The following is a 144,179-nucleotide window of genomic DNA, read 5'->3' as shown; positions in this document are numbered from 1 at the left end:
TAATTTGCTCCTATTTTCAGTTTGCATCTTTTCTTCTCTGGGTTACATACCAAGCCACATATACAGAAGGGAATGTTGATGTGGTTGCAGCTGAATCAAAATCCTTTTTTTGTGCAGCTTTTAAATTAATGTGCATTTCTCACATTTTCCCTGAAATAGGCTGCTCTGTAATTATGGTGGGGTGTTAACCTACAGGCACCCTCAACTGCTGTGAGATAAACATCTAATGATTTTATTAATGCAGCAGCAAACAATAACTGTAACCAGTCTGCTTAACTCTGAGACCTACTGCAAAATGGAACATCACATACAGCTACTAGCTACAGCCTGTTTCTTAAAGGTGCCATCATATCTCACCTTTCTAGTTTTGTATTCTGGTTAACCCAAGAGGTTTTCTTGATTTAGAAGTGATTCACATAATCAGATGTTACTAGCACTTAAGCTACAAACACATGTCACAGTGCTTATAGTTCTTACACAAACTTATAAAACATCCTCTCCAAGTACATAGGTTAACACATATTAGTTGTAAGTGCTGTAATGTAGGGAGTTTCTCCTGTGCAGACAGGTACAGAGATAAATGAAGGAATATAAAAACTGTTAAATAAATAGAGTCATCTTGAACCATGAGATGGGTGACTAATAATTAAATTAAATTAAATTATTAAATTCATGGCATGATTGAATCTTGATTTTGGCACCAAATGTATAATGGAGAAGTTAAATCATGGCAAAAAATATTATCTAAAAACTTATCTATGAATAGTTTCTTTTCTTTCCAATTCATCTCCAATCTTAATGCCTTCATTCCATCTATCACTGGCCTACAGTTTCAAATGTACATACTGCTGTACATACAAAACTATAGACCTTGAATTGTTCACAATTTGTCAACACCCTATGCTTTTTCATTGTGAGTTAGAACTTTCCTACATATAACACCAAAATCCAGTTATGTTCTAAGTTGGTGCACTAACCTACATCTCTTTTTATTTAATTCATACACATATTAAACTTCAGCATTGCTAGAAGCACACTTCACCTGTTTAGTTGTTAGAATGTACTGGGTTAATGACCACGAAGAGACAGCAGGCTCGCAGTTGAGAATGTTTATTTTTGTGAGGAACCGGACAGCTGACAGTGTGTTGGGGTAGCTCTTTTATACCCCAGCTGGCGAGCCTTCGCCCAATTCGCGCAGCGTATTTTTCCCGCTGCGGATGCTTGGCCCAATCAGAAACGGCCGGTTTGACAGCTTGGACCTGTCAACGGGTTGCCGTGTCTGCGTAGTAACCAGCAGCCGCTTTGACAGCTGAGAGCTGTCAAAAGCTGCCGTGCATGCGTATTCTGCTATCAGCAGTCTTTGACAGCTGAGAGCTGTCAAAAGCTGCTGTGTATGCGCTGTCAGTGTTTTTACCTCATAACCTTAACATCATAACGTAGTGTAACATAACATAGTATAACATCTCAACACATAACAGTTGTAGCCTCAAAATATTTCACTTTTCCTATGGTATGTATGGGAAGGTCAAATATCTCTCCTAATATGATGTGTAGCAGAACTCATTGTTATGGTTTTGTCCGTTCAGATATGCACGGCCTGCTTGAAGGCAAAGTATGGGATTTTCCAGATGTATTCTCTTCAAACTTCTGTCCTTGATGTGAAGCACAGATATACCACTCAACTTCAGGACTTCTGTATCCTCAATGTTTGGTTCGAATTGACGAGGACTCAGAGTGGTTAACACTGAACGAGTTTATTGAATACACAAAGTCAACTGTCAAATGTCAAATGTTGCAACCCTTTTATAGAGAAAGCGTTTGAACTGTAACCAATACAAACAGTCTGTTTTCCCGCTCCTTGGTTGTGGCGTCCAATGATTGCACCTTATTTTCCCGCTTTAAACCTTGCAAAGCTGCACAGTGTTTGCAATATCTTTTATGGCTTATTGCTAACTATTTACATACACAACACCCCTTACCCCCCAGTTGGTGTCATTTCTTTACAAAGTCCATTAGGTATTTTGGTGGCCTATGTATTCTAGAAGGGTATCTGTTACTTTGGCTGCTGGGGACCCTACTTCCTGGTTGACTGCTTGGCTGCTGGTTACTATGCTGGTTACTACTAGACCTGGGCTCAGGGTTACTGGCTTCAGATGTACTGCCTTGTGTATTAGGTTGTGTTTGGGATTCAGTTGTCACTGGCCTACTTCGCAGGGGTATTTCCCAATCAATTGGACTGAATTGTTGTTGATGGGCATCAGGAAATATGTCATCTTGCCCCACCACTACACCGCTTTCAGGCCTAATGTTATCAGTACTGTTTGCCCTAACTGAGCTTTGGTCCCCCTCAGCTGGCACACACCCACTAGATCTTTTCCTCAGCTGGTCTATGTGTCTTTTACAGACCCTATTCCCTTCCCCCTCAATGATGTATGATAGGGGACCCAAGATTTCAGTTACCACCCCAGGAATCCATTTATCCCCTTGGGCGTAGTTCCTGGCCCAAATCAAGTCCCCCACTTCAAATGTTCTGTTAGGAATGTCTAATTCAATGTTTGGTTGGAGTCGGTCGGGGTGTAGTCTGTCCAACTTGGTCAAGATTTTTCTTCCCCACCTCATTTCGGCTGGACTTTTCCCTGTAGCCGAACACGGGGTTGTGTGTTGAGCCAACAAGAACTCAGCTAGTCTCTGATGCCAGTCACCTCGAATGATTCTTTTAAGCGCGTCCTTCGTGGTCCTCACGTTCCTTTCAGCCAATCCGTTGGTGGAGGGGTGGAAGGGTGCAGAAGTCTTATGCTTAATCGAGTTGGCCTTGAGGAAATCCTGAAATTCAATAGATGTGAATTGTGGCCCGTTATCAGACACTATTAAATCCGGCAACCCATGAGTGGCAAAGAGGCCCCTTAATGCCTGTATTGTTCTGGCTGCTGTTACTGAACTGACCGGTACTACTTCTAGCCATCTAGAGTAGCTGTCGACCACTACAAGGAACGTTAACCCCTGGAAAGGTCCAGCGAAGTCAATATGAATCCTGGACCAAGGATTCCTAGCTAGCTCCCATTTATGTGTGCGGATGTGTTGTTGTTCAGGCCTGGAACGTTGGCATAGATGGCAATTGGCAACGCATTCCTCAATGTCTTGGTCCAATCCTGGCCACCACAAGTGACTCCTAGCTAGGGCCTTCATCCTTACTATTCCAGGGTGTCCCTCATGCAATTCAAATAGAATAGCTGATTTGTGGATTCCTGGGATTACTACACGAGTTCCCCAAAGTAAGCAACCCATATGAACTGATAGTTCATCCTTCCTTCGGAAAAATGGACTGTATTTTACGTCTGGGTTGGCGTTGGGCCAACCGCTCATGACCCAGGCCATTACTCTCCTTAAGATGGGGTCCTTATTGGTTGCCTCAGCTATGTCTTTAGCAGTTAGGGGCAGATCAGGAATATCTTGTAGGGACATTACTTGTCCCACTGGGGCAGGGTCCTCCTCTGTTGTGCTAAGGGGCAATCTGCTAAGAGCGTCTGCATGACCCATGTCTTTACCTGGTCGGTATTGGAGGGAAAATGAATATGCTGAGAGGAAAATGGACCATCTCAGCATCCTGGGAGACATAATTTGGGGAGTCTGTTTATCTGTGGTAAACAGTCCCAGCAGGGGTTTGTGGCTGGCACAGCCCGACAGCGACTCTGTAGACCGGTGTGCCGCAAATTGTCAAAAGTGCCGCCGTTTTTTTTCGGTCGTCGGTGATTCCGTTCACTAACAGGAATCCTTCGACCTGACCAATATATTCTTCCCAATCTTCGGGGAAGTTAGGGTCAAATTCCTTCAATGACCCGATTTGCGCCATTCGGAGAATTTTTTTCCTATTCTGCCGCGGCCGCTCGGTTGACTGTGACTCGCTCAGAATTTGCCGCCTTCACGACAATTCTTCCTAATCTCTGGTCTTCTGTCGATCCCACCTTCGTCGCCAGTTGTTTGGTTCGAATTGACGAGGACTCAGAGTGGTTAACACTGAACGAGTTTATTGAATACACAAAGTCAACTGTCAAATGTCAAATGTTGCAACCCTTTTATAGAGAAAGCGTTTGAACTGTAACCAATACAAACAGTCTGTTTTCCCGCTCCTTGGTTGTGGCGTCCAATGATTGCACCTTATTTTCCCGCTTTAAACCTTGCAAAGCTGCACAGTGTTTGCAATCTCTTTCATGGCTTATTGCTAACTATTTACATACACAACACTCAAATTCATAATCTCTTAGATACAATTTCTTTCTCATTCTGAACTACTGCTTTTCAAATAATGGGATTTTCTTCGGTTCCTAGGAAATTAGAAATGCTAGCAGGGTCTCCCTCAGAGTACTCCTAGTTGGCTCTGAATATACATTTGCATAAAATTAACAGCTTCTACACCACCGTCTCCTTTGATGCAGCATCACAGGGATCATCCTGTCTTCAGGCTTCTTGTATGCTTCAGGTAAAGCTGTAACTTCAGCACCCACCTGTGCCAATTTACTCTCAGATTCCCAGTTAGCATAAATTCTGAAGGAGGTTTAAAATGCTCTATTCCTTCTCTCTTCCCTGGGGTTACTGTCCCAGGCAACCTGCTCTGTTCTTGTTTTTGGATATTGGCCTAGAGGCTCTTAAACCAGAAACTGCAGCCAAGGAAGTTGGCATTTCAGCCAATAAACAACTGTAAACTAGTTGATTAATTCTTGAGTCCTACTGTAGCCCAAAAACTTCCAGCAAAATAAGCAACTGTATTTATTTATTAAAGGTGTAATAACAAGCATCACATTATTTCTGAGCATTTGAAACTTGTAAAGTTCTCAAACCTGGCAATTTTAAAATGTGTCCTGGTGGGGAAGTCTGGAGTTTAAGTCCACATATTGACAAGTTTGAGAAATACTGCTGTAAAGTGTGTGAGGGGGGAGATGGAAGACAACAAACATGAGTAGAAAATTTAGAAAATCGCTTATAAATGATAAATGTAAATGAAAGAAAAGTAGAAAAACATCTTGGAATGGCACTATACATTTGTAACCTCACACTTTGAAGAGACATGGGAAGATTTTGTAAGCATCTGTAAATATATTTTTCAGCCTTAGAATCATGAGGTTATTGTGGGTTACACAAGCCAGGTTATATAATGACTGCTTTCATTGTTGTCTGTTGCTTCTGTATTAATAGAAAGCAGGCACTGAAATCTTAATATTCTCCAGGGGAGGGGGGCAGAATGTCTATAATTCTCATTATGTTCCAATGGCTCACAAATTTCCAGTAAGCTGAACAGAAGTCATATAGAACATGAAGCAATGCTGAAGGCTTCAATAGTCCTTCTTTAATATCATGCCCCCCATAAAAAAAATTGCTAATTCTGTCTAGCTGAACATAAGGCAAAACATGACCAAGGTAGTTGCTGTAATTGAACTACAGGACCTTAATTGTTCTTAGTATGAAATCCATGTTCCTTGTCAGGCTACATTTGGATTAATTGAAATTTCTCTGTTCTTCTTCTTTTAATTACATGAGATCTGCACAAAGCCTTTAAAAAAACAAAAGAGGGGACAGGATGAAAGAGAAGATAGAACCTTGAAAATAGGAGGACTACTCTGCAGTAATATTCTATTTGCTAGATTTGTATCTCACCTTTCTTCCAGAAGTGCAAGATGGCATACGGAACATTGTCTTCTCAGTTTTCCCCATAACAAAAACCCTGTGAAGTAGCTTAACTGAGTGAGAGTGGCTGGCCCAAAGTCACCCAGGAAAACTGTGTCTTTACACTCTTCGTCCAGATTGGTAGATTATTTAAATGTTCATTGACCCTTAGATTGTAACAGTTGGCTCATTTGTTAAGTTCTCTGCAGTCAATTGTTCTTTTGACTTCATCTTATATCCTATATGTTCTTGTTCTAACCTGTTAGTTTTATTCCATAACATATATTTCATATGCTAGCAATTTCAAAAGCAGTTGGAAATGTAACCAGCAAAAAAAAAAGGTAGAGATCCATAATTAGCAGCCATTTGTTATGTAATATGGGACATTAAGATTACATACATTGAGTTAAGAATTGTCATTTCTGAGAGATGATTATTCAGTTTCAATATGAAGACTTTAATGAAGAATTCACCACTGTACAGTATATGGCAACCTGTTTCCCTGGCTCGCAGCTCATATGGTCAGGAAGTCCCTTTTGCTCTAAAATTTAAATCTTCCTTATAGTTCTAACTAAGTCAATGGTTCTGGTCCTCCCCTATGAGTAATACAGATTAAGCTCACTCCGTATATTGTGACAGTCCTTCAGATAATTGAAGACTGTTATTGTTTAGGTGCTTAGTTGTCTCTTCAGTAGACTAAACAATTTAAATAATTTCTTGTAGACTTAGTTTCCAGTCCCTTGACCATCTTAATAGCCTCCTCTGAATTTGTTCAAGTTGCCACCACCCTTGTTGATCTGTGGTGCTCAGAACTGGATACATTACTTCAAATAGATCTTAGCAGGGAAGAATAGAGTAGAACAATTATTTCCAGTAGTCTGAAATCTATTAATGGACCACAAGATAGCCTTTCTTTTATTTATTTACTAAATTTATAAGCCACCCATCTTACCTATAAGCTTCATCACACATTTGGCCTTTATTTAACTTGCTGTCAACAAGGACACATAGATTCTTTTTGCTTGTATTACTGCTAAAGCTGGTCTTTCCCAACCTATTCTTTTGGTCACATTTTTTTATCTGAACACAGAACTTTCCATTTCTCCCTGCTAAATTAAATTATATTAATTTCAGTCCAAGCCTCAAGCCTGTCTATATCTTTTTTTAATATTCCTGTCCATTCCCTTCCTCTTGGACTTCTGGAAATAAATGGTGAACTGAAGGCAGTTCTGTTAAAAGTGAAGCCAACAACTGCAGTGGAAGGAAAGGACAAGGAAAGAATTTGTGATTGCCCAGAAGTGTTTCAGGCAGTTGTTCTTCATAAGGTGACAAGCAAGACAACAGTTTCTGTTATGTTGTTTGATTTGGATAGTTATAAATGATTAAGGGTCCAGAGAGATTTGAAATAAAGTTTTGAATTTTTTTAATAAAAATCCTTCCCAATGGAAATTGCTTGTGTTTTGAATTCTTAGAAAAATAGGATAAGATGGGACTTTGAAATTTGGACACCAGAGGGAACTAGAAGGAATTAAAGATGACAATGAAAAAAATAACTAATAAAACAAACTATTTTAACACTGAACATATTGAAGGATATTTCTGAATAATGGACCAAGAAGTTAATTTTAAGAGTGTCTATCTCTATAGATAAGTTGTCTAAAAATTTATGGCAGAGGAAATTTTTCCAAACAAGACTGATTTGAAAGTAACTTTTAAAGCCATAGGCTACAAGAATGATATGGGGAAAAATGCTTGTGAAAGATGATGCCCATGGAGAGGAAGCTGGTCTGATGGACTACAGGGATGCAGTAGTTTGTCAAGAAGGTGGGAGCATGTTCAAGAAGTGGGAAAGACAAGAGACAACCCAGCCCAGAGCTGGATAGAAGACAAGAAGAGGGTAAGGATAACCATTTCCTAGAATCTCTCAGGGTATATCCAAAGAGTAGTTATGGTTTGGTCTGGCAAGCTTGATGTCAGCTAAGCCCAAGAACAATGTAGAACAATTCAGCCAGAGTTCAGTTCTTTATTTGCCTACACGTAACAGACAGAATCATTATGGACTAAACTTGAAGTTGAACTACCTTATTCAAATAATGCTTCTCCAGCTTTTCCTGCAACCACATCTGGAAAAAAATACACTCTTTTCTTAGCTATGTCCAGTGCTTCCTCTCCACCAATTCTCAATATTTTCCTCTACTCTCTTGCAACTTCCATAATTAGCTTGGGGAAGGAGAAACTGACATTTGCTTAACTCTTAGAAAGCTTTCAGATTCTATCACCCTCCACATGATGAGTCAGAAATAATCTTAAACATTCCTGGTGGGTTTCTAACCTCTTAGGAAACTATATCCTGGTGAATTGAGCCTATTTCTTGATGAAGGCCAGATTATTTCAATCATCACAACCTTCTCTCAAATTCACACCAAATAATATTTTCCCCCTAAACCAATTAAAGTCAAGGCAATTTATCAAAGATTGCCCTTTCTAGTGAACTGTTGTCAAAACTGAGTAACTGACTCTGAATGTCATATGAAAACCTTCCTATTCATACTTGAAAGTTCAGATTAAATCCTTGTATTTCAGTTAAGCTTTGGCCAACCTAGAAATGTGCTTCAAATCTACTCCTTGGGAGTTGCTTTGAAGGATAGGTTACACAGATGCTTAATTGGAGGCAGTATATTATAGAGGGAGGCATAAATTCACTGACTCATAACAAGAACAGATCTTTACTTATCCATCCCAATGGTCTAGTGATAAATGATGAAACTAATGATTAAGCAAGCCATCATAATATCAATAACAGCATATGCAGGACATAAAAGGACATTACTTTGCTTCATTTACTTAACAAGTAAAGTTTACTTTTAATGACCTGAAGTCATTAACATCTAGTTATGCAGTCAAAGTTCTAATAGACTTTCATATACTACATCAAAGCTACATCAAAAAGCCTGTTTCAGATTAAATCAATATAACAGTTTTTAGATTCCTTACAATCACTTTGGAAATAATTATGACCATTGCTTTCAAGAAAGAGAGAATGCACTTGAGAGAAAAAGATAAGGTACATAAGAATTTGCATTCATATTTATTTTTTACTTTGACTAAAAAGCACCTCAGCTACAGTTTATAGCAGCAAAACATGCATCATAATAAAGTTCAAAGTGGATTTGGGATTTAAAACCTAAGGGGAAGAATTTGAATGACACATTGCATTATCCATTCAATAGGGCCATGTCAGTGGTCACTCAGTGTCAAGAACAGAAATTAAACTTTAACTCAAGGTTCCACATGAAAATGATGTAGCTCTGTGAATGACTAAGGGCAAAAGAGTTAATTCAAGTACAGTCAATTTTGTATCACTAGAGTTTTTCCTCTTGATCAGGGCTCTTTGAAATGTTCTTAGTTAACAGAATTGGTGGCATGTAAAAGTTTGGAAAGCCCTGGTCTGAGCAATGATTGACCCATTCATTAAAAAACTGTTATGTATATTATGCACAAATTAATGTATTGGAAATGTTATATTTTTCCCTTTCTGTAATATTGCAAGTAATATTGCCAAGAAATTAAAAGACGCTTGCTCCTTGGGAGGAAAGCCTTGGCAAATCTAGACAGCACACTAAAAAGCAGAGATATCACCCTGTCAACAAAAGTACGTATAGTCAGGGCTATGGTCTTCCCAGTTGCAATGTATGGCTGTGAAAGTTGGACCATAAAAAAAGGCTGAGCGCCAAAGAATTGAGGCCTTTGAACTATGGTGCTGGAGAAGACTCCTGCGAGTCTCTTGGACTGCAAGGAAATCAAACCGGTCAGTCCTAGAGGAGATCAACCCTGACTGATCTTTAGAAGGCCAGATCCTGAAGCTAAAACTCAAATACTTTGGCCACCTAATGAGAAGGAAGGACTCACTGGAGAAGAGCCTAATGCTGGGAAAGATTGAGGGCAAGAGAAGAAGGGGACGACAGAGAATGAGGTGGCTGGATGGAGTCATTGAAGCAGTAGGCGTGAGCTTAGATGGACTCCAGAAGATGGTAGAGGACAGGAAGGCCTGGAGGAACGTTGTCCATAGGGTCGCGATGGGTCAGACATGACTTCGCAGCTAACAACAACAATATTGCAAGTGGAACCTTCTTGGAACTGTTCAAATGGCTGTGTTGTAAATCATCATCCCACAGCACTGATGATGTTACCTAGTTTGGGTAATGAAACATCTGCAATAAAACAAGCAAGCTCAGAGAGCACAAAGGACCCCTCATTTCAACCCAGAGCTACAAATATGCTCCTTTATTGGGACTGAGAATCTCCATAGACATTTCCCACTATTGCAAACTCCCAAAGAGACTTTGTTTTTCAGTTGTGAAATATGACATAAACCAAGCTGAATCTAGCAGCTTTTGTCCTTGCTGCTATCTACATGCTAAGTATTGGCAATCTCAAATATTTAATATCAGTATTTTAAATATAAGGTGCATCTGTCAGACTTTCTCTTTTCTTAAAAGGCTGATTTTGCATGATATATATCACTTAGCATATTTTACTGACTAAGGATTAACAATTCAGCTGATTGCTTGATCTCAGGTGCTATTATCTAATTGAATCTTCAATATTGACAAAACAAAGTACTTCTCCCTGCATAATTAATGTATGGAATTCATTGTCACAAGATATATAGTGTCCATTAGCAGAAATGGCATTTTGAAAAACTGTGTTTATATAAGATAGGTGTATTTTTTGACTATTATTCATCACATTTAGGAAAAGTTAGGGACTGAATCACAGATCACCATGCACTGGGAGCAAATAGCAAATTATTTTGGCCATGTATTGAGACAAATTAACTCCTTGCTTCTCAGCCCACGTGGTTCATTCTTGGTTTGTATCATGTGAATCCAAAACATTATGTCACATAATCCATCGTATAGCTAATCAGGGTTAAGTATTTTGTGCAAACACAGCCAGAGAGGTCACAAATTAATACACACATTACACATGCATAATTTTACTCCAAAGTTCAATATTTAAGCTTCAAGCAATAAAGCCAAAGCCTCTGATTTGGGCATCTGTTGCTGGATGGATCTATTCTAAAATTCAGAGGAGAATTAAAAAACCTATTGACATAAGCCTTCTCTGGATCAGATTCCCTCCTGATGTTAAAATTTTTGCATTTCAAATAATCAAAAATCCCAGCCTTGCTGAGGATACATCTGAAATATAGCATATCCAAAACACAAAACATTTCAGGGAAGGCTGAAATTCACACATAAAACCAAAATGTCAGGGACAACTTTCCAGTGTTTTCTCTCATGAAGGAAGCCTTTTATTTGTTGGATTGATTTATTCTGCACTAGAGAGATGCAGCAATTGCCAAATTTTAAAGTGGTATTACTTGGCAGTTGATATGTCACATGTTAATTTATTAGGTATAGCTCTTAGCTATTCAGCATACTGTACAGTGAAAGGTAGCTGAATGTGTGAAGGTTTGCATTCCCTGGAATAATGATCATGTTTTTGTTTAGGAGATATCGTTGAGGTTTGCTTTGTAGTGGCTTCCACATACGAGTTGCCATTTAGGATCAGCTAACTCAAGCAGTTTGCTTAAATTGTTCTGAACTTGATACTATTTAATTGCTCATGGAAATGACTTCAACACACAGCAGCTGTTTGTGAGATGGCAGGATGAAGCTTTATGTATTAGTTTTGAAAATATCAAGAAAAAGACATACATAACCTATAACACAGGAATGTTCATAAAACAATGTGTTAAAAATTACATCTGCTGCCAGTGGAGATCAAATCAAGGTTAACTGCCAGAAAATGTAATGAAAACCTAGAAATGTGGAACTTGCGAAACAGTAGATAAATGTTTTATAAACAACACCTCATTACCAGAACCAGAAGAATGCTATTACAGACCAAGGGAACAAGTAACAGTAACTGGAAAATAACTACTTCAAATCAAATATTATTATTTCCAGATCTGTCTTAAATGTCAACAGGAAGCATGGAAAAATCATTCCTTTTTGCTTTATTAATGCATCTGTTCCACTTGCAATATCAATTGATATCCCATATACAGTATAGCCATTAGCCTAGATTTAAACTGGGAATTATAACTAGCAGGTGGTTTCTAAATAAGATATGGTAGTAAATCACAGCTCTTCAGTTATTTAAGCCCTTATTCAGCAGTTGAAGTGGCTTAGCAGAAGACTCAGATATGATTCAGCTAGATTATAATCTTTATTGCCTACAAGTGTTTCATATCTTGAGCTAATGTATACTGGAAAATGTCCCTCTCTGTACTTAGTCACACAGTCACATGACCCCCAACATCCCAAAAGTTCTTTTTCATGATAACTATAGGATAACTATGACCTGGATGCAGTGCTTTTTTTGTAAAAGAAAAAGGTGCCGGAACTCACACGTCGTACAAACCGCCTTGGCTACCCTACAAGGTTCCATCCAAAAAAGGTGCCGGAACTCCGTTCTGAGCATTCTATGAGAAAAAAAGCCCTGCCTGGATGACTGAATGTCCATAGATAAGACCTCCAACACCTACAGGCCTTGAGCACCTGGTTATTCCTATGGGCATTGGGAGCCCACTTGGCAAATGGTTTTAAACATGAATGTACTCTGATTTATCTTTGATTATATTGTGCTTCTGTGGATTTTATGTTTATTATTTATTTTGGGTTTTTTTATTCTATGTAAGCTGCATGAATAAATGGTCCCACCTTTCTGTTCTTCCTTAAGGCTTTGGAAAGCTTGATCCTTTCTCTGGGGTTTAGGCCAGCAAGCAGGATGAAGTCACATAGAATGAAGGGTGTTATGTATGGGGTTTAATAACACTGCAAGCAATGGCTCTACCGATACCACCAGGTCGCGCTGGGCTGAAACTGCTGCGGCCGGGAGAAGCGTTTCAGCGGGAAAGCCAGGTTTAAATCTATTGGCTGGAAGTGTACCTGGACAGGTACAAATAGGGCACAGGTAACCCCTATTCCCCCAGTACAGTCTACCTTTCAATAAAGAATGTGTGCTGTATTCATCGCCTGGCGTCCTTCCTGCGTTCCAGAACCCACTATACAATAAAGGGTTTGAAGTTGTCCTGTGTTATTTTGTTGTTCTGTGGTCTCTTATCATTTTTTATATTCTATTCCTTGTTTTTTATGCCCCTACAAATTGTAAGTTGCCCAGAGTTGCTTTTTGTGAATTGGGTAGCCTTATAAATCCAACAAACAAACAAATAAAATACAAATAAATCTTACTTATCAAAATCTGAACCAGCTTGTCAGCCTTTGAGAAGGCAATAATTTTTCACAGTAGGATCAGTGAGCAAAGAGGCAAAGACTTGTTGAAATGATTAGTGGATGTTTCTCTTACACAGAGCTTAGGATTTTGTAGGCAGTGGAGGCTCCAGAATCATGATCCAATTCACAAAAAGCAAAATCTGTTTACTCTTCTGTTCCAGACAGATAAAAGGGAAAATTTGTCAAATAAATTATTCATTAAAAAAAATCAACTTGCTTTTGTAGTAAATATCCTAGGGGAACTGAAAACACAAGGAAAGCAGACAAGCCACAAAACCTAATTTGAAATCTGCTTTGAAGTCTCGAATCTCCTGCTAAGAAGCATAAAAGAAGGGCTGATATGAATTGATGCAAAACAAAAATTAACTAAAATGTTAATAAGCAACAGATCCAAGTTAATTACCAGTACTGCAACTTTCCATTACTATGTCAACAGAATCTTGTAGATGTAGGTATTAAGTAGATTTCCATCAAATTGTGAGTTTTAGTGTAAATTACCAACATAAAAAGTAGAGATTTCATAAAAAGTAGAGATTTGTGAGAAAAAGAACATGCATTCACAGTTCATGCATGCTTGAAGAAAAAATATACTTTTAAAAAATGTACTGTCAACTTTTTTTTACTTGCTTTCAGCAACTGTCTATCTATTGCATGGTTTTCCATATCTTATTACACATCCAATTTCCATTTGCTAGAGTATGATTCACAGTATAAAATTCAGAAGGTGTAGATTTATGATAGGGGTTCACAGAATATATTTTATTTATTTATATTTTATTTTATTGGATTTATATACCACCCTTTCCCGAAGGACTCAGTTACACTAGGACTGTTTAGCCTAGTGTAAAGTTAACAAATGAATATCACCAGCCCTTTCCCTTTTGTATTTAAGAGCCAGCAGCTGGATTTCTACAACATGATAACCCTGACACAGGTTATCTAGACTAATCTGTTTTGATTACATAAGAATGTCCAAACCAAATAACTATAATATTATGTGAGTTTCTATATAATCAGCAGACTAGAAACATGGCTATGTTTCCATAGCATACTAAACCAACTACTCAAATGCATCTTAGAACAGGAATCAAACTTTGGAATAGTGTTTAATTCTGAAACCCATTTATAATGTCAGTGTGAACCAGCCAATTTATATTTCTTTTCATTATTTTAGGATTTTTTTAAAAAAATACAGCTCAAAAATATCAAGAATATGGAAAATATCTGATTCTGCCAAAATACAAGGGCAATTCAGAAATAAACCTCCGTTTGAGCATATGTGAGAAATAGGCAGGGATAATGATGCCCATCCTATGGTGCCATGCACAGTAGTTCAGTAGACAGTGAGGAGTGGAAGGAGAAGGTTGTGTTGCAGTTGACTCATCCACTAGATCATGGGTGTCAAACTCGTCACGTCACGTGATGTGTCGTGACGTATCGTGACTCTTTTTGGGCTTGGCTTTTGTATGATGAAAGTGGCCCTCAGGCCAGCAGTTTGACACCCCTGCACTAGATCAATTGAAAATGAACCCTGCCATAGAAAATCCCGCCAAATGTGTAGTGTGTGCAGTAATACGATTCCTGTGTGTAAAAAAACTTTTGACAGCTGCGATTCATCACAAACTGTGTAATGTTTATGGACCAAACATGATGAGTGAAGATGTCGTACATCAATGGTGTTTCATGTTTAAAGATGGACAAATGGATGTGCACGATGAGGCAAGAAGTGGCCACTCATGTGTAGTCAGCAATGAACTTGTGCAGGAAATTGACATAAAGGTCCATGAAGTCCGTCAATTCATGATATCTGCACTTTCTTTACACTTTCCTCAAATTTCTCGGACTTGCCCTCGTAGACTACTGCAATGCTCTTGCATGGGGCTGCCCTTGAGGACCACTCAAAGGCTTCAGCTGGTGCAGAATGCAGCTGTGCGAGTTGTGATGGGGGTTTCCCGATACTCCCATGTAACGCCTCTTCTCCACGAGCTGCATTGGCTTCCAGTTGCCCTCTGGGTGAGATTCAAGGTGCTGGTGATGACCTATAAAGCCCTAAATGGCTTGGGTCCAGATTATCTTAGGGAACATCTGCTGCCAGCATCAACTTCCCATCGTCCTGTGCACTCCCACAGGGAGGGCCTCCTCAGGGTCCCGCCAGTCAGGGAGTGCCGGTGGGCGATCCCCAGGGGGAGGGCGTTCTCGGTGGGCATGCCTGCCCTCTGGAATCAACTGCCTGTTGAACTCCGGATCGCCCCCGACTTTCGCTCATTTCGCTGGGACCTAAAACCTGGCTATTTGAGTTAGCCGGCCTGGACTGAGGGGTTTTAAGTTTTTAACTTTTAAATTTTAAACTCTTTTGGGGCTATTAATTTAATTTTATTTTAATTTGTACATTGCACTGTTTTAATTTGCCCTGTAAACCGCTCTGAGTCCCTTGGGAAAAGGGCGGTATATAAATCGAAACAAATAAAATAAATAAACAAATAAATAAATATCTCTAACAGTGAAAATGATTATTTCCCTCATGTTTCCAAGGACTGGACATTTTGTCCAGCAGGATTCATTCATATGTCTTCAGAGACTTTAAATTGATCCTAACATGATGTCTCATTAGAGAAGACGTAAGCATGTTTTATGGCATCTGTACATTTGAGTTAAATTCTTGGCTAAAATGAGCTGATAATTTTTGCTAAAAAAATTTCAACTATACTTTATCATACTGAGCTTTTTGTAACTGCCAATCTGATTCCAAGGGCAAGAAAGGAGTCACAGAATCTGAAATCTCCATAGGAAATATGACTGTGAAAAGTGAAATGCAGCTTATTATGATACATTTAACCACTATATTTTGAACCCTTTCATTGATATTTTTTTTCAATCTTCTGCTTTCACTTGGACTATTTTTAGATTCCAAGAGCATCAAAACCTGTAGCCCTTGGCCCACTTCCCATGGTAAATGTTTGTACATATTGATTTTAAAATTCAGCTTGAATAAGTAAGATTTTATATTTTCATAAAGTGAAAGCATTTACTAGGGCAAAGAACACAATATATGTCTATCTGTCATCTATCTCCTCTTTAGCTTCAGTGAGCAAGTATGTGTACTTCATTGATTAAGCTTTCTCATTGTATTTTTTTTTCTTTACTTATTTTCTTCATCATTGCCAGCATAGAAATGGATGGAAACTAATCAAGGAGAGAAACAACCTAGAACTAAGGAGAAATTTCTTTACAGTTAGAACAATTCATCAGTGGAACAACCTGCCTCCAGAAGTTTTGAATGCTCCAACACTGGAGATTTTAAAAAGGTTTGGACAATCATTTGTCTGAAATGCTGTAGGGTTTCCTGCCTGAGCGGGGGGTTGGACTAGAAGACCTCCAAGGTCCCTTCCAACTCTGTTACTTTGTTATTCTACACCACAGGATTGCTATGGTGTGCTCCCACATACACATACACGCACATTGTTTAATTTCTTTAAAGCCTCTGTATTTTTACCTTTAGTCTGTTTACATTCATATCAGAGGGTTTTATAAAAAATAAATAAATAAAAATCCAGTACTTACTTCCTGAAGGATTATTCATTATTTTAACATTGCAAATACAAACACTGCACAGCCTTTCCTTCTCTCCCCACAGACACAACATATTCTTGAACTGCAATGTTTAATCTTTAAATTTCCTGAATAGCCCACAAGGAACTGAAATATTCCTCTGACAAAGGGTTCTTTTCCCTCAGTGTTGAGAATCAAACCCATAACTAATATATCCATGAGCTACCTCAGAAAGTGCAGCAGAAATTCTGTCTTGAATCCTAGAATCTCTTTTCTGTATTACTTATTGCATACATATCTAACATTACCTACTGACCGTTTTATGGCTTAAGATCGACAGAGTCACTCTTTCTTGATAGAAGATAAAACGTTTTCATCTACCTCCAGTGTAATTGTTATCTGTAGCTTACAGCTAACTAAGAGAGAAAAGACAGTGTGGTCACAAATCACAGGAGTAAAGTTTCAAGAGGACCAATGAGGCAACTTGGCTGTTTGCTTTACAGACTGTTGATAAATCTGCCAGATATTTTCTCTGCAAAAAAGCCATTTGGTTGAGGTAATAAATGCTCTGGGACATGGACAGATTTCAAGGGCAGACAGAGAGATCTGAAATGGCTGTAAAAACTCCTTAATTTGCTCTATTATTGCCATAAGCCAAACACACACAAAAAAATAAGAAAATTCAGAACACTTTTGAAAATAATGTGTTTAAAATCTTGGTATTATAGAATGGTCGCTCTCCCTCAGACATAGAAAAGGCATATGGGCTTTTTCCTGTTAGACTAACTTCCTGAATATAGTGAATATTTTTTTTTAAAAATAAAGTAACATTTCTGTGTTATGGTCTTTGACCAACATTACAAATACAAGGAAGAAAATAGAATCCAGCAGCAAACCTATCATCAAGAAATTATCACAAAACAAGAGAAGACAGTTGAATCAATGTTTTCCTTCATTGTATGACTTGGAAAAGTATTTGGCAATTGGATAATGTTGCTTAAAAATAATGATTATCTGTACAACTCTTGATTATATAAATATTTGCGAACAGCAAAGTGTGTGTTAGGATATCATATAAGGGTCACCATAAGAAGATGTGAACAAGAGTTTCTATCTTGCTAGAACCACAACTAAGTGTCATAAAAGGAATTTCATAAAATCTGCTCACCAATAGTATGGAAGGAAGAACATTCAAGCTGGCCCTAAAAAAATAGATCTCTATTTACTCAGGGTTGTAAAATACCCTGTAAGAGAGGGCTTGCAGGATTCTCTCATTTGGTGATAACATTCAGGAAAAGTAGTGAGATCATTCTGATAATCAGTATCCCCTAATTCATTGCTTTACTAATGAGTTGGCCTCCATTAGAGTTAATTGTCCTATATAATCAGGAGAGAAGCATCAGACTGCATAATTCTTCCATATACTTGACTCGGACCAATATAGAGGATTTGTTTTTCTTTTTGGAACAGAGGAACATTCCAAAATAAGTTTTAATATTATTGACAGCATGAACAAAAGTTTTTATCAACCTTTTGTAGCAGAGGAGTCAGATTTAGGAGTAGAAAAAAATCATATCAGAAATATGAGTATTTACAATCACACATATCTATGTCTTTAAAAAAAACAATTTCGACTTGGTTTGTGGAATTCTTCCCAGTCCTAATCCCAGCAGAAGATATAGGAGAGGTTGGTATTTTCTTCAGTGTAACAAAGTAATATGTTGCATCTAAGTGTGTTTCTGAGGAGTCCTTGGTGCTTCCTGAGTTTGCATATTTTCTTGCAGACATTTCAATACCCAAACTAGGTAACACCATCCGTGTTGGAAAGGAGTGGGAGTTGCTCTCAGGGTATATTCTAGCGTCTTGCCCTGTCACCAAAACCGACAGGACAAGACACTAGACTTCCTGCTTTTAGCCAATATTTTTTTGAAATGAAGTAAAACTGATGATGTTACCTAGTTTGGGTAATGAAACATATGCAAGAAAAGAAGCAAGCTCAGAGAGCACCAAGGACTCCTCATTTCAATCCTGAGCTCCAAATATTCTCCTTTAAATGTGTCTCTGCTTCCCCCCTTTCCCTGATGTGTTTGGGGATATTTTTTTGTGCATTTATGTAGTGGCAAGTACTTGATGAAACAAGTTGCATGTTTCTAGGTTAGTCTGGATCATGTAATTTGTAAAGAGAATGGGGGCTTTGAATGGAGCAAGTGGAAACATTGCAAATGGCTGCCCAGCTCTCTTTCTTTTCTTTTTTTATTAAAGAGTTTTACAAAAACAAAATTTTACAATATATCCCCAAATCCCTCCCACCCCAAACCCAGCCACTTCCCCCCCCCACTTCCCAGAGCTAAATACAGGATTATAGTTACAATAATCATATTCTAAATAAAAATTATGCATAATATACAATTAACCAAATTCATAATGCGCTTTAACTCTCTTTTAACATAACTACCAACAACGTACCAATAACAATATCCCACTAAAATCTACTCATAAGCTAAGTGGTACTTTTTAGTCCCATATTTGTTTTGAATATAATTTATCCATCTCCTCCAAACTGAAATATATCTCTCCTGTGAATGATCTTTCAAAGTAAGCAGAAATCTTAGACATTTCTGCAAGATTCGAAACTTTAAACACCCATTCTTTCTCATAAGGTTTCATTGGGATATAATTTTATGGATTCTTTCTTCCATAGCCCCAAGCCAGATTTGTCCATTTTTGAACTCATTTTTTTTTTCTGCTAGCAACCTCCACAAACCACATTTGGCCTTACTTTGTTGTTTGGGAGAGTTGTATCACTGATGGACAAAGACTGGATTCCTTGTACATAATTTATTTCCAACATTTTGAAAGTTGAACAGAATTTTTAAAAAAGGAAAAAGGGAAAAAGGAACACTGAAGTAAAGCAAGTTGTAATAATATCCTGTATTTTCCTCTACAGCTAATATATTGATTATAAATCTTAATGGGATGCATGAGCTTTCATATTTTATCAATGTCTGGAGTAAATTTTGTTAAAGAAATCTTGAAGTCAGCATAATATTCAGCCTGTTTGAGTATTTAGCCTTTGTACTAATGAGTGCTGAAAATCCATTTGCACAAGGACAAGTCAAAGAAAGGATAGGAAGACCTTCAACATATTTTCAGTTAAAAGCTTATATTCTGTGCTAATTTTTAATTCAAATGTCTTATGATTTTTTTTAAAAAAAATGTTACAGTGTGGCATTATAGAAATACATACATACATTCATGTTAGGAACACTGAAAAACTTCCAGGTTTTGAGGATTAGCCAGTTGTTATATCGTAGGCTCTGGACCGCATGGCCAAGATGGATGACTCAGGACACCGGGGTTCAGCATACCAACACTTTATTGATGTAGCACAGACTGGGTGAACAAAGGGGCAACTGCCCCACTTATATACCTAGCCAGGTATACTTGGAACCAATCCCAATATCTGGATTTCCTGCCAAAGACTACCCTGCCAATCTGAGCAGGGCACCCTGCCAGCTGGTGGTGTCAGTGGCTTATATCTGTGCAACATCTCCTATGTACATAACACCCCTTCCCCCATACCAAAAACAACAACAATGTAAACAATGAACATACTAATGGAACAAAACACCTGCAGTGTGGAGCTTGCTTTAACACATAACCCCCTAGTCCTCAAGACCTTACATAGTCCTTGAGGTACACCAGTGGCCTATGAATTCTTGCTGGCCGTTTCACTGTTTGTCCTGTGTTTTGGTCAACCGGGTCTGCAATTGTGCCATCAATTGGGTCACCAGCAGGGTCCAGATTCTGAGCCCTGTCCAGCCCTATGTCATTGTGCTGCTCTGGAATCACAGTTTGTGGTTTTTCAGGGTCTCTCTTTCTCAACTGGTCAATGTGTCTTCTCACCTCGCGACCCTCCTCTACTTCTACAATGTATGATACAGGCCCCGTTTTGTCGACTACCACCTCCTGAATCCAGGGATGCCCATGACCATAGTTCCGGGCCCAAACCATTTTACCTATGTGAAGTTCTCTGGAGGTGACCATTTGGGGTTGATCCTCTTGTGCTGCCACTCTGTCAGGGTGAAGTCTGTCCAACTTAGTAATCAGGCGCCGACCCCAATGTAACTCAGCAGGACTCTTGCCTGTTGCAGTGCATGGTGTGATATGTTGTGCCAACAGAAACTGAGCCAATCTTTGATGGCAGTCTCCACTGATGATGCGCCTCAATGCGTCCTTTGTTGTTTTCACCATGTGTTCTGCCATACCTTTAGATGACGGGTGGAAAGGCGCCGATGTGACCTGCCTAATCAAGTTGGCCCTGGTGAATGCCTGGAAATCAGCAGATGTGAATTGTGGGCCATTATTGGAGACCAACACATCAGGCAACCCATGAGTGGCAAATAGTCCCCGGAGCACTTGAACTGTCTTTGCAGTGGTCATGCTAGGAACTGGTACTACTTCTAACCACTTAGAGTGACTGTCAACTACTACTAGGAACAATTGTCCCTGGAAAGGGCCTGCGTAGTCAATATGCAACCTAGACCATGGGGTGTGTGTTGCTTCCCATTTGTGAATGGGAGCCTGTAGCTGTTCTGGCCTTGATCTCTGACAAGTGTAGCACCCCGCTACCTGCTCCTCTATGGCTTTGTCAAGACCAGGCCACCATAAGTAGCTCCTAGCCAATGCCTTCATCCTGACAATGCCTGGATGACCCTCGTGCAGTGACTGCAAGACCCTTTCCCTCAATTTCTCTTGGATAATAACCCTACTACCCCACAACAGGCATCTTTTATGAGAAGACAACTCATGCCTCCTCATGAAATATGCCTGGAATACCAGTCCTGGGTTTTTTCCTGCCACCCAGATGCTACAAATGAGATGACCCTGCTCAGTACCTCAGTACCAGCAGCAATATCTTTCACCTGGAGGGGACAGTCAGTAAGATCTTGGATGAGTAGGATCTGCTCCACTGGTGCTGGGTCAGGATCAGTGTTCATTAATGGTAATCTGCTTAATGCATCTGCATGGCCCATGTCCCTCCCCGGTTTATGGACCAGTTTGCAAGCATAGGCGGATAGAAAAATGGAACACCTCAGCATTCTTGGAGATAGAATTTGTGGTGTTTGTTTATCAGTTGTGAACAAACCCAACAATGGTTTGTGATCAGTAAAAATGGTGAACTCCCTGCCATACAGGTAATCATGGAATTTTTTGACTCCTGACACAATTGCCAGGGCTTCCTTGTCAATTTGTGCATAATTCCTTTCTGCCTTTGTCAGTGTCTGGGACTAGTAGGCAATGGGCCTTTGCTCTCCATTGTTTTCTATGTGACTTAATACAGTGTCCACCCCATAAGGGGATGCATCACACACTATGCAAATGGGCTTGTTTTCTATAAAATGGGTGATTGTTGAGTCACTGGATAAAAGTTGTTTGAGATTTATAAAACTCTGTTCATGGACCTCAGTCCATTTCCATGGGGTTTTCTTATCAAGCAGTCTGTGTAAAGGTTCTGCAATTGCTGCTTTGTGAGGTAAAAACGTGTGATAGAAGTTAAGTAATCCCCCAAAAGCTTGCAATTCAGCTTTATTTGTTGGGGTTGGAGCCAACTTAATTGCTTTTACCTTAGAGTCAGTGGGGTGAATTCCCTTGGCATCAATCCTGAACCCTAAGAACTCAGTGGAAGCCACACCAATACTGCACTTACTTTTTTTAGTTTAAGCCCAGCAGAACAAAATCTGCTTAAAACAGCTTGCAGCCTGTCAGCCAAGATCTCCTGATTCCCCAGCAATAAGGACATCATCAAAATAAGGACATACACCAGGAATGCCTTTCAGAGTCCTTTCCATGACTTCTTGAAAAATGCCAGGAGCTACTGAAATGCCAAACTGTAACCGGTTATCTCTGAAAGTTCCTCTGTGTGTCACTATTGTCTGAGCATCAGCAGTTTCTTTAGTAACTATGAGCCACTGATACGCCTGCACCAAATCAAGTTTTGCAAAGAAAGCTCCACCTTGGATAGCGGAGAGTACCTGCCAGAATGTCGGGACTGGGTAAGCGTGCAGATTTAAGGCTCAGTTAACCATAGCCTTGTAATCGGCACATATTCTAATTTCCCCATTGGCCTTTAGCGGTGTCACAATAGGGGTTTCCCAGTCTCCCCCATCCACAGGCTCTAACACCCCCTGTTCTACCAGCTTGTCCAGTTTGCTGTCAATCTTATGCTTGAGAGCAAATGGAACTCTCCGGGGCTTGATACATATGGGAGGAACCATCGGGTTCAGTTTAAATTTGATGGGGGGGCATGTACTTTCCCAGCCTGTCATCAAATATGTCTGCAAATTCATTGCAGATGGATTCAAGATGTTTGGGCTGGATGCTATTCACTCCCCCCAACCAAATGCCCAGGGCATCAAACCAATCCAGCCCCACTCTGCCCATCGGTCACCAAGATGTCCAAAGGACCCTGGAACTCCTTAAACCCCACAAACATAGTGGGCCTTTCCCCTGATTTTAATGGGAGTGTGCTGGAGATCTGACAACTGTAATTTGGTAGGTTTTAAGAGGACCCTCTGCCTGCTCTGATCGCAAATTCTTTTAAATGTCTCGTAGGAAATTATTGAGACTGCAGAACCGGAGTCCAGCTCCATCGTGCAAGGTACCCCTTGCAGATGGACCTGTATTGTTATTTTAGGTTTGAGCAGCTGATGGATCTCTGTGGGAGACACGGTTCACCTGCTCTGTCCAGGGTTGGAGGGTGTGAGCCAGGGTTTGTGCCGAGGGGAAACAATACCTTCGAGTGCCATTGCCAAAGCTTGAACTTCATTCAGGCTATCCTGACTTCGATTCCGGCAGACGGCTGCGATGTGCCCCATCTTGCCACAGGAGCGACACTTTGCAGATCGGAACCTACAAGTCACTCGTGGATGATTTCCCCCACAGCTGGCACATTTCTGGTTGGATGAGATGGCTCCCCTCTGTTCCTTGCAGCTGCAACTGCACACTGTGCTTTTGCTGGCCAGTGTGTGTCTCTGGTGACCTCCATCGTTGTCCCGCCACAATGGATGCTTCCTGGGTCTTTGCTGTACTGCATCTACCTCTGCCTCTCCACCCGTGTCACCACTTCCACTGCTCGAAGCACATTCATGATGAATGGTCGCACCTGAGCTGCCACTTGGGCAGTGAGTGGGTTTGCTTGAGTCATTGGCTGCTTCGTAAGCCATCACCTTGTCTAAGACCTCTGGCAGATTCATCGGCGGCTTGGCGAGGATCTTTTGTCGGCACTGCTGGTCTCTCAGTCCGAACACCACCCGGTCTCTGATTCTGTCTTCGAGATCTGGGAATTTACACAGGCGAGCAGCCTGTTTCAGCACTGTGACGAACTCCGAAGTTGGCTCACCGGGTTGCTGGCTGTGCTAATGAATTGATACCACCAATACATAGGGGTTCTCGCCGGCATGAAATGCTCAACTAACTTCGCTTTGAGATCAGCATAAGAGACGTTTGTGACGGGCGTTGGTGAGCACAGTCCCACGGCCACATCATACATGTCCTGACCACTTAGACACAAAAGCGCTACTGCTTTCATTTTGTCTTCTGTAATCTTGTTGATCATCAGGAACCCTTTGATCTGCCCCAGGTGCGCTTCCCAACGCTCTGGTTCATTGATGTTGAAATGGAATTCGCTGGTCGCTCCGAACTTAGCCATGTTGCATCAGTCCTAGAATGCTGCTTCGCTAGGAAAAAAAATTCAGAATATTTGCCTTTCCTGCTTCTGAGCGTTTTCAGCAATAGGAAGGTTCCTTGGGAAAGATTTGCCTTTCCACCTTCCTTGTGACTTCAGCTCCATTTGAAACAGCATCCCACCCTTGTCGCCAGTGTTATATCATGGGCTCTGGACTGCATGGCCAAGATGGATGACTCAGGACACCGGGGTTCAGCATACCAACACTTTATTGATGTAGCACAGACTGGGCGAACAAAGGGGCAACTGCCCCACTTATATACCTAGCCAGGTATACTTGGAACCAATCCCAATATCTGGATTTCCCACCAAAGACTACCCTGCCAATCCTGGCAGGGCACCCTGCCACCTGGTGGTGTCAGTGGCTTATATTTGTGTAACATCCCCTATGTACATAACACCAGTGACATCACCATTGCCCAGAGGATGCTCAGTTGGGGGCTCCTTTCATGTCCACATTAAGTTGCCCATCAAAGTTGTACCCATCTATCTATTCTCAGTCACCTGCTTTTGAACTGCTGGGTTGGCAGAATTGGAGCAAATAACTGGAGCTCACCCCATCACAACTGGGCAACCGGGTTTTAAAAACAAGCATACCAATAGTCAGCTCAGCATCCTAACCATATGTGACCCACCGGAAGCATCTCTACTTATTTGCTTAACGAAGTTGAATTGATTTCAAACTTGGTACAGTATATGAAATCCCAAATCTTTGTATGGGTACCGCTGAATCCAAAGCAAAGGAGGACTTAAGTATTTTCCTTTTCTCATATTTTAGTACCATCCTGCCATTTCCCCTAAGAAGCAGGTCTGTTCTTTTATTTCCTCTTAGTAGTAACATTTTTGTTGTTTTTATCTTTAATTGCAAGCCTGACTTCCTTTTGCGATTTAGCCTTTCTGGTTGTTTTTCTGCAGACATTAGCTACCTCCTTATATGCTTCCTTGGGGATTACACTCATATTCCATTTCTTAAGTATGTCTCTTTTAACTCTTAGTTCAATCAAAAGCTCCTCTCCCCCCCCCACACACACCCCATGGTCTCTTAAGCCACACTTCAATTTATTTATTTATTTGAAATTTTACTTCCATTATTTTCTTTTCTGAGAAAGTCCAAATTCTCCTTTCTGTAAATCAACAAGTGTAGAATGAACTTCTTTCTCATATTCATAGATTTCTCAATGACTTGCAAAGATCAGATTTGCAATACACACACACACACACACACACACACACACACACACACACTCTTAAATTAAATTTTCAATCTATAGGCCATGGCCATCAACAGATGTTCCCATACATATTGACCTCTCCAGCCATTACAGTTTTGTCTCAAAAAATGCTTCTTAGAAAAATAGACGAAGAGTAGATAAAATATAAACTTTAGTCGTATCCATGCAACAATCCGGTCAGGGACGTGGTGGCTCAGTGGGTTAGGACGCTGAGCTTGTCGATCAGAAGGTCGGCAGTTTCGCAGGTCAAATCCCAAGTGTTGCATAACAGAGTGAGCGCTTGTTACTCGTCCCAGCTCCTGCCAACCTAGCAGTTTGAAAGCACATAAAAATGCATTAGAAAAATAGGGACCACTACGGTGGGAAGGTAACAGCATTCCATGCACCTTTGGCTTCTAGTCATGCCAGCCACATGACCATGGAGACGTCCTCGGACAAGCGCTGAGTCTTCAGTTTGGAAACGGAGATGAGCCTAGAGTCAGACACGACTAGCACGCATGTGCAGGGGAACCTTTACCTTTACCTTTTATGCAACATGCACCATTCCCTGCTAATAAAGATAGCACTATGCCAGCATACCAGAAACACAGTGAAAGTTTTTTTTTCTTCTCTTGACTGATTTCATTTATTTGTTTCTCAATCACTAAAGCAATCCCAGGAAATGTACAATAATGTCAGGAATAGAAATAACTGGATAATAATAGAAGGATATATTTTAACACAATAAAAGAATAACAGAGTTGGAGGTGGAAGGGACCTTGAAGGTCATTTAGTCCAACCCCCTGCTCAGGCAGGAAACCCTCTACCATTTTAGACAAATGGTTGCCCAATCTCTTCTTAAAAACCTCCAGTGTTGGAGCACCCACAAGGCAAGCTATTCCACTGATTAATTGTTCTAATTTCTCCTTAGTTCTAGGATGGTTCTTTCCTTGATTAGAAGTATTATTAATAGAAACAATAGTAATAGAAACAGAAGTAATAGAAACAAAAAAATCCTGCTAAAATACAATCCAACAATGGGCAGAAATATAAACAAGCCACATACTACTCTCTGCAAATTTGGATCTAAAATCTAGAGACCTGCTCTTTGTCTCCATCTTACTAATTAGGAGATATATGCAGTATACTGACACAAGATGATTGCAAATGATTCATATTTAAATATATAAATTTCAAAGAAGTAATTACCTTTTTGTTAGGGTTAAATTGTTGCTTTCATCTCAAAGTACAAAAGTCTTAATCTTACTTGGCTGAGTCTTATAAGCATAACACAGGAAAAAGATCTAAATGCTATCAAGCCTCCTAAAGTTCAGGTTACAGAATAATGGAGTTAAGATACGGAAGGTAGATTTTGATTGAAAGAAGGAATCTTCCAAACTAATATTATTCAAATAGGTCCATTCAGATTAGAACTTCTCTCCTCATTACTGTTTTCTTGCATACAAAAATCCATATCCACATCTATCCAGTTTTTGTACTGAACTGACAATAGTTGCCATCCTTAGATGACATGAACAAAATGTCTGCTGTTTTTACCTCTTCAGATCTGTTATTCAACCATGTCAATATCACTGTGATGCCATGTTGGATTTGGACAATGGTTGAGCAATTTTTACAAAGCCTTCTCGGCTTATACCTATCAATGAATAATTTTAAAAAAACTACAAAGTTGAATAAAGTTTCACAATTACAAATTTTCCCTTAAAGCATTAATCCTATTTCTGTTGTTCCATGAGTTCCACATGGTGTTAGATAGTTATTTTTAATTTACAATAAATAGAATATGGTTCTATTCTCAGTTCAAAAATAATTTCTAACACTAGGAAATAACTTTGGTGTGAACCCTACAACATTTAACACTTTAAACACTTTCCCAAAAAAAATCAAGCTGAACTAGCGCTCATAAAAATAGAAGAGACTATGAACAATTAATAATTTTGTTTCCATAGGTGAAAACTTTGGAACTAGCTGAAAATGAAAAGTTTTTCAAAGAGCATTAAAAGAAAATGTTTGAGGAAAATGAATGACTTTAATCATGATACTGAAATTAATTAAACAGGAATGGCTGTCAGAAGCAATTTCTAATGTGATGGTACTGGCTAACAAAATGAAAATTTCCAAATGTTAAGTCATGTTATATTTTAATCAGGATTAAGAAACTGTTTCAGTGTTGGAGAGCAATATGGTTTATAATCAGTGGTCCCCATTGATTATTAATTAATTAATCATTAAGATAATGATGATGATGTACTCTTCTGAAGAATGTTCAGCAAATGGTGGTGATTTAGGATCAATTCAATCTATATCCCAAAGCCTAAAAATTATTCATATATCTCTATCATATGTATATAGTTTTAAGCAAAATTGTTTTTTATAGGCAGAATCAGTGGTGGGATTCAGCTAGTTCAGACATGTCAAACACAAGGCCCGGGGGCCAGATCCGGCCCGCGAAGTGGTTTCATGCGGCCCGCGAAGCCATCCTGGAAACAGTGAGGGAACGGCCCCCACTGCCTTGGCCCTGGCCCAGAGACCCTCCTCCTGCCAGAGACCCTCAGATCTGTCCCACTCCTGCCCAGGCCCCCATAGGCATCCTTGATGCGAACGATGTAGAGCTGGCCATGCCCACCCAGTAGGCCATATGCACTCTAGCCACGCCCACCCAGTAGGCCACGCCCACCCTGGCCATACCCACCCAGCCCCTTGAGGGCAACCAAAATGCTGATGCGGCCCTTAATGAAATTGAGTTTGACACCCCTGAGCTAGTTCATACCAGTTCAGCAGAATCACTAGCTAATTTTTTTGTTGCCCAAGTCCAGAATGGACTTCTGGAAGTGGCATCCACACAGAGAACCATTTGTTCACATATTTGAATCCCACCACTGAGCAGAATGTTTGAGAACAAATAACCCTCATTTTACTGTTTTAGTTCGTTATACTCCAAAAACTATGGGAAAAACTTTTGTAGGTTCAGGTTCATTCCATAATCTCACTGTTATGGAATACAGGTAGTCCTCTACTTCTGACTGTAATTGAACCTGCAGTTACACTCAGTAGACATGGTAGTTATAAAGCATCACCTGCCCAATACTATAATTATAAGTCATCACACAACTGTCCAATTTTAAGACCATTTTTGTGGTGGCTGTTAAGTGGACATAGTGGTCATTAAGTGAATGACACAGTCATTAAATAAACCCATTATTTGCTGTGTGCATTTTCCTTGCTTCCAATATTTTGTTCTTGTGTGCATTTTCCTTGCTTCCAATATTTTTTCTTTCTCTATGACTGTGAAGAAATGACCTTGCAGCCTGAGCATACAACAGAGAGCAGTTCAACATAACTCCCTATTTACTTTATTTTCTAATTCCTCAAATATTAAGTACTGTGGAAGCATTATGTAGAAAAACCTTGCAATCATTGGTTGAACAGGAAAGGGAAAAGTAGGATTGTTAACTATTTAGAAGTCAACAAAGAATTTGGCAGACATCAACCACTGATAAACAGTGTTCCAACATTTGAGGGGCTCCTATAAAGAAGAGGGGGTCAATTTTTTTTATTAGTTTTCTATACCGCCCTATTCCCGAAGGACTCAGGGCGGTTTACAGGGCAGCATATAAAAGACAATATAAAAAGATAATATAAAATTAAAATTAATTAAATTAATTAAAGCCCAACAATTAAAACAATATTAAAAAGCTAAAACCCCTTCAGTCCAGGCCTGATAGATCGAAAAGCCAGGTTTTCAGGTCCCGGCGAAATGAACGCAGATCGGGGATGGTCCGGAGTTCCACAGGTAAATCATTCCAAAGGGCAGGCACGCCCACAGAAAATGCCCTCCCTCTGGGGATCACGCGCCGGCACTCCCTAACCGGCGGCACCCTAAGGAGGCCCTCTCTATGGGAGTGCACAGGACGATGGGAAGCTGATGCTGGCAGCAGGTGCTCCCTAAGATAATCTGGACCCATGCCATGTAGGGCTTTATAGGTCATCACCAGCACCTTGAATCTCACCTGGAGGGCAACTGGAAGCCAATGCAGCTCACGGAGAAGAGGTGTTACATGGGAGTATCGGGAGACTCCCATCACAACTCGCACGGCTGCATTCTGTACCAGCTGAAACCTCTGAGTGGTCCTCAAGGGCAGCCCCATGTAGAGACAGTTGCAGTAGTCTAACCGGGAGGTCACGAGCACATGAGTGACTGTGCGTAGGGCATTTCGGTCCAGATAGGGCCGCAACTGGTGCACCAGGTGAACCTGGGCAAAAGCTCCTCTGGTCATTTTCCAAAGCACCAAAGGCAAGATGAGAAACAATGGATGGAAACTAACCCAGGAGAGAAGCAACCTAGAACTAAGGAGAAATTGAGAGCAATCAAGGCAATAACTTGCCTTCAGAAGTTGTGGGTGATCTATGACTGGAAGCTTTCAAAAAGAGCCTGGACAAGTATTTATCTGAAATGGTATAGGATCTCCAGCTCAAGCAGGGGGTTGGAATAGAATACCACCAAGGTCCCCTCCAACTCTATTATTCTATGTTCTACATCATATAAAATTGTGCCTGAATCCATAATTTCCCCCAAAAGGTAGAATGTATATGAAAGAAGAAATACATTTGGCTTTGAGCTCAGGGGAAAAAAAAATAACTTCAAACAAATTTTTCAATCAGACCTTTCCAAGCTGATCATATTTTAGTGGAACAAAAGTCAAGATATTCTGAAAGGAGATTCCTGAGCTGCTAGTGGGATGACAAGAAATGTGTGTCCGTGTTTCTGTAGTGTTATTGGAAGCAATTTTCTGCTACTAGTTTTCCCATCCCATAGGTACTGTTGGGGAAGAAGAAATAGGGGGAAGTGGCTCTTAGCTGCCACCATTCATGGTAAATCTGCCCATGTAGCCCCAGTAGAACAGCTACAGCCCAATCCATTGATCTTCTTGGAAAATGACTAGACATAGTCGTTTGCTGGGGATGTGGCCAAAATGGCAGGAGAGAAGAGAACCAGGAAACAAGTCTTTTGTTTACCCTACTAAGTGCTCACTCAACGGGACTGAAGACATGATGTCAAAGAAGCCATTCAACATCACTTCTTCTTTAGATATTGATTTGACTTAAATAGATGCCTGTCTTACATACATGAGTCTGGGTGGTTTACAATAAAAAGATAAAGCAGATACATTACTAATGTAGAAATAAAAACATGTGGATGCCAAGCATCATAAAATAAAATAACCACATATAAAATCTAGAGAGGGGCTCTATCATGCATCATCTGGGGCACCAGGTCTGGGCAATGCCAGCAAGGTTGGGGCTAATCTCCTCTTAGATGAAATGATGTTCCACAGGACTGACACCTTGGTAAAAACAGCCCTCCTTCTGGGTCCCACCAACAGACACTCCTTAGCTGATAAAATGGGTGGCATGGGTAGAAATAATTGGTAAGAGAAGGTCCCATAAGTAGCATGAGACTGTCATGACAGTCTTTAAAGATGATTATCTGCACCTTGAATAAGACCAGGTAAACTAATTCTACTTTATTAGAAAGCTACATTATCATGCAAGTCTGCAAGAAAAAAATCTTCCACTTTTTCTCTCACAGCCTGAGAAAAAGAGTCCCTTCTGAGCCTCTGACTTAGCAGGTTATCTTCATTTTTTCTCACAAGTTTCCCCCCCAAGTACCATCACTTCTGCACCCAGAAGCACAAAGGGAGCCAATGCAACTCATGAAGCAATGGTGTCACGTGCACCAAAAAGCTGACACAATTAACTCCCCACATTACTGCATTCTGCATTTCATTTCAAACGCTCTTCAAGGGCAGCCCATGTAAAGTGCATTGTACTAGCCCAGTCTACAAGCCACAAAGGCATAAGTGACCTCATGGCAGCTAGATCTTGCTGCATCAAAAAAAAGGCCCTACTTCTCCCCATGCAGTACAACAGTCTAATAGTAGCTAAAGAATCTCTCCCCACCACACTTTCTTTTTGACAGGAAAAAAGAAACATTTTGAGCTGCCATGTCCCACAGTGGATCTGCACCCTATTAAATGCAGGGTCAGAGAGCTGATCGCAGAAGAGCTACAGGTCACTTGCACCAAAAAATGTGATTTCTGCCCAAGTCTGCTTCTCTTGCAGGCACAGCCTCTATTTTTTTTTTCCATTGCCTAGCAGAATAGCAATTGCAAATGTAGGTAGCTCCCTCCCAAACCAGCTCCTGGACTGATGGAAAGTATTTCTGTGCTGTAAACTAGATGTGTTCATTGAGAGAAGAAAGAAAAAGGTTGCACGTGGTTCAACATTCTCTTTGGCAGACTTAAGCTTACTAAGCAAACCAAACCACAACACAAACATGCCCTGGAAACTTCTTTTTTTTTTCTGCTGTGCCCCCATGACATTGCCTTCATCTCATCTTCAGTCCTCAAGCATAAGAGCCTTAAGTTATCATTAAAAATCCCAGAATTTAAGTACTATTTTTTCCACTTATTTTGACACTGTCTAAGAATAGCAAAGCAAGTGAGTAACAGAGTTGGAAGGCACCTTGGAGGTCTTCTAGTCCAACCCCCTGCTCAACAGGATACCCTATACCATTCCAGACAAGTCACTGTTCAGTGTCTTCTTAAAAGCCCCCAATGATGGAGCACCCACAACTTCCAGAGGCAAATCATTCCACTGATTGATTGCATTAACTGCCAGGAAACTTCTCCTGAATTCTAGGTTGCTTCTTTCCTTGATTAGTTTCCACCCAATGCTTCTTGTCCTGCCTTCAGGTGCTTTGGAGAAAAGGTTGACCCCACCTTTAAAACAGAGGCAACAGAGTGTGCAGGGTAATAGACTGAGAACAGGGAACAAACATCTTGCAAGAAGAATGGCTGATAGCACCATATGCTTTAGGAAAGGCTCACAGTTTGCTATTAAGGATTTTGGTCACTGGTTTCAATTGGTATACATGCATTCTCTCTCCCTTTCTCTTTTTCCAGAAATATGATGCCAAGCCAAAATTACCTTGGGAATTTGATGTCACATTTCTGGGAAGCGTTGCTTTGTCAACAATATTTAACAACTAACCTACATTTACTCCCGAATGCTTGTGCTGTTTGCTTATACTTGCAATTGAGGAGAATGTTACACTCTGTGCTCTCAGCTGATGCATATTTTTTTTTAAAAAAATAGTGCCTATTCACACCTATTGTTCCTTAATTACTATTGCCTTAAATATTGCTTCAGTAGCTACCTGAAAGAACATTGTTTACACATTTTTTCAATCCCGTTGCAGGTTCAGCCAGCTTTAAAAGAGGCTTTTGTGTACCTCCCCTCCTTCACTCTGCTCCAGGATGCATAGGCTTTTGACTTTGAAACCTCCAAAGAGAATGTTAAAAATGTCATGTGAAGGAGGCTCCTGCAAAGCTTTCATGGGGCGATTTAACTTGAAGATGATTCATTGCATCACCCCGTGGGAAAGCACCGCAAGGTATTTTTATATGGAACATCTGAAGTGTCCTGCTGCTTTTCTTCAGCTACTTCTCTGCGCTTCAGTGGTCCATGGGTTGGCACAGTGTATGCACTGAAACCACTTGCCATGCCTTGATGTTTTCACAAGGTGGAGCCCATTGTCTCTAGCACTCTCTATTAAGCACCGTGGTAGATCATGTCAGTGCTGAAGCTCTGAAGACTTTTACGTGTTGGGTGGGGGGAGAAGGCATTTCTCAAGGGCTGTGAAGATACTCATATTGCTGATTGCTGCATATATATATTCAGAGCAGATATAGGCATCATGTAGACAGAGCTTCAAAGGAGCGCAGCAGTTTTGGCAACACTGTTACTGAATGGCCACTTGAAACCAAAGGAGTGCTGGTCTTTGAAGTGCTGGATTAGAATGTCTGCCCTACTTTGATCCAGGCAGGGAAAGATGTTCCTGTACAAGTGCAAAAGGGCTTTCTACCAAGACTTGACTTTCCATGGCAGAGATCATGTCTGGACCTCCCAACAGGTCCAGGTAGTCTGATAAGAGGATGCTTGAAGGCAAAGGGTAAGTAACTCTGCACAGGTTTAATGGACGCTAGTTTACCTGCCCACCTTTCTGCAAACAAACATAAAGTGAGAGGTTGCTGTTTAACTTTGCAATATGCCTTCTTCCTGTTTGTTTTTATTAAAATAATCATTAAAAAAATCTAGTGGGAGTAAGATAAGGATTTTTTATATTCACTATTTAATTTCAGTTCTAGACCAGATGACGACAAAAAAAATGGATGAGTACTTCCAGGACAGTCAAAAAATAATAAAATAAAATAATAATAAAATAAAATAAAATAGTTATACAAACATGTAATTTAATAAAATCATCTGTTGACAGTACCCTCTGACCTCTAACAACTGTGCCAGTGGCACAAAACCTGGCAGTGTTTCTTATATACACGATGAGTTTCAGTCTGTCAACATTAGCAGAGTGCAAAACGCCCAGTTTTCATAGGAAATGACATATAAGTGTGACTCTCTCATGATTCCTTTGTATAACAAACAGTATAATGGCTCACACTTGCTATGCAGCATCCCATGGTTATGTGATCACCATTTGTGATTTTGCCTGCCAGCTTCTCATAAGCAAAGTCAATGGGGAAATTGGCAGGGAAGGTCACAAGTTACTCCTATAGGCTGCCCATGCTCCTGTGCTTTTTTTTTTTTTTACTGAGGAACCTGGAATCTTATACTACATAGAGCTTGCGTGCCTGCAATACCCGCTGTTTGTAGCAGTAGGAAATTCTCCTTCACTCAGCTGCAGCTATCTGCCTACCCTCTGGCCTGCTTGCAAATTGCTGGAACTTGCAAATTCCTGCTGGTTTCCCCATTGACTTTGTTTATGGGAAGCCAGCAGGAAGCTGCAAGATATCCTAGCTTAATAACTTGCGACCTTTGCTTAATGACAGGAATGGAGACTGCAGGGATTGTAACTGTTTAAGAATGCATTCATGCAATACCAGTATTACAGTTTAAGGTCACACTGCTTAGTGACAGAAATTCTGGTCCCAATTATCATTGTTAAGAGAGGAGTATTTTCATGTCCTGCCTATTTTAGCATGCTGTCAACTCTACAAACGAATTTGGCTGAAGATATTTTCCCTTCGTTTTCGGTTGCCAGAGAATTGGGAGGGGGACGGGTGTTTTTTAGCTTAGTCAAAACAATAAATTGTTCTCTGGGAACCAAGGTCATTACTGGTTGCATTTTGGTGGGCTAAAGATTCCGTTAGAAAGCCCGCGCAAGTAGTTAATTGGGGATTGTGATTTATGAAACATTACTGGGGTGGGAAGTTCAACTTTGTAACATTGTAACCTTCAGGGAAAAATTCAGTCTTGGGTTCACCTTTGATCATGCCGATACTATCTTGCCAAATAAATATGTTCTTTAAGTAAACTGTTCTTTTTACCGGACTCATCTATCGAAACCATGACACATGCCTTCAGAAGTCAGATAGAGTTTCTAAGGGGAAGAGGTTAATAACACAATAAGAGTTGGAAGGAACTTTGGGGGTCTTCTAGTCCAGGCCCCTGCTCAAGCAGGAGACCCTATACCATTTCAGATAAATGACTGTTCAGTCACTTCTTAAAAGCCTCCAGTGTTGGAGCACCCACAACTTCTGAAGGCAAGCCATTCTGCTGGTTAATTGTTCTCATGAAATTTCTTATTTCTAAGTTGCTTCTCTTCTTAGTTTCCATCCATTATTTCTTGTCTTGCCTTCTAGTTCTTTGGAAAATAGGTTGATCTTGCGGCAGCACCTCAAATATTGGAACACTGCTATCATGTCACCTGTAGTCCTTCTTTTTACTAAATTAGTCACATCCTATTCCTTTTTATTCTGCAAATCCTAATGGCAAGGCAGCAGAAAAAAGCAATTAATTGTAAAAAAAATAGCTGGGCAAGGCAAATTTCGAAGTCAAGCAGTCCAAAGTCAAACTAAAGATTTATAATGACAAATCAAGGGCAAGACGTGGTCATGGTTTGTCATAATCCATGACTGTAAATAACTAGATACCAAGTACCACAAGTCAGATGCTGGAGTTTAGCACAACAGCACAGGAGGAATTGCTGGGGGTCCAAGTCAATGTCTTGAGCAACCTGCACTGCAATTGTGTCAGACTCCAAGGGCATGACAACAAGTTGTAAATCTATGCAACTCTTTATCCAAAATAAAGCAAAGTGCTTTACTGTCATGATTTTGTATTTCAGAAGATTTGACCTATTCAGTGAATAGGTCTCAATGTTGGTAGCCATGACATGATTTATTTTTTGATCATAATAAAGTTATCAGGCCTGTGGACCATTACAAATCAAATTAGCATGATAACTACTCTTCAAAATGGACACAGAAGGTTACTTTGAGGGATATTAATCACTGAGAATAACCAATTGCCTTAAGAAAAACTTGACCTTCTATTAAAATTTGTTTAACATTTTATGGATAAATGTTACAGGTGTATTGGAAATATAATACTAATAATTTAATTGTGTGCTGAATGTATTCAGCCTGAAAATAATTCACTTTTCTCAAAATGAAGTTTATGTGTTACCAGTGGCAATTTCATTGCTGTATTAGAGATTCTAGTTGTAGATATTCTAGACTTTTTCCAAAGATAGATAGTTAGGTGCTATTGAAGTAACAATAAGTGTTCTTGAATTAAGACTTCAGTGACTGAGTTAATCTTCAAGATAATGAACTGAAGTGAGTATTCCTGTAGAGACAGAAATGGAGTTCGTTTTAGAAATATCAAAACATGAATGCTTGGCCAAAGCATCCAACTCCTTCATGGTCATGAAACTGGCAGCTATGGAAAACACAGATTTAATGTGAGAGATAGCTGATGTACGAGTTTGTAGTTTCCTTACATTGAGTCAGACAATTGATTTCTTGAGTATTTTTAGTTTCTACTCCTACAGACAATAGATTTCTGGAAACTCAAGGAGATCTTTGCAAACCCTGTTACAGTATTATAGCCTGCTGAGATTTTTTTCTTGGGATAGAACATGGAATCTTTTTTCATGCAAAGCCTGTCTTACTAAGAGCTACTATTACAACCTTCCCTGCAAACATAGATAGAATTCCCCAGGGTTTCACACTGAAGTCTACTACATAAGGCTGTAATTCATGTTTGCTATAGGATATATTTCCATCAGTTGAAATTATATTGCTTTATTAGTTTGCATAATAAAATTGCATTTGGAAAATGATAATATGGCAGCAGATGCAAAACATCATTGATGTAAAGCAAGGACCCCAAAATTATTGCTTTGCATTTGGAGTACCAGAATTTTTCTTCTATCTTCTGCCTGTGTGTCAAGTGAAAAAGGCAGTCCAGTATGTTTCACTTAAGCTTTGTATTTTATTGGAGAGTCTAACCACTGGTTATACCCCATCACCTTCCAGCTGTCATTTCACACTCACTCAGCCAGCAGTAACAAGCTCTTGAAAAAGGTTTGCAAATTCAATTAAAGAGGATAAAGTGGAGGAAAGGAAGGTCAGTTTTACAGTGGGTTGTAAATGGCTTGCAAATCAAACTGGTTGTGGTCCAGCCTTGAATGAGCTTCTAAGCTTTTTCTCATGGATGTTACTGGCAAATCTTTCATGGACAATTCAGCTAAAGGCTATGAAACAAACTGGGAGATTACTGGAATGCAGATGACCGATGTTTCCTCTCAAATTTGATTGAAGTCTACTGAGAGTTTATTAATAAGCTTAGTTTGTGAAGGTGATGGAGGCAAAAATATTTTTTTTCTCTTCTACTATTGCCACTGCTGGAGCTTTGCTGAGTGGCCTTCTGAGATCTCTCTTGGCTAGAAATCATATAGAACATTTAATAGCTCATTGAAGCATGTGGCTAAACATTCTGAAGGCAACATTGATCAAATTCATAACAACTTACTTTACAGCTTTTTTTTTGTTCAATCTGAAAGAATCTGCAGGACCTTGTCTAGTCTGATTTTCAGATGACTTCTAACTTTAAGGCTTCATGATGCTTGGTTGAATTTTCCCAACCATTTAGTTGCTAGCCCTTTATCCATTATGGCTTGTTTTATATAGGAAGCAGGAGTTCAGCTGGATTTAAAATAATTCCTTTCTTTAAGGAGTGATTCCACTTTCATTTAAGGAATCAACTTATTATTGAAGCTCATACGCCACTATAATTATTTTTCTATTTATGATATATATTCTTCTTAGATGATCACGGAGCCATTTTGCATTGGTTAGAAAAATATGATCAGTCTAAAATTTAATGTTCATTCTGGTCACATCAGACTGTACTACTTTTGTCTCAAAGGATGACCTAATGGGTCACAGGGTTGTCTGGGAATTTTTAAGTGCAAGTATGTTTAAACTACTGTACCTCTAAATTACATTGAGATTTCTTTTACTGGGGACCAGAATGATTGAATGCACAAAAGACAGAAATGTCAAAGGAAAGGAAAACATGAGTAGTATGAGTTGGCATATTTAGTAGTTACTAAAGATAGTAGACTCTATGTTTTTCATTCCCTTTTCTCTTGTTTTTTTCTGTCATAAAAGTGAAAAACTGGGTTTAGATGATAGTATGCCTGAGCTATGAGGAATGTCTTTGTTTAAAAGCTGCATTGCTATAAATCCTTTCAAAAATTTCAACCCCCTAGGACTCCCAGACATGTCAAACTCGCAACATTACGTGATGTTGCACAATGTTTTGGAGCCTTTCCCCCATTGCCGGCAATGGATTGGGCACGGTTTTGGGATGAAGAGTCCAGCCTGCGGGGTGGCAGTTTGACACCCCTGTCATAGACCAATCTGGTTTCAGCCTGTAGATATTTCAAATTTTAGCCTCTTTGGGAAGATTCCATTCCATAAACAGTATGTTCATACACATACATTGAACCAAATTCTGATCTCCTCTTTCTTAGATTTTAAATTCTGGCTGGAGTATTTTGGGTGTTGCAATCTACATATCTTAAAGTTGCAGTTTGGAAAAAAAACACTGTTACATAACCTTATTTCTACCATGTGCATATACTACTTCATACAAAGGCTTTTGTTCTTCAAGCTTTATACCTATCCCCTTTTCAGGTCTTCGGTTCTATCCAACCATGACTTTCCAGTTTTCCTTCCTCACAATCCATTCACTCTTCATTTATTGTTGTGTGTTTGTATGACCAGCTTAACAAACTTCATCTTGAGCACTCACTTTTGTATTGAAAGCATATTCATTCTTGGCTCTCTCTTTGTTTGATTACAGATCCTTTTAAAACATCCCATTCTTATTGCATTCAGCTTTTTAAAAATGTTTTTCCTCACATACCCAACCAACTCACTCCCACACAACATACTGTAGTGAGGAGAAGCATACTTTTCTACTCAGACCTTTTTGCTTCCTTCCATAAATGTTCATTCCTCTGAAGAAACGTTTCTACCAGCGTTTGTACAAATTTATCTACTTGCTAAAAAGGGGAGCTGAAGGATCAGGAATCTTTATAGATTGAATTGGAAATAATCTGATTCTTAACTTTGAGGATAATATTTCATCTTAATCTGCACGAATCTAATTCAAGTGTTGGGCCATTGTCTGGGGTGGTGGTGCAGTGGTTAGAGTGCAGTATTGCAGGCTAACTCTGCCCACAACCAGGAGTTCGATCCTGACTGGCTCAAAGTTGACTAAGCCCTCCATCCTTCCAAGGTTGGTAAAATGAGGATCCAGATTGTTGGAGGCAATATGCTGACTCTGTAAAGCACTTAGTGAGTGCTGTAAAGCACTAAACAGCAGTATATAAGTCTAAGTGTTATTGCTATTGATGAACGTCATATTTACAGATATTGCTTTTCCTTTGCAGCACTTCATGGAACAACCATGTGGGAAATGATTCTACATTTTAATAGGAAAAGAAAAAAGATGTAAGAGCACAAGTCACCATATTTCCAAAATGGTTTGGATTTCTAACTCCTGAGGAAAATGGTTTGGTATGGTATGACTATGCTGGCTTTGAAAAAGAACAAATCTGCTGCCAGGAGAATATATATATATATTAATCTTTAGCCCATACAAACATTCTTACCTAATTCTACTTCTAATATCATTTTACCAGGTTTTCATGTTATTAACAGACATGTTCCAGAAACATGCTTCAAATTTTAAGCCACCTCCTAGTGCATATTTATAATTTAGTTATAATTATGCAGCTTGATTGTTTTTAACCTCTTTGATGTAAGCACATTTTTAAACCACTCAGATATCTTTTGGGATTGCAGTAAATAAATTGCAGTAAATAAATAAATATTAAACAAATACTCACTAAGAGATCTTTAAAAAATAGCCATTTTACGATGGGTACTCCAATTGCACATATACAATAATCTCACACAATTAAAAGGCTGTTTTAATAATTAACACATATCAAACTTGCATAATTAAAGTATTTATGTAATTTTTGGGGGGAATATCAAAAGCAGGAAATGTTTGTTTGTTTTAAAAACATCCAATTTACTACCTATTGTATCTATTGCCCAACAACATTTCTCCCCCCTGCTATTTCTCATGACTCATCTCTTCATGCCTACACTACTGCCTGCACCAAGTAGGGTCACCCTGACCCAGTAGAACAGACATGTCAAACTCGTGACATCACGTGACGTCGTGCAATGAATCGGGACAGTTTTGCCATTGGCAGCGATGGGGTGGGTGTGGCTTCTGTGTGACACATCCGGCTCACGGGCCGGCAGTTTGACACCCCTGCATTAGAACATCTAGGGACAAATTAATTAATGACCCACATTTTTCAGTCTCTTCAGTGAGAGACTGGAGGTGATATTCTTTTCTGTGGCAATATCAGTGGTTTGGAACAGTCTCCTGACAGAGATCAAGCTGGCCTGCTTCTTACTAGCTCTCCAGAAAATATTGAAAACTGAGTTACTCTATTTTGTAGGCCCTTTTCTTAAGTTTCTGCTAAATACTCTCTTGTTTTCTTTTTGCCCTCTGTATTTCTCTTCTGTTATCTTTGTATCCCGTTTTCTTAATATTTTTGACGTGAGGTTGTATGTGGTTGTTATTATTATGGGGATTGAGATTGTTTTCTCTTGACTGTGGAAGTTTTCATTCTTGTTTCAAATACTGTATACTGTAAACTACCAAGAGTCATTTTGATTGCAGCAACATAGAGGTTTTCTAATTAAATAAACAACCATATAAATAAATCTCATTCCCCAGCTCACAAATGAGGCGCATTCGGGTCTTCTTTAGCTATACAGATGTTAAAAATTCAGTTTTTCACTTTATTCCAACAGTATCTAAGAGCAGCCTCAAGGTGTGTAAAATCTATTAGGTTTTGCCCTGGAAGGGCAGTCAGTAATTACAGGCAATAGAGGTAGGAAGGGAATTGTCAATGGGAACAGTAGAATTTATGTTGGTATAATTTTCCAACGATTCAAAGACGGATAGACAGCATTTTAACTCTACAGTCAGAAAAAGCCTTCTTTTTCTTTCACAGAAAGGAAAAATTGGGAACAAGGAATGATCTGTGGCTCTGAGAGGTTCCTTTGTTTTGTCTAAGGATATAGGGATGTGGCAGATAGTCCTGATTCCCAGGAGGGGAATCCAGGGGAACGTGAGTCAGCATAATTCAGACAGTTTGGTTGGGAGGAAGAGGATCAAGCCAGCTCTTCCCTAGAAGTTCTCAGAATATGTTTTTAATAAGGCAAGTACTTTCCTTAGGAGCCATGGTGGTTTGAGTGCAGTATTGCAGGCTAACTCTGCCCACAGCCAATAGTTTGATTCTGACCAGCTCAAGGTTGACTCAGCCTTCTAGCCTTCCAATGTTAACAAAATGAGGATCCAGATTGTTGGGGGGCAATATGCTGACCTTGTAAATCACTCAGAAAGTGCTGTAAAGCTCTATGGTACAGTATATAACTCTAAGTGCTACTGCTATTGCTGTCACCTTAGTTTGGCTAAGAGAGGTTCCTTTGCTTTGTCTAAGAATATAGGGATGTGGAAGGTAGTCCTGATTCCCAGGAGAGAGAGGGAGTGCATTGCAGGGGAATATGACTCAGCATAGTGCTTTGTCTAAGAATATAGGGATGTGGAAGGTAGTCCTGATTCCCAGGAGAGAGAGGGAGTGCATTGCAGGGGGATATGACTCAGCATAGTGCTTTGTCTAAGAATATAGGGATGTGGAAGGTAGTCCTGATTCCCAGGAGAGAGAGGGAGTGCATTGCAGGGGAATATGACTCAGCATAGTTCAGATGGTTTGGTTGGGAGGAAGAGGATCAAGTCAGCACTTCTCTAGAAGTTCTCAGAATATGTGTTTAATAAGGCAAGTATTGCAGGCTAACTCTGCCCACAGCCAGGAGTTCAATACTGACCAGCTTCCAAGGCTGATAAAATGAGGACCCATTGTTGGGGGCAATATGGTGACTCTGTAAACCACTTAACAGAGGGCTGTAAAGCACTATGAAGTGGTATATAAGTGCTAGTGCTAGTGCTATTGGCAAGATTCCGTCTACAACTGAGAAACAATAGAGGAAACTGCTTGGAAGTAACTCTCTGTCTTTCTTCATTTTTGGAGCCTGAAAACAGTAGCTGAAACAGAATATATAGGTGAACGCTAAGTTGTTGGTCTTGGCAGGTTGGAGTGGTAGAATTAGCAGCATAGAAGACAAAGACAGGAACATATCTTGACTGGCTTTAAGCCACAAAACAATGAGGCATCCTAGAAGGATGATATTATGAGTGTACAAGGAAAAGAAAGATAACTGACTTTAGATGGGAAGCCAGATTAGAACACAGTATGTCTTGAAGGGATAAAGCTTGTCTCCTTTTACAAACTACACATATTTAACTTGGATTTAAGCTCATTTTAACATTTCTTTAGGACTAATGGCTTCATAAAATCACCCTTTGATTTCTAGATCTCAGAATAATTCTTTCATTTTTGACAACCATTCTCCAGAATAGGGAGGATTGCTCTGAAAATCCAAGTCTTACATATGAATCTAGCATTGGTACACACGTATCAAAAGAATTCTGCAACACTGGCTAGACTAGAAGAGTGCAGGCTAGCATCAGACTTTTTTCCCCATCACTTTCTTTATCCTTAATATGGAACTAACTAACTTACTCTTAAAGTAAGTCTTTTCAGAGATCTTTTATAACTCTGACTAATACAAAGTGAGCATTTTATGCAAAGTTGTTCTGCTGGAGAGACACAATTGCATTAACATTGGCATAATATCAAGCACACTGAGTTACATGAATTGTGCCTATCTTGCACACACACGTATTAAATGAATTTCCAAGCTTGTGTTTAGTTTGAAAAAAAAAGATCCACACAACAAAGAAGCTGGATATTTAATTATTTGTATTCCCATCACCCTGTCAACAAAAGTGTGTATAGTCAAGGCGATGGTCTTCCCAGTTGCAATGTATGGCAGTGAAAGCTGGACCATAAGAAAGGCTGAGTGCCAAAGAATTGAAGCCTTTGAACTATGGTGCTGGAGAAGACTCCTGTGAGTCCCTTGGACTGCAAGGCGATCAAACCGGTCAGTCCTAGAGGAGATCAACCCTGACTGCTCTTTAGAAGGCCAGATCCTGAAGCTAAAACTCAAATACTTTGGCCACCTAATGAGAAGGAAGGATTCACTGGAGAAGAGCCTAATGCTGGGAAAGATTGAGGACAATAGAAGAAGGGGACGACAGAGAATGAGGTGGCTGGATGGAGTCACTGAAGCAGTAGGTGTGAGCTTAAATGGACTCCAGAAGATGGTAGAGGACAGGAAGGCCTGGAGGAACATTGTCCATAGGGTTGCGATGGGTCGGACACGACTTCGCAACTAACAACAACAACAACATTCCCACTCATTCTATCATTTTAACAATATGTGAATACAATCATGAGGACATCTTCTCCCTCTGTATGTCAAAATAAGCCATGCACAGCGATCAAAAAATGCCTCAATCCCTGCTTTTACTATCATGACAATGGTATAATATCCCCAAAAGAGGATTTAACTGGAATAGGGCCTTTATTCCATGCTACAAGGAAAGAATGTCATGGACAAAATGTGTTTCTGTTTTAAGGAGAAGGGACATACATTCCCATCTTTAACAGGAGACAAGGATAACATAATATTTCATCTTGGAAAACCAAATTAACAAAAAGAATGGCTATGGGTATAGAGAATAGCTAAAAGAGCAAATAGGTTTGATGCAGGAAAATAAAGGAATGGCCTCCATTGCTACATTCAAAGGCATCTTATCAAATAATTTCTCTTATTGAACATTTCCCAAAGATAGGGAGGCTGAGGGCACAATTAAGAAACTGCCACTTCAGTTCCATGGCTTGTACATGATTCACTTTGTACCCTTCTCTTTTAGCTGCAGTTGCATATGTTCTTCAAAACTGCAGCTTGCTTCACAAAAACTTGAATTATATTTTTTAATGCACTAGAAAAACTTGGTGCATGCAGCATTTACTAGCTACAATGTCTGTGACATTGTATAACCACAATGTGGGAAGCATGTATGGGAAGGCGTGGAATGTGAATAATCACTGTATTTATTAATATGCTGGTGTAAATTAGGCTGGTGAGAATCTCATCTCATGAGTATTTATTTGGCACCATCTCAGAAGCTACAATTTACCTCCTGGTATATCTACTAGAAATGGAAATTCACGCTAATATGTTCCCCTCCCTGTCAATTCAAATTGCTCTTCTCAAAATACAGTCTTTATTCAATTTTCAGTATTCATTTAATTTAATTAACGCCTAAGTAAGCATTAATTCATAGCATAAAAATGAACTCCATAATAATAATAATAATAATAATAATAATAATAATAATAATAATAATAATAATAATAATAATAAAAATCTTGGTTGATACCTAGGATGCTGGCAGCAAGCCGTGTCAACAATTAGTGCCAGTCAATTTGAGTATTCAGTTGACTGAGTTTCATGTTTTATGAATAAAAGTTTTATATAATAATAATAATAATAATAATAATAATAATAATAATAAATAATAATAATAATAATAATAATAATAATAATAATAATAATAATAATAATAATAATAATAATAATATAACAACAACAACAACAACAACTGAAGTTTAGGAGGTGGAAATGTAGCACATCTCACTGGAAAAATCAAATATGAATCTCCGCTTCTTCACTGTTTTATTTTTGTACTCTTTTTTTAGTCCATGGTCATCTACATTACTGCTTCCTTTCATTAAAGGTTCCCCGCACATGCGTGCTAGTCATTTCCGACTCTAGGGGCTGGTGCTCATCTCCGTTTCAAAGCCGAAGAGCCAGCGCTTGTCCGAGGATGTCTCCATGGTCATGTGGCCGGCATGACTAGACCCCAAAGGCACATGGAACGCTGTTACCTTCCCACCGTAGTGGTCCCTATTTTTCTACTTGCATTTTTATGTGCTTTTGAACTGCTAAGTTGGCAGAAGCTGGGACGAGTAACAGGCGCTCACTCTGTTACGCAGCACTCGGGATTCGACCCACCAAACTGCCGACCATCTGATCAACAAGCTCAGCGTCCTAACCCACTGAGCCACCGCATCCCACTTCCTTTCACTAGAGGTCATCATATAATAAGGTTCTATTATTATATGTGATCACCAAAAGTCTAAGGCCAGGAGGAAGGCAGCTTGCATTCATGATGTCACCTCTTAGGTGCATTTAAATACCAGTGAATTCAATTCAGCTACAGCAAGGACATATCAATGTTTAGGCTATAGGCAACTTAGACTTTGTGAAGAATCTTGAGGTATGTGTGTGTTATACCTGAAAGTGGGTACAGCCAGAACAAAAAAAAGGCAGAAATAAAATAAAAATAAAGTCTTTCATGTCTAAAGTGGGATTAAAACTTACAATTTCCTGGGTTCTAGCCTGGTGCTTTAAGCACCAGATCAAACTGGCTCTCTAGTTTTCGTGTGACCCCATCTTCTTTATTCTGTTGAATTAATGACATAAAGGTACTATATTTTAGCAATATGGGTAGTCCTCGACTTACAACAGTTCTTTTAGTGACTATTCAAAGTTACAACAGCACTGAAAAAAGTGATTTATGACCATTTTTTCAAAGTTACAAACCTTTCCAGTATCCCCATGATCATGTGGTCAAAATTCAGATGCTTGGCAACTGGTTCATATTTGTGTCTGTTGCTGTGTCCCAAGATCAAGTGATTACCTTTTGTGATCTTCTGTCTTCAGATATGCAAAGTCAATGGGGAAGCTAAACACTTAACAACTGGGTTGCTAACTTAACAACTGCAGTAACAGTAACAACTGAATAACTGAGGCCAAAATGGTTATAAAATGGGGCAAAATTCACTTAACAAATGACTCAATTGACAACAGAAAATTTGGGCTTAATTGTGGTCATAAGGTCCACCTGTAGTAGTATATTTGTTAAAATCCTTCAGCAAAATCTAATTGTTATTGACAGGTGTGTCAAACTGCCAGCCCACGGGCTGGATGTGCCATGCCAAAATTGCACCCACCTCATTGCCAGCAATGGAAAAAAAGTCACGATACGTCACGACACATTGTGTGACATTGTGAGTTTGACACCCCTGCATCAAGATAAAGATAGAAGGCATGACAAAAGAGCAAATGGGCCAGGCTATTCAGGTCTGGACTTGTGGAGAACAATTCCTTGTCAATCTGGTGCCAGAGCTTACAATATAGATGCTTGTTTGATTATGGAGATTCTTGGTCATAAATACTATGTAAATAAGTGGGACTTGTCCGTTGATGCCTCAGAAGTGTACTTGAAAGCTGTTCTTCTTCAAAATCCAAATAAAACACTATCTGTGTATCTGGCCATGCTATGAACATGAAAGAGTCATATGAGAATACAAAACCAGTTTGGGAAAAGATCCAGGATGAAAAATATAAATATCTGGGGAGATCTGAAGGTCATTTCACTTCTGTGAAGCCTGCAGCTCGGTTACATAAAGAGCTGTTAGTTTTGTGTGTGTGACTGAGACAGTATTTATTTATTTATTTAATTTAATTTGTATACCGCCCTTCTCCCGAAGGACTTAGGGCGGTGAACAGGGCAATAAATACCAAAATACCAAAATACAAAAATTAAAAACAGATTAAACCATAGTGTCCAAATACAATAAATAAATCATTTAGAAACAATAATTAAAACCCAAACCCATCAGACCAGGCCAGCTTGTTCAAACAAATAGGTTTTTAGATCACGTCGGAAGGAGCAAAGGTCGGGAGCCATCCGGAGCTCAACTGGTAAACGGTTCCACAGGTCAGGCGCACCCACAGAGAACGCCCTCCCCCTGGGGACCACCAGTCGGCATTCTCTGACCGGTAGGAGGACGAAAAGAGAACATTCAGAAAGAATAGCAAAAACTTAAGTCACTTGTTCAAGAAAAAAGACTGCGATAAACAGTCTACTTGTTGACTTCGGAAGTTTTTCTTTCTCCTTTGTGAGAAAGGAGAGAGAGAGAGAGAGAGAGAGAGAGAGAGAGAGAGAGAGAGAGAGAGAGAGAGAGAGAGAGAGAGAGAGAGGTAGAACATATTATATATACTATTTAATTGTTATTTAATTTTAATTTATACAGTTAATTATTGAATTAGGTATATATTGAATTGCTTTACTTTACATTTAAATCAAATTTATTTGGAATTATAGATTTGCACAAGCTTATTTAGACCATTGTCTCCTGCTCCCAAATAGCTATCTACCCTCTGCGGTGAACATGTGCCCTTCACCTCCTTCGAGTTATGGTGGCATTGTCAAATGCTCTTACTGTTCAGAAATATTTTCTAATATCTATTCAATATCTACATTCTTGTAAATTAAAGCCTTTGTTTCTGTCTAGCACTCTGGAATGAGAGAAAACAGCAACTGAACTGAATTGAATTAAAATGATTATTGCAGAAAGAATTTAATGTACAATAATTAAAAAAAATCCTCTTACATATTTAATGACTAATATATTTCATATTTTTCCTATACTCACCTCATAATAATTTTGGGGGGAAAAACAAACTTTTGTCTGGATGTTTGTGTATTTCAAGCTATCTTTTCCTGAGAAGCTTTTCTCTATGGCACAGCTTTTCCCTAATAAGTGCTAACTGCAAGTTAACATGTTCCACTGTGTGGAACTTGGCTAGTATCTTTGAGCTAACTTACGCTGCTCCCTGAAATTGACAAGATCTTAATCAGTTAAAAGTGGAAAGCTTTTTCCCTAAAGGCTTCAGAGGTTGTCCTCCTATTAAAACTGTAATTGAGTCCTGCAATTGTGGTTGTAGGTATATATAGGTAGTCAAGTGGATCAATTCAATTTTATGACCTTTTTTGCAGTGGACATTAAATGAATGTGGCAGTTGTAAAGCAAACAGTGTGGTTGTTAAGTGAACACCACAGTTGTTCAGAGAACCTGTTATTCGCTTTGAAGCTGTTTTTGTAAAAGTAAAGTAAAATTGGTAAAACGGTCATAAATCACAGTGAGGTGACCGCAAGGCACTGCAAATGACGGTAAAAGTGGGCTACTGTCCAAGTGTTTCAAATGCTGCCATGTAACCCTGTGTATGTGTGTTCTTGATGTCAGTATTTCAAAATTGTGTTGTAAGTAACATTTGGAGGGCTCATCATAACTTTCAGTAGTTGCTAAATAACCAGTCATCAGTTGAGGACCACTTTTAGTACATTCCTGAAACTGAAAAACCAATTTTTCTAATGCGCGCATGCACACACAGAGACACACACAGACACACACATTTTAGGTCAGAGACATTGTTTTAGGTCAGTACTTGCGAGGGCTCTATTCCTTCTGCTAAAGCCTAAAATTAAACATATATTGTAAAAATAACAAAATTATTGTAATCTTGTGAGATAATCAAATACCTTTCAATTGCATTTATTTGTTTGTCTGTTTGTGTGTTTCTTTATCAAATGTATATGTTGCCCATCTCACTGTCCTAAGTCACTCTGGGCAGTTTGCATATCCTTGCATTTCCTGAGTTTTCATATAGGTTTGCCAAAACACAGAAACCACAGATGAGAATGCATAAGATTTTGCAATCATATAAGATCTTGCCATATAAGTAAGAGTGGCAAAATTTCATGTGATATGGAGATATTCTGCCATTGTGGTCCATTCATTCATTCATTCAGTGGAAGATGGGAGCCTGGAACCTGAAATGGTTGCTGATCTTCTTTTAAAGGTACAAAGGAACAAGCAGGCTATGTAAAAAATATCCTTTAATAGTACATTTCAATGAATCTGACAACTGCAGGGAGATAACTTATTGAACCAGGTTAATTTAATTAAGAATTAATGTTTAAATCAAACAGAATGGTAAGTAAATCTGGTGCACCGTCTTGAAGCTTCAGGAAGGAGAAAATATTTTTCAATAGTAGGTGTAGCAAAGCAGACAAAAAGAACGCCAATCAAATGAATTGGAATTTCTCCAATAAAAGAGAAGAGCATAATCCGAAGGCATTATTTTATTTTATATTATCTTTTACCAGAAGATAGTAGTGTTTATGCTTTTTTCCCACTCTTTTGCTTTTCAAACCTTTCTTCCTTTTATCTTTTTTTAAAAAAATGCTTTTAAGATCATTTATGCTTTCACTTTGTTTGCACTTGTATTTCTTTTCACTTATCATAGTTGGTTTTGTATGGCAAATGTTTCTTTTAATCTCTGTCTGCTTTTTTAATCAGGGATGTGTGCTGTTTTGCATAGCTGACAATTGACACAGGAAAACAAGACAGAGGAGACTTTTATGCTTTTTTACTATATACAGTGACATTGTTTACAGCAGATATTTATAACAAGTATGTACAACACACTACTGGTATTCACCCAGTGTCAAGTTTCTTCCTAAGTCCCCTTCCTAGGGATTATCCTTCCGCTTTCTCTCTCTTTCCTGTTTCTGGGCTGAAGAAAAAGAGAAAGAAAACAAAAAGGGGCATAATTTACTGTAGTGTGCTCATCATGGCTTGACCTCCTTCTGGAACCAATCAACTGCTGGCAGAGTTTTTGTTGCGGGAAGAGCTCCCCACGAACCAGGGCTTCTCTGTTGACAACTGATCTCCTTCCCTCTTGGAACTTGAATGAAGCCACCATCTGCACCTAGCGAGGTCCCTCCTTCTTGAGTCTTGGGTGGAGCTGTAATTCCTCTAGTCTAGATCTTTACTTCTCTTCTTCAAGGGAAGCCTCTCTTGGACCTTTCTTCTCCCTTTCTGACCAGGAACAAACAACTGTTGTTCACATTTCACTTCTAATAGAAGAAAGTCTATGTAGCTCAGGGTTGAACTGTGAACATCTTGGTGCTCTCTGAGCTTGGTTGTTTGCTTACAGACATTTCATTGCCCGACATCACATCAGCAATGAGTGAGTATGGTGAGTGAGTATACAGAAGCTTGCCCTGACAGTTTTGATGGGAATGTGGTTTTCTCCTTGGTAGTCCCTTAATTAGATTGCTTTCTGCTTGCTTGCTTGCTTGTTTGGTGTTAATCCTTGGTTATCTGGGTGCTGGTGCTGGAGAGGATGTCTTCTGATCTTTTTGTTTTCCTTCTTAGCTTTTTATTGTCTCTTTTGTGTGGTATGTAATTGTGGTTTATTTCCATGTGTCTACTGATGGCTGATTGGACTGAGTACCAAGGTTCCATCCTTAACTTTTCTGTCCAGGTTTGTCTCCAGCTATTTTGTTTCCTGCATGCACAGACTTTTTTTTTCTCCTCTCCTTTTTTCTCTCTCCCATTTTTAGGTTAGATCAGCAGCATGTCCCCAGCAACTGAGGACATTGGTGTTTCCCCAAGGCTGTAGTCCACGACACATGTAAACCAATGTGGACCAATGGGACTGTTTTTTTTTAACATCTCCCCACCAGTTTATGACGCCTCATGACAGCACAACTGTCCCTCAAAGCCAAAAGCAAACTTCCTTTTGCCTTTTCCTTACTCCAATGTCTGGCTAATTCCAACAGAACAGCAGCCAGAACAGGCCACTAAAAACCATATCCCAGAATACAGCGTTAAGTTCTGCTAATTTTTATTTCAATGATGGAAAAGCCAACGTAGTACTTTGAACCTGAAAACTGCAGAGAAAAATAGTTGTTCATAAACTGGAGAAGAATGTGACAATGCCTCCAGCTTCTTAGATTGTCCCATAAAGTCTACACAAGTAAGGTAAAGGTAAAGGTAAAGGTTCCCCCGCACATGTGTGCTAGTTGTTTCCGACTCTAGGGGCCGGTGCTCATCTCTGTTTCAAAGCTGAAGAGCCAGCACTTGTCCGAGGATATCTCCGTGGTCATGTGGCCGGCATGACTAGACCCCAAAGGCGCACGGAATGCTGTTACCTTCCCACCATAGTGGTCTCTATTTTTCTACTTGCTTTTTTTTACGTGCTTTCGAACTGCTAGGTTGGCAGAAGCTGGAACGAGTAACAGGCGCTCACTCTGCTACGCGGGCACTCGGGATTCGACCCGCCAAACTGCCGACCATCTGATCGACAAGCTCAGCGTCCTAACCCACTGAGCCACTGCGTCCCTACACAAGTAGTCCTAGAATTAAGAACTGTTTGAAGTTATGATGGGTCTTACCAAAAGTTCTTTACACCCTGTTTTTAAAATTATCATACACACACACACACACACACACACACACATACACACCACACTCAGGCCATGGTCACATGATCACATTTTAAGTGCTTGGCAGCTGGTTCATCTTTATGGCTGTTTGCAGTACCCTGTAGACATTTGATTGCAATCTTCAATGTTTTTTGCCTGTTACTGGCATTTATTTTTTATTTAGAGCAAAAACACCCACTGAGAAAACTTGATTTGCTTGATGGCCACCACATTTACTTAATGACTGCCCCCAAAACTGTTGAAAGATCAGGTCCAGTCACATGAAGCCTCAGTTTAGGATCTCAATAGCTTACTATGTAATTCTGGGCTCAATTAGTTATAAAGCAAGGATTACCTGTATTGTGAAAAGTGCTGAATTGGAATGATTTTCAACCTTTCTCCTTCTAAATGCTACTTCAGTAACATAACCCATAATTTCACCCTTTTAAATAGGTTTTGTTATTGCCGAAGATAGCATAACTGCCATATGGCAAGCTGCTAAAATGTCCATAATCTGGTCTAAAAATGTAAATACTACATTGCAGAAGCTATAGACTAGTTCTCGTTTACACTGGTACTTAAAGGATTTCAAGCACTAACTGGAAGTAATGGCTAAATTTATGGACCAGAAAACAAGGTTGGTGTTCCAATTACTAGTAAACAATATAATCCATTTCTAAATAAAACAGATGCACATAAAGTGGATGAGGCACCAAAACCTGATTAGTTCAGTCTGAAAAGGAACACACTGCTTTGTATGGATTGGAGAATTCACATAATAACAGAGCATAAAACAGAGTTTTGTCTGACCTTTGCCAACATGAGTAAAGTGGCCTTTATAGATAATCTTAAGAAGCTTTGTTGTGCTCATTGTACTCACATACGCATGTTACTGAATAAGATGTTCTAATTCTAACATTATCATTAACACACACACACACACACTCACACATTTTGATCCACTGAAAGTATCAACCAAATATTCTTGCATTCTATTTTCCTCACAACAATATCTCTGTAAGGTGAGTTGGACTGAGACAGAATGGCTGGCTCAAAATCACCCATCTGCATAAGGGAGGACTAAAACTCACAGCCTCCTACGTTCCACTCCAACACATTAATCTCTACATCAAATTGTCTCTATATTACATTAAATGTATATTCTGTATACTACTAAAATTCTCATTCCCACGACCTTTAACTGTGTCACAGGGCAACAAGTGCATCACAGGGCAACAAGTTTTGAACCAAGGCATCCCAAATGGACTAATATAAAGAATATGCCCCAAATCCAGGACCCATGACTCCCAAAGCAATCAAATTTGAAAAAAATGTGACTACTTTAATGCTACTGGCTGCTGCTGCAATCATATGATCATCATTATCAACATTTTGTGACAGCTTCTCAACCAGTCTTGCAATTCCTTGCTCCCGCCCACTTACCTGCCTGCTGTGAATGGAAGGGGAAGAGGAAGGGAAGGGAGATTTCTGATATTCCTTGCCAGGGTCCTATAAAAAAAACTCAATGGGCAAGCCAGCAGGAAGTCAGAAGTAGCTTCCGCTCTCACTTCCTTTTTGCCTGCCTGTTTCTTTGTCCAGGTAAGGAAATATGTCTGAAACAATGACCCATGGGACACTGGTTGTCTAGTATTAAAATATTCATTCTGATGCAACAACTCCTTTGATTCAGTCAGCATAATGGTACTTGCACAGAAGCCCACAAAGGAACATTAGAGCTGTATGTGAGACACAAAGTCAAATATCCCATAGTTTGTTTGTTTTTTCCATGTGAAAACTGAATGGATGAATTATCATAGTAACCTTGACGTTATAATAGATTAGTATACAAGATAAAAAAATGTGGTTAATTCTTTGCTCAAAATGTTCATAAAGATGCATATAAAATGTGGTGGCCTTTTAAAGCAAATTGTACCTTTAGAAGTGCCTACATTGAATAAAAAATGTCACTTAAGCAGCTATGGAGACAAAGGCGACAGAGATCCATGATTTGAGGGAGGAACTGCTCATAAGAAATCTTGTCAAGTGCTCCGGCTGTTCTGCATATCTTTGCCAGTCATCACGATGGTTGACTTGGTGGAAACTGAAATTCAGAAATCTGGAGGACTTCAGGTTATCTTTCCCAACAAAGGTTTATTGAGAAGGTCCCTGTTTTTAAATGAAAAATCATTACAAGTAGTCCTTGATTTACAGCCTTATTTTTACTGACTATTTGAAGTTACAACAGAACTGAAAAAAATGACTTTTGTTCGTTTTTCACAGTTATGACTATTGCAGCATCCCCATGGTCACATGATCAAAATTTGGATGCTTGGTAACTGGTTCATATTTATGACGGTTCTACTGTCCTAGGGTCCTTGGAACCTTCTGACAAGCAAAGTCAATGGGGAAATCAGATTCATTTATCAACCCGGTAACTAACTTAACAACTGATGTGATTCACTTAATAATGGTATCAAGAAAGGTTGTAAAATGAGGCAGGACTCTCTTAACAATAGCAATAGAAATTTTGGATTCTATTGTAGTTGTAAGTTGAGCACTACTGTATTTTCCTCTTCTAATAGTTTTCTCTGCCTTTACTAAATACCTGAATTTGGATTCCAGGTATTGAAGAAGAAAAGTACATTCTTTCCTGTTTCTTATGATCTTGCTTGGTTCAGCTTTGATCAAAAAATAGAGTATGTGAAAGAAAGAAAGAAAGAAAGAAAGAAAGAAAGAAAGAAAGAAAGAAAGAAAGAAAGAAAGAAAGAAAGAAAGAAAGATGCTACCGTTGTGCCATCTATAAGGTTGAAATATAGAACATGATATTGTGTACAGCAAATATGATTGCAACTGTTATTAGAATTCAAGTTGCAGTTCCGAAACCTTGCAAAAATTCCACATAACAAATGATACTAGCAGAAAGATCATGGAGCACAACATTTCTCATGTCTCTAATCCTGGACAAAGGTTAATTACCTGGCTATGGAGTACATGGGGCCAGGGAAGAAATCATATTCAGGCCACACACCTCAACGATGATTAAGAATGAGGAGAATTATAATGGTGGATGAGAAATATAGAGGCAGTTTAGCATGCTGCAAGGAGGGATGTTTTATACATTTAAAAATGGAATTGTGGAACAAAACATTCAGAATTTCTGAGATATTTTTGGATAACATATGAAATGAAGTTAACATTTAACTAACTGCAGTATAGCCCAAGGTGCGCCTAAGCTCCATTTTACCACCTCTCCCATAAGTGAAAATAAAGATTTTCCTGTCTGTGATGTTCGATTCTAGGGCACGGGGCTCATCTCCATTTCTTGGCCGAGGGAATCAGAATTGTCTGAAGACAATTTCTGTGATCATGTGGCCAGCATGGCTACATGGCAAAGGGACACAGAACATGGTTACCTTCCCACCAAAGTGGTATTTATTAACCTAGTATGGGCATGCTTTTGAACAGCTAGGTGGGCAGGAGCTGGAGCAAGGAACGAGAGCTCACCCATTGCGCAGAGCTCGGGTCTCAAACCTGAGCTGTCCACACTCAAGTTGACAAGCCCAGTGTCTTTATCCACTGAGCCATTGTGAGCCCTCTCCTCTCCCATAATCCTGATTATTTTGGTTATTTGCAGAACCATCTCTTCCTAAGAATATCTGCCTGGCCCATTAGATTGACCATCAAATGTCCAAAACTGTTGGCAGTTTTATCAGATTCATATGGTGAACCGTTCATCTTAGAGTTCACAGGTACAAAGTCTTGATTTGTGGAAGAAAGAAGTTACCCCAATCAGTTGTTTAAAAAATGACTGTTCCAAAACTGTGTCATTCATGGCCTGCCTCATGTACAGTACACGAAATTCTGACAAGAAAGCAAGCTTAATCCTTAAGCTTTCTGCATTATGCCTTCTGGTTTAGTCTCTAAGCCATTACTACTACCATAATGCTCACTTTCTCAGTATGTAACTACCTGTAGAACAGACATGACAAACATTTTGGTTTTGCTAAAGTATTGCAGCATGCAGATTTCATGGTAGCACATTATGCACAAAGTGTTTTACTCTTATGCCTCAACAGTGCTGTGGGAATACCACTTTCTCCCTCCCTGTTTTTCCCATAATATAAATGTTATCAGCTTGAGTCCTAGCAAATTTCCCATTGCAACATGGAGCCAAAGCAAGATGTTTCCCTAGAATTTTGCTAGGAATTCACTGATGCTCAACAATACACTTAAGCAACTCAGAATGGGCTTTGGAGAGAAATATTAGATTATGTATATCTTAAATGAAGATATCTAATTTGCCTTCTCCATGACATGAATCACAGATCTAAAAGTATCCCTGTAGAAATCATTTTTGGAAGCAATGCAGAAAGAAGTATATGCCATTTAACCTCTTCATAGTCAATATATTTCATCCCTACCTTCTAGATCCCATTTTTCTCTTCCTATCTACTCCCAAAATTTGAGGGACTATCTCATCCCAATTATATCCACCTATCCCATCAGGTCTGGCAGGAGGAGAAAGTTATGGGTTCCATCTGATGGGACTCAGGAGGTGAACCTTTTTTGTGGCACCCACCCTGTGGAACTTTAACTTTCCAAGTGGAGATTGACCCCAACCATCCTGATTTTCCAGAAATCCCTTAAAATTTGGTTGTATCAGCAGGTTTGGGAATGACGTGGAAATGGGGTGCCCATGAAACGGTTATAGCATATACAAGATCTTGAAGACATTCTCCTGCATTTTATTTGTATTTATGTTTTAGTTGTTTAATTGTTTTTAAAGTTTTATTTTAATTGTTGTTTTTTATTGTACATCACCTAAAATCACACTCATGAGATGAGTGACTATATATGGTTGATAAATAAAAACAACATTTTAACTCTCAGAAGGAGCTAAAGGCGGCTGCTGCTAATAAACATTTTATTCAAGTCTTCTAACTTTAGATATATCATTTCTATCCTATTATAATTTATCTGAAATAAAAAGGCACTCTTATACTGACATTTGTAAAGGTCCTGTTTCTGCTGATTTTTAGAGCAAAGCTTGATGAATTTTAATTTACTATTTATTCATTGGTTTTATATCTCACCTTTTGTACCGGTGAGATATAAACATCATCTATCTTTTTTATGAATTTTTATTAAAGGTTTCACAAAGAGCATAAAAACCAACACAAACTAATGAAAAGTAAAAGAAGCAAAGGAAGAAGAAAAAAGGAAAAGTAATGAAAGGAAAAAAAAGAAATAAAAATAAGAAGCTTTCAGTTTCCTTTGCAGCAAATATAATTACAGTTTAAAAATTATCTCTTACTATATGATTTTTAAAAGCTCAGTTTTTTCTTTATCCATTTTTCCTGATAATCAAAACCACATGTCATAACTGCATTTTTTTTGCATTTCTGGTAAAAAATATGCAAGGGGTTTCCAGTTATCCGCAAATGGAAGAATCAAAGAATCAAATATCCATATTGTTCAATTTATTTTTTTTATTTATTTTTATTCCATCTATATCCCACCCTTCTCCGAAGACTCAGGGCGGCTTACAAGCTTAGCAGTAGCCTTCATTCTATGTATATGCCTGCTTATTAGGGCTTTCACACACACCCCAAGCGGCATTATTACAAAGTCAGTTTAATTGCCCCCAACAATCTGGGTCCTCATTTTACCTACCTAGGAAGGATGGAAGGCTGAGTCAACCTTGAGCCTGGTGGGATGCGAACCTGCACTAATTGCAGGCAGCTGGTGTTACTTAAGGAGGCATTAGCCCACTGCTCCACCAAGGCTCTGTAAAAATTTAAAAATTTGTTTTCCTTTTTATTCTTTGCTCACTGGATTCACTTTTTAAAAAAAAAAAAAATTATTAAATTTATGGGCTGCCCATCTTACCACAGGGTAATTTTTTTTAAAAAATGTGGTCAAATTACACATATTGGTATTATTTTGTGACCACATTGTGACATACAGGTAGCCCTCAACTTATGACCACAAATGAGCCTAAAACTTTTGTTGCTAAGTGAGACAGATGTTAAGTCAGTTTTGCTCCATTTTTTTTACCTTTCTTGCCACAGTCATTCAGTGAATCGCAAAGTTGTTAAGTGAATCTGGCTTCCCCATTGACTTTGCTCGTCAGAAAGTTGCAAAAGATGATCACATGACCCTGGGACAGTTGCAACCTTCATAAATATGAGTCAGTTGCCAAGCGTCCGAATTTTGATGACGTGGCCATGGGGATGTGGCAATGGTTGTAAGTGTGAAAAAAGGTCACAAGTTACTTTTTTCATTGCTGTTGTAACTTTAAATGGTCACTAAATGAACTGTTGTAATTCGGAGACTACCCCTATGTGACATTGCTGTGGCACCTATTAGATACCTGTGCTGAAATTCTTAGCATACTGAGACTAATTTAAGGGGATACAATATCTAATAAGAAATTCTTACACTTCTTTCTTGCTGTCAGGCTCAAAAAATCCAAGAAAGACATGCTATAATTCTTCCAAAGCAGATTTCTTTATTGTTCCTCACTCATAGACAGAATCTCGACAAACTAAAGCAAATATAAAGCATATACTCTGGGAACTATTAGGGAGGAACTGTCTTTACCCTCTTTCTTCCACACAAGCTAACTGAACTGAGATCTCACTTCTCTGGACTGCACTCCTCCCTCCTGAGAATCCAGACTACATTCCCTCACACTTGAACTGGGCTAAAGTTATCCTTGATCCTACCAGAAACATAATGCAACTAGATCGAAAGTGAGGAAAAAATATTTCATGTACTTAACTAGCTCTTTTCCATTCTGCTTTCCTTTTAAGGACCATTAAATTCAAAGTCCTCTAAGTTTATTTTTCCAGTCTGTGTAATTTTTCAAAATGGCATGATAATTCAGTTACATCTGAATTAGTGTGATAATGAATCTCCTAAAATAATTATTTGAATTGTCACTATTCAAAGGATATTTCTATGGGAAATATGGTATTTCCTTTCTATGAAATATATGATATTTAAGTTTGAGAGAGATTCCAAAAATTACACAAAAGAATTATTTGGGCATGTTAGAGAAGGTTGATCAAAAGGGATGAGAAACGGTAGGTTGAGGATGGGTGATGGTGAGAAGCATAATATTATTCTGTATTGTTCTTTTGTCTGATAGGAATTTTATTCCAGCTGGTCAATGCTGTTTTACTGAAGAAATAAAGGAAATGCAATTTAGGACAAATAGAGTGTAAGAAGATTTAGCTGATTAAAATCAATTTGACTTCAGGACTAGATGTGTAGATTACATCCTAGCAGTGCTTTTTTTTCTAAAAAAAAAAGTGCCGGAACTCTCATCTTGGTGGGCGCAGGAGGCAGGGGGGTGGAGAGGGGCGGCGCTGCTGTGGTCATGTGTGTGAGGAGTGTTGCTGGTGAGCTGCCCCCCAGGGCTGGTGCTGTGGGAGCAGCGGGGCCCACTCTATATGGTGGGGCTGCGAGGAGCGGGCGGTGGAGCAGGCCAGGTGATGCAGGGTGGCTACTTAGGAGCGCAGGGCAAGGTGACGGTGGTGCAGGTCCAGCACCAGGTAGGCCACCAGCCTGGCTGACATGGGTGAGCACAAGGAAGGAGTGCACATGGACTCCACAGAACCCAACTCCCACTCCTTGTGCTCTCTTACTTACGTAGTTGAGATGGTGTATTTGGGCAGCAGGGAGGGATGCAAAGTTTCTGCCAACTTGCCTTTTGGCACAGTCAGCAGCAATTCCTATTGGCTTTCAAAAGCTTTTTTTTTTCTTGTGCAAAAAAGGGTGCCGGAACGCCATTCTGAGTGTTCTATGAGAAAAAAAACCCCTGCTTTTATGTTTTAATCTTATGATTTTCAAAATATTGCAAGTTGCCCCAAACCTCGCCATGTGGATTGCATATAAATATTATATAATCGGTAAATAAAGGTAGAACATACGTTAAATATACATCAAATAATAATATGGTTCCCTACAAAGTCAATTCTTGCCCAATGACAGACCAAGGAGTTAACTTGGAAAGGCAAGAGGAAAATCTAGAAGAGATCTGTGTAATACGGTAATACTATATTAGACAGAGTCTCAGCTGGCTGAATGACTACATCCAATGGCCTCAAATGGTTTTGCTTTAGCTTAGAGCAAAGTACTGAGTAGAGTGCCACAGGTCTCTGTTCTGGCCTTTCTGCAATTCAATGTTTTTAATCAATGATTTAGATAAAGGAATTATGGGAGCACTTAGAAAGTTTGCAGATGACACAAAGCTGAGAGAGCAGGCGAGTAATTTAGAAGAAAGATTTAAAAAAAAAGATGTAGACATTCTTGAGAAATGGTACCCTCTCAGCTGATTGGATTTTGCCCAACCGACACCCAGTTCCAAATAAACATCATTAATTTCATTTCCAAGTTACTATGCAAAGTCATAGGGGCCTATTAGAAATTATTGTGTTCCATAATTTCCCATGATAATTTCTTTCTGCTTAAGAGCTTCAAGTGTCTCCTAGTATCCTTTCTTTTAATTATGTTTTGTTTGTTCTCATCCTGTTCTCAATTTCAACAAAGAACATCTTTGCCTCCTTTTCCACATGACAGCCTGGTAGCCTTTTCGTTTGCCCAGTTCCTTTAACCTTTCCTCCTAAAGCTCAATTTCCAGATCACTTTTCAACCTGGTAGCTCTCTGGTGAACATTTTTAGCTCTTCCATCTCCATTTTACTGAATGATACTCAGAAATGGGTACCACAGTTCCAGGTGCAGGATGATGAGGATAAAGATCGTGGTGGTGGTGATGATGATGTCATCCACTCATTCATATCTGACTCTTGGTGATTCTCTCCACTTCATCCAATATTGGCCAGGTCTCTCTACATCATCCAATATTGCACTACTTCTTGGAGTTTTTCTACGCTCTGGCTGGTGTCAGCTTTGGTGGTGTCCAGCCACTGTGTTCTTTCCCTGGTTTCCTTTTATCACTAAATTTTACAAGCATGATTGATTTCTCCAGTGAATTCTCCCTTAGGGCATGGCCAAAATAAGTGTCATGCAGTTTAGTGAGTCTAACCCGGGGGTCTGCAACCTTGACAACTTTAAGACTTGTGAACCTCAGCTCCCAGAATTCCTTGGTCAGCATAGCTGGCTGAAGAATTCTGGGAGCAGAAGTCCACAAGTCTTAAAGTTTTCAGGGTTGCCAGACCCCTGGTCTAACCAGTGCAGTCTAACAAGTACAAATGGTGCACGAAAATCAGAAAACTACTCTCTAGTTCCTGGAGGGAAGGGGTCCCAGGGAAGATGAGCATAGAGATGCTTTCACTGATGGCTACTCTAGACTAGTATGGCTAGTCTACAGAAAAGAAAGACTAGGGGTGACATGATGGCAGTATTCCAGTATTTGAGAGGCTGACACAAAGAGGAGGGGGGCCAACTTATTTTCCAAAGCACCAAACGGCAGGACAAAAAACAATGGATGGAAACTAATCAAGGAGAGAAGCAACTTGGAATTAAGGAGAAACTTTCCAACAGTGAAGACAATTAACCAGTGGAACTGTTTGCCTTCAGAAGTTGTGGGTGGTCCATCATTGGAGCCTTTAAGAAGAGACTGGACAGACACTTGTCTAGAATGGTATAGGGTCTTCTGCATGAGCAAGGAGTTGGACCAGAAGACCTCTAAGCTTCCTTCCAGCCCTATTCTGATTGGTTGAATGGGACTTTAAAATCAATATCTTATGCCCTTTCCAGAAATTGAGGAGTATTTTTCTTTTTCTTTCTATGGCATTTTCTCAAAGCCAAAAATGTTTCTCTGCAAAATATTGTTACTGGTAGACCTCAACTTAACAACTATCATTAAGCCTGCAATTTCAGTCGTAAGTCATGACAGCCATAATGTGGATCACCACATCACCACATCCAATTTTACAACCTTTTTTGCAGCAGTCCCTAAGCTACAGTGATGGTCGTTAAGCAAACCCTTTGTTCGCTATGAGGAGTTATTTTGCCAGAAGATAGAAGTAAATGCAAAAATATCATAAATCATGGTCCTGTAACTGGGAATTCTGCAAATGGCCATAAGTATCAATCAGTTGCCGAATACCCAAAATGAGTTTACCCAGTTAAAGATGTATGAGCCAGTATGACCTCTGCATTGGAAGCTGATAAACTCTGTTAATTTAAGTATATTCTTTTCTGCTATAGTTGCAGTATTTTAAAAAAGGTATTTTAGCACTAGGAAAGTAAACATGGTTCAATAGATTTCCACTGTATTTATTTCTTAATTTCGCTTAAAGGCTGCCCAGCTCTGTTTCTGTTTTGCTAAATACTAATTTAGTTCAGAAAATCCAGCTTGATATAACCCTGATAATTTCTTAAAAAGTTCAATGTAACTTATTTCAAGAATGTTTAATAAGTTTTATAGAATCAAGTCTCTGTGTCATGTTATGTTCTAAAACATCATAAAACATGTGCCTGCTGTGAGTATTTTTTACATCAGCAATTTCTAATATCACATCTGGATATTTTTAATCACAGTTATTTGCCAGTGCTATTTGTTAACAGAGACCATTGCAGAGGAGTAATTTACAGTCTGCTTGCCCTTTCTGGGAACTCTATAGATCATCATAATCTTGATTGCCCATAAATAAATAACAACATCAAGCATGATATATATTTTTGTCTGTGCTTTCCAAATTTAAAAAAAAAGTATCGGTTTGAAATTTTCTTACAGATAGATAGAAAGGTAGACGGATAAATTTTAATCAACAGGAGCCTCTCATCATCCATGTTTAGAATGCTGCATTAGGGATTGAATAATTGAAAAGTGACTTATAAAAGGGAAATAAATGGAAAGCAATGATGTAAACAATGCTTTCAAGCAGAACCAATAATACAAAGAATGTTTCTTTTTAGATACACTTTTTTTTACCTTGTTGAAAACTAGATGGATGAGGAAAGGGTTTTCCCCCCCCCCAAGAAGTCCGAAAGAAGTGCGAAAGAAGTCCCATGGGGATACTGTAATTATATGTGTTTAATCAAGCTGCCACTAGAGGTCTCTACTTCTTTATGCAGAAAAAAAAAATCTGACAAGGTTAAAAATGCTGTCCCAACTGAGGTTGCCCATGATTTTGGAGGAAGGAAGGAAGGGAGGGAGAGAAAAAGGAAGGAAGGAAGGAAGGAAGGAAGGAAGGAAGGAAGGAAGGAAGGAAGGAAGGAAGGAAGGAAGGAAGGAAGGAAGGAAGGAAGGGCTACAAGCTTTCTATAATGCTTGAAATTGCAAAGTGCCTTAATTGCTGTTCTCACTATCTATGGAATTAGTTAGGAATGGTAGCTGATTGGAAGATGGAAGTCTGAACAAATATTATTGTAACTGCAAGGCATGCTGGCACAATTTACAATGGACCAAAATCTCCATAGACAGTAGAGACTGTTCTTCTAGTTGCACATTACAGCATCCAATTCTTCCAGGCAAGAAGGCAATTAAGCATCCTAGTATGCTTTGTAGGAACATAGTACTATTCACATCACATTTGGTTTGGGTTTATTTATTTATTTATTTATTTATTTATTTATTTATTTATAGAAGAACCTTCAAAACATAATCTCGTATTTTTTTCTCCTGGAGGTGGGAATAAGTTGAAGATACGTACTGGATTTCAAGAGGAGAGTCCAGGGTAAGTTCTCAATATATGAAATAAGCAAGTCCTGGGTGGAGAACTGAATATAACAGAATTGGATTTTTATCATAAAAGGAAACTGATTCAATCCGGAAAAGAGAAAATTTTAATTCCAAGTGTAAACTTGAGTAGAAAACATTGATACGCTTTGCTTGGGCATTGATTACCAAAGAACCAAAGAACATTTACTGTTCCTTATCACTTTCCACAAGTCTTGTTAAATCGCAGTTAAAAACACATAGTTCACTGGCTTATACATGGAAAATAAAGCTTGACCTCTAATCTTTATTGAGAGTTTGTAAATTATCTGAGATCTGCATCAAATGTGCAATTCAGTTTGACTTTATAATTCAATTTCATTTAACTTTTATATTCAGTTTATTAACAGTGGAACAAAAGTCCATTAAATTTTCAAACCAGTTCAAAAGCATTGATTCAAAACATTGAGTGTGATGATTTGATCTAAGGATTGGATTTTTGAAGGCTGATTTGCTCAAATTGCTTTATATTTGCATTGATATTGCAATCTGATTTTCTAGTTACAATTTTCTAGTTACAAGTTGCCAGGTGCTGTATCATCTGTATTATTCTTTTTCTTAGAATTTTATTTGGAGGAGTATTTATTTGGAAGTATTTGGCACCCTCACAAACCAAAACAAACTTACTGTTGATTGACAATAAAATTGTAAAGAAGAATAGTGTCTTTCTCTTCATACAAATGGAAACTATTGATCTTCATTGTTTTGTGGTAGGTTAAATTAGATTTCCTATAGCCCCAATGACTTTATATGTGCCACTGTTGCATTATTTTGTATTAAATTAAAGGAATGCAATTAAAATCTTTGCAGGTTTTATTCCAACTTACCAATGGTAAGTTACAAACTGACAAAAGTTACACTGATCCATTTCACAACTGCCCATCAACCATTGGACAAAGATACTCACAGAACCTGGAAGTTCTTAGTCAAGTTCTCTGGATTTCTGGAAAAATTAGGGATGTATTAAGATCCAAGGGAGAGCAGGAACTAATTATTTCAGTATCATAGGTGCAAATACAGGTTATAGCTCTGATTCCAGGGTATATGGGAGAATTTATACTAGAACCAGACAGCTGGATCAATGCCTAAAATGCATTGTCAGTATGTCCAGGTATAATTTATGTATATTTGTGCAATGCTGCCCTGACAAATTATAAATGCAGTTGAGACCAGTTTCAGGCACATGGGGAATTACAAATTAAAGAATATCAAATAATCCTCCAGTTTTTTTTAAATAAACAAAAGAAATGCGGAGTGAAAGAGATATACAATGTACAGAGCTGAAAAAAGTGATGTTTTGGATGTTCTTGAGTTACCTTGTAAGTTTGTCAGGAAGAAACATCACAGGCCCATTCTAAAGAATATTGGAGAAATGACAAGAAACAAACAGAGGTGATCACCTAAATATGAGTTGTAGAGTTCACAGCCAAGTAAATAGCTTGCAAAATAGAGAGGGGCAAACCAGGCAAGCTATCTTAATATTTTTCACCTTCACTTTTTTTTACTTGTGCTTCTGTATGCAAGAAAGCTAGATTACGATTTAGTGCAGAGCTCTTCACTCATACTGAATTTAGTAAAGGACTGTGAAATCTGCCTAGATTGTACCTTACAGTTGCAGGGGACATAAACAATATTCATCGGACATTGTTGGCTGTAAAAGAACAGCGTACAGTGAGACAAACTTTAAATGTGGTTGAGTTCTGCTGAAATTTCTGATCAGGTTTGTCATTTCTTTCAAGCTATTAACCACAGTTGTCATGTTGACTTGCCACTAAATAAGGCTTCATCTGCCAATCCCCAGTTAATTCATTGCAAAGGGTCCTCTTTTTAAAAAAGAATTGCACAGATTTTTGTGATGAAAATGATTGATGCTTGGTACTTTCAGTCCCCTCTCGTCCCACTCTCTGCTGATTCAATTTGACTTATTTGTTTTACAAGTATAGTAAAGTACTGAATGGCATGCTAACAAAGACAGAGTGCTGGACTGGCTGCTGAAAGGGAATAATTTACAAAACTATGAAGAATTGTTCCAAATTGCCAAAAACCTAATTTTGCTTAACAGTGGGAATGATACAACCTGTACAGAATGGAAATTCACAGTTAAAAAAAAGAGTTTCTTCCCTGTTCTAATTATGCTGATGTACAGCAGTAAAAGCTGATTTTCCAGCAGAACACTTGAGAATCAAGGGAGAAGTATCACAGTGTGCTGGCATTTTTGAACACATTCAGCTTAAATGATTAGAGATGATGTATAATGTATTGGGAATCCATATATTTTACTCCTGGTGTGGGAATGACTGAAGCGGACGTTTTCCTGGATAAAGCTGTAAGTCAGCTGGATGGGAAGACTCCCTGCAAAAAAAAAGCTATTTTTATTATTTATTTATTTATTTATTTATTTATTTATTTATTAAATTTCTATACCACCCTTCTCCCAAAGGACTCAGGGCGGTGTACAGGGCAATAAAATACTACATACAAAAGTTAAAAGTGAAATTAAATTAATTTAGCCCTAACAATAAATAGTTAAAAATAAACCCAAACCCTTAGTCCAGGCCGGCCTGTTCAAACAACGAAGTCTTCAGGTCATGGCGGAAAGAGCGAAGGTCGGGACCCATCCGGAGCTCAACAGGCAGTTGATTCCAAAGGGCTGGCACGCCCACAGAGAATGCTCTCCCCCTGGGGGCTTCCAGCTGGCAATCCCTGACCGATGGCACACTGAGGAGGCCCTCTCTGTGGCAGCGCACAGGACGAAGGGAAGTTGATGCTGGCAGCAGGTGCTCCCGTAGGTAATCCGGACCCATGCCATTTAGGGCTTTATAGGTCATCACCAGCACCTTGAATCTCACCCGGAGAGCAACTGGAAGCCAATGCAGCTCGCGGAGGAGAGGTGTTACATGGGAGTATTGGGAAACATTAGCATTTTATATAAACAAATATTATTCTTAAAAATAAGAAGAGCTAAGCTGGATCAGGTGAAGACACCTCAGCTGCCAAAGGGGTTTGCAGCGTGGCAATGGAAACATGAAAGCCATTTTGGTGTAGGAGTGAAGGCATCAAGCTAGAAACCAGGAGACTGTGTGTTCTAGTACTACCTTAGAAGTTCTAGAAATCAGATGGATGACCCTCGGCCACTTTCTCTCGGTCCTAGGAAGGAAACAGTGGCAAACTGCTTCTGAAAAAACTTGCCAAGAAGGAAACCTATTGAGGTACAGGTAGTCCCCGACTTACAACAGTTCATTTAGTGACCATTCAAAGTTACACCACTGAAAAAAGTGACTTATGACCATTTTTCACACTTATGACCATTGCAGTATACCCATGGTCCCCATGATCAAAATTCAAATGCTTGGCAACTGACTCATATTTATGATGGTTACAGTGTCCCAATGACTTTCTGATAAGAAAAGTCAATGGGGAAACCAGATTCACTTAACAACCGTGTTACTAACTTTCTTCCTCCTCCTCCTCCTCCTCCCCCCTGTAATTTATTGGGATTTTACTTGAACGGTTTCACATGTCTGTTTGAATGCTGCTTAAGGATGCTCAATTGGTGTGTCTGTGTAACGGTCACTGATTAGCCAGACTTCCTGTCTCCAAGAAGATCATTGGTTGATTTGGGGTGGGAATGGATTCCTTTAAACCTAGTGGCCACCGCCTAGTGGCCAACCATATAAGTAGCTGCGCAGAAGCGTCTGTTTCAGTTCTGTTCCTGTTTGCCTCAATAAAGCAATGTTCCTGTTTGCAACCTCTTGTCTCGCTTATTGTCAGCAAAGAAGTCACTACACAACACCCCCCCCCCCATGATTAGCAACGAAGATCAAGTTGGCAACATGGAATAAATGGAAGAACATAGTTAAAACAAAGAGTGTAAATTAAATAAGAAAAAAGGGAAAAAATGTTATTTTTTGTATTAGAAACTAGGAGAAAAGTGAAATTTCTAATACATCTATATATGAATTAATGAAATATGTGAAAAAAATGAGTTAGTTTGATCTACGTTGCCATAGATAATAGAAAAGTAGGAATTTATAGGTTGATGATAGTTGAATGGTACACTCCAGAGAATAGTGATAATGGAAAGACCAGGGACATATGTTTGAAGAAATTAGGGGTTATTCTGAATGAATGTTATTGAAAAGAGGGAGATGTTGCATTTGTTGAAAAGAATGAATGTGCAGCAATAAGATGATAGTGTATAGGCTTCTTTTGGAAGCCTAAGAATGAACAAGAATGTAATTTTTATGTTCTTTTCCTTTTGGCTATGGGAACAAAAATGGTAGTCTAGGCCTGGATACAATCTTCACACAAATTAAGCATGGTTTTTCATAAAAAGCCATGGTGGTGCAGTGGTTAGAATGCAGTATTGCAGGCAAAATCTGCCCACTGCCAGCAGTTTGATCCTGAGCAGTTCAAGATTAACTCAATCTTCCATCCTTCTACGGTCGGTAAAATGAGGACCCCGATTGTTGAGGAAAATATGCTGACTCTGTAAACTGCTTAGAGAGGGCTGTAAAGCACTGTAAAATGGTATATAAGACTAAGTGCTACTGCTATTGCTAAGCAAAGCAGTTCATACTTTAAGCATGGTATGATTTCACTTTTTATATCTTTCATCTTACCATTTTACATTTTTTCATTATTTTATACTTTGCATCAACATTTTTTTTTCTTGGACACTAAATTCCTAGAATTTGCTTCAATTGTACTATTTGAAATGTAATGAACATTCCCATACAAATGTCTGAAAAATACCTTACCTGCATATACACACAAGCAAGAAAAAGTAAATAAAATAATAATAATAAACTCCCACTTCAGTTTCATCCCACATTATTTTGTTTCCTTTCTTAATTCATTCTCTGCTTGAGAATCTTTTGATTTCGTCAATCACTTCCAAAATATTTTTAAAAACATTTTCCATTAAAATTGTACTGCATTTATTCTTCTCCTACACTTTCCCCCTTCACTTTATTCTTTACAACTATCTTTAATTCTTTATATAAGTTACACAATACCTTCCATTTGTTATCATTTTCTGCAATAATCATTCTGCTATATCACATACTAATCACTCTGTTGGAAGGTTAATATTTCTGATAATGCTTTTTGACAAAAAACCGATTATTTTCATTTTGCTATTCTGTATTTTTACTCTATATTTTTTACATTTATTTCTTTTTCCTCCATGTCCATCTTTTCTCAGGACACTACCAATTCTATGGGGAGGCTGAGCTCCACCACGTGTTTATTGGACCTCTGCCCCTCCTGGCTGATATATTCGGCTCGGGAGGGGACAAAAGGCTGGCTCCAGGCAGTGATAACTGCTTCTTTGAGCGAGGGTAGTTTTCCCGCCGCCTTGAAGGAGGTGGTGGTGAGACCCCTCCTCAAGAAGCCTGCCCTGGACCCCGCTGTGTTAAACAACTATCGCCCGGTCTCCAACCTTCGCTTTCTTGCGAAGGTTGTTGAGAGTGTGGTGGCGCAGCAGCTTCCTTTGTTCCTGGAGGAAGCTGATTATCTAGACCCGTACCAATCGGGCTTCAGGCCCGGGTACAGCACGGAGACGGCATTGGTTGCGCTGGTGAATGATCTCTGGCAGGCTCGGGACAGGGGTTGTTCCTCTGTCCTAGTCCTATTAGACCTCTCAGTGGCTTTTGATACCATCGACCATGGTATCTTACTGCGGCGTCTTCGGGGGTTGGGAGTGGGAGGCACCATCTTACAGTGGTTCTCCTCCTACCTCTTGGGACGTTAGCAGTCGGTGTTGGCATGAGGGCAGAGGTCGGCCTCAAGGCCTCTCATTTGTGGAGTTCGGGAAATTCAGATTATTCCATCGTTAACTATGGGGGGTGAGATATTACCCCCCGTAGATAGGGCTCACAACTTGGGTGTCCTCCTAGATTCACAGCTCTCTTTGGAAGATCATATAGGAGCTGTGACTAGGGGGGGCCTTCGCCCAGGTTTGCCTGGTGCACCAGTTGCGGCCCTATCTGGACTGGGATGCCTTGTGCACAGTCACTCATGCACTCATGACCTCCCGTTTGGACTACTGCAACTCTCTCTACATGGGGCTGCCCTTGAGGACCACTCGGAGGCTCCAGCTGGTGCAGAATGCGGCCGCGCGAGTGGTGGTGGGGGTTTCCCGATACTCCCATGTAACACCTCTACTCCGCGAGCTGCATTGGCTTCCGGTTGTCCTCTGAGTAAGATTCAAGGTGCTGGTTATGACCTATAAAGCCCTAAATGGCATGGGTCCAGGTTACTTACGGGAGCACCTGCGGCCGGCATCAACTTCCCTTCGTCCAGTGCGCTCCCACAGAGAGGGCCTCCTTAGGGTGCCGTCGGTCAAAAAGTGTCGACTGGTGGTCCCCAGGGGGAGGGTGTTCTCTGTGGGCGCACCAGACCTTTGGAACCGTTTACCGGTTGAGCTCCAGATGGCTCCCGACCTTCGCTCCTTCCGACATGACCTAAAAACATACTTATTTGAACAAGCCAGCCTGATCTGATGGGTTTAGGGGTATTTTAATATTATTGTATTAACTTATTGAATTGGGCTGTAGTATTTAATATTTTTTTTAACTTTTGTATATTGTATTTTATTGTATTGCCCTGTACACTGCCCTGAGTCCTTCAGGAGAAGGAAGGTATAGAAATTAAATTATTATTATTATTATTATTATTATTATTATTATTATTATTATTATTATTATTATTATTATTATTATTATTATCTGCCATTTGGAAACTTTTATCACTCTTGTATCCTTTGCTAATTTTCTTTCATCATATACAACATATCATATATATATATATATATATATATATATATATATATATATATATATATATATATGATATTTTTCAAAGCAGATACTTCTGTGTTTGATTGAAAAGTAGAATGATTTGCAGCAAGTGTTTGATAGTGTAATACAACAAAATATGGCTCTATAAATTAATGTTCCAAAGAGTTTGTATTAGACAAAGTACATGGGATAAATAGTTATAGTTTCATTAAATAATGGAAGTATCACAGCAAATAGATCAATTTGTACAATGTTCAGTAAAGATGGAAAATTGTATGCTCAATTTTTAAGATGTGTATTTGCAAATCTGAAAATGTTCATGTGCAATGTAGTCTCTATGAAGAATGTTTGTTGAAAGGAACAAAAATAATTATTTATAAATGCATGCTTCTGTCCATATGTTATATAGAAATAAAAGTTGCTTATGGAAGGAAAAACACAAAAATAAGTTGAATGTGGATCATTTAAGAACAGTGTGAGTAACACAAAAGAGAACATGCCAGATATGAATGGCTGTGAAAGAACATGGACTGAATACAAAAGTAAATCATGATTATGAAAGAAGTCCCTCAGGATGGTTTGTTCATATAATGAAAATGAATGACCAGGTCACAAGACAAATATAGGAAAGAATTATTAATTTGTTGGAAGCAAGGCAAAAACTTAGAAAGTAGTGATAAGGTGGAGTTGAAATCCTTGGAAAGACAAAGATGAATAATTTAAAATACAAAAGGGAATGCAGGAAGCAGTTGTGGTTGTGCTGGGAATAAAGATGGATTGCATGTACAGAAAGATATGAGGAATTAATAGGATTATGATTGTATAAACCAGATTTACAAAAAAAATCTTATTCTTTCTTCCTGTTCTGCCTCCAATTTCTTTGCTTGTTAATCTTTTGTCTGTAATTTACATAGCAAATCCTTTCTGTAGCACTGCAACCAGGACTACATATGATATAGATATCCTATCAAATAGAGCCCATAGTTGTTGAGAGTTTGAATGGTAAACAAATTTAATAAAATTAATTGGATGGAGACAGATGAGAGAGAGAGAGAGAGAGAGAGAGAGGACAAACAAATAGTTAGGAATTGTGTAAGGATTTTGTAATTATAGAAGTTTTATTTTCATTTCTTTTTCTATGCGAATACAAAATGTCACATCATGTTCGCTAGACTAGCTGATAAACCCTCAAATTTTTTTTTCCTGTGTAGTTGCAAACAAAGCAGATCCCCAACAGTGTGTATGTGAAATTGCCCAATTTTGCCCTAATCTAAGTCATTTTACAATTCAATTGAACCACACTTGATATTTGATTAACCCTTTATCCAATTTAAAGATATCTTTTTTGAGCTCTTTGCACACATTTTTGGCTTTCTCCACCATGAATACTATGATATATTTAGTGAATTTGTAAGTTAAGATCATTTAGAAATGAAATAAAAAGTATCACTACCAACATGGATGCTTGAGGGACTTCACTTTTTTGCTTCCTTGAATCAACAAAATGGTTCATTTATCTTTACTCTTTGCTTTCTTTTTATTTGTAACCTATAAGCAATACATAAAAGATAATCTTATCACATGAATGGTAGATTTACTCAAAAGGTTTCATTGAAAAGTATGTTGTTGACTGGAACACCTGTATCCACTCAAGTAACTCTAAAAGGTTAGTGAAGCAGGATTTAGTATTCAAAATTTACTCCTACCTTTTCCTTCATCAAACCCAATTCCTCTATATGCTTAGCAATTTCCCCCCTTTAATTATAATTTCTACCAGTTTACCCAGAACAGTTGCTTGACTGACCAGCCTGTAATTTTCTGCATCTCCTTTGGACTCTTTTTTAAAAATTAATTTCACATTGGCTGCCATCCAATCCTCTGGCCCAGAAACTTATTTAACTGACAATTTTCATATTTTTGTTGTGAGTTTGGCCTTTCCCATCTGAATTCTTTAAGAACTATGAAGTCAATCTCACCAGAACCCTAATTTCATACTTAGATGTCTCTCAAATGTCTTAGCATATCTTTGGTTCTGGCCTGGACAAAGACTATAATTGAAATTGCATGTGGGAATGTCCTTGGGAGACAGGAGGAATAGCTGCAGATAAGGTGCAGACAAACGGCAGCTGAATCCACAAAGACATGTTCAGAATGAACCCTCTCAAGTCTCCTGGACTGCAAAGGTGAAGGAGGGCAATCTTTCCGACTTGTAAGATTCTGTTAATGTAACCTTACAGTAGAGCTAGTATGTCTGGGTGTGCTTCTTGTCTAGACTACCTTGCAAGACTATCACTAATGAAGAATAACACTGCTTTAGTTGTTGGGATTCTTCCCTTTGGAAAGTCAATAGAGGGTTGGGTTTCTGTCAGATATCTTTGGCAATGAATATGGATGCAAGAATTTGTTCATCTCTCTACAATCTCCATGTCCTCTTTTAAGCATCCTCTCACTCCTTTAATGCCTAATGGCCCATCTGCTTCCCTGGCTGGTTTTATACTCTAAATACTGTACATTTTTATAAGGTCTACTTTTTTGCTTAACATTTCTTCCTCGTGTTTCTCAAGATCCCCCTCTGTCCTCTGGTATTCCTTATTATCCCCTTTCCCCCCTGCCGGGCTCTGTTTCCTTTTGTTCTTCTCAATAAAACCTCTTCATTTCCCAGAGGAAGTCTTCTTAGCTTTTCCAGCTTCCTGGTTACTTCCAAGACAGTCATGCTGGCCTTATCTTGAACTCTTTCTTATATTGTCTGGTATATTTCTGTTGAGCCTCAGTTACTGTAGTTTTAAATTACTACAACCAATATGCAGATATTTAGCTTTTTTAAAAAAAAATCATCTTTTTCATCAATTTTCTTGCTTTTGAGACTCAAAATATGATACTATCATTGGGCTGGCAATATACAGAGGACTGTAGGAAATTCAGGGTACAGCCAGTTGACAGTCATCCACTGTAATTTGTGGTACTCCTATCCATTAGCTGTATGTCTCGGGAGGCACTGAAATCAAGCATACAATCGCATTCAGCCCACAGCTAGACTTCAACTTACAAGCACAATTAGGGCCAGAATTTCCATTGTACGATATAATGATTGTTGAGTTGGACCCGGTTTTACAACAATTTTTACAGTAGTCATTAGGCAAATTATCATAGTCATTAAGCAAATCACACAGTCAGGTGAATTCAGCTTCCCTAATGAGCATTTCTTTTTTTGAGAGAGAGTGGCAAAATTGGCTGAACCAGTAGTAAATGTGAGCCAGTTGCCATACCCAAATTTCAATCATGGGACCATGGGAATCTATCTGACCTTGACAAATATAAATCACAGGGGCCTGATAGATTACATCCCAGAGTTCTGAAACAGCTGGCATATGCTATCTCAGAACCATTGCACCATATCTTTCATAAATCCTGGAGCACTGGGGAAGTACCTGAGGATTGGAAAATGTGGTTGAAGATGTGGTTCCCATCTTCAAGAAAGCGGGGGGGAAACAGACCCAGGAAACTACAGATCAATCAGTTTAACATCAATACCTGGGAAGATCCTGGAAAAGATAATAAACAGATCTGCAAACAACTAGAAGCAAACAAAGTCATAACCAGTAGCCAGCATGAATCTTATTTCATTCTTTGATAAAGTGACTAAACTAGTAGACTAGTGAAATGCTATGGATGTAGTATACTTAGATTTCAGTAAGGCATTTGATACAGTAGACCACAACCTACTCCTTGGTAAGCTAGGAAAAGGTTGAATATACAACATCACCACCAGATGGATCTGTAGCTGGTTGACAAACGATACTCAATGAGTATATATACTCAACGGCTCTACATCCACATAGAGAGAAGTAAACAGTGGGGTACCACAAGGTTCTGTCTTAGGCCCAATACTCGTCAATATCTTCATCAATGACTTAGATGAGGGAATTGAAGGGGAACTCATCAAATTTGCAGATGATACCAAACTGACAGGAGTAACCAACAAACTTGAACAATGGATCCTATCCAACAAAATGAGTTTCAATGTGGAGAAAAGCAAAGTTTTACATTTAGGCAGGAAAAAATCAAAGGTACAGGTACAGATTGGATGAGACCTGGCTTAAAAACAGTAATTGTGAGAGAACCTTGGAATTCTAGTGGACTATCACTTGACTATGAGCCAGCAGTGTGCAGCAGCAACCAAAAAACTAATACAATTCTGGGTTGTATAAACAGAGGCATAGAATCAAGTTCATGTGAAGTATTAGTAAAAGGTAAAGGTAAAGGTTCCCCCGCACAAGTGTGCTAGTCGTTTCTGACTCTAGGGGCCGGTGCTCATCTCTGTTTCAAAGCCGAAGAGCCAGTGCTTGTCTGAGGACGTCTCCGTGGTCACGTGGCCGGCATGACTAGATGCCAAAGGCACACGGAACGCTGTTACCTTCCCACTGTAGTGGTCCCTATTTTTCTACTTGCATTTTTACGTGCTTTCAAATTGCTAGGTTGGCAGAAGCTGGGACGAGTAACAGGCACTCACTCTGCTACGCGGCACTCGGGATTCGACCCGCCAAACTGCTGACCTTCTGATCGACAAGCTCAGTGTCCTAACCCACTGAGCCACCGTGTCCCTGAAGTATTAGTACTGGTTTATAAAACCCTAGTAAGATCACACCTATAATACTGCAGCCAATTTTGGTCACCATATCACAAAAATGATGTTAAGAGTTTGGAAAAAATTCAAAGAGCAACTAAGATGATCGAAGGCCTGGAGACTAAAACATATGAAGAATGGCTGAGGGACTTGGGTTTGGCTAGTCTAAAGAAAAGAAGAAATAAGGGAGACATGATAGTAGTATTCCAGTATTTGAGGGGCTGCCACAAGGAAGAGCAGGTCACCAGATGGAAGGACGAGAAAGAATGGTTGGAAACTGATCAAAGAGAGAAGCAACCTGGAATTAAGGAAAAACTCCCTGACAGTGAGGACAATTAACCAGTGGAACAGCTTGCCTCCAGAAGTCGTGGGCTCTCCATCACTACAGATTTTTTAAGAAGAGACTAGACAATCACCTTTCTGAGATGGTATAGGTTCTCTTGCTTGAACAGGGGGCTCGACTAGAAGACCTCCAAGGTCCCTTCCAGCTCTATTCTATTCTATTCTATTCTATTCTATTCTATTCTATTCTATTCTATTCTATTCTATTCTATTCTATTCTATTCTATTCTATTCTATTCTATTCTATTCTATTCTATTCTATTCTATTATGATAAGTAATCATAGATAATCAAAGCAAAATCTAGCCCTAGAGAAACTATGCAAGGTTAATTATTGAAAATAGCATACATTCCCTAAAAGGAAGGAATTTTTGCTTAAACAAAACTTTCAGCTTAAAGGATGATTTGTAGGACTTTGAGGAAAGATGAACGTTTTAATGTTTAAATCTTTAAATAATGGCTGTGTTTTTTAAATGGAGAATAACAAAACTAGAGGAAAACACTGGAGAGAAACTAGATGACAACAGGTCCGCAGCTTCCCCCTATGTACTGTACATATGAGAATTTCTGTGGCAGCTGGGGAAACCAAAAGGATTTGTGAATCCTTTGCAGCATTGAATTAAAGTCTAGTTTTATCAAAGACCTAGCAGTCCAAACAGAACCTGACAAAGACAGATTATTTATAAAAGAGGATTCTCTTTCCTCGATTCAAAGCATATCATTTTAATTAAACATACGTAACTTGAGGTGTTATGATAAGTTAGTATTGTGCAATATTGTGCATTTGAAATCAATATCAGAGAATATTTGTTTGCTTGATTTTAAAAATGTCTAATTGTGAATACTAGGTGGTAGCCTAGGTTTTGGATTTTTTTTTTGAAAAAAATACAAACAGAAGAGAGAGTATTTTCATCTGCATCCAATACTGTTTCCACAAAATAAATGAAACTCTCAGAATTGAAATGAACTGCAGTAAACTAAAGATGTACTGGTTGGTCTGAGTCCTTATCATGTACACACAGATACCCAAGCAAGCCTCTGAAGAAATGAAAACTGAGGAATATTGTGGATTTTACTCCAATGACCTCCAAACTTGAAGATTTTGTTCCACATCGTCTTTGCTCTGAAACAGAAAGAGAGTGGAAGAAACTCCAATAAACCTTAGAAGCAAACATTATAAGTGGATAAATATTTGAAGAAAGGAATATCTGACAGGAAATGCCAGCCCTTCTGACTCTGAATCATACACATGCTAAATTCTGTTCCAACCTCCATAAATTGCCTATCACTCTTATATCAGTTCACCCCATCTCCATCATCCCTTTCTCTTGTTATGTATGAGGTGTTACCCCCCCCTTGATAGGGCTCGTAACTTGGGAGTCCTCCTGGATTCACGGCTCAGTTTGGAAGATCATATAGGAGCCGTGACCAGGGGGGCTTTTGCCCAGGTTCGCCTGGTGCGCCAGTTGCAGCCCTATCTGGACCAGGATGCCCTACGTACAGTCACTCATGCGCTCGTGACCTCCCGGTTAGACTACTGCAATGCTCTCTACATGGGGCTGCCCTTTAGGACCACTCAGAGGCTTCAGCTGGTGCAGAATGCAGCTGCACGAGTAGTAATGGGAGTGTCCTGATACTCTCATGTAACACCTCTTCTCCGCGAGCTGCATTGGCTTCCAGTTGCCGTCTCGGTGAGATTCAAGGTCCTGGTGATGACCTATAAAGCCCTAAATGGCATGGGTCTGGATTACCTTAGGGAGCACCTGCTACCAGCATCAGCTTCCCATCGTCCTGTGCGCACCCACAGGGAGGGCCTCCTTAGGGTTCCGCTGGTTAGAGATTGCTGGCGGGTGATTCCCAGGGGGAGGGCATTCTCTGTGAGTGCACCCGCCCTTTGGAACGAACTGCCGATGGAGCTTCGGACTGCCCCCGACCTTTGCTCGTTTCGCCAGGACTTAAAAACCTGGTTGTTTGAACTGTCTGGCCTGGACTGAGGGATTTTAAATTTTAAAGTATTTTAATTAAATCATATTAAATCATATTAAATTAATTTTAAAATTTTAATTATTATTGTTATTATTAATTGTGGGCTTGTACTAATTTAATTCCATTTTATTCTCTTTTTTGTACTGTTTTAACTGCCCTGTGAACCGCCCTGAGTCCTTTGGGAATAGGGCGGTATATAAATTCAACTAATAAATAAATGATGTACTCTGGAGGCAATGTGGACTTATGCAGGTTTTTATCTGCTTCTTTGTGTGTGTGTTTATTTATGAGGACTGCATTTCCTCCCTCTCTCTCTCTCTCCCTCCCTCCAATACTTTTCAGGCTATTTCACACTGTAATGAAATATCTTAATATTTCCTAAATGTTATGCTATCTTGAGAAAGCAGCTACTGTTTTTCACTTTCAAAGTCCATTCAAATTTCTTTTGATGTTGTTACCCATTAAAAATGAACACTGTGGGTACCATCACTTTGTAGCTGTAAATCTCTTCATCATGATGTAGATTCCCTGACTGCCCATCGAACTTTCAAAGCTAAACAAATCCATGGAAAGTGTTTTCTTCTGTTATTCCCTTTTGGAATTTAACCATGGTGTAGACAGTTAGGGAAGTTGTAGGAAAGAGCACTATAACAGACATAAGCACACACAAACTCTGGCCCATGAGATTTCACATTACACTCCTTGGATAATCTCACTAAAGTGTCCTTGATCAAATGTTTTGTTTTCCATTAAATTGAAAATATTTAACATGCAGCAAATACGCACATATTCATACTCACACCCAGGGCTTTTTTTTTTCTCATAGAATGCTCAGAACGGCATTCTGGCACCTTTTTTTGATGGATTTTTTTCAACTTTTACACAAGCTGTGTTACTCCCTCTATTGGCTTTCGAAAGCCAATAGCGTCTTTCTTTGTTCTCCTTCTGGAGAGGGAACTGGGGAGGTCTCCACGCTGGCAGATACGGGTTGCGCATCAATCCCGAAGAGCAGGGGAAGAAATTCAGAGGAGGCAGCTGCTGCTGCCGTGTCGGCTGTGAGCAAAGTTCAGAGGAGGCACGCGAGTCCTCCTGAGCCGCAGCTTAGTAGCAGGTGTGAAGGAAGAGGGCCTGGGGGGAGGGAGAGGACCATTAAAGGTCCTGTGAATTACGACACTGGTCGTACCTGTGCATTTCGCAAGGGAGAGAATTTCTTAATTTTAGAACCATGCAGGATTAGCAAGGTAAACTTTTCTTCAGTTAAAGTCCTCTCTTGTTCATTTCATGGAGACATCTGGGTAGCCTTTATTTTTGCAACGGTATATAAGTGGTTTGCATTGTCTCCTTTATGGTGTCCTTCTGTCCCCACCCCTCACCCCCACCCCCAACTCCCCAATCTAACCTACATCTCTGAGATTTCCTGACAGTCAGCCATCCAAGCACTAACTAGATTTGACCCTACTTAGCTCCAAGCTCAGGAGGTGGTCCTCAATGGCCCCTGAGAGTAAAAGTTATCTTATCTAAAAGATAAGTCTCCTTTACTCCCTTAGCCAGGAACTGTGTCTCATGGCTACTATTTTAGTGGTTATCTGGATTCTTGCAGATTTTGTACATCTATCTGAAGTGGTAATCTTAAGCATTTTTTCATAAATTACTTAAGGATATGCAACTATATTTTCTCATATTTATCTAATGTTACTTTTGCATCTACTTTTTTCAATCCATTTTCTTTCTGTCATTAATTCCCCAAGAATAAGAAATATAAATTGTAAGCTCCTCATAGCACAGTTCTATATCATTGTTAAAATAAACTGGGCAATTATGGACATATTCATTCATATTCATAAATAGACTGAATTGTAATACTTTCCCCCCTCACCTAAGCCTGTTCTCCTGTGTGTATAATTTGAACATAGCCAGGCCATTTTTTATCAGCAGTTGTAAAGACACAGAAACAAAATGTTTAACTTATGTACTAAAAACAATTTCTTTGCAATTCATTATCTTGTCAGTAACATGACTCCATCAATTAAGCACATATATGTTGAAGGCAGCATATGCACTTGTATTAGACATCTATTATCTCCCACTGCTAGTCCTTCCAAAAGAAACTTAATATATGCAAAAGTTGTCTCCTCCTCTATTAAAGTGCAACACATCATTTTCCAAGTAGACAATATATATATATATATATGTTTATATACTGCAGGTGGGTATAGTAAAGATGGAATATATATATATATATATATATATATATATATATATATATATATATATATATATATATATATACAGTATATATATATATATATATATATATATATATATATATATATATATGTATGTAGATCTAGAGTCTCGGGTTTCTTCCCGCATTCCTTTCATCTTCAGAAAGTTGTGGCGACGTTTCGACGAAATCCCATCCGTCATCATCAGGCCGGAGTGTTTCTCCTGCTGCTTCCAGGAGCAATGCGTGGTCTGGCTGTTCCTTTCCTTCCAACTGCCGGTGTGGCTGTGTTCTGACTGGGAGGAGGCGTGGCTGCTTTCTGATTGGGTGGGGGTGTCCTCTGACTGGGTGGAGGCATGGTTGTCTTCTGATTGAGTGGAGGCGTGGCTGTCTTCTGATTGGGTGGATGCGTGGTTGTCTTCTGATTGGTTGGAGGCGTGGCTGTCTTCTGTTTGGGTGGGGTGTGTTCTGAATGGGTGGAGTTTTTTGTTGTGTTGTAATATCCTGAGTGTTGTGATTTGGTGTCCTGAGGAGTGGGCTGTGTAGTGGCCTCCAGAGCTTTGGTTTGGCTCCGAGTTCGAGGACCTGCTACGTATCTCTGGTATGGGTCAGTCAGGTTCGTGTGTGCGTTCTTCTGCTTGGGTGATGGCACTTTTGCTTGACTTGTTCTGTCTTCTGTGTGGGAGAGTTTTTGTTCTGGGTGTGGATAAGTCTTGCTGGGGCTGGTGGCATTTGGGGTTGTTTGTTGGTTTTTTAAATCCTTGTTTGCTGAAATTCGTTTCTCTATCAATGCTGGTTTCCAAATGGCATGTAGGCGGGAGGTGTCGTCTCGCTTGTTCATACTGAAAACAAATATATATATATATATATATATATATATATATATATATATATATATATATATATATATATATATATATATATATATTCCATCTTTACTATACCCACCTGCAGTATATAAACATGGGGGAGCTATCCCACAATTTTTCACCCGTATGGCAGCCTACCATGCTGTCTTCATGATTAATTTAATAAAACAGAACTTAGTGTTCTAAGTTCAACATGAACTAAGTCTGATGAAAATAACTATTTTGGCAGGGATGAATTAATAGCATGCATTTTGGGTTATAGGAGCATCTCATTCACTTGAACCAATGTGATCATATCTTTAAAATGGTATGTACAAGCCATCAATAATGTGGTTGCTAATATAGGTAGGTCTGGCTTATGAGCTCTTTGTATTTAGGAAGATGCTCACAACAAATTCTAGTTTATTTGGTGAATGCCTGAAAGATGCATGAAGAATTGAATATATAATTTTTAATTTTATAAATAAATATATAAATATAATTCTATAAATAAAAGATTAACAAGGTGAGAGTTCCGGCACCTTTTTTTTTTTTAGAAAAAAAGCACTGCTCACATCCACAAACATACAAACCATGTAGGCTCTCTTTCCTTAGTATATGAGAGGGATAACTTTCAGGGTTCATATGTATAAGAAAGATTGTCATGGTCAGTCCTGTCGACCCTTCCTTCTTCACTAGAATTTGGAAACACCAATCATGGTCTATCAAGAGATGTTGGATTCAACATAGCTGTTTGCTCACTTAGTGGCACTGTAGACTTCCCCAGGCAACTTTCCAATCTATAATTCAATATAATATTTCTTCATTTCATTCACATCAAGGGGAAAGTTTTCATTGTCAAGTTTTCATCTTTCACTTTTAACTGTGACACATGTTTGTGGTTTCAGAATCCTAGTTAACATCTGGAACCTTTGGAGATTAAATCTGCCCAAGGCTGTTTGTTTGAAGACTTGCCATGATTGAGCCTACCCTTAAGCAAATGAAAATCACATGGAATATATAATAGAATCCCCAAAATATAACAGTATATTTAAAAACACACAAACATTACAGGTTCAGTTCATAACAATAAAAATACAGGTAATCCTTTACTTTTGATGATAATTGAGCCCATAGTGACTCCTGGTTTTTCTTTTTAGACTATTGAGTCTTTTGGTTTACTTAAGATGTTTTGGAAGGCTTTAGCTAGTTTAATGCTATAGTAATGCTGTATGATTGTAATAGTATTAGTAGTATTAGTAGCATGACTAGTATCTATGGGGATTGTCAGTCATCTAGGTCATGGTTGTTTCAAAGGTGCTTTTTCAAAAGGCAACTGGACCATGTTTTTCCCTTGAGGAAGAAGAAGTTTTGCGCGTAGAACTAAAGGTGTAGGGGCGACGTTTCGACGGAATCCCATCCGTCATCATCAGTCTGGTGGCTTCTGCTTCCTTCTTCTTCTCTTTTACCTCTTGAGCTACAGAGGTAAAAATACTGCCTAATATGCAATCAGTCCAGGTTCAAATCTCAGAATATGACTGACTGATGAAGACTAAAGAGTCAGAAATGCATCTTAGTCTCCTTTAATTCTTTGTTAGTAATTTACACACAGACAGACAGACAGACAGACAGACAGACAGACAGACAGATAGATAGATAGATAGATAGATAGATAGATAGATAGTTCAGCTGCCTTTTGAAAAAGCACTTTTGAGATAGCATGGCTAGTATTAGTATTATTAGTATTGTACAGTAAAGAACTACTAAGGGGGAAAAAATGCACCACCAACACTGGCAGTGAAGTTACTGAATTCAATAAGACAAAAAGCCTCACTCACATGCACTGATGATATTAACTAGTCAGGTAATGAAATATATGCAAGCAAACAACCAAGCTCAGAGAGCACCAAGGACTCCAAAATTCAACCCTGAGCAGCATATATTTTCTTCTCTTGTAATGAGGATTCTGCTACTGATTCTGGACATCAAAAAAAGTTGGAGTCTATGAATGAACCATGTATACATTGAGATAGGCTGAGCCTCCCTTCGTTCCCCCCCTCACAACTCACAGTGACAACAAACCCTCCATCTTATTACACCATGTGAGCTAATTGCACAACACACTGGCCTTGCAAGTCAATCATACATAAAAATTATAAAATTATTTCCCATTCAAGAGCCTAACAGCCCATGGATAAAAGCTGTTCTTCAGCCTGTTGGTATGGCTGGCTATACTCCTATATCTCCTACCCAATGGTAGGAGAGTAAAAAGATACCGACCAGGGTGTGAGTCATCCCTGAGAATTTTCCTCACTCTTCCAAGGCAGCGAGCCCTGGCGATGTCATCCAGTGGTGTCATGGGACAGCCCACAATGTCTTGTGCTGTGCTCACCACCCTCTGTAATACTTTCCTATCCGCGGCTGACAGACCAGCATACCAAACCACAATGTAGTATGACAGGACGCTCTCTATAGTAGACCGGTAAAAGAGGGTCATTAGCCGTTGTTCTACCCTGTTCTTCCAGAAGTCCCTGAGGAACTGGTGTCTCTGTTGGGCCTTTCTGGCCACCTGAGTTGTATTAACTTTCCAGGTAAGATCTTCACAGAGGTAGACTCCCAGAAATTTAAAGGAGGAAACTCTCTCCACACAGCCCCTCCCCCAATGTAAAGTGGGGCAGGTTCCTCTTTTTTCCTCCGTAAGTCTAGCACCATCTCTTTCGTCTTGCTGATGTTAAGGTACAAGTTGTTCTTGAAACACCATATGGATAGTTTTTGTACCTCTGCCCTGTATGCTGTCTCATCTCCACCTGTAATAAGACCCACTATGGTGGTATCATCTGTGAACTTAATTATCGCAGTAGATGGGTCCAACAATACACAATCATATGTGTACAATGAGTACAGGTAGGGGCTAAGCACGCAGCCCTTTGGCGAGCCGGTACAAACCTTCAGGGGGATGAATAAAACAGACCTGACCCTCACTGTTTGTAACTGGTCCCTGAGAAAGTCTTGAATCCAATCGCAGATGGAGGGGGAAAATTTCAAGTCAGTCAGCTTGAGAGTGCTCGGCAAAATGGTATTAAAAGCCTTCCAAGGTGGGGATGACTCAATAAGGCAATGTAGTGAAAAAAACAAGCAATAACAACAACCCCTAACTACTTCCATTTGTCTGCTCCAAATTCACCAGGAACCTGATTATGTCCAAGAACAAAACCCATGTCCAACTATAATATGTCCTGCTGCAATATGGCCAGATGGAAAGAGAATTAGGATATATGTCTGGCAGAGCATCAGATACAAGAGTTCTGATATTAAAGAAAAAAGAAGGACTGAGTAGCACTGAGTAGCATATCTTCAAATTACAGTAGCAGTGCGGGGAGGGTAATATCTCTACTTCCACTTGTGACTATTCCAGGGACATCTGGTTGGCAATTGTGAGAAACACAAATGTTAGTCTAAGATGTGTTTTGGCCTCACTCAGCTGGGCTTCTGTTCTTTGGTAAGCATGGAAGTGATATTATTTCTACGTTGTGCTGGAGCTCAGCCACTTGTGTAGCAGTATTTTTCTTGTTGTGCTTCAGGGGGATAAAAACAGCACATGACTGTCCAAATTGTTCAAAAAAGAATCATTACAGAAGTTATGCCATGATGCCCTATTCCATTTTTTAAAAAATAAAAACTGTTTAAAAACAGGCTGTTATTAATTATCTATCTAAGGGAACACCTGCTGCCAGCATCATCTTCCCATCATCCTGTGCACCCCCACAGGGAGGGCCTTCTCAGGGTACCGCCGGTTAATGAATGCCGGCGGGTTATTCCCAGGGGAAGGGCGTTCTCTGTGGGTGCGCCTGCCCTATGGAACCAACTACCCACAGAACCTAGGACTGCCCCTGATACATACCAAACCCCCGGGAGCCTTCAAACACCTTGGGGAAACTCCGACCCGGCAGCCGTTGACAGTTGACAGCTGTCAAAAGGCTGCCAGAAGAAATAACGCATGCACGCAAACCCGCAGGCAGCCATTGACAGTGACAGCTGTCAAAAGAACTGCCGGGAGCAAACAGGCACGCGCCAAGACCGATCCAGCTGACAGCCGCCGGAGCTGTCAGCACGGCGGTCCCCAATCAGGTCCTCCAGCTGAGCCGGCCGCTCAGCTGAGAGGATTCCCCTAGCAGCCAAATACACAGCCCCAGAGCTGTCAGACTGCTGCAAGGCTATTGGTTGCCGCCCTAGCGGTGGGAAAGCATGGTTCACTGATTGGTTGAAATGTTTTGACAGTTTTCTATAAAAGCCAGTTTATGTTGCCTGTCAGCTATCCGGAGCTGAACTAAATAAACGTCTGAACTTTGCCTACGGTCTCCCTCTCGTCCTTCATGAGACAATTCACCTGGCGTTATTTCTTCCGGCAGCCTTTTGACAGCTGTCAACTGTCAACGGCTGCCGGGTCGGGGTTTCCCCGAGGTGTTTGAAGGCTCCTGGGGGTTTGGTATGTATCAGCCCCTGACCTTCGCTCATTTTGCCGGGACCTGAAAACTTGGCTCTTTGATCTGTTTGGTCCAGACTGTGGGGTTGTTAATTTAACTGGGTTTTAGATTTACTCTTGGGGCTTGAATTTAATTTAATTGTTTTATTTGTTTTTAATTTTTTGTATTCATTGTTTTAACTGCCCTGTAAACCACCCTGAGTCCTATGGGAATAGGGCGGTATACAAATCCAATAAAATAAATAAAATAAATAAATAAATTAGCAGAGTCTATCCATCTTTGATTTTGGTTTTTGGAGTGCTAGGATTTCTGCATTATTTTTTGGCATGGTTAGCTACCTCTGAGGTGACATGTTATGTGCTGCTCAGGCAATTTAAAGAAGATAAAACTGATAATTGTGTGCGATACCAATATTAAACAAACCGTAAGGGTATAAAGAAATAGTCCGTGATTTACACAATAGTCTAACAGCAAGCACCCTGTTTCTGACTCACACAGTGAACAGGACTCGGCTAGTAAAGATGGAAAGGAAAGTAGCAAAAAGAAAACAGAATTTAAAAGTATTTTAAGAAGGAGCAGAGTATGTTTGCTTGATCACAAATGGAATGAAACAAACTTGAAATGTGTGTGTGTGTGAGAGAGAGAAAATTAATATTTTAAGCAGAAATGAAGACATTTCCATCTTAATTCAGCTATATCTATCTTGAAATTTATTTATAAATTACATAGTAGATTATATAATGTGTATAAGTACTTTTTTGATGCAATCAACCAGAAACAACGACAAGGTTAACATGGGAACAAAATTCTAAGCCAGAGATATCTAACTTGTCCCCTATTTACACCAACAGCACCATTACAGACCCTAATAAATACTTGCACAAACTTTAGGAATAGCCTGAAGTTCACTCTGGAATCCAAGAAAGTTCATCAAGCATCTGAAGCAGGATGATGGAATGCATCCAGCCTCCGTGAAAAAGGAGAAACACTACATATCTCCTGGGCAACCAGAAAATAATCTTACTATGACAGGGGAGTAATGGAAATTTTCCCCAACTCCATATCACTTTGTCGCTGCCCCGACCAATCATCTGGCATATGACCATCGTTATGTAACAAGCCTTTGGTAGATCACATCAGATGCATGGTTGTCATGGTGGCCATGAATTTCTGAGCCCCTGGACAGTCCATCCTCAGGTTGAAGTTCCTCAGGTCTACATAAAGTTCAGAATCTAAGAGAGGAATGCTATGCAGCAGGAAGGCTAGTACCAAAGCAAGAATCCTAACTGATTACTGGAGCCCATCTAAACAAACAGGGTGTCATATCCAATCATCTATGGAATAATCTCTCTGCATCCCACAAGAGAATGCCAGATGACTGCAGGTACTTCCTCATCACAGCCTGGATTCTCAGCTGATACCACACTCAAAACCCAGGCAGGCACATTTCCAAATGGGCACTCCTCCAACTGTGTAATGGAATGTGTGGGTGATCTTGAGGAATGAGGGGAAGAGATGCTATCTAGAAACAATAAGACAAGAGAGGCAGGAGTCCCCAGTGGATCAATGGTCAGAGAAAGAAGCTTAAGAAGGACCTGCCTTAATGGGCCAAAAAGCTAAATGTGGTGATGGGAAGATTGGGTTTTCAGATTTTTTTAAATTTTTTATTTCATTTATTATACAAAGGTATATGGCCACTCAACTCACACACAAATGACTCCTGTGGCTTACAATGTTAAAATGTTAAAAGACTAGCAAGATTCCATTAATGTAGTCTTATGACAAAGTAGAATGAGTTCATTAGTTCATGTTTCTTGTCTAGTTTATTTGGGAGGACTCACAATCTGTGTCTCGGTAATGCACATCAGTTCAGCTTTCTCACCTGGGAATAGGATCTGGTATTCTGCATCAGCAACCACTGAGATCCCAGGTCTCTGAAGACCAGGAAATGAAAATGAGTACAAGGACCTGGGCCAGGGGTAGGCAACCTTTGCTCTTTTATGACTCGTGGACTTCAACTCCCAGAATTCCTGAGCCAGCCATGCTGAGGGAAAAGGGAGAGGTTTCCAACTTGAGCCATGCTGACTCAGGAATTCTGGGAGTTGAAGTCCACGAGTCATAAAAGAGCCAAGGTTGCCTGCCCCTGGCCTGGGCTATACCATACTGGGGGTCATGTTTCCTGAAGTGGTGTGCCCTATGCCTTCCACCATACCTCCTCTTCCCTGAGACTATGGTAATATTTCATTCTGCCTTTGACTGCCCCAGAAATATTTCCTTCCTCAACTTCATGCTGGCCTCAACTTCATGCTGGCCACATCCCTTCCACTGATCACTGCAATGAATTACGAGAGTTGTACCCCAAAAAAATTGGAAGGCCCCAGGTTATTTATACCTGATTTCTATTATTCTGTCAAATAGCTAGGAAGATTTCACTAGGCTGTTGAAAGCTACTTAATTCTGATACATAAACATCTTGTAACTTACAATATCTCTTTCTAAGCTCTTTTTTCTTACGGTAACCCCAAAGTTCCATGATTAAGAGTTCTGCCTTATCAGAAACTGCGACTCCTGGACAACAATAATTGCATTTGGCAGAACATATTCTTTTTTTTCTTCAATTTCTGGTACCCTTCTTGTTTAAAATATTGGAATTCAGGAATATGCTTTGAAGTCTAAGATGTATTGGAGGTAGGAGCAAAGGCATCTTTATCATGGGCTGTACTTAAGGAAACCCTGCACGTAGAATTCACTCCCTGGGAATACTGCAAATCTTAATTCAAACTGAAATAGTTCATAAGGCTTTTAATGGACAGTGCGAGTGCAAGCATATTTTATGCCAATAAATAATATTAAAAACGTGGTAGGAAGGTAGAACGGCCTACATAATACATGTATGCTACCACTAGAAGGAAATTTGCTAGGTTCAAATAATGATGAAAAACCATTTTTCCCCCATGAAGGACCAGATGGATAGGAAGAGAACAAAAGCCACAAAGCAATTTGTCTGAGTTGGATACAAGTGGTGAATAAAGTGTCAGTCTCAGCCTCATTGAACTGCATAAGAATGAAATACAAGAGTACGAGTGAAGTGCCATAACTAACAAGAAACTTATCAGCTTCAGAAAATCAAGTGGAGTTCACCTCAGACAAGATCATCCTGATAAATAATAGTAGTTTGCCACCACAAAAGCCCATGGGTTGCTACACTAGAATTTAATGTAGTGTAAAAAATTCAGTTAAGTTATAGCGCTTTGAATTAAAGTCTGCCCAGTGAAATAAGGAAAAGGCAAAAGGTATGTCAGGGAGAACGAGTACTATTACACCTTAATTGTGATCTTTAGCCAAGTCTTTTGAGACAGACGAAAGCTTTGAAAAAGTGTTGGAAAAAAAGAAGGGAATAAGTAAACCATGCATTTTTCCAACAGAAGCTCATCCTCAATACGGGTTATTAGAATTAGGAGATATAGATTCAGTTTCTAGCTTGTCCATTTCAGTTTGGCATGGATTCAGTCATAAATTCATAAATCTCCGTATCATTCTGAAAATTAGAAAAAAAGTGAAAGTGTATATTTTTTTATGAATCTTTCTCTACTATGCTCCCCCCCAACCCAATGTAGAGATAGGCAACACAATGCTCTCCAAATGCTTTGGACCAATTTTCATGAGGCTAAGCTAGCATGACCAAGCTAAGGGAACAGCCATCCAAAGCTACTAGAAGGAACAGCTTGTCTCTCCTTTCCTTAATGCACACATTGAATATGCATTTTTTTCAATAATACATGTACTTTTGGACAGCTATTGAGCCAAGAATTGAATTGCAAACTCCAAAGAATAAATGAGATCTACATCATAGTCCACGACAGTGGTTCTCAATCTGTGGTCCATGGACCCCGGAGTTCTGTACCAGCTTGCTACCAGCCCTGCAGAAAAGGCAGGGACAACCCCTTTTACAAGAAGGCAAGAGGCTGGAATTACGCCTGCCAAATTTATAGCTACAAAAACAAACAAGACACGAACCAAGAAACAGGAGTTTTAAGAAACAGGAACTATCCAAGCGGTTGCCTTCAGCAAACCAGCCCTCCCACACATTCCCCTTAAATACAGTTCAGGGCATGGCCTCTCTCTGCCTCCTTCCGAGGTGCCCCATTGCCTTCCTCTGTTTCCTCCTGATTGACTGCCTCCTGCGTCGGGCGTCCTTGAACAGGGTCAGCTGTGGGTCATCTTCATCCACGCTGTCAGGCTCACACAGCTGGGTCTGCATCATGACCAGATGAGAGGGGCCTTGCTGGGGGCTCTCATCAAGCTGTCCAATCCCCTCAGCAAGCTCTTCAACACCCCCCCTTCTCCTCCTCTGAGTCATCCGACCCAACTGCCGAACCCACAGGCTGACCCTGAATCACAACACCCGGGGGGGTGTCAATGTTATTACGAGTGGTCCACGAAGGCTTGAAAAAAACATTATGATTTAATTTTTGAGTTAAGTCTTGGGGATCCGTGGCCATGGTCCATGGACACAAAAGGTATTTAAAAAGGGTCTGTGGGGAAGAAAAGGTTGAGAACCCCACTGGGCTAGGAAATGTGAACTACATGACTATACTGGGGCTGTTGGAAAACTTCAGGAGTTCAGCCATGAACTTTTGAAAGTGCTTCATGGTGCAATGTGGTCCCTTCATTTCTAAGGACAAGCTTCACTCTGCTGTGGAGCCTTTCTCACTGAATATGCTAATTAATAAGAAATTGCAAGATTTATGCAGGCTTAGTTTTAGGTTCAGTCTGAGTTTGAAGACTGAGCGAAATGTGCCTTTCAAATTTTGATGTATCTTCTGTGATAAAACCATGTTTTCTGGTCCTAACCACATGGTACTGCCATTCTTCTTTCTTTTCCGAATTTATCTTTTTCTTTTCCATCTACCTTCTTCTCAAAGTGACCCTCTATTTGTGGCTTCGTACGAATTCTTTTCCTTTGACTGTGATCCTCCCAGGCCTTCTCTGTATTGATCAGATTAATGTCTGTTCTTAAATGCAACATTAATTGCAAGATTTAATATACATATTTTTTTTGAAAATGTTATGTAAATGGCATTTAATGGACCTGTTCAAAAATAACCAGCAGGTAGTTTCACCTACCGCTTGTATTTTATAGCTCATTTGAAAGTTTGGCGAAAGTCCTAAAACTACCCATTTTCAAGTGTCTCAGATAAAACTCCATGCGTCTGATGGGATTGCACAAAGAAGCAGACAAAGGAAAGGTAATAATTTAACAAAAGTCAGGGGACAAAATAGTTTGTTTGACTTTAATTATGCAATTCAGCCACCAATCTTGAAAGCTACAGACAGCACATGCTGTGCAATAATGAAATCTAATAACAGGCTAGGCCATGTATTAAATCACACATTATAAAAATTGGGATGAATAAGGTTGTCTTCCTGACAGCCCATCAAGTCCAAAAAGTAATGTAGAACTAAACACTCAGCAAGAAATGCTTCATCTTCTAGGATAATGACAATAAATGAACTGAATGGCATGGATGACTTTGATTAAATACAGATTGCTGATGCTGATTTCTGGATAGTCAAAGTTTAGTCCATTCTGGATAGTCAAGATAGTCCATTGGTTTTCTTCTTCTTCTTCCTCCTCCTCCTCCTCCTCCTCCTCCTCTTCTCTCTTCTTCTTCTTCTTCTTCTTCTTCTTCTTCTTCTTCTTCTTCTTCTTCTTCTTCTTCTTCTTCTTCTTCTTCTTCTTCTTCTTCTTCTTCTTCTTCTTCTTTTAGAATGAAAGTCACTGCCACATCTGCGAAATTCCCTTGGAGAGGAAAGAATGGAGAATCTGATTTCACTGAAGCTTGAAGCAACCCATCCCTTCTGCAGCCACATACCAGCTGCCTCTCAGTTGTGCCTGACTGTGTTCTTGTAAAGAGGAGAGGTGCTACTGTGGAGGAGGTGGACTATTTTTGAAGTGTTTCTAAGAGCAGCTTCTTGGACAAATGTGAGGCAAAATAATAATAAACAGGATGAATAGGTTTTTAGTCTGCTTGAGCGTATCTTCAGATGGCTTTGATTCTGTGTTATTCCATGGACAAGAAAAAAAGAGCTTTTATGCCTTAAAGGGGAAATTAAAAAGAAAATAAATAAATAAATACTATAGAGATGGCAATATTTTAGTGCCAGCTGACTCCTATTCATCCCATTCTATTGTAGTTGGGGTTTTGTGTATGTATATCAACCATATGGTCATACAAAATGCTAGGGGAAAAAACCCCTCATCAGATTAAAGAAGGCTATTAAAAGAGGGGAAACAAATGTTAAGAACCAACATGGATCTTAGAATAGGGTTTTGCTGTGATCCACAAGAAACAAGGGGGCACTACTTTATCTTGTTATATGATTTCCACACAATAATTCCCAGATCACTTTACTGTCAAAGACTCAAGACGTTACAACAAGAAAATCTGTTAAAGTTAAAGTTATGTACTGTTTATGTGTTAAGATTTCTAACCCACCTATTGTTCATGAGTCAAGATGGTTTACATGGGGATTTACTGATATTACTACTGAAACGCTTGTTTTCACATCTTATAAGCAAATATCTTAAAATTCAAAATGAATGACAAGGTCTAGCATATTTGTATTTTGTTACTTAAAACACTGATTTTAGTACAGGTAGTCCTTGATTTACGACCGCAATTGAACTCAAAATTTCTGTTGCTAAGTGAGACATTTGTTAAGTGAATTTTCCCCGATTTTACAACCTTTCTTGCCACAGTAGTTAAGTGAATCACTGCAGTTGTTAAGTTAGTAACATGGTTAAGTGAATCAGGCTTCCCCATTGAGTTTCCCTGTCAGAATGTTTCAAAAGGGGACCACATGATCCTGGGACATTGCGACCATCATAAATATGAGTCCGTTGCCAAGCATCTGAATTTTGATCATGTGACCGTGAGGATGCTGTTAGGGTTGTAAGTGTGAAAAATGGTCATCAGTCACTTTTTTCAGTGCTGTTGTAACTTTGAATGGTCACTAAATGAACTGTTGTAAATTGAGGACTACCTGTATTTCTGGGTTTTTTTTTATTGAACAGATTATTTTCTCCTCTGCAAAGTGCAGCATTTACATCAAGTGGATGTAAAAGTGTATACAGTCTATGACATTTAATATGTATGTATATATATGTAAATCTACTTGTATGTCTGGATATATATATATGTACATGTGTGTGTATAGACACACAAATATACAAAGGCTAAAAGTGGTGTGTGACTTATTTGTCACAATGATAAAAGTAAAGTCAGTAAAAGGCGAAAGCTTTATATGATCTGAAGAGAAACCAGAAATGTAAAATTTACCCAGGCACAAAACTTAAGAGAAAAGTTTTATAAAATGTTTTATAGATGGCATCTGGATCCTAAAAAATGTATGTATCCTAATTTACAGCCTAAATGCTGGAGATGTGGCAGTTTGGCTGCTACTTATTTTCATAACTGGTGGACTTGTAGAAATAAAAGCTTTTTGGATTAAAATTTGCTGGAACATTCAAAAGATTTTTAAGAGAAAGATAAAGTTTACTCCACAATTATTTTTATTGGGTGTTATTACAGATTGTGATACTAAAGAAACTAACTTAATGTTGAATTTGATAACAGCTGCAAGGTTATTGGTAGGGCAATATTGGAAGAAGGATTGCTTGCCTACTATAGAAGAATGGACGCTTAAAGTGTCAAATTTAGCAAAAATGGCTAAGATTTCTGCTTATTTGAAGGATCGTTCACAAGAAAGATACATTTCGGTCTGGAGAAGATGGATAGATTAAATTCAGAATAAATATGGAACTAAAAAGTTCCATTTAGCCTATGAGTAAGTTTTAGATTGTTATTATTAATAATAGTTTAGTATAGTGGAATTTTTATTAGTTTCAAGTATATGGTATTATTATTATTTTTAGTATTAGTATTGTTTAATAACTTGGATATTGTATTGTTTAATAATTTGGATTTTAATTTGTTTATGTTTTTATTATTATTATATATACTGTTATTTTGCTTGTATTTATGTTAAAGGGGAATTAAAGCTCATTATGAACTTGGTTATTTATATAGTTGGTTAATGTTAGTTAGATTATTACTATTATATTTGTAACCCTGTACTCAGCTCTGGGAAGTGGGGGAGGGAGGGGGGTTTATGGTGGGTTGGTTTTGGGGATTTTTTTGTAACTTTTATAAAACTTTTCAATAAAAAAAGTAAAGTCAGTTATCAAAAGAATGCACAGATACAAACTACTCCATCATCGCAAAAGAAGAGATGACTAATCCTTTGCAAAGAAAAAAAATAGGAAGAAAAATTTATGGATGACTCATTTGAAACTAAAACACTCACTGGAATTCTTGGAATATAACTTTCCCTTTTCTTGTAATAAATACTATTAATCAGAGTTTTTGGATTAATTGTTCCTAGTCCATTCTGCAAGGAGAACGTTCTGACTGATACAGAAAAAGAATAACAACAGTACCATGATCTGTTAAAAGAAAGCATAACACAACACAACAAAACAAAACAAAAAACAGATGGGGAGGCATCTGAAAATAGTTCTGCTATGGACACATGTGATCTCCAGTGCACAGATGTGGGGAATCACACTCAGATCATGGTGGCTTGAGGAAGCAGAAAGTTTTACCTATTTGGGTAGTATAATTACCTGAAATTGAGACACAGAGACAGACGTCAAGTACTGCACTGAAAGAGCAGCAGCTGTTTTTTTAGAGCAGGGGTCCCCAACCCCTAGGCCAGGGTCACCAACCTTAAACGCTCAGAGAGCCACTTGGACCCATTTCCCAGAGGGAAAAAAAAAACACTAGGAGCCACAAAACTCGTGCACGTGCGCACACGCACACAAGGGGGTGAACTTGATTGAAGAGTTTAATTAAAAAGAAATAGAGGCTGCTTTGCATGAGTTCTCTCTCTCTTTCTCTCTCTCTCTCTCCCCCACCTTCTCTCCCTCTCTCTGATCTTCTGCTCACCTGGCAAGCTGGCTTCACACTGTTCTTGGACAAGCTGACACACATTCTTATTGGACTGGCTCTCCTGCCCTGCTTTCTGCTGCTTCCTGCTTCCTGTGGAGACGCAGCAAAGGCAGGAGCCCCACCCAATAAGCTTGTCAGCTTCTCAGAGAACAGTGTGAGGCCACTCTCTTTTTTACACACACACACAGAGAGAGAGAGAGAGAGAGAGAGAGAGAGAGAGAAGGGAAGTGCAAGTGCCTCTCTCTGTCTCTGTCTCTTTCTCTCTGCAAATGGCAGAGGATGACTGGGACCCACAGGAGAAGGCTGAAAGAGCTGCATGTGGCTCCAGAGCCGCAGGTTGCCAACCCGTGCCCTAGGATGTGGCCCACTACCAGACCTTGACCCAATCAAAACCAGGCTGTGGAAGTGGTAGGTAAACATGCACATGTGTGCCGTTCCACTTGAGCAAGCAGGGGGCAAGTGCACACACACACGTGCAGCTCCATTTGTGAGAGCGGCAGGAGGAGCAGTAGCTCCATTTGTGCCTGCTGCTCACACAAATGGAGTTGTGTACATGCATGCATGTTCGCCTGCTGATCTTGTATAACCAGTTCCCTCTCCTTCCCCTCCCCCCCACTCAGTCTGCTAAACAGGAAAAGTTGGGGAATGCTGTTTTGCTGTTTTAGAGGATGAATAAAATCTGGTCCTTGTCATCTACATCACTGAAACTTACATTTCATTAGGTGACCTCCATAGTGATTCTGACAGTCATCTATGCTGGTAAGGCTTGGAAGGTGCCAGCAAGTATTAACAGAAACTTGACGTCTTCTAACAAAGATGCCTCCGTTGACTATTAAAGATTTGCTATTTTGACTATATTACTAATGAAGAAGTGCTCCAAAAGAAATGATTGCAAGGAATATAAATCCTTCCATTCTCCACCATTCAGTCAGAACAGAAGATGTTTCTTGGATGAGAAGCAAAATGTCTTCATGGAAAAACAAAGAAAGTCCAGTTGCTTTTTGAAAAAGCACCTTGGGGAAACGGTGACCAGGATGACTGAAAATCTCCATAGACATTTTGCTCCAAAAGAGTCTCTCATAACATTGTCTCATGCAGAAGATTCCAACTTGCAGGTCATATTCCCTAGATGGAGAACAATCGAATCCCCAAGATAATAATGAGATGGACCCCTTTTGATGCCAAATGGCCAAGAGGATGGCTGAAGTACTGAGCCAAGATTGAAAACACTGGAGGTCTCTTTCTCTTGCAAGAATCCCTCAAGCCTACACAACTTGGCACATTCAGTACTTCTGTTTCCTCCATTTTGAGATTTCTTGGTATGAAGATCAAAAACCTAATATCAGGTGAGCTATTGGTAGCCAGAATATACTAGCTCAAGTAGAGTTAGACAAAATAAAAAGGATGTAACTTTATTCCAGATATTTTATATCTTGGTTCTTCATCAAAACATTTTTTTTTCTTTCCAATTATCTTTTTTTTTGGCTTGGAGTGTTTTTTATCTGGTTGTCCATGATTGTATTGGCCTCCCGGTGTAGAAAATGAGAGTTCTAATGAAATGGTGGCATAAATAGGGGAAATGAAACTACTTCATCTTTTTGTTGTGTGATTAAAATTTGATACAGTACACAATAAACTCCTTGCTGTTTCATTGTTCAGAAAGCATTTATATTTTTTTTTTAAAAAAAGAGTGATTTAAGAATCATCAATTCCATCATCAGGATGGCATTTCATCACCACAAACTGTATCAAAAGTTATTTCCAGCATGTGCTTGGCGTATTTTTTTGATGAATTAGAATATGCCAAACATTAAGCATTACAATATAACTGAACAGAAAGGCAATTAAACATTTTTTTCTCTCACAGCCCACTGGTGTGTTGGAGAGTGGGAGAAGAACCTTTCAGAGTACTCAGTAAAGTGTTTCATAAAGTATATTTTGTCCACAGAGAAATAAATAAACATTTTTCTATTGCTGAGAACGTGGAGCTGAACCACGGTTGAGAGATCAGACTATAGTTCTTCACTAATTATATGTGAGTTCATTTATTGACTTTTAAATCAAATCCTTGGAGGGCAGTTTTGAAAATGGAAAACAGAACATCTTTTCAAATCTCTACTTTCGAGTTCAAATCTATTTATTTATTTTTGAATACATTTTTAAGGAATGTGCAAAACTCAGCTGTAAGAAGCTAAAATGGCAAGACATCTATTGTGGAATAATCTGAAATTCTGCTAAAAAAAAAACCCTGTATTTTGCAATTTCCCATAATTGTTCCAGAACAGTTGAAAAACAGAAACTAATGAGAGAAATACAGTATGTGAATTCTTCATGAATGAACAAACGAATAGAATTGCTTATGGATATGTTTTTAATGTAGCTATTAAGCTCAATAAAAGTTGTGTTCCTCAACCTTGCTTCACTCCCAGGTCTATTCTTAGGCACAACTAATAGGTTTTGGCTGTGGTTTGTTTTCCAAGCTTGTTTCAATATAATTTCTGAATGTTTCAGTACCAAACTAGGTAACATCATCAGCAGGATTTTCTGGTCCTAATCTCCTTAGCTCATAAATGTCTTGTGTGCCAGGGTGGTCAGTTGGTTATGCAGTTGTTTGTTTGTAGCTATACTTGAATTCTGAGCAGCTGATTGGTTCTCTTGTTGATTGGCACTTTGAATGGTCTGGTTTCTTACATATTCATATACTGGATCTAGATCAGGGGTGTCAAACTGTCGGCCTGAGGGCCGGATGCATCATCTGGAAGCCGTACCCACCCCATTGCCGGCAATGGCAAAACTCTTCTGATATGTTGCACAACATCACATGATATCGCAAGTTTGACATGTCTGATCTAGTTCAATATGCTTGTTAATTGCTCCTTTGGTTGAATACCAGGCCTCAATAAATTCACAAGCAATAGGAGTCATTCGATTCAACTAGTACAAGACATTATCCTTTCATGTCTGCCTGTCTGTCTATCCATCTTTACAGGATTGTGGAAGACTGGAGGCCACTTGTGAACTGCCAGAAAATATTACCAGTGCTTCTAACAGAATGGAGTCTTAATATTTGGGGCTGTGGAAATAATAGGCCCATGGCCATTGAAATATCTTTCTTAGATGTGTTCCTGAAAGCTGTGAAGCATCTGTGGCTACAGCTACTCAAAGATTTAGTAATGACTGTTTTGAGGCCCCCGTTTGGTTTTCTGTATTTGCATCTGTGTGCTCTGATACAAGTCCAACACCACAATTGCTAAAATAAAACAGTTTTCTGATTTCAAGGAGTAGATCCAGATCAGGGGTAGGCAACCTTGGCTCTTTTACGACTCATGGACTTCAACTCCCAGAATTCCTGAGCCAGTCATGCTGGCTCAGGAGTTCTGGGAATTGAACTCCACGAGTCATAAAAGAGCCAAGGTTGCCTACCCCTGATCTAGAGTGACAATTTGCTTATAAGTAAACCCCCTCACCAAAATAATTTGTCCATATGTGATTTAGTTATATATTTAGATTTCCCTTTCCTCTGTTTATTCTTTGCAATTTGTTAGACAATCTTCCATCTAATAAATATTCCTTGGGGCAAGAAATCTGTAAAAATTTAGGAGAGATTCAGGTAAGAACAATAAAGGAAAATGTTCTTAAAGGTTTTTAGTTATTTTTTCTTCTGTTGGAATAACAAATATAGAAAATGTGATAGGATAGATAGACTATATTATAAATGTGTAATATATAGCACTAAAGGGATGCAGATATGGACATCAAGAATTTTCCTAAGATCCAGTGCTATAAGCAGCCTGCTGATGTTATCCATTCAGTTGAGTCCAACTCTTGGCAATTCTATGGGTCAGATCTCTCCACATCTTCTGATCTTGTACTACTTCTTTGAGTTGTCCTATGTTTTGGCTGGTGGTCAGCTTTGATGGTGTCCAGCTACTGTGTTCTCTGATGACCTGGTTTCCTTTTACCGCTAACTCTTCCAAACATAATTGTTTTCTCCAGTGAATTCCTCTAAATGGCATGGCCAACGTGAGACACAGTTTTGTGATTTTGCCTTCTAGTGACATGTGCACCAGTACTTGTTTGTTGGTCACCTTTTCTGTTCAAGGAATATGCAGGACTCTTCTCCAGCACCAGAGCATAAAAAGAATAACTTTTCTTCCTCTTTTGCTTTTTTAAGGTCCAACTTTCATAACCATAACCACTTTTAAAGTTAGTAGTCTTGAGAAATAGTACTGGTAAAGAACTCTGTAACAGTCTTCTGGTGAATATCAGTCAATAAAAAGCTTAGGAAAAAGACAAATATTTGTATCTGTATCTAGTATCTCTGCATGCCTTCCAATTTCTATATTACCAATGCAGCTGATAAATTTCAGATAAGCATTTTGACTGCTTTGGAAGAATTCTGCTTGAGCTTGGACATCTCTCAAATCACTTTCAATTGAATGCAGGATTGAGCTAAATCTGAGGTATGGTCTTTAACAATAATTTTAACAAGTGTTGCCCTTAATAAAATAAATGTTGTGCCCAAGTGAGTATTTGAACATGATTCTTCCACCTCCAGTTTCACCCCTGCTACATTTTTAAAATTTTTTAATGCTTATAAATAATTGGTGATTCTGGATATGTCTGGCATGTAACTCTGGTTGCATTATAAATTAAGTTACATTGTCTGCAAATATTTTATGCAGCTTAGAATGTTTCAGATCAGGATTCCAATCAAGAATGCTCATCATTCAGAAAACCAGAGCACTAATTGCATATCAGTTATATCAAGTATTTCTTGATGACAAAATCCCAGTTATTGTTAGGCTTTGTCACATTAAGATTAATAAAATTTATGCAGCATTTTTATAGTATTCTCTAGGTCTTTCGTTAGTTTATAACCAAGTGTAAATAGCTTATTTTGTCTTTTATTTCTAGTTCCTTGACTGCAATAATGCATTATTGGTAATAACAATAGCACTTAAATTTATATACCACTCCATTGTACTTTACAGCACTCTCTAAGCAGTTTACAGTGTCAGCATATTGCCCCCAACAATCTGGGTCCTCATTTTACCATCCTCAAAAGGATGGAAGGCTGAGTCAACCATGAACTGGTCAGGATCGAACTCCAGTCTGTGGGTAGAGTTTGCCTGAAATACTGCATTCTCATCCTCTTCACAACCTGTTTTCCTTGTTACCTACTGGGAGGAGGCTTCGTGGTATCCGTAGCAGAACATCCAGATTCAGCCATAGTTTCATTCCATACAGCATTAACCTTGTGAACTCTCAGGCTTCCTCCTTCCGTTATATATTCAAGATGGACAGTATTTAATATTTTATTGTTATGTATATGTAGGGGTATGGGTCTATACATATGTCATATATAGTATGTTTAGGTGTGTGTCATGTATGTGTTTCACTTTGAGAGCGGGCAACTAAATTTCATTTTTGATGTGTGCCATTGTGCCCATAGTAAAAAAAAATGTCAATAAAGGTTATCTTATCTTATCATATCATTCTAACTGTGCCACCAGGGCAGTGATATTATTTACCATTAATTCTTTATTCTCAATGGAACTTTTAGTGATAATTGTCAACCAAGACACTACTGTATCTTTATTAAGCTATAAGCTGCATGATATTGCCAGAATATTAAATGAATAAGATTATTTATTTTAAGTCTTTAAATTCTACTATTAATACATCAGTGGTTAATTGATTGATTATGTGCCATCGACTCAGTGTTAATTCTTCGCAACTATATAGATAGCTTCTCCAGGATGATCCATCCCCAGGTTGGCCCTTCAAGTCTGTTAATATCAGCCACTGAGTAAATGCTGTTTATAGCAGTTCTTGGCAGTACCTGCCAAGAAATCGCAAAGCCAAGCCAATCTTTTTCTCTGTACTGGCCAATGACAAACTCTCCCTTGTCTTTCATTGCTAACTCTCAGTCTCTCAACAATGCTGGTAATGAAGGATGCCATAACTTTCACCTGATCCCTTATTCCATGTTTTTCCCCCATAAGTCTTTCTTGCATGCTCCTTTCTCCTTCTCTTTCTCCATCTCCACAATTCACACCTGCAATTGTCCACTGAGCTTTTTGGCTCAGCATTCTCCCCATCTCCATTTACAACCAGTCTTTCTATTGTGTACCCGACTTCTATGCTGAACATCTCCAGTCCTGAATATCAGTTATGGAGTCCACATAAACATAGCAAAGAAAGTTGGCAAAATGTTGGGGCGGATTGGGGAGAGCAGGAGGAGAAGAATGCTGCTGTAATAAGTTTAGAAAAACTCCCAGCTGACAATGTCAACATTACTGATAATAACCTAGAAAAATTCTTTCTTGGCATTGTCCTCAGGGCACTATGACATACAGTGTTCCAAGTAGATTAAGAGTTTTCCAAACCTAATCTCACATAAATTCATTATCAATTTTAGAATAGAATGCAACAGAGCTGGAAGGGACCTTGGAGGTCTTCTAGTCCAGCCCCCTGCTCTGTCAGGAGAACCCATACCATCTCAGACAGGTGAATGTCTAGTCTCTTCTTAAAAATCTCCAGTGATGGAGCACCCATGATTTCTGGACGCAAAACTGTTCCACTGGCTGATTGTCCTCACTGTTAGGAAGTTTCTCCTTAATTCCAGGTTGCTTCTCTCTTTGATCAGTTTCCAACCATTGTTTGGTCTACATCTGAAGTAACTGGTAAGACTTGAACATAGGTACACAGTGGCATGGCAAGAGTCAACAACAATCTGCCAAGAAGATTTCATCAGTTTTGTCTAAAGTAAAGGTAAAGGTTTGTCGTTTCCAACTCTAGGGGCCGGTGCTCATCTCTGTTTCAAAGCCGAAGAGCCAGTGCTTGTCCGAGGACGTCTCCGTGGTCATGTGGCCAGCATGACTAGATGGCAAAGGTGCACAGAACGCTGTTACCTTCCCACCGGAGTGGTCCCTATTTTTCTACTTGCATTTTTACGTGTTTTCGAACTGCTAGGTTGGCAGAAGCTGGGACGAGTAACAGGAGCTCACTCTGTTACGTGGCACTTGGGATTAGACCCAACAAACTGCCGACCATCTGAGCAACAAGTTCAGCGTCCTAACCCACTGAGCCACTGTGTCCCTACTTAACACCTATTCTACGCTAATTCTGTTTTTGTGAAGAGAATGTTTTTTGTTTGTTTGTTTAAAAAAACATTCTAGGAGAGAGGCTATCTTTAACAGAACTTCTCATTCCTTTATTCTTAAAACTAAACAGCTGATGTGATAATTTCCAAGTAGCCTAAATATGGATATTTCTAGCTCCATGGAAATAATAACTGATGCGTATTATGTAGCTTTATTGAGATTTTGAACAGGTGAACTGTGTTAGATAATTACAATTAGATGCTAACAATGAATTTAAATATAGTTGAAATGAGAACATTTGTACTAATGGGATTACTGAACTGGAGTAAATGAATCCAAGAATATATCCCACCGTATCCTGTACAATAATTGAGATTTACAAAGCAGAATATATTTTTTTTAAAAAATCCCAAAGGACAATACCCTAGAGCTATGAAGCTATTTATTTATGGGCATGCCTTTTTATTATATGAAAGGTTCAGTTGAACAACAATTGATAAATACATTTAAGAACAAAAATAATTGCAAATTTAATAACAGAATATGGCAGTTTCATTTGTTGATGTTCTTTATTGCTGTTATGTCATATTAGTAAGTATTTGGCTATTTATTTATTTCCAAAATATTAACAGCATTGTGCAAAGGTTTACAAGAATTTCCATTTATGAATTGCAAATATACTGATCACAGTTCCACTAGAAATGAAATGAACCTTTATTGTCAAACTACAACTATGTGTACATTGAGATTAGCTGAGCCTCCCTTTGTGCTCCCACCCCCCCAACACACAGTGACAACAAACCCTCCATCTTACTACACCATGTGAACCAACTACACCACACACCGGCCTCCCAAGTCAATTCTGCATAAAATTCACAAAAGTTATTTCTCATTCAAAAGCCTAACAGCCCACGGATAAAAGCTGTTTTACAGCCTGTTGGTGCGGCTGGCTATACTCCTATATCTCCTACCCAATGGTAGGAGAGTAAAGAGATACCATCCAGGCTGTGAGTCATCCCTGACAATTTTCCTCACTCTTCCAAGGCAGCGAGCCCTGGCGATGTCATCCAGTGGTGTCAGGGGACAGCCCACAATGTCTTGTGCTGTGCTCACCACCCTCTGTAATACTTTCCTATCCGCGGCTGTCAGACCAGCATACCAAACCACAATGTAGTATGACAGGACGCTCTCTATAGTAGACCGGTAAAAGAAGGTCATTAGCTGTTGTTCTACCCTGTTCTTCCGCAAGACCCTAAGAAAGTGAAGCCTCTGTTGGGCCTTTCTAGCCAGCTGAGTTGTGTTAACTTTCCAGGTCAGATCTTCACAGAGGTAGACTCCCAGAAATTTAAAGGAGGAAACTCTCTCTACACAGTTCTCTCCGATGTAAAGTGGGGCAGGTTCCTCATTTTTTCTCCAGAAGTCTAGCACCATCTCTTTCGTCTTGCCGATGTTCAGGTGCAAGTTGTTGTTACCTTGTATATTTTCCTGTTACTTTGCTCAAGGAAACAGTTAATCTCTTAAAATTCCCTGTATCGTGCTGAGTTTAAATAGAAATATAAGTTTTGGTGGATCTATTAAAGTTCCAATTACTGTAGATGTCTGTGGAGATTCTCAGTCATCCAGTACATAGTTGTCTCAAAGGTGCTTTTCCAAAAGCAACTGGATTGTTTTTGTTTTGTTTTTTTCTTGAGGAAGATGTTTTGCTTCTCATCCAAGAAGCTTCATCGGTTCTGGCAGGATGGAAGGGGGTGATGGAAGGATCAGTTTTGAAAGGATGGGGAGGGGGTTGACTGCAAAGAAATATGATCCTTCCAACCTCCCCCTCACCCATCCTGTCAGAACTAATCTTCCCATTGCCCCCACCCTCCTGCCAGAACAGATGAAGCTTCTTGGGTAAAAAGCAAAACGTTTTCCTCAATGGAAAAAACCCCCAAAACAAATCAGTGCTAGTTGCCTTTGGAAAAACACCTTTGAGACAGTTCCAATTAGAATTTCAACAATAAACAAGGTTTATGGGAAGTTAAACTAGAACAACAGTCTGTTTGTGCTATGATGTTGTTAATAGCATCATGCTAATAATGCACATGCAGATGATACCACTCTAATGGCAGAAAGTGAAGAAGAACTAAAGAGCCTCTTGTTGCGGGTGAAGAAGGAGAGTGCAAAACTTGGGTTGAAACTAAACATTAAGAAAACCAAGATCATGGCATCTGGCCCTCTCAATTCCTGGCAAATAGATGGGGAAGAAATGGAGGTAGTGACAGATTTTATTTTCCTGGGCTCCAAGATCACTGCAGATGGGGACTGTAGCCAAGAAATTAAAAGATGCTTTCTCCTGGGGAGGAAAGCCATGGCAAATGTAGACAGCACACTAAAAAGCAGAGACATCACCCTGTCAACAAAAGTGCGTATAGTCAAGGCTATGGTCTTCCCAGTTGCAATCTATGGCAGTGAAAGCTGGACCATAAGAAAGGCTGAGCACCAAAGAATTGAAGCCTTTGAACTATGGTGCTGGAGAAGACTCCTGCGAGTTCCTTGGACTGCAAGACGATCAAACCGGTCAGTCCTAGAGGAGATCAACCCTGACTGCTCTTTAGAAGGCCAGATCCTGAAGTTGAAACTCAAATACTTTGGCCACCTAATGAGAAGGAAGGACTCACTGGAGAAGAGCCTAATGCTGGGAAAGATTGAGGGCAAGAGAAGAAAGGAATGACAGAGAATGAGGTGGCTGGATGGAGTCACTGAAGCAGTGGGCGTGAGCTTAAATGGACTCCAGAAGATGGTAGAGGACAGGAAGGGTTGCGATGGGTTGGACACGACTTCACAGCTAACAACAACAGATATCTTAATGGGTATTTTATTTTATTTTATTTGTTGCAAATATCTTACAGCTCTTTGTATGGTCTTCCCAATGCTATCCTTAACAGAACCACCATGACATATTTACAATTTTAACTTTTCCAAGGGCATCTTTTGATAAGTTAATCTTTTTACGAAACAAATATTGGCCTTCATTAGGAATTCATTGTTTTTAGGACTCCTGGATATAATCCAACTTTAATTTACAAGGAATTGAAAATAATACATATAATTTTCACTATGTGATCTCACCAAAAAGATTGAAAACCTCTGCTTAAATAACATCCTTTAATAGAAGGCATATGCTAATGAAGGGAAATGTGCAATGCAAGAAGATTCAGTCACAAATTCATTACTTGCTGCAGGTGTATAAAACTATTTAGAAGAAATTTAGAAGATATTTATATTCTACCTGCTAGAGCCCTCCAAATGAACCTTTCATATCCCCAGTGCCAGTTATTCCATAAAGAGCGATTTACCTTGCCATTTATCAGGTGGATTTTTGACAAGGAACATATTGTGTATGAAGCCATAAAACTGAGCTCAAGCAATTCAATATCCAATCAACACATTTTGATTTCCTCATTTGCCTTCAGTCACATAACACTGAGAAGACTGAGCTAACATTTAATTCAATAGAAGACAGGTGAGGAATTACTTTATTTAGAGGACTGTTATACTAAAGTGCAGGTAGAAACCATGGTATAACAGATCTTGAGATATACGCAGAGCAACATACAACCCACTGTGACACAGTTCATGGATAATGACGTTTTTATTTTAAATGAAAAAGACCACGATCCTTAAAGTTGAGTTTCACTATGCGGTTTCAACAATGCAACCATCACAAGTATTGTTGGAAATAATACAGAAATAGCTAGCCCTTCCTTTGTTTCCAAAGATACATTTTTCAAGATACATTCCCCACCATTCAGTCGGAAATGAAGAAGCTTCTTGGATGAGAAGCAAAACATCTTCAAGGAAAAACAAAGAAAGTCCACTTGCTTTTTGAAAAAGTATCTTACAGAAAAGCTATTATCTGGATGACTGAGAATCTCCATAGATATTTGTTAAGATACATTTTTTTTCAGGCTTTTGTTAGCTGATTTAATATTACTTTATTTTTAATATATACTTTTATCTTTTGATATTTTGTCTTTGTTTTTAGCATATATATTATCTTCTTTTAGTCTTTTTAGAACAGAAAGATAAGCGTTGAAAAAGTATTTTTCAAACTTGGCAACTTTGAGATATGTGGACTTTAGCTCCCATAATTCCCCAGTCAGATGAGACCATGACAATAAAAATGAGATAAACATCATGAACTCCTGATATTTATTATTGTAGGGTACAATAACAGAATCATGGAAGCCTCCTACTTTCCCTCTTCCTCTCCCATATCAAATACAATTAGTCCGCAACTTACAGCAGTTCATTCAGTGGACTGTTCAAAGTTACAACAATTCCCTCCTTTTTCAGTAAGAAAAAGTGACTTATGACCGTTTTCACATGACCATTGCAGCATCTCCATGATCACATGATCAGAATTCAGATGCTTGTCAACTGGTTCATATTTATGATGGTTGCAATGTCCTGAGGTCATGTGATCACCTTTTACAACCTTCTGACAAGCAAAGTGTCAACGCTGCTAACATCGGATGTTTTTGCATTGACAACAGATGGAAATGTAGCCATTTTCTTCCTTTCTCTTTTAGACATAGATGATGTGAATGAGAGTCTAGCTAGACATAACAACCTGAACCTAGTGTGAGAATCAAGATTGTTGAAATTAGAACTGATAAAGATTTGGAGAGCTGGAGAGGAAGCCCTCACTTCCAGCTAATTGGGGAATGTGATTTATGACTGCAAATTGAAGGAGGGAATTGTTCTTTGATACTATGTGCCCAGGGGAGGGGAATTCAGTTTTTGGCTTCAATTATTTAAGTGCTGATATTATGCTACCTGAATAAAAGTTTCTTTAAGGTAAACAATGCCTTGAAGTTCTTTTGAAAAGTTTCATCTGTCGGAACCATGACACAAAGTCAATGGGGAAGCCAGATGCATTTAACAGCCGTGTTACTAACTTAACAAATGCAATGATTCACTTAATGACTGTGGCAAGAAAGGTTGTAAAGTGGGGCAAACTCACTTAACACTCAGTAACTTGAGAACTATCTATGGAATTGAGGTGAAGTTAGTCTGTGTTTTTTTTCTTATGCCTACATTTTTTCCAGGACTAAGCTGATTTTCATTTTTCTTTATTAGATTCTCATGAAAGTTATCTCCACATCTTCTAAAATAACACCAACATTAGACATCTTATTTAAAATTGTAAGTGGAAAACTAACATTAAATTTACTTAAAAGGATAAATCACCAACTGTTAGATTAAGGCTGCTGAGGGTAAACAAAGTTAAAACAAAAATATTGCATAGCACATCCCACTGGGATACTTCACAAACCCTTAGACAATCATTTAAGTTAGTGACTTCCTCCCCAATATTTTGGGGATGGTGAACTGCATTTGAAATTTTAGAAAGATGATATTTTGCAAAATAACTGCTGGAAATTTCACCATGGCTTTTGTAATGTATTTGGTTTTGTCTTACTAAAGAGTATCATGTGGGGTTAATTGTTGGAACGTTGTTTAAGCAGGGAAGCTGGCTAATGGCTCCCAGTTCCTCAGACAATCCGTCTCCAGCATCGCCATTGGCTGCTTCTAGGGCAGCAATAGGTTGCTTTAAACCTATTGGCCGCCACCTAGAGGCCAGGGTATAAATAGCTGCATTCACAGCTCTGTTTCCCAGTTCAGTTCCTGTAAGCAATAAAAGAATGATTCTTGCTGAACTCACTTGCCTCGTCTCTTCAATCAAGCACAGAACCCAGTATATAACAGCTTTCATGGCTGTTTTAGCCAAATTCTATACCTTCTTCTCATTTAGTAACCACAAACCATTCCTTAAATTAGGCAAACATGTGATTTAGAGAGAGAGATTTTGCAAAGATCACTGGTTTCCATCATCTCCTTTAGATAATTATTTTATGAATATAATAACCAGACCTTAATCAGTTTCACATAGAAGGCTTTTGTTATCAAGTGCACAAAATTTAGTCCTGAGTGACCATGTTGATTGGAAAATGATTTTTTTAAAAAAATATTATTGCTATATCTGCAAAAATGCACTAAATGAAGTAGACTCTAAATTAGAAGTGCTTATACTTACTATTCCTGTTTTTTTCTGGGCAGGCTTGCACATTTCCAAAAAAAAAAAAACTATAGGCAGTTAAACACAAATACACAATAGCAGTCCTGGTGCAAATTCATCCTAGACCAAATGAAGATTTTGTATTCTTTGAGTCAGCTAGTCTAGAAGTTATCCTGCAGGGCAGTTTGTAGTAAAGAAGGAGAGATTAATGTGGTCAGACCAAATTGAAAAGCAGCAAAGAAAGAATTTATATTTTATACTTTATCTCTCTGAAGATATAAAATAGGATGCAGTCACTAAGCTGTGATTCTAGTTCAAAGGATTCTTGAGACAATATATAATTACTACAAAATAAGTCTCCTTACATCAGGTATGAATACTGTGCATTTTGTCTGTCTAAGTAGTTCAAAATAAGCTTCCCCTGCTATGCTGCAATGAAACCTGCTATGCTCAAAAATCCTTAAAATAATTAAAATTGCTGAACACTTGGAACAGTTGTTTTTTCAAATGGAACACAGCTAGTCCTTGTTCAGTGATGGCCTTGTTTAGCAGTTATGATGATGATGAAAAAGTAACTTTATGTCCAATCCTCAAGGTTACAACCTTCATAGGCCTGAAAAGCAAAGGAAACCTGAAGTAAGATCATAAACATAGTCATGGTTTCACTTAGTAAATGCTTCACTTAACAATCGAGTTACCACTTCCACTTGTGGTTGCTAAACAAGGACTACCTATAATAATTGCTCCCTGGAAAGATTAAGAATTTTCATTTCTTTTCCTATTAAATAGAGAGTTCCTGATGTGTATTTATTTTATCCACTCGTGAAGGCAGACAGAATTATGTAAGCATTTAGAATGCCAGCTTGACATTTGCCCAATAATTAAAATCATGTGCTCATTCATTTATAAAGCCTCAAAACTGCAGGAGATTATGTGATACTTATACTGAAACATAACAAGTGCTTAGTTTGGTGTATATGCAGTTTGAATCCTGGGTAATAGCCAGTTTAAAGGGCAATAATGTTCCTTTAAATGGTATGTCGATTACACATTTATTCGAATATTCTGTTTAAAACTACTCAGATTTTAAATTAACTATATAGGTATATATAGGTATACATGCCTCTGATATTTTCTCTGCTTTTCTTTTGTGATAAAATATTTAAATGAGTAGAATATTTGCAATCCTCAGGTTGACAGTTTTATGGATTATAAGTATTTTGGGGATACAACTTTAAAGCCTTTTTTCATACGTGTCTTGAACTATGTGATTAATGGATAAAGTTGTGTTGATTACAGGTCCATACCAAAAGCAGAAACTAAGAATAGCAAGATCATCAACTATTTGGGAGGAGATAGATGTTGAATCTGCATTTTGCTCACAAAAATATCAAACTCATATGTGAATAAAATAGGAATAGCAATAGCACATAAGACTTATATACTGCTCCATAGTACTTTACAGCCCACTCTAAGTGATTTATAGTCAGCATATTGCCCCCAGCATTTTGGGTCCTCACTTTACTGATCTCGGAAGGATGGAAGGGTGAGTCAAAATTGAACTTGTAGAGTGAGTACTGCATTCTAACCACTGCACCACCATGTAAATAAAACATTTTTAAGAAAGGAGGGCAAAATTTTTGTCTATCCTTAAAGCTCCAAGAGAACAATAAAGAAAAATCAATAGAATTATGGGATGATTGTGACCTTAATGTACAAGATGAAGCAGTTATACTATCTGTTCAGCCAATATTCCAAGTGTGGTATAGAGCTACCTGCCTGACCAGAGGGTTGGACTAGAAGACCTCCAAGATCCCTTCCACCTGTGTTATTCTGTTAATGTTGATTTACACAATGATACTAATGCCACAAAGATTGTTACAGGTAGTCCTTGAGTTACAACCACAACTGAGCCCAAAATTTCTGTTGCTAAGCGAGACATTTGTTAAGTGAATTTTGCCTGTAATAATCTTTGTGACATTAGTTTACGACCTTTCTTTCCACAGTTGTTAAGTGGACCTGGCTTCTCCATTGACTTTGCTTGTCAGAAGGTTGCGGATGTGATCACAGGACATTGTAACAGTCATAAATACATGCCAGTTGCCAAGTGTTTGAATTTTGATCACGTGACTATGGAGATGCTGCAATGGTTGTGAATATGAAAAAAGGTCATAAGTGTTATGACCCAGGTAGTCAAGACAATGCAGGCTTCTAGAGAGTTCTTTATTTCTCTTAAAAAATGTTCCAGCCAATGGCCCTCCAACAACTGGTAAGGCTCTACCTTCATTCTACCCCGAAGGCAACCACCCTCAGTCCCCCGAACAACAGCCCCTACAATACCAAGAAAGCCCCAAGAGTAGGATCAAGGTCCAGGGTTCCAAGTCCAATCCACCAGGCAGGGTCCAGGCACAAGACCAGGGCAGTCCTCAGGACAAGAAACAGGTCTCAGCAAAGAAGCAGTTCCAAAGCCCTAGTGAAGCATAGGCCAAACGTAGCCCGCACAGAAGGATGAGTAAAAGCCGGGAACTGTAAGCCAAGGCAAACAATTGTTCCTAGCAATTTCCCATGGCTTCTCCTCAAGTTACTCCCCTCCAGGTCTTCCTCATGAGGAGGGGTGGGGTGACATCCTCTCGACTAGTCTTGCGCCCTTCTCTGGCCTTGCCTATGCTCCACTCTTCTTGCCCTTGGATCAAGTGGAGCAGGCAGCTGTTCCTCGTCAGAGAGATTGGCTGTCTATCAGCACCACTGCTGATCAGTGGCCGATCCTCCCCTGGGTCTGTGCAGGCAAGCAGCTGTCCGTCTGATCAACCACTTTCCCCAATGCCTGAAGGGCCCGAAACAACATTGTCCTCAGCCCCTAGCATGCCTTCCCTGTCAGATGGTCCCAGCTCCAACTCCTCCAACTCCTCCTCCTCCTCCTCCTCCTCCTCCTACTACTCACCAGCCTATGAGGGAGCATGACAATAACTCACTTTTTTCAGTGTTGTTGCAACTTCGAACAGTCACTAAACAAAGTGTTGTAAATTGAGGACTAACTGTATTCAGGTTTATATTGCTGAATTCTAGGCCCCAGATTCAAAGTTCCAACAGCCAGGCCCCTCCTAAAGTCATATAACTGCATTTTTTGTGCTTGGCAACTGGCCCACATTCGCAGCCATTTGCAGCATTGCATAGTCATGTGACTGCGATTTGTTACAATTTTTGCCAGAAACCAATATTGACTTCTAGTTTCTGGACAATAGATTTGCTTAGCAATTTTGGATTCACTTAACAGCTGTGGTGACTCATTTAATGACCTCTGCAAAAAAAAAAGCTCACTGCTATGTGTGCCACATTACTGATACCCTGGAGAGTCAAGGAATTTTAAACAATAGCTGGATATTTCAAAGTCTAATAAGAAAAGAAGTCAATGAAAGAATGTAGGTTTGAGTAAAGTAGATCAACCTGAATATTATAGATTTAGTTTAGAAATTGCTTAAAAGAATGTGCTTACAATAAGCAAGCTATGAATTGTATGTAAACTATATGAAATATAAGCTCAAAGGAATACTGTTGGAGTAATGCCTCTTGTGTATAAGGTTGTACGTGTTCCAGCTGTACTGATCTCTTCTGTGATTATTGGTACACACATTAACAACCGTCATGTATTTTCTCTATCATGGACTTTTTCCTTTGTCAATTTGGTCTCACTTTTGAGACATTAACTTCCTTTTGTGTTAAATAAACTAGAGATATACAGTACAAAACACTATTCCATAGTGGCCTGAGGATAGATTGTTTAGGCATCTAAATTTTCAATAGTAAATTTTATTTTGATGTTTAAAAGACGTGGAATACACTGAACATAAACTGTGTGGAAACTTGAAGAAATGAATTTTACAAAGAAGTTTGAACAATTGGCAGATCTGTAAATACAAAATGAGATTTTTTTCATGTTTTTAGGAAAGCTTATTCAAAAAGAACCCATCAGATATGATATTTTCTTTTACAAGTATTTTCTTATCATAATGTCTCATCCTCCCACACAATATAGGATGCTCACAAAAGAAATGTAGGATAATTTGAAGAACCTCTGTCAAAGTGATTTTTTTATATATATAAAGATTTCCTTCCTGAAGGGGAAAAAGTTCCTTTCAGAGACTTGTTTTCAACAGTTAATGCACAGAAACCAAAATTGAGATCTATTTAAGAGTTCAGACATCAAATCTGCAGTTAGCAATAAAAGGCCCCTAAAACCATAAAGCTGTACTTTAATTCTGCAGTTTAGAATCACATCGTCAGCACTGAGTTATTGTCATTGCAAAGATCAGACTTCTAGTATGCATGGTGAAAGAGAGAAAGAGAGATGGGGGGAGAGAGGGAGGGAGAGAGGGAGAGAGAGAGAGAGCGTACAACAGAGAAAGCTTTATGGCATAAGAAAAGCTGTAGGCTATTAGATTCAAGTAAATAAATATCAAACTTGTGCTGAATCCCATTTCTTTTTTAAAAAAAAACTATCCCAATTTAATGGAAAAGTAGCAATCTCCCCTGAATAAATTATTATCTATCATCTATCGAGATGTCAAACTCGTGACATCACATGACGTCGCACAATGTATTGGGACGGTTTTGCCATTGCCGGCAATGGGGTGGGTGCGGCTTCCACGTGACATGTCCGGCCCATGGGCCAGCAGTTTGACTCCCCTGAATACAGTATCTGTCTGTTTGTCTGTCTGTCTGTCTTTGTCTCTGCCTCTGTCTCTACCACTATCTATATGTCTCTATCTCTTTTTCTATCAATCATCTCTCTCTATCTCTCTCTCTCCCTCCCCCCCCCCCCTCTCTCTCTCTCTCTCTCTCATCTATCATCTTTTAAAGAAGAAGAAAGCATTGGTAAAATTCTCCTGGTTAGAATTTGTTTTTCCTATTTGAGCTATATGAGAACGTGTGTTTGTGTATGTGAACTCAGTAAAAGAGAACTTGTTCCTCTTTTAATCTTTTCTTTTTAAACATCTTTGGAAATAACTAGATAGCCAGGTCTCAGATGCTTAATGCCTGCTTCACATATGGTGAGGATACTCTGAGGAAACTAAAGACAGTGAACTTCTAACCCAATTGAAAATGCTATATAATGATTTTAAATTGTTTTGCTGAAATTTTACTCTTTTTCCCCAATTTGGTTAACTAAAAAGCAAAAGAAAAATGAGGTAAAAGAGACTAGGAGAAAAGGCAAATTTTGAAAGAAATCCATTTTTTTTGTTTTTTCTTTAGTCTGTTAAGTTTATAAGGAGGCACTGTCAATTCCTTACAACCTGAAAGGACAGATTTGAGACAGATCATCCCCAAGAAGGTCTAGCTTGTTTTTTCAAGTGTCAGGGCAATTATAAGGGGCCCAGGCAATTTGTTCCTTTGGATCTAGACACAATGATCATTACAGTGAATAAAGAAATTTTAAGCTTTAAACTTAAGCAAACAGATTTAAAAGCATAATATAAAAAGCATCCGCACCAAGCAAGATGATACTCAAATCTCTTACAAGCTGTCAGGAACTAGGTTATGTGCAAATGCTTTCTACAAATAACAACAACCCCATCGTTTTTATCACGTCCCTATTATAGTCATGAGAATGCAAGACCTGGATGACCTGACCTTGACTGAATGGCACATGGTTCTAGGATGGGAACAGAAAGTGTCAGATTTTCACAGATTTGCAGTATGATTCTATTTCTTATTCAGCAAGCAAAAGTAAAAGACAAGTAGGTTCACTCAGAATGAGTTCTAAACTACTGGGATGATCTTAATAAGAAGGAAAAATCAAAATATGTCACCAAATTCCTTGGAATAACAATAGTCTTCTGCATTGCTATCACATAGCAGTGTGGTCAGTAAGAGTGACATTGAGTGTTAATACATGTACAGAAGGAGCACTTCAGAGGCTTCTCATTATGCTATGCTTCATATAATGGCCAAGTGACAACATAGCACAGTTACATTGGTATTTTAAGAAATATTGTCAAATACGAAGTCTCTTTAAGCAGCCTTCTCTCTTTGCAAGCACAGAACTTTCTGAGGTGAGAATACCAGTTTTAAGGGCATTGCATTTTTGACACACATTCTTTCTTCATTGAAGTATATGGTCCCATGGATATTGTATCTTAAGACATTGTCCCATTCTCTGTGTGGATTTCACATTTGCTTTCTATTCTCACTCTACCTGGTCAGGCTACCTAAGTTTCTGAAGATATCTGAATTCTGAGAAAAACATTCATCAAGCACAATTAGAGGTCTCTGAAAATAACAGAACAGGTTATTGTTCTGTTCTGTATCAGAGTGCCTGACTTTTTCTAGGCTGAACACTATGCTTGGACTTTGAGGGGCACACCAGGAGCTGTGTTCCAAAAAGTAGTAAATGGGGTTCTGATAAAAACTAATGTTTTCATTTACTTTTGAAATTAATTATAGTCGGTATGATTATTCTCCTATAATGCGGTTAATCTCTTGTGTCTCCCTAAACATTCTAGTTTGAAAACAACTTTTTGAGATCTCGTGAGCTATTCACTTAACCCTTAGATGCCAGGTCATGTAGTATGATCTAGAGCAGGGGTGGGGAACAATGGCCCCTTTATGACTTGTGGACTTCAACTCCCAGAAATCCTGAGCCAGCATGGTCCACAAGTCATAAAAGGGCCATCATTCCCCACTCATGATCTAGAGCAGACATGTCAAACACAAGGCCCGGGGGCCAGATCCGGCCCGTGAAATGGTTTCATGCGGCCCGCGAAGCCATCCTGGAAACAGTGAGGGAACGGCCCCCACTGCCTTGGCCCTGGCCCAGAGACCCTCCTTCTGCCAGAGACCCTCAGATCTGCCCCACTCCTGCCCAGGACCCCATAGGCACCCTTGATGCGAACGGTGTAGAGCTGGCCACGCCCACCCAGTAGGCCATACACACTCTAGCCACGCCCACCCAGTAGGCCACGCCCACCCAGGCCACACCCACCTGGCCCCCTGAGAGCAACCGCAATGCTGATGCGGCCCTCAATGAAATTGAGTTTGACACCCCTGATCTAGAGAATAAACAAGTTATCTAAATACAATATTATGGGGAAAGGACACCATAACATATCACAGTACCTGAATAGGTTTTAGCCACATTTTTTTCTATGCATACATACACCTGACTTCTGAGACCTACTAGAAACCAAGTAAGTTGCTCTATATGTAAGTACTGGTGTTTTGTAGATAGATCTGTTTATACCTAGCATGGGAGAACACAAGGAGAGAAGAAATGACATACCTACATATTATCCAGAAACAAAGTAATTCTACAAACCACAGTTTTAGAAAGGGATGGAATTGCTTTCTTTGGCCTGAAAGCCAGCCTGACTACAAGTAAGTACAAAAAGCAATGTGACATCAGGGAATAGGGTCCTTCACTGATATAGTTCTTTGACAAGTATTTTGGAACCCAGTAATATACTGTAGCAATAGCACTTATATACCATTCCATAGTGCTTTACAGCACTCTCTGAGCAGTTTACAGAGCCAGCATATTTTTATCAACCTCAGAAAGATGGAAGGCTGAGTCAACCTTGAGGTGGTCAGGATCAAATTCCTGGCAGAGTTAGCCTGCAATACAACATTCTAACCACTGCACCACCATGTGTATAAGTATGTATATGTGTATGTGCATTTGTCTGTCTAAGTCTATGTCTATCTAATCTATATCTATATGACACATATACATACACACAGAGAGATATTCTCCTACTTATTTCACATCCTTCTGGTTTCACACATTACATATGTTTCTACGTAGATATAAAAGTGGATGCAGTAATTTCTCTGCCTGTTTCTCTTATTCTTTTTCTTCAATATTCCTTGTTCTTGGTTCTCTACTGAAAGCTTTTATTCAATACATTTCAAGAGTTGGGCCTCAAATGACAAATGGATGCAGAAGATCTAGTTGAATATTACTTCAGTACAATGTTCTAGCTGCCAATCTGCTATTTTATGCTTTGAGAAGACAGAGGATAAGAAATATTTAATCATGTTACTTCAAGAAGTAGTTTGCAAACAAGGCAACATTAAATAATGGATTTGAAAATGATGCATTGTAATCCTGAAGGACTGACTTATGTTTGTCCACAAAGCACAAAGGCAGAACAAACCTGGTAATATCAGAATATGGGCACATTCTAAAAACATGTTCATATGCGGTATTATGATGCTTATTTGTGATTAAGCCTCTCTGAATGTCATGGGGCTTGTTTCTAAATGGCTTTATTTTGTTAAATCTTTCCCGTAGTAGCTCCTTTGTGCTGCATTTTTCATGTATATTTTCTATGAAAGAAAAATAATGCTTTTTTCATAGAATATTCTCAAATGACACATAGTTTCTTATAAAATGACTGTATATGATGATAGAAATGTTCAGTTATAAAACTTTGTATTATAAATTATTATAATGATCAGTTTTGGCTCTTGGGTCATATTAGAACATTATCTAGAAGCACCCTTACTTTACAAATATTCAATAGCTTTTAGTCCACATAGCTCACAGATGAGGCAGTTAAAGAAAAATAGAAGAATGGATTAAATTATATAGGAATAGGCTGCTAGATATAGCAATAGCAAATGCACGTAGACCTATATACTACTCCATCATGCTTTATAGCACTCTCTGAGTGGTTTACAGAGTCAGCGTATTGCCCCCAACAATCTGGATCCTCATTTTATTGACCTCAAAAGAATGGAAGGCTGAGTCAACCTTGAGCAGTCAAGATCAAACTCCTGGCAGTGGACAGAGTATGCAGAACAATACTGCATTCTAACCACTGCACCACCAGGGCTGTTAGATATAGTGGTCAAAGGTTCATCAGTCAAGCCAATCAGATAAGTTTCACAGGTCCATAAACATCAACAGACAGATGAAAAATATTGTTTCCTAATTTCATGAATAATCTAATAGTCAACAATAGCCTAATCCTGCATTAATTTATCTTTTAAAACCATCTGAATTATGAACTAACCCAACTTCCGACAGCAGCGAGCGTCATAGTTAGCTATCCATTGTGTAAAGAAGTACTTAACTTAATTGAAGTCTCCTGTAAAATCCTTGTGACTTCAACTATATCACTTTCTCAACAATACAGAATTGGTTTTCTACATTCCAGGATATAAGAGATGGAGTCTACTCTAGCCTACAGCCCTGGAGCTTCCTGGAAGTTTCCCACCAGAATGTTAACCAAGTCTTTGCCTGATTAACTTTTATGAGACAGATGTTGTCAAAAAAGAAATTGGCTTGAATACAAAAAGCTTTGTATTCAATATTTTATCACATTTATTAAGGCATTGACAAGTTCTTCTTTTAAAAAGTCCAACTAAATCTCCTCATCTCCTCTGGTTTTCTTCAATATTTTAATATGAAATCAGTTATTTTCCACTTTCATAAGGATGAGGAGTGATCAGAAAGAAAAGGGCAATCCTAATATAGCTACTCATACAAGGGTTCATTTACATGTAACTGCATGTACCATATATATAGGTGAGTCATCTTTTTAAGGTAAGTGCTGGAAAGGGGAATCAGGGACCATAATTTGACCTACTCACTTTTCAAAAGGTTGTGAGAAGTTATCTGACCATAGTGACATGATGACATCACTAAAAAGAATTGATTAGTCATTGTGACCAGGAATTTGATCTAATTCAATTGTGGGTTGGACTAGAAGAACTCCAAGGTCACATCCAACTCTGTTATTCTGTTAATCAGTAGAACAGCTTGGCCTCAGAAGTTGTGGGTGCTTCAACACTGGAGGTTTTTAAGAAGTAATTGGATAGCCATTTGTCTGGAATTCTATAGGGAGAGGGTTGAGCTAGAAGACTTCCAAAGTCCTTTCCAACTTTGTTATTCTGTATTCCATGCTCTGACTGTTCTCCTTTCCCTATAGCAAAGGGAAGATATGATTTCCCCCCCCCAACTTTCTTTCTCCTGATAAACAGTACCAAGATGGATTTTCCTCTAAAGAAAAGGTCAAATGGTTGCAGTATACTGATCAGGTTCTCCTCACAAATGTAGGAGTGGGGTGGTACAAGAGGATTATGCAAGAGACTCAATTCACCACATACCCAAGGAAGCATTACAAATCACTGAGCTTGAAAAGGTTGCTTGCATAACATGCAATAATCTGTCCAAAGTGAATCTTTCCAGCTGTGCATATCCATTGAACAAGTATAGATGCAGGCATATCTGAGATATAGACACACCATTCCTCTCTTACATATCACAATGATGTGTCATGATAATGGATATGATTAACCTTGAAGAAAAGTGATTTCTCTTTCTGCAGAAGAGAACTTATTGACCCAAAAAACACACTGGAAGATTTTGCATTCTACCTAAGTAGGTAACCTAGGTGACTGTTAGCATATTATAAAACAAGAAAGCACAGAAAGCCAGGAATATTCTAACAATGAAAGTTATATAAAGAATTAACAGAGAATGGAAAGAAGTTTGAAATAAAATCTCCACTTTGTAGACAGAGCTAGATGCTCAAGCCTAATTGACAACTAAAGACAGGAGGGAGGCTGGAAGTGCTCATATGTCAGAAGAGGCCACCAGGCAAATCAGAATCAGCCATTACCACAAGAATATATGGATGTTCATGGTTAGGGCTGTGGTTTTTTAACCAATAGGTGAAAGCAAATATTATTATTATTATCTATTAAATTTATATGCCGCCCTTCTCCCTAAGGACTGAGGGCAGCTCACAAAAATAAAAAAAATAAAAAACCTAGAATACAAAGATTAAAAAAGAATTAAACAATAAGAAAACAAAACAAAAGAAATAAAGGACAATTAAAGCCGATAAAAAAACAAATTCAAAAACCATGATCAGTCCAGGCCCGCTTGTTGGAACAACCACATCTTCAGGTCACGGCGGAAGGATCGAAGGTCAGGGGCCATCTGCAGCTCCAGAGGCAATTCATTCAAGAGGGTCAGCACGCCCACAGAGAAGTCTCTCCCCCTGGGGGTCACCAGCTGGCATTGCCTGGCCGACGGCACCCTGTGGGAGCGAACCGGGCGATGGGAGGTTGACATTGGCAGCAGGTGGTCTCGCAAGTACCCCGGGCCTAAGCCATGTAGGGCTTTAAAGGTAATTACCAGCACCTCGAATCGCACCCGGAGGGCAACCAGAAGCCAATGCAGCTTGCACAGGAGTGGTGTAACATGGGAGTATCGAGATACTCCCATAAGCACCCGCGCGACCGCATTTTGCACCAGTTGAAGCCTCCTGGTGCACCTCAAAGGCAGCCCCATGTAGAGAGCATTGCAGTAATCCAGGTGAGAAGTGACAAGGGCATGGGTGACCATGCATCTCGGTCCAAAAAGGGGCACAACTGGTGCACCAGGCAAACCTGTGCAAAGGCCCCCCTGGTCACAGCAAATTAAGCCGTGAATCCAGGAGGACACCCAAGTTGCGGGCCCTTTCTGAGGAGGGCAATAGTTCCCCCCCCATCAAAAGAGATGGAACATGTTGGACAATAGGAGATGCCGGTATCCACAGCCACTAGGTCTTGGAGGGGTTCAGCCTGAGCCTCTTCCTTCCCATTCAGACCTGCACCGCCTCCAGGCACCAGGACATCACATCAAGGGCATCACTGTGTTGGCTCAGGGTGGAGATAAACAACTGGGTATCATCGGCATATTGGTAATACCTCACCCCAAAGCCATGGATGATCTCACCCAGTGGCTTCATATAGATGTTAAAAAGGAGGGGGGAGAGAACCGACCCCTGAGTTACCCCACAAGAAAGGGGCCTCGGGGTAGATCTCTGCCCCCCTGCCACTACGAACTGCAAACGGCCCAAGAGGTAGGAGGAGAACCACCATAAAACAGTGCCTCCCACTCCCAACGCCTTGAGCCGTCGCAGCAGGATACCATGGTCGATGGTATCAAAAGCCGCTGAGAGGTCAAGTAGGACCAAGACAGAGGAGCAACCCCTGTCCTGGGCCCGCCAGAGATCATCTACCAGTGCGACCAATGCCGTTTCCATGCTGTAACCAGGTCTGAAACCGGACTGGTACTTTTATAGATTCCTGAATCTAAATCATAAGAGTCCTGAAGAGACACAAGTTGAATCATAAAGAACAAAAGATTCTACTTTTTTACAGAGGCAAAATGAAAGGGAAACATTGAACAAAATAGGAACTACTGACATAGCAAAGAGTCATTAAGGTAAGTTAAGGAACTAAATCCCAAACAAGGCCAGAGATCTGTATTAAATTGACCAGCAACAGGGTCATCATACTCCCCCATAAGAAAAGCTAAAAGTCAAGGCAGACTAATGAATACAGCCATGTCCACCCAAAGTGCAGGTAGTCCTCAACTTGTGATCACAATTGAGTCCAAAATTTCTGTTGCTAAGCAAGACAGTTTATTTCTCTCTGAAATGAATACTAGAATGCTAAAAGTTGTTTTTAAAATATTTATCAATGCCTTTTTGGGGAAAAATGTTACAAAACATTTCCATTCATCACCGCTCATCTGTCTTGAGATGAGGTTCTCTTACATGAACTGTAGCCAAGAGAGTTTATTGAAAATGTGAGGAAGGAAAAAAAATAATAATAAATGGATTTGCTTTCCCTGTGCAAACAGAATGAATGTCCTGACTGTTTTAATGGAAGAACTCATTTTAACATTTGGAACTTTATGACAGGCTTAATATAAGAGCTATCTGAAGCTTATGCTAATGTTGCCCTTCTTATTCAAGCTGGACTAATTACTGCTAAAGATTACTTTTCCAGAATCTTGAAACCCAGTTTTGTTTTCTACCACTGTTGCCAAACGTTCTTGTATAGATTAATGCCAAATATGCAAATTTATTTCACTACTGTTAAAGCATTCTCTCCTTCCTCTCTCCAGCCCTTTTGAGCTTGATGTACATATAAGACTATGCCAACAACTCCTAATCTGAACAGCCGCATCTTCATGTTGCTGAATTTTGGACTAGTTACCAGAGCTAGACAGAGAAATCCCTTGTCATTTTTTTTAAACCAGGTATTCAGTTGATGGAAGATAAGGACAAAAGAGTTTCTGAGACCTTTATGGGTAGAATATGGCATTCTTACATTTTCTTAGTTACCAAGTAGCCAAGAACTATATGTGAGTATCATCAAATAAACAGCTACCTCTCTTCTAGGCTCCTTCCCATGCCTCACTTCAATCCTAAAGAAATTCTTTAGATTTCCTCCCAAGTACTTATTATTATTATTTTTAAGTGGTGTTTGCTATTTGTGTCCAGCTTCTGTAGTGATTATTTTGGGTTTTTTTTCCCCCAGGATCCCTTAGCCAAGGAACTGAGCCCCAACTCAGGTTAGACATGCTGGAAACAACCTTTGATTAACACATAATAACTGTTCATCTCATCTTTGCCTAATGGCTCTGGCTGCCTAAGTTATTTGTAATCCCAGGAGATATAAAAGATTGAAAATGAGATATAAAGAATGTGCTCTACTACTAGGCCCTAGCCTTTCCCAGAGTCCACTGATGATGTTGATGATGAGTCCTTGGTGCATTACCCAACAAGATAACATCTCATAAGTGAATCAGGAGCTACTCTTCACCCTGAGCTGCACAGAGGAGGAGGAGGAGGAGGAGGAGGAGGAGGAGGAGGAGGAGGAGGAGGAGGAGGAGGAGGAAGAGGAGACAGCAGATATAGCAGATGATGAAATAGGAAGAAATAAATATGCTTAGCAAAAAACAAATAACTGTAGAAGAAGGGAAAAACTGTATGAGCAGAGTCAGAAAATAAATGGAAAGTCTTTAAAAAAACTGTAAGTTATTATTGGTATCAGGCAAAGGTGGAACCATTTACTGATTAAATCATCAGGAATCAGGCTCAACTCAATGGCCTCTAAGATTCTTTTTATAAAAACAACATGTTGTTGTTGTTTTTTATAAAAATGTTCAGATCTGGATAATTTCCAAATAGTAAAACAAGATGAAATTGTCACCCTGCTCTGCTTTTCAGCTGAATGGTACATTTCACAATAATGTCTGTCCATCTGTCTGTCTGTCTGCCTGTACCTCTATCTATCATCTACCTGTGTGTCTGTCTGTCTAATTTGTATTTACAACAATAACAATGCATTGTGCCTTCCCAGCCTGATTCCTGGAAACTTCCTACAGTTTTTTAGCAAGATTTTCAGAAGTTTTCCCCTTGATTTCTTCAAAGGCTGATAGAGAATGACTGATCAAAGATCACCCAATTGGCTTTGTGCTTAAAGTATGATATGTACCCATGCTTTGTCCTCAAAGTAGGATAGGTACCCATGGTCTCCATGGTTTCTAACATAGTGCTTTAACCACTCCACCAAACTAACTCTAACAAAACTAACTAACAAAATATCTACAGAAGGGCATACTGGAGAAAGCTAATATTTATAATTTATAGCAGATATTTTAGAGGTCTGTTCAGTAACCATGTATAAAAACAGTTGTCCACAAAGAAACTTCTCTTCACTATGAGTTTTATCTGACTTACCACCTCTTCCCTGTCTATTTTCTTCTTATCATGAGGGATATGTGAATGAAAACAGTAGCTTTGTTTCTTTTCAGCTCACCTACCCTGAGGCTTGTTCTCACTTGAAGTCATAATTCAGTCATTGCAGTGCCATCCATTCAACCACAGCTAATTACAGTGTCACAAAGAAGAAAGTTATGGACTGTACTGAAGAAAAATACTAAAGCTAGGTATATTTTCAGGTAATCTGAGTCCAAACTCTACCATTCCTGGCTCAAACTCTCCCTTTTCCTTAAGAAGCATCTAGATCAGGGTGCTCAACCTTGGCAACTTTAAAACTTGTGGACTTCAACTCCCAGAATTCTCCAGCCAGCCAATAGACAAGTCTTTCAAGTTGCCAAGGTTGGACACCCTGCTTTAGATCAAGCAGCATTTACAAACTATGTTTGTAAACCCTAAGGGTCAATCCTAAGGGTTTGTCTACTTACAAAGGTTAAGGAAAATCAGGGCATCTAGCTAAGCCTAGGATAGCCATTTTTTCTGAGACAGGCAGTATTCATGTACTATTAATAACTTCATGATGGAAAGATAATTACCATATTTTTCCATGTATAGGACACTATTTCTTCCTGCAAACACTCTGTTCAAAAATTGGGTGCGTCTTATACAAGTGCAGCGTCTTATACATGAGAAAAATAATGGTAACCTCCGTAGCCCAGGGCATGCCTGTGTGGGTTTTTTACATGCCACTGCCATGCCGCCTGGTGCAGGTGTCAAGCCAAAGTAAACATTTAATTACAGGAAACATCAACCTTGGTAATTTCAGACTTGGTACTAAAATAATCATATAATCATGACATGAAGACGTGGTTGTTCCAACAAGTGGGCCTGGACTGAGTACGGTTTTAATTAGCTTTTTACTGGTTTTTAAATTGTCATATAATTATTGTATTTATTGTTTAATTCTTTTTTAAATTTTCTATTTTATGTTTTTAATTTTTATTGTTGTGTGCCGCCTTAAGTCCTAAGGGAGAAGTGTGGCATATAAATTTAATAAAATAAATATATAAATAAAATAAATAGTATCTGTCAAAGCCAAATTAGGAAGAATCCTTTCTTTCTTTCTTTCTTTTTTGATTGTTCCAATCTATGTAACCACTCATCTCTTATCCATGACTATTAGAAAGAGTTAAATCATATAAAACAACAACCATGCAATGGTTTAAAACATTAAAAACAAAACACATATATTAAAAACTTAATAAAAGTTCATAAAATTCACAAGCAAGATAACCAAATCTATGAATAACATCTGTACAGCCATTGCACTGGATCTGCCACACTCTCAAGTCCTCATGCCGGCATAATCACACCGCAAAGATTTTCAACAGAAAAGCAGGGTAGAGGCCAATCTTATCTCTGGGAGAAAAATCTCCCTTTCTGGGGCCCTTCCAGACATTCCTGGCTGATGGGGCCAGAGCATGTCGCAGAGTTGGTGAGACAGGTCATTGTAACTGGGGAGAGGCAGTCCCTCAATAACTTCATTCCATGCTGTATAGGGCTTTATATATCATTACCAGCAAGTTGAAGCTGACCTGCAGTCAATGCAGCTTACAATGTAGAGGTTTAAATTGCATTACTCATGCAGCTTACAAAACGTAAGGTGCTGGTACTTACTTTTAAAGCCCTACATGGCTTAGGCCCGGGATACTTGCAGGACCGTCTGCTACCGGGGACGACTTCCCATCGCCCAGTGCGCTCACACAGAGAGGGCCTCCTCAGGGTGCCGTCGGCCAGACAATGTCGGCTGGCGACCCCCAGGGGGAAGACCTTCTCTGTGGGAGCACCAGCCCTTTGGAACTAGCTTCCCCTTGAGCTTCGGATGGCCCCGGACCTCCAGTCCTTTCGCCGCGACCTCAAAACTTTTCTCTTTCATCAGGCTGACCTGAATTGATGATGGGTTTTTAAATATGCTTTAATTTTTAACTGTAGTTAATTTATTTTGGGGCTGTTATTTAATTCATTTTTAATTTTTGTATTGTTGTTTTTTTATTGTTGTAAGCCGCCCTGAGTCCTCTGGGAGATAGGGCGGCATATAAGTCCCAAAAATAAATAAATAAATAAATAAATAAATAAATAAATAAATAAATAAATAAAACTGCCCATAGGCCAAATTTTGCACCAGCTGAACTTTCCAAATACTCTTTAAAGGCAGCCCCATGTAGAGCATTGCCTTAATCCATGGTGCTGCTTTTGTTTGTATTCACTAATCCAGACCAGGAATTTCAGCCATATATTTTCTTCACTTGCCCACATGAGAAAAATAATCAATGTGGCAGAAACAGCATTCCTACAAATCTCAAAATGTTTTACATGGTCATGAGGCTACTCCCGTTTAGCATTCACTGATTCCTTTATTGGGTCAAAGAGGACTTATGCCATGTCGTTATCCAAAAGGTGCTTTTTCAAAAGGCAACTGGACTTTATTGGGGGTTTTTTTTCTTAGCTTTTCATCCAAGGAGCTTCTTCAGTTTTGGCTGAATGGTGGGGAATGGAAGGATTTATATTCATTCCACTTTCAAGGAAAAAAAAATAAGAAAGTCCAATTTCCTTTAAAAAGCGCCTTTGGGACAACCATGACTTGGATGATTGAGCATCTCCATAGACATTTACCCATGTTATTATGTTATTGAGTTATTTCAGGGACAGCGCAAACATTTCACTCTGAAAAACTGTATCTTCCTGGGAACCAAAATCCTTTTAAGATTATGGTAAGTGGGAAGAGTAGATATTCTGATAAGAAGCAAACATTCAAAACGTTTTTTATAACCTTTTGGGAGAGGGGCGCTATATAAATCCAATTAAATAAATAATAAACCCATCCTATGTTATAAAATTCCCTATTTGTGGAAACCAGTCAGAAGAACACAAAAGGTAACAAGGCCATAACATGAGCTAAGGATTGAAAATATCACAGGACAGATTATTATCTGCCTATCAGTCAAGGTCCTCCAGAGATATATGCTGTTGAACTTGGGTTCCTTGTTGATTTACAAAATTTCCTGGGCAAACAGTTATTCCCACCATCACCTATCACAATATTTTGAAGATGTGGTGATGTAAAGGATTATGTACAACGCTCTTATGTGAGATGTCACCATAGAGAGGTAATTTGAAACTGCCAATGACCAGGCAGTTTCCCAAGGAGGGAGCACATTTCAGAAGGGGTGGGGGTGGGGACAGAGAGAAAAGAGGCAATACAGTCCAGAACTGGATAAGAGACAGAGGAAGAGAATAAGAAGAGCCACTCACTAGAATCTCCCAAGTATATCAGTTAAGGTAAGGGTAATAAAGGTTTAGTCTGGCAAGATTCTGTGTGATGTATGTAAGCAAATAACAAATTGAACTCTGTTGAATTGCTCTTTGTCATCCTTGGGCTTAGCCTGACAGTTCTAATAACATTGCCTACCTGATTAGATCCAGTGAGTGGCTCTTTCCACATCATCTTACCTTAAGGCAGGGGTGTCAAACTGCCAACCTGTAAGCCGGACACGTCATGACAAAACCACGCCCATCCCACTGCTGGCAATGGGGAAAAAGCTCCAATATGTTGTGCAATGTCATGTGACGTCGCGAGTTTGACATGTCTGCCTTAAGGAATGCCAGTTTCAGAAGATGGAAAAGATGTTTTCCCTATCTTTAGCCATTTCCTGTGGCACTGCATTCTCCCTTCTTTTTGGGTTAGGAATCTTAAGGTCTGGTCCTCTAAACAGCCTTGGGATCTCAATAATTGCATTTTATCCCTCAAGCTACTAAAGCTGATCATTGTGTTTTGTCAATTGTGTCTTATTCCTCACTCTTATATTGGTGATTTTATTATGCTACATGACATATATATATATATATATATATATATATATATATATATATATATATATATATATATATATATATATATATGGATCTTCAGTCATTCGGGTTTCTTCCCGCGTAGAACTAAAGGTGTAGGTGCAACGTTTCGACGGAATCCCATCTGTCATCATCAGGCTGGAGGCTTCAGCTTCCTTCTTCTGGGAGAAGCATGTGGTAGTGGCTGTTTGTTCCTCTTTTTTAAACTGCCAGAGGGGGTGTGTTCTGTGGGTGGAGGTGTGCTCTGATTGGGTGGGTATATATATATATATACCAGCTTCTGCCAACCTAGCAGTTCGAAAGCATGTAAAAATGCAAGTAGAAAAATAGGGACCACTACGGTGGGAAGGTAACAGCGTTCCGTGCACCTTTGGTGTCTAGTCATACCGGCCACATGACCACAGAGACATCCTCAGACAAGCGCTGGCTCTTCGGCTTTGAAACAGAGATGAGCACCGGCCCCTAGAGTCGGAAACAGTCAGCCATACCCTTCTGAGATTCAAACCTGGGCTAATAAGTTTGAAATGCATTTCAATCTCCCTTAATTCTTTGTTAGTAATTTACACAAATATATGAGCTGTCCAGTGTGACTACTGCCTTTTCGATGGCCTATATATATATATATATATATATATATATATATATATATATATATATATATATATATATATATATATATATATATATATATATATTATGTTGCTATGTTGCTATCATGTCTTTCACTTGGGGAATTGAACTTCATTCAGGGTTAGTTCAGACTGGAGTGGCCTATAAATCCTGAAAAAAGGAGGTAAATAAACAAGCAAACTTGCTGCTGGGAGTAAATCAGAGATCAGAAAGAGAGAATGCTCAAAATGATAAGTCATTACTGAGTGGGTGACCCATTCCTAATTCAATTACATTAATACATTACCCTAATGAGCCCTGGAGCATTTATTTTAATTTTATTCTACTTACATCCTAAAGCTTTCATTAACTATAGAGAATGAAACAAAACTGGTCAAAAGTCAAATGGTCATTTGATAGATGCCAAGCAAGTTATAGGTGGATGTTATCATTCCTTGTAAAAGGGGGCAACTACTCTATGATTACCGATGATCTTTCATTCTCTTTCATTCCTCTTTAAATGTAACTCCAAAATCAAACCTATTTCATCTGATATGAGCTATTTTACAGAGGAAAAAGCATGCATAGATAGAAATCAATGACTGGTATGCTTTGAGCGTTATTATTATTATTATTATTATTATTATTATTATTATTATTATTATTATTATTATTATTATTATTATCTTAAGTGAATTTCATGACAAATTGTATACAGTATTCTTTAATCACAAAAATTCGCAAGGCCAGATATCCATGAAGTCATCATGAATTAGTTGAGTCAACCGAGATTTTCCATCTTCCACCTTTATGCATGACTGACTTTGTATTTCAATAAACTGATCCTTCAGTAGCTGCTCTTCAGCAAAGAGGGTTTGGGATTAACGGATTAAAAGTGTGAGTCATAAACCTGGCATTAGAGGTTAGAATAGAATAGAGCTGGAAGGGAACTTGGAGGTCTTCTAGTCGAGCCCCCTGCTGAAGCAGGAGAACCTATACCATCTCAGACAGGTGATTGTCTAGTCTCTTCTTAAAAATCTCCAGTGATGGAACTCCCATGATTTCTGGAGGCAAGCTGTTCCACTGGTTGATTGTCCTCTCTGTCAGGAAGTTTCTCCTTAATTCCAGGTTGCTTCTCTCTTTGATCAGTTTCCGACCATTTTTTTCTTGTCCTTCCCTCTGGTGCTCTAGTGAAGAATCTGACACACTCTTCCTTCTGGGAGCTCCTCAGATACTGGAATACTGCTATCATATCTCCCCTATTTCTTCTTTTCTTTAAACTAGCAAAACCCAAGTCCCGCACCCGTTCTTTGTATGTTTTAGTCTCCAGGCATTTGATCATCTTAGTGGCTGTTCTCTGATTTTTTTTTCCAAACTCTCGACATCTTTTTTGTGATATGGTGACCAGAATTGGCTGCAGTATTCCAGGTGTGGTCTTACTACGATTTTATAAAACGGTACTAATACTTTCTGTGTTCTTGATTCTATGCCTCTGTTTGTACAACCCAGGACTGTATTAGCTTTTTTGGTGGCAGCTGCACACTGCTGGCACATAGTCAAGTGATTGTCCACTAGGACTCCAAAGTCCTTCCTCACAGTTACTGTATTTAAACCAGGTCTCACCCAATCTGTACTTGTACCTTAAATTTTTACTGCCTAAATATAAAGCTTTGCTTTTCTCCACATTGAAATTCATTTTGTTGGATAGGGCCCATTTTCAAGTTTGCCTAGATCTTTTTAGATTCTGAGTTTGTCTTCTGGGCTGTTGGCTACTCCTGACAGTTTGTTGTCATCCGCAAGTTTGATGAGTTCCCCTTCAATTCCCTCATCTAAGTCATTGATGAAGATATTGAAGAGTACTGGGCCTAAGATAGAACCTTAGGGTACCCCATTGCTTACTTTTCTCCATGTGGATGTAGTGCTATTGAGAAGTACTCCTTGAGTATGGTTTGTCAGCCAGCTACAGATCCATCTGCTGATAATGTTGTCTATTCCACCTTTTTCTAGCTTACTAAGCAGTAGATTGTAGTCTACTTTATCAAATGCTTCACTGAAATCTAAGTATACTACGTCCACAGCATTTTGCTGGACTACTAGTTTAGTCACTTTATCAAAGAATGAAATAAGATTGGTTTGGCATGATCTGTTTTTAACAAACCCATGCTGGCTACTGGTTATGACTTTGTTTTCTTCTTGTTGTTCGCAGATCTGTTTTTTGATTATCTTTTTTAAGATCTTCCCAGGTATTGATTTTAAAGTGATTGGTCTGTAGTTTCCTGGGTCTGTTTTTTCCTTTTCCTTTCTTGAAGATGGAAACCACATGAACCCTTTTCCAATCCTCAGGTACTTCCCTGGTGCTCCAGGATTTATGAAAGATGTGATGTAATGTTTCTGAGATAATATCTGCCAGCTCCTTCAGAACTCTGGGATGTAATCTATCAGGCCCTTGGTGATTTATATTTGTCAAGGTCAGATAGGTGTTCTCTTACCATTTTGTTGCTTATTTTAATTTTGTTTCTAGTATGTATTTTGCAGTGGTTTTTTTGGTATGTTGGGCTATACTTTCTTTTTGTGTGAAGACTGATGCAAAGTATGAGTTAAGCAGCTCTTCTTTCTCCCTGTTGCCTGTTATTTTCTTGCCATCTCCTCTTTAGTGAGCCTAGTTTCCTTGACTTTTTTCTTGTTGTTAATATGTTGGAAGAAACTTTTTTTTTATTATCCTTGATTTCTGTTACAAGTCTTTGTTCTGAGCCCTTGCTATCTTGACTTCACCTTTGCATGTTCTGGCTGTCTGCTGATAATCAGCCTTAGTTATGTGCCCCTCTTTCCATTTTTAAAATTTGTCCTTTTTGTCTTTCAGTTTGTCAGAGAGATCTTTCTGCAGCCATGCTGGTTTCTTTTTGAATTTCTTGTTTTTTTCTTTCTCAATGGTATTGTGCTGGTCTCGGCTTTTATGATCGCATTTTTCAAGGTTTCCCATGCTTCTTGAGTTGTTTTCCCCTTTAGAATTATCATACATGGGATCTTTCCTAGGTTCTCTCTGAGTTTGTTAAAGTCAGCTCTTTTAAAGTTTAAGACACTGGTTGGATTGTTTTCTATTGCTAGTGTTTGCATTATATTAAATTCCAATATGACGTGGTCATTTTCACCCAAGGTTCCGGCAATTTCAATTCCCTCTATCACTTCTTCTCTGTTTGTAAGGATTAAGTCGAGTATAGCTTTATGTCTAGTTCCCTCCTCCACCTTTTGGATGACAAAGTTGTCAGCTAGGTTGGTTAGGAATCTGTTTGATCTCCCGCTCACTGCAGAGTTTGTCTTCCAGTTGATATTTGGATAGTTGAAGTCTCCTATTACTACTGTGGTATGCTTCCTACATATGTCTGCTAACTGGTTGGCAAAGAGTTCATCTATTTCTTCTGATTGATGGATGTAATGTACACCTATGGCAATATCACTTTTTTTCTTTTATATTGACCCATATACATTCTGGAGAGATTTTATCTTGGATCATGTGCATTTCTGTAGATATGTAGTGTTCTCTTACATATAGTGCAACTCCCCCTCTTCTTTTTGTAGACCTGTTTCTTTTGAACAATTTGTATCCATCCATCCATCATTCCACTTATGGGTTTTGTCCCATCAGGTTTCTGTTATGCCAGCTATGTCATACCCTCCCAGTTCACCCTGTTTATTCCCCAAGGTTTGAACATTTGTATATAAGCATTTAAGAATTTTATGCCTGTCCATGGGTATGTTTCTTGCATCTCCTGATTGTTGTTTAAGTTTTTCTTTTTTCTCATTTCTGCCTACCTCATTGTTTGATTTGTTTTCTTGAGATTTGTGATTGGTTTTGGGTTCTAGAGATTCTAGACATTGGTCACTCTTCCCCCTCAGTTTTAGCTTAAAGCGCTCCTGATGAGTTGGGCCAGTGTTTTTCCAAGTACATTTTTGCTTGTTTTCGTGAGGTGCAACCCATCACTTGCCAAGAGTCCTTCGCGTAGGAAATGCAGTCCATGATCCAGGAAACCAAAGTTTTCTTGGTGACACCAACCCTTTAACCAATGGTTTATTTCTAAAATTCTTTTTCCCCTCAATGAGTGCTGGTTTCTTTTGAGAGCTGTTATTTTTTCTTCTTTGTTGGTATTGTGCTAGACTGGTCTTTTATTATCTCACTTTTCAAAATTTCCCAAGCTTCTTGAGTTTGCTCCAGGGAGACAACATACTTCCTTGGATTGTATGTCTGATCTGTAGAAGTTGTTTCTTTGCTAGGTGTCTGCATGTTTTTTTTTTTTGAGGAGGAGGCTGTGGGTCTGTGTGTTTCCATCTAATGGGGCTGCTTCTGGATGGGTAGGGTTGGGCAGAAGGGGTTTGTTTTTTGTATGCTGTTTCTTTCTTTGGGTATTGTGTTTCCTTCCGTGTGTGACATACCTCCATTTGTCTTTCTCCAAGGTTTTATCAGTAGGGTCAAATCCTCTGGGAGTTATTTGTTCATTATCTGGTCCAGTTTGGGTGGCACTTTCTTTTGTACATTGGGGTTTGGCTAGAGTTGCCTCTAATTTCCTAACTTTTTCCTGTAGTAGTTCACACAATTTGCATCTAATGCATGTATAGTTTGGGTGTTCTTTGGGCATGAGCACAAACATGGGACATACATTGCATATCATAATAGTATCAGTCACCTATTCCATGAGTTTGTTGTTTGAAAATCTTTTGGGTCGGTGGATGTGCTTTGCTGTTAGCCTTGTTTCTAGCTTCTCTGTTCTGGGTAATTATGACTATTTTTCTATCTTTTTTCTGCCTGTTTGTGCTACCTTGTTATTTATTTAACTTTCTTATTATTGTGTTAGTTTTATTTATCCTTTTCTTCCCTCTATTATCTTTTTAAAGTTTTTGAGCTTCAATTACTTTTTGTTCTTTCCTGGGTGTCTTCCCTCTCTTCCTATTGGCACCTCAAACCTAATTGTTTTGCCTTCACCTCTGTTGCTCGCTGCTCTGGCCTCTTGTTTTCTCTGCTGGCTTCCTTCTGTCTTTGGTGCTCATCTCTGCTCTGGTCAGGCCTCTGTTAAGTTTTCCAGTCAGCTCAGCTGCTCTGTCTGGTTTGCTCCTCTCAGCTGGCCTCTCAGCTTAAGAAATCAGAGAGGTGTCTGGCTCCAAGCATCTCTGTTGCTGCTGCTGTGTTTCTCCCCCTCCTCCGTCTCAGGTTTTGTCACCTCCAATTCCTCATAGCCAAAGGATTGCTGTAGGCCTTTTGTCCTCTGCCAGGCCAGAACTAGCAGGGGTGGGGGAGGGGGCTGCTGAGGAAAGAACACTAATCCAGTCCTCCACCTGAGGCAACTCTCCCCTGGCGAGGTATGTGGGGCTGGAGGAAGACAGGGAGAGGGCTGTGGGAGTCAGACTGTCTCTGCTTTGCTGGGCTCTGGGTCGGGCTGCCTGACTGACCCCTTGAGCTGGGCTGCCTTGATTGCGGTATGGGCCTAGGCCTGGGGTACGCAACCTCGGCTCTTTGATGACTCATGGACTTCAACTCCCAGAATAGCTGACTCAGGAATTCTGGGAGTTGAAGTCCATGAGTCATCAAAGAGCCGAGGTTGCCTACCTCAGGCCTAGGCAATTGCTGAGCAAATGCTGTGACCCACCGATTTGCTGCTTCCAACAGTCTCGCTCCTTGTCTGCTGTTCAGATGCTGGTTTGCTGCTCTCAGTTGCCTTTTTTTTTCAGCATGGGCTGTTTAGCTGTGCTCCAGCACTAGCTCTCTCATTCTCTGTTGTCGTTTGCCACATGCAGCCATTCATTCTCTGCACTCCTGTTTGCTGGTGTTTTCCTTCTTGCCCAAATTTCTTTTCTTCCTTTATCCTTTCTATCTTCCTCATCTAACTTTCTGCTTCTTTTTCCTCCCCTTCCCCCCCCCACTCTCTCCTAGTACCTTCCTACTTAGTTTGGTTACTTCTCTCCCTGTGATCTGATACTGCTTCCTATGCTGCCACCATCTTGGAACTCTCCTCCCCTCCCCTCCCCCCGCCCCCCAGGGCAGATGTCAATTCTGTCTGTAATCAGCAATTTCTCAGCTTCAAGGCATGTAGTGCAGAGCAAAAGAATCAAATGCAGAGAAAGGGAGAAGAATGGGCTGAAATTGTCATGAGTATAATAAAAAAGGGCTGCACTCTCATACTGACAAAAGATAATGGGCTATCGAATATGATTCTACTCTAGGATAAAGAGAGTTAGGTAGCTGCCTTATATTGTATGTTTGAGTGACTTTTCCTGAATCTGGGCCAAATAATCTATCATTCTGTTCTTGTGCCTTTCTTTTCTCCTACCCATATGATGAGTTTTACATGGTTCCCTGTTAAATTCCATTTTATTCTTTTCAGCCTAACATGCAAATATGTCTAGACTCTTTTTCGTGATCTCTTGTTCCTCTTAGGTAAGGGTATCCAACCTTGACAACTTTAAGATTTGTGGACTGCAACTCCCAGAATTCCCCAGCCAGCTGTGCTAGTTAGGGAATTCTGGGAGTTGCAATCCACAATTCATAAAATTGCCAAGGTTTGACAATCCTGTTCTAAGGTGTTAGACACCATTCCTAGCCTTGTGTCTTCAGCAAATTTGAGAAGGAGGTCAGTTTAGAGAAAACATTGATTTAAAATTTATGTTTGGGAGGAAGACAAATCTTTCATGCCCCTTGCAGATCACAATAATAGTTCTTTCATTGTTCATATTGCTTAGTGCCACCCACACTGACTCCCCAAATTCCCATTCTAAAAATCCATGTAGGGTCTCTCTACTAAAATTTGAGATTACATATTTGCACTATCCAAGCAGACATTTGCTTTTAACATGCAACTTACCATATTTTCCGGCGTATAAGACGGCTTTTTAACCCATGAAAATCTTCTCAAAAGTCAGGGGTCATCTTATATGCCGGGTGCTGAAACTTTAGGGACAGGGCTGGCTGGAAAACCTGGAGCAGATCTCCCATTTAGTCTGCACAGGGAAAGCGGGACCAATTGGAGAAGAAGCTGCAGTCTGTGATTTTTTACAGGCTAGGGTCTGGGCGTCTTTCCTTCTAAAGTTGAAGAGCAGCTGCAGTCTATCCCAACTTGAAAGGCAGGTGGGGAATGCCGCAGCCAGAGCAGCTGCTTAGCTCTAAGGACACATTTGACTCAGGAACTGGGCGGGCTGACTGGAAAACCTGGTGTGGATCTCCCATTTGGTCTTTTTTTATCCCATTTATATCCCGCCCTTTTCCGAAGACTCAGGGCGGCTTACAATTTAAAGCACAAATCAATGTGCTTAGCAATAGCCTTCATTCTATGTATATGCCTGCTTATTAGAGCTTTCACCCCCCCACCCCACCCCCCACAAGCAGCATTATTACAAAGTCAGCTTATTGCTCCCAACAATCTGAGTCCTCATTTTACCTACCATGGAAGGATGAAAGGCTGAGACAACCTTGAGCCTGGTGGGATGCGAACCTGCACTAATTGCAGGCAGCTGGTGTTACTCAAGGCTCTGTGCAGAGAAAGCTTTAGAGTGAATTAGGAAAAGTGACAAAGTGAATTAGGAAAATAGGAAACAGTTGCTGGAATTGGGTATGTGTAGTTTAACAAAGAGAAGGGTGAGGGGTGACATGATAGCAGTGATCCAATATCTCAGGGGCTGCCACAAAGAAGAGGGAGCCAAGCTATTCTCCAAAGCACCTGAAAGCAGGACAAGAAGCAATGGATGGAAACTAGTCAAGGAGACAAGCAACCTAGAACTAAGGAGAAACTTCCTGACAGTTAGAACAATTAACCAGTGGAACAACCTACCTCCAGAAGTGGTGAATGCTCCAACACTGGAAGTTTTTAAGGAGAGACTGGACAGCCATTTGTCTGAAATGGTATAGGGTTTCCTGCCTTAGCAGGGGTTGGACTAGATGACCTCCAAGGTCCCTTCCAACTTCTTCTTCTTCTTCTTCTTCTTCTTCTTCTTCTTCTTCTTCTTCTTCTTCTTCTTCTTCTTCTTATTATTATTATTATTATTATTATTATTATTATTATTATTATTATTATTATTATTATGTTTAATCCACTTGCACTGATTTATGTTTACATGTTTGATGACAAACAGCCTTATGTTTATAAGTGACAGTTTTCCTACTAAGTACCTGCATGTCATAAGCATTTGAATTAAAATTACCATATTAAAATCAAATCTGATGTTTTTTAATTTTTATTTGGTGTGCGTTGGAAGAGGGGTAGTCTTATACGGCGAGTATAGCCCAAACCCTATAATTTAACAGGAAATGCCAGAAAATACGGTAAATAAGCCAAATCACCTCTAAAATCTTGGGATCATCTTGGGGAAAGCAAATTGAGTATATGTGTATTTTTTGTTATTCACAGAATATTTTTTTAAAAAGCTGCTGCAAACAGAATAAAAATAATTTTGCATCAAGAGCAAGAGCCACTTGCTTGATGCAAAATTGTTTTTATTCTGTCCTTCAGGAATTAAAACAAATTAATGCCCTTTTTAAATCATTTACATTCTTAAACACATTACTAAATCCCGATAAACACTATTCAGAAACTCCTTTTGTCTTGAGCTTCTGTCCTTTGCTAACTACTTCATATCACAGTATTGATTTATGCTACTTTATATTATATATGGAAATAAATGAGACACCTCTTTTCATAAAAGGTCTAAAAATTTAATATTGTATAAACTTTTCCCTTTCAAACAGAGAAAGATTCCCTAGAAGCCATCTCCTAATAAAACCAGATCTGATGAGAGGATTAAAGACATTGTAAACTAATTTACTTCCAAGACTTAAGTTGACTACTTCTTAAACTTGATTAGTTTCACTGCTTAATGATATTTAAGAGATTAAGATCATTCTCATGTTGAACAAGATGGGATAAGCCCTTTTCAACTTTTAGCTAATTGATTTATTGAAGTCTTCCTACTTTTCTCTCCTCAACAGACTTTCCGTAGAAACAGGTTTTTTTTGCAAGAATCAGCATTTTGACAAAGAGTTGACATTATAGTACATACGTTTCTGTTCCTTTACATCATTATGAAAATGTCTTTGAACTTTTAACTTTTGAAACAGCTCTGCATTGTTGGAACTTATTCCCAAGATCTTAAATTTACCATAATTTGCTTTAAACTAGCAGAGAAAAAAACTTGAGCATAGAAGATTATTTTTTTTTCAAACCCCCCCCCCCCACTTTATCAGCCAAAAGTTGGGGCTATACATCTCTTCCCAAGCTCATCAAGTGATGCTGTCAAGGTGATTTTTCTGTGTCTGGGAAATAACATATCTACATGGGGAAGAACACTTAGGCTCAACCATGGCAAGACCAATGGCTACAAGTTCTGAGGAGTTCTTGGGGACTTGTCCTGAATAGGTTAAGCCCACAGGCGGTCCTCCAAGACTCAAGGAGCAGCTGGTAGCAATGGATAGGAGACTCTGTGCATAGTTCATTTCTATGGCCTCTCCCTAGACTGGAATGCCTTCATCCTGCTTTGATCATGCTTTCATCACCTCTCATTTGGATTATTGTAAGGCACTCTATATGGTGTTGCTCTTGAAGATACTCAAAAGTTGCAGCTAGTCCAAAATGTGGTAGTGAAGATAATTATGAGCGTGCTTTGGCAGCCATACTCCAAAGATGTACTGGCTCCCAGTTAAAGTGCTGGTTGTTTTCTACAAAGCTCTACATGGCATAGGGCCACGTTATTTCCAGGATTACTTCTCCTTTGTTCCCAAGGTCTGGCAAGGTGGACATTCTCAAGTTTCTTCTATTAAATGATGCTATGTAATGGGAGCAAGGAAGTGTGACTTCTCTAGAACATTGAACATAGAACCATAGGGCTGGAAGGGACTTCAGAGATCTTCTAGCCCAACCCCTTGGTCAAGGTAGGAGACCTTATACCATCTGAGTCAAATGGTTGTCCAATTTATTTTTTAAAACTTCCAGTGATGGGCACCCAAAACTCCAGGAAGCAAGCTCTTTCATTGATTAATTGTTCTCATTGTCAGAAAAATTCTTCTTACTTCTAGGCTGGATTACTCTTTAACATGTTTCCACAGATTACCTCTTGTCCTGGACTCTGGTACTTTGGAGAATAAGTCAATCCCCTCTTCTCTGTGACAACCCCTTGTTGAATATTCAAATGAAGACTTTGTAATATCCTGTACCTGTACAAATTTGATTTCAAGAGCCCTTTCTGTCCTTCTCAGTAATGTAAGAGACTATAATTTCATTCCATCCTAGTCTTCTCATGAGGAAATAACATGATGCATATTTTTGAAGCATTTCCACTGGGACTTTGATGGCCGCACCCTTTCAAGCCTTTTGTAAGATCTCTGCCCCTCCAGCAAAGGCTGAAGTATTGGGTTCTTCCTTTGAATTAGAAGGAGAACATTTGAATGTGGTCCTTCATTCTTCAGACTTTAAAGTTTTTAAAATCAGGTATAAATGAGCAAGTGTTCTCTTCTCTGAAAAATCATTTGACTAAGGCCTTCTTTATTATTATGAATATTCTTTTAAAAATCCTTTAACTTTTTAAATGAGACAACCTCTGCAATTTTCTATGATCATGTTTTATATTTTAATGATATTTTATGTACATTTAATGTATATTATTTCAATATATCCTTTGATATGGGAAGAGCTACAGAAATTGGATAAACTGATTATTAAACCAATTAAATCTCAAACAACTACAAAGGGAAACAATGGGAAAGTGATTGAACTAACTCTTGTCAATTCCGTTCTGCTTTATTTGTACAATGATGTTTTTTTTTAAGAATAGATGCACTGCCATTATATGTAGAACTACAAGAAGTAATTGCAGATTATAAAAGGGTCAGGACTTTCAACTCTTGTCTTTGCCATAAATGCCAGCTGAGTAACTTTGGGCCAGTCACTCTCTCTCAGCCCATCCCACCTTGCGAGTTTGTTGTTATAGGGAAAATAGGAAGAGGAAGTGTGTTGGATGTGTTCACCACCTCGAGTTATTTGTAAAAATAATCAAGAATTGTTATAAATAAATAAATAAATAAATAGTATGATTTATATACAGAGCCTTCCAATTCCTCATCAGTTAAGACAATAAAACTAAAATGACATTTCCCCCCCCCCTGATATTTTAGAGAACCGTTGCAAATACACAGTGAGACAAAATTGTTATGAGCTCATCCAGTGTTTCAAGCTACTCAGGGGATAGAGTTCTATTTCCAGGGCAAGGCAGTGGAAAATACAGTTTGCTGTGTCCAAGTCATTCCTAACTTTAAAAGCTGAAAGTAGCAAGTGATCAGAATTTTAGGGGATTCACCCATGAGATGCTTTGTTCCATCCCCATTCAGAACTTTAGAGATAAGACCCTTCATGCATTAAAGGCAAGTGAAAACCAATACAGATAGACTCATGTAGAAATCAATATAATTGTTTCTTAGTATTTGTTGACATACATTGTTTGTGGGCTGAGGTAGAGAAGACAAACCAGATGTTTCCTTGCTTTGCTCGGATGCATGGCACACTCCTTCCTTTCTTCTCCTACATGCAGTATATTCTTTCTCTCTTAACTCATGCATTGCCTGTGTTGGGCCTCCTAGGAAACTCCTCCCCAATCCTTCTGTGACATCATTAAATTCCTTACCTGGGACTCTTCCTGCTTAACAAAATTAAACACTGGAGGTTTTTAAGAAGAGACTGGACAACCATTTATCTGAAATGGTATAGAGCAGGGGTCAGCAACCTGAAACAGTGAAAGAGCCACTCGGAAACAGTTCCCTCACAAAAGGAAAAACTGGGAGCCGCAAAAAATGTGTTCACATGCGCGTACATGCGCACATGCACAGAACGGGTTGACTGAAGAGTGGATCCAAGGCGAGATATGCACCTACCCTGCATATTTGAATTGATTGGTTGACCTTTTTTAGTTCCACTTTTTTTTTTTTTTTGGACTGCACATGGCAGAGGACTGGGAGCCGCAGGAGACGGCTGAAAGAGCTGCATGCGGCTGCGGAGCTGCGGGTTGCAGACCTGTGGTATAGAGTTTCCTGCCTGAGCAGGGGGTTGGAGTAGAAAATCTACAAGGTCCCTTTCAACTCTCTTATTCTCTTAGCATCTGTAAATCTTAAGGTTACAAAGGCAACCAGGACAACCTGGACGGCTGCCACTAAGCAATGCATTTACAACTATATTACTTAGCAATGGCAAACCTGGCCTCAATTCCTATTGTAAGATGGGGACTTCATATATAACTTCATATCTGCACACAGAATTCAGTGGAGCTATCCTCTCCTTTACAGCAAAATGCAAATTCCCTGTTGGGAAAATAAACCCAAAAATGCCTAACAGGACTAAGATAAATGATTCATTTCAGCAAATACTGCAAACAGACCGCTATTCTCAGTTTTTGATAAAGTTCCTTTAAAAGAAGAAGAGAAAGGAACATCTGTGCTACCCTGTTTCTTAATGATGTGGTTTGTGAAAATTCCTTCATGAGTTTTTAATTTTCCACTAGGTTTTTCGAAACTCTGTACCTTGATGTAAGCAGGGTGTGCTTGAGATAACCCTGATGGTTGGTAGTTTGATTTGGTTTCAGAGAAATGCTTTGGTCTGCTATGCCACTGCAGATTACAGACTTGTCCATTTTGGTATGCATGCTATGAAGTCATTAATGTGGCACAGCTAAAGCTCAAATAATATGAATTATTTAGTAGTGGAAAGAAAACAGCTGTTTGCCCTATTTGTCTTAATCCTGCAAAATAGAAAACCGTTCTGAAGATTGGCAAGAGCAACTACAGAGAGAGTACAGAAGAAGGGTGAATAAACTGAGCTAACATTAGATAGGTTTCAAAATTTGTAAGATAGGTTTTGTGATTATTATTTTTTTAATTCCATTTATATCCCTCCCTTCTCCGAAGACTCAGGGCGGCTTACAAGCTTAGCAGTAGCCTTCATTCTATGTTAATTTGATTAACTATGCCATTGCATGAGTTGAGAAAGCTAGCAAGCAAAAAAAAATGCTACCAGAAATTTAAAACTACAGCGTTTCCCCAAAAGTAAGGCCTACCCCCAAAATAAGCCCTAGCTTATTTTTTGGGGGTGGGCCTAATATAAGCCCTACCCCCAAAATAAGCCCTAGTTTTCGGGCGAGGCCCACATTTAAAACTCAAGCTAGGGTGGGGGTAGGGGTATGGAGCTGCCCCACATGCCCCACACCCACTTACTTTGCAGCCAGGCCTCTCCTCGCCAGCCCACTTCTTCTGCGGCCTCTGCAACCAGACCTGCATTTCACAGTCACAGAAGACCTGTGCAGCTGAGAACTGATTTGGTTCTGCAAGAATCCATTGAATCCATAGTTTGGTACTCAGCTGCAGAGGCCTTCCGGAAAGGTCTGACTGCAAAATGCAGGCTGGAATGCAGCTGCAGAATGAGCTGCTCCTTTGGTTCCAGAAGAAGTGGACCTGCTGGGCGGGGCTGTCGGTGCCAGAGGTGAGTAAGACATCCCCTGAAAATAAGACCTGGTGCTTCTTTTGGAGGAAGAAAAAAAGGTAAAAACTGCTCTTATTTTGGGGAAAACATGGTATATAAAAAAATTAAAGCATCTTCCTTGTTGGTACAGTTTAATGTACTAATTAGGAATAGTAAATCAAGGTCTTATTTTGTCCCTGGATTTTGGACTGTTGTCAGCTCATTTCAAATGGATGAAGAACATTAGAAATTTCAGGCAGTTACTAAACTGCACAGGACAAGACAGAACCTTGTGAAGCAGAATATTAGTGGTCTAACATTGAGCCCGAGAGACGGGTCAAACTTGTCATTATCGTGAGTCCCTGCACACCTGCAAGAGATCTAAGTCCAGCCTACCTTGAATGCATCCCTTTTCTTCCACACATTTCCCTTGATAGTGAGTTGATCAGATTCTTGAAGAGAGTTTAAGCTTCCAATAAATCTTTTTACTCATTTGAACTGCCTGAATCTCCTGAGTCCCCCCGGCACTTGACAACCACTGTCCTAAGGATATGGCCTAACGTAAAGGATCTACTGCAATGTTCTTCCTGCAAAACCTAATCTCACTACTTAGTACAAAACCATGCCATGATTGATTGTGCTGAAAAACACTTAAGAGATCTAGAACTGTTAGGATGACTATATTTCCCTTATGAGTCACCTAGTCCATGAGGACAAGAAGGCAGAGTAACTGTGAGTCTCATCTATTAAGGATAGATTTTGTGGGACCACAAAAAAGGGAGCTTTCTTTTTCATGATGGTGGCCTGTCCTCCATGGAGCATCGTTCCCCATGAGGTATGATTGATACCATACTGTTGCTTTTCCAAAATGCCCTGAAGATGTGTTTTTTGTCAGTGGACCTGGGTAGCAGCAGATACTGAGAGAACCAAACAAGAGAATGATCCTTGGCACCCTTGAATGAATGTGTTACCCAAACCTGTCAACTTAGATCTAGGAAGAGTTCTATGACAAAAATAAATACTTTTGAAGGCACCCAGGAGCAAAACTAAATTAAAAGATGAAGGAGAGAATTAATGATACAAGGAATAATCCCAGAAGAGAATGTGGCTAAGGGGTCTGATCTCCCCTATGTCGCTTGGAGGGCATTGAATAGGTTGAATTATAAGTTATACAGTCAATATGCTCAAATGGAGGTTGCTGGCAGATAACAACACACTGTGTGAATGTGAAGAGATGCAGAGCCTGCCCCATTTGTTAGTCTGTCGATTATTACCAGTAGAATGCACTGAAAGTGATTTGTCTCTGGCTACTGATAAAGCCAAAAAGACAGTTTAAGGTTTGATCTGGACACAAAATAAAGAAATACATGGACCTGGGGACCATGAATGGAGGTAGACAGATCAAATGATTGATTTGATTGTGTGCTACTGCCATGCGGGGTAGGGGATATGTTGTGGATTTTTAATGTTCTAAGCCATCCTGAGTCACTTATTTGTGATTAGGTGGCCATATAATAATATTTAATAAATAAATAAAATAATGAGTCTGGATAACAAGACGTTTGTTGAACAGACTGTCTGATTTTTAAGTTGGTTTGGATGTGTGATTTTAGGTTTTCAAGTTTTTTGATTATTTTAAAAAAGAGTTCATGAACTCAGCCTGATTCATTCAAAATAAATAAAAAAGCAATATATGCAATTGCATTCAGGAAATCTTTCCCCCAATATAAATTGAAAAGAAGTCCATGAGAAGATAGTAGAAAAGCAAAACAAAAAAGCCAAAGATTTTCTATCCTTTGTAAAAATAAGATTGACAGTAAGACAAATTTAATAATTACAAATGGATTATCTTGGGAGTGAACAGTAGATATGAAAAAAAACAAAGATAATTCCGAACAAGTTAATCCCCAAAGGTACCGAATAGAGCAAGGAATTAGTACAATTTGGAATTAACTTTGTTTTTCTCCATAAAATTGTATTTCCTGAGCTTAAGAAATATCTTGTTTTCAGACAGTGATACAGTAACATAAGCTGTTAAGGGAGTTGAATTTATTTAGAGAGAGAGAGAGATCAATATTATCAAACATTCTCTTTCCAGGTCCTTATTTTTACTTTTAATCTTTATTTAAAAAACTTTCAAAGGTATCATTGTAAATTCTATGTATAAGGGTCATGATCAGGAATTCAGAAAATATGCTACTTGACTATAAAGCCAGTATCAATGGAGGAGGAGGAGGGAGGAGGAGGGAGGAGGAGGAGAGAATCTTGAGGACTGGCTTCCATTATTAATGAGTTCACTAAAGTGGAACATCTCCACAATCTTTAAATCTCTTTGTTCTGGTATGATTGCATAATAGTTATTTGCTAAGCTGTAATGGGTTTCCTATCTTTTGATTGTTTGTGTTTAGAGATATTCCTTTTTCTTTCTCAGTATTAGCACAATATCTTACACCACACCAGACGTAGTTTTCAGATCCCTGGTAGTTACAAGTTATGCCTCATTTGGAGCCCTACTGCATCATTATGTTATACAATTGTTATACAACTGCAGAAACATTGCTGCTAAGTAATTTGTTGGTGCAACTAAATTCCCGCCCATTGGAAAATTCTTTACTACGTAAGATATTTAAATTTCACCAGTCTATTCCTCCCAATCTTCTTAGAATTAAAGTTAAAAATTTGCTTCAGTCCTATCTGAAACAACCATCTTAATCATTAGATTAAGATAAAGTTAATATCTAGACATCTGCATGCCACAAAAGGTTACTCATTTCTGTATAAACATCTATGTTACACAGATAATATTCTAACATGATATTTTATAAGAAATACTTTATTCATCTAAGAGTCATCTAGCTATGGTCTTTATTGTCTGCAAACTGGACTTTAGAAAAGAGAATCACAGCATCATAACACCATAGAATCAGAAACGGGCATCTAAGACACTGAGTTCAACTTCCTACTCCATACAAAAATTCATTTAAAAGCTATTGAACCTCTTACTTGAATACAACCAAGGGAATATATTCTCTTGGTAATATTATGGACATGATTTTTCCCCATCGTCAGGTGGAATACCACTTCCTATGATTTAAAACTATTGTTCTATGTCCAGCCCTTTGGAATAATAATACTTTTGGCATTCTTCTCTGTTGTATTCTGTCCTTCCAGATATTTGAAAAAATACTTGTATCTCTCCTTTGTTGTTGTTGTTTTTCTGAAATCCAATTCCTCCAGTTCCTCCTTCCAGGGCTTAGTTTTTAATTTCCTGATTATTATTGCTATCTTTCTCTGCAGCAAAATCATTTTTCTGGATCATTCTTCAACCATGCTATCAGAATTAAAGACCACATTTCAAAAGAAATCTGTCAAAGACAGAAAAATATGGACATTTTATTTTGTTACTATTGTATATGTTTCTAGATGCTTTTAACTAGTCTTTGAGGCATAGTAGCACACTCAGCATAACCCTTGCCTCATAAGTCAAACGTTGCTGGTTTGATACTCTGAAGAAACGTTTTAAGAATGTTATTTTGCTTTGCAAGCCTCCTACTTTCCTTCCTTCCTTCCTTCCTTCCTTCCTTCCTTCCTTCCTTCCTTCCTTCCTTCCTTCCTTCCTTCCTTCCTTCCTTCATCCCTCCCTCCCTCCCTCCCTCCCGCCTGCCCACAACATTTTCCAGTCATGAGAAGTGAAAGATATTTTTATTTCATAAGTGGAACAAAGAAGGACACCTTGAAGTCACTTTGAAAGTGAGTGAAGGATTGATGGAGTCCACCCATTTCCTATTTCTGCCTTCCAGAAACAGTTTTCTGCCTCTTCTGTTGAAGATAAGCTCTAAGGTTGTAAGAGTTTTGTCATCTGTGCTAAGCAGCTGGGACACTGTTCTTTTCTCTTCCTTTTATTTTGAATTTATCTGAGTCCTTATTCTATGTCCTTCTTTCCATCTCTATGAGGGAGATAGGCAGCTAAGAAGTTTGATCTATCTATCTATCTATCTATCTATCTATCTATCTATCTATCTATCTACCTACCTACCTACCTGCCTGCCTCTTACCAACCAAATACCTTGTTTATAAACTCCATGAGCTGAATGGAATACATAAGGGCTGATGTGTGGCTCCATTTTTACATTAAACACAGCTTTCTGTATCTCTATGTATGTGTATATATAGGTTTGTTTGTTTATTTGTGGGATTGTCTTTCCTACTCTGGACAGCTTATAGAATGCACCAGTAAATATAATAAAAACAAAGGAAGTCATCATCAAAAAGAGAAAGTTCAGAAAAGATCACCAAGCATTTCAAAGACCAAAACATCACACATAGGGCTTGTCAGCCATTCTCAGCCAAGACCTGGGGATCCAGCCAGTTTTTAATTGCTAATTTAATAGGGCCAGGGTGAGAACTCTACAAATTTGTTATCAGAATCGTGCTTTCCAAATCTTAACGTGTAAATATTAATTTTCATGAGTTGGGACAATCCATATTGTAAACAATGAATTAAAATGTTTTCTTCTTGCCAAGATGTTTCAAATAATTTGTATCCCTTTAATTAGTTTTTTTTTCCAGGAGGTGGTATTTGTGGTAGAAGATAATTTAAAAGTTTCATTGTTTAGGGCTGGCATTCCAAATGACCTTGCTAGTTTATTGCTCTGAAACTTTAGTAACTCTGCTCTATCTTGCTCAATTTTGTTTGGGCAGAGATTAAAGATTGCCAACGAAGGGGTGTGCTTATAAATTGCAATTTTCTTTGGACTTGGCAGGCAAGTAAAAAAATCTGTGAAATAAATGCCTTGCCCTCCTCCTCCTCTTCCAGCTATATAATTCTGTAATTACTAGGTCTCAACTGGAAGAAAAGATAGTAGGGAAAGAACTCATGAAGATATCCAGTGCCAATTGAAACATGATAGTAGGACTTACAAAGCAAGTGATCCTTGTGAGGTCTCATTACAGACATTTCTGTGCCTACAAAACAACTTTGGAGAAGAAAAACATCATCTTTATAACAGGGGATCCAAAACAAAATGAGAACATTTATGTCTACTTCTTCTGTCTTTTGCTTTCTTTCCTAATGGTGACAAGGAAAACCTGGCTAATTGATCCTTAATGTGTATTATTGTATCTTTTTGTTGTGCAATCATTATTTTTAACATCAAGTCTCAGCCCCCAGGTGTAACTGTCTCCAATTAAATGATGAAAAATGGCATCCCTGTGACTGTGCCCCCTCTCTCTAGTCCCTGTTATAAAGCAGACTGCTTTCACTTTACAAGCTTTATTTTCACAAGTAAAGATGGAATGATTAAAATAAACAAGAAAATAACAGCAAGATAAGCCATCTGTTATATGCATATGTGCAAATATACTCACGCACAGGAACACACATCTTGA

This window comes from Vipera ursinii (assembly GCF_947247035.1).
Source record: "Vipera ursinii genome assembly, chromosome: 3".
Classification (NCBI taxonomy): Eukaryota; Metazoa; Chordata; class Lepidosauria; order Squamata; family Viperidae; genus Vipera; species Vipera ursinii.
This window is presented reverse-complemented; position numbering follows the sequence as displayed.